At 32.0% G+C, this 143710-nt stretch overlaps 8 protein-coding genes across 20 annotated transcripts; 4 read left to right on the top strand and 4 right to left on the bottom strand.

The window, feature by feature from the left end:
* Positions 1–26670: 26670 nt before the first annotated feature.
* Positions 26671–33157, top strand: LOC18100595 (uncharacterized). 6 transcript variants are annotated; one of them, XM_024604278.2, is made up of 15 exons: positions 26674–26796; positions 26958–27030; positions 27117–27218; positions 27317–27597; positions 27709–27968; positions 28759–28912; positions 29228–29337; positions 29462–29549; positions 30011–30343; positions 30417–30491; positions 30722–30863; positions 31038–31329; positions 31965–32073; positions 32196–32375; positions 32772–33157. In XM_024604278.2, exons 4-15 carry the CDS (start codon positions 27430–27432, stop codon positions 32946–32948), a joined length of 2088 nt encoding a protein of 695 aa, XP_024460046.1. In that variant the 5' UTR covers positions 26674–26796; positions 26958–27030; positions 27117–27218; positions 27317–27429; the 3' UTR covers positions 32949–33157. The 6 variants fall into 6 exon arrangements, with proteins under 6 accessions (XP_006381917.2, XP_024460046.1, XP_006381915.1 ...); XM_006381853.3 differs by having other exon boundaries at positions 26676–26796; positions 31029–31329; XM_006381852.3 differs by having other exon boundaries at positions 26678–26796; positions 27317–27382; positions 28812–28912; positions 31029–31329.
* Positions 33158–46222: 13065 nt separating this feature from the next.
* On the top strand, positions 46223–57803 carry LOC7455631 (kinesin-like protein KIN-7K, chloroplastic). Of its 6 annotated transcripts, none has more exons than XM_024603972.2 (24): positions 46223–46346; positions 46747–47036; positions 47116–47213; positions 47935–48024; positions 48122–48174; positions 49077–49142; positions 49229–49282; positions 49431–49490; positions 51163–51241; positions 51743–51810; positions 52259–52321; positions 52524–52628; positions 53262–53366; positions 53503–53610; positions 53691–53837; positions 54095–54277; positions 54496–54654; positions 54905–55129; positions 55236–55376; positions 55464–55589; positions 55680–55730; positions 56055–56102; positions 56213–56416; positions 56975–57803. In XM_024603972.2, the coding sequence occupies exons 2-24, from the start codon at positions 46780–46782 to the stop codon at positions 57518–57520; spliced, it is 3036 nt and encodes a 1011-aa protein (XP_024459740.1). In that variant the 5' UTR covers positions 46223–46346; positions 46747–46779; the 3' UTR covers positions 57521–57803. The 6 variants fall into 6 exon arrangements, with proteins under 6 accessions (XP_024459740.1, XP_024459739.1, XP_002308355.1 ...); XM_024603971.2 differs by lacking the exon at positions 46223–46346 and adding an exon at positions 46364–46498; XM_002308319.4 differs by lacking the exon at positions 46223–46346 and adding an exon at positions 46390–46572.
* Positions 57804–59157: 1354 nt separating this feature from the next.
* Positions 59158–59772, bottom strand: LOC7455632 (uncharacterized). Its single transcript, XM_002309254.2, has one exon. The coding sequence runs from the start codon at positions 59770–59772 to the stop codon at positions 59158–59160; it is 615 nt and encodes a 204-aa protein (XP_002309290.2).
* Positions 59773–90081: 30309 nt separating this feature from the next.
* On the top strand, positions 90082–92313 carry LOC7479516 (uncharacterized). Its single transcript, XM_024603068.2, has 3 exons — positions 90082–90224; positions 90937–91749; positions 92049–92313. Exons 2-3 carry the CDS (start codon positions 91128–91130, stop codon positions 92252–92254), a joined length of 828 nt encoding a protein of 275 aa, XP_024458836.2. The 5' UTR covers positions 90082–90224; positions 90937–91127; the 3' UTR covers positions 92255–92313.
* Positions 92314–97372: 5059 nt separating this feature from the next.
* LOC7455633 (uncharacterized) lies at positions 97373–105960 on the bottom strand. The gene is made up of 8 exons (XM_024603831.2): positions 105161–105960; positions 104243–104611; positions 103904–104163; positions 101849–101990; positions 101346–101717; positions 101110–101241; positions 99934–100062; positions 97373–99826 (listed from the first exon to the last, which is right to left on the bottom strand). Exons 1-8 carry the CDS (start codon positions 105287–105289, stop codon positions 97508–97510), a joined length of 3852 nt encoding a protein of 1283 aa, XP_024459599.2. The 5' UTR covers positions 105290–105960; the 3' UTR covers positions 97373–97507.
* Positions 105961–115894: 9934 nt separating this feature from the next.
* LOC7479517 (uncharacterized) lies at positions 115895–117731 on the bottom strand. Its single transcript, XM_002309258.4, has 3 exons — positions 116627–117731; positions 116324–116403; positions 115895–116198 (listed from the first exon to the last, which is right to left on the bottom strand). The coding sequence occupies exons 1-3, from the start codon at positions 117491–117493 to the stop codon at positions 116105–116107; spliced, it is 1041 nt and encodes a 346-aa protein (XP_002309294.1). The 5' UTR covers positions 117494–117731; the 3' UTR covers positions 115895–116104.
* Positions 117732–121731: 4000 nt separating this feature from the next.
* Positions 121732–122654, top strand: LOC18100594 (ubiquitin fusion degradation protein 1). Its single transcript, XM_024603755.1, has 4 exons — positions 121732–121956; positions 122038–122254; positions 122362–122439; positions 122476–122654. The coding sequence occupies exons 1-4, from the start codon at positions 121732–121734 to the stop codon at positions 122652–122654; spliced, it is 699 nt and encodes a 232-aa protein (XP_024459523.1).
* Positions 122655–123419: 765 nt separating this feature from the next.
* LOC7455634 (gamma-tubulin complex component 3) lies at positions 123420–127433 on the bottom strand. Of its 3 annotated transcripts, XR_008059505.1 has the most exons (4): positions 125051–127433; positions 124430–124870; positions 124274–124323; positions 123420–124015 (listed from the first exon to the last, which is right to left on the bottom strand). XR_008059505.1 is itself a non-coding variant. In XM_052453968.1 (2 exons), the coding sequence occupies exons 1-2, from the start codon at positions 127336–127338 to the stop codon at positions 124576–124578; spliced, it is 2583 nt and encodes an 860-aa protein (XP_052309928.1). In that variant the 5' UTR covers positions 127339–127384; the 3' UTR covers positions 124075–124575. The 3 variants fall into 3 exon arrangements, 1 of the variants encoding a protein (XP_052309928.1); XR_008059504.1 differs by lacking the exon at positions 123420–124015 and having other exon boundaries at positions 124075–124323; positions 125051–127417; XM_052453968.1 differs by lacking the exon at positions 123420–124015 and having other exon boundaries at positions 124075–124870; positions 125051–127384.
* Between the last annotated feature and the right edge of the window lie 16277 nt (positions 127434–143710).

Here is a 143710-nt window from a genome sequence, read left to right as displayed (position 1 = left end):
GATATTAAAAATAACTTTTTATAAATTAAAAAAAAATTACTTTAAAACAATACTTTAAATAACAATTTTTACAGATCTTCCAGTTTTTAGTTTGTATGGCTACAAAAGCAAAATTTAATGTTTCGAACGGAGGTTTTTTTTTTTTTCTCTCTCCTTTTTCCTTTGGCAGATGAGAACAGAAAGGAAGAATGTGGATGCAACTGGGAACCAATGCAAGTGGAGATGAGAACATGAGAGCCCACCATGAAGTACTCCCTCTTTGTCTTTGGAGGATATAAAAAACGCAGCAAGGGCCACATCAAAACACATGACAACATGCATGGGGCTAACTCTTGGAGTGATGATGATGGAGAGTGGGGCTTTCTACATGTAAAGACCCTCAACTGTCGATACAAGGATAGCTCTTTGAACTCCTTAAAAGCTTGATCTATATGATCATTGCTGTCTGAAACTTAGGGTTTGGACCACAGAAGGGCATCTTTTCAGATGTTGCATTAACAATGTGGGGGGCATCCCTAATAATATGATATCCTTCGTCGCTTTCGCTTTTCTACATGTCATTTTTGTATTATATAATATAATATCAATGAATTATTCAAATAATAATTCAATTTGTTGTACCAGAGCTGAAGTTAATGTACATAAATTTTTTATGTAACTTGAAGTTAATGTGCATAAATTTAAATTTAAAGCTGAGTGTGTGTGTGTGTGTGTGTGTGTGTGTATATATATATATATATATAAAAGAAGATGAATACTTAATAAGCAATATGTTGATCTTGAATAAAACTGAATTTAAGTCACTGTAGAAAGTCTGCCTTGATTATGAAATTTTTAAAAAGCTTACTAGTAAGTATATAATTGGTGGTAAGAATTGTGATACCTACAGAGAATCCATTAAAGCCCTTGTTGTTAATAGTCTTATGATTCAAATATTGTCCAAAATAGAAAAGTTTAGGCAAAGCTGAAATAATTCCCAAACTACAAGAGAATCCTAATATATATAATTTTGTTTTGAATAATTATAGGATGTGGAAGGTAAAGAGAAAGGTTTTCAGACATTTGAATAATCCTTTGGTAGATTACCCATTAGGTTTCTAATATGTTGGTCCAAATATAAATTACAATCTTAAATAAATTAGGATTAACTAAATTAGATAATTTAATTTATTATTAATTCAACAATTGATTGATTTATATTTGAAAAGCAAGTGCACCATTTAGAAACATGTCATGATCCTTTAAAGATTAGAAAAGTCATACATGATTTGACATAACCTTTCAATGAGAAATTTTTCAATTTAATTATTACATTTTTATCATTAATATTTTGATTTAGATATTGGAGCAATAAGTGTGTCTGTTATGCTAAATCTTGTTTATTTTAAATATCATTCTTTGAATGATACTTGAAACTTTTTTTAAATTTCATTTCATATTGCACAAGGAATTCATAATCAATACTATTCGAGTAAAAGTAAAATATTTTTTCTTATTCATTTAGGGCGATAAATCATCTCTTGCTCACTCAAATACCTTCATATAGTTCATATTATACCCAATATTTTCCCATTTTGTTAACTTTGAATAAGACAACATGTAGTTAGGATAACAAACACAATAGTCACGTGAGCCTTGGCATAAAAATGGGTGATCTTCGTTGTTATCCATTTTTGAATCCCCACACAAAAAAAAAATACAAAGAAATCAAAAAATATATCAATGAAAATAGAACACAAAGATGCCCAGAAAATGACCAAAGATTGGTTGAGGAAGTTTAAAACTACAAAGATTGAAATTTGACAGTATATTTTTTACTGATGAAGGTCCTATTGACAAAGAAAATTCAATTTGAGAAAGAAAAGTTTAAAATTAGATGTTTAGATTTTGTTTAAAGATTAGTTGAGTTTATGAAGGGTTTGATTGCAAAAAAAAATTGATTTTTAAGTCATTTTAGCTTTAATTAGAATAAATTAAAGTTTAGGGGTCGAATTACAATTTTTAAGAGTTAATTTGGTCAAATCAGGGGCTTAATTGCATAAATATTGAAGTTTGATGGGAAATTATGGGCTTGATTGAAGAAATCTAAAACCCAAGACTAAACTAGAAAAGGCACGTAGATATAGGGGCTAGAATTGACCAAATTAGGGGTCAAATTGAAGAAATTGAAAGTTTGTTGATCAATTGAGGTTTAAAATGCACAAATTCAAAACCAAGGACCAAAATGAAAAAGGCGGCCAACTTCAGGGCTAACATTTGAATTTGGCGGGGATGCAATTGAATTGATTCTTAAAATCAAAATCTCAATTGAGGACTGGATTGAACAAATCAAAAATTATGGACTGATTTGGAAATTGACACTTTTTGGCGTCCTTTTCTTTTAAATGAAACCACATGTTTTGTACAAAATGACATTGTTTCACTCACTGTTCATTTTTTTTAAAAGCAAAACTGTGTCGTTTTAACAGCGTTGTGCATCTTATTTTTCCCCTGGACGCGTTACAGGCAAGGGAAGAAGGTTTTTTCTCCCTTGCAACACCTCTCTCTCTCTCTCTCTCTCTCTCGCCCCCCTCCTCCGAAAACCCAAAAACTAATAAGACCAACACCCTGACCTACCACCAGACAAAAAAACAGAACGGACCAACCTTGCGGGCGGCCGCTCGGCCACCCTACGTCTGCACCATGAAGGGATAGGGGTAGGGTAGCTTCCTTTGCCCTTATAAATACTAGAGGAGGACAAGAAGATAGGGAGGGAACGAAAAAAATAAATTAACAAATAGAGGGGCAAAGAAAAAAAAGAAATGAAACAAAAGAGAAAAAAAAAAGTATGGGAAAATAGAGAGGAAACGGGGGAGAAGATGAAAGACAAATGAAAAAAAATAGAAGGAAAAAGAGAGGGAAAAAAAAAGGAAAATATAGAGGATGAAAAAAAATAGAGAACAAAAATGAGAGAATAAGAAAAGAACAGTAACCTCTTTATCTGTCTCTCTCTCTACTGTTTGAAATAGTGTCACCGTCACTGCCACAGCCAGCACCACAATCAAGGCCACCGCCAAGTCAGTCTCCCCTCTTTTCATCCTTCTTTTTCTTTTCGTCTTCTTCCTCGTCTTCCTTCTCCAATGTTGTGCTAATGAATGGTGGAGAGTTTTCTCTATTGTTCTTTAGGCTAGACAACACCGACCCAGACCAAATTGTCTAGGCCGGGTCCGGCCTAGTCCCATAGAAAAGGAAAGAATATATATTGGGTTGACATCGGCCCAATCCCTGACTTAGGCCGATGTTGGCCCAATTCTTTTGGGCCGACCTCAACCTAGCCAAGATGGGCTCAACCCATATAATTGGACCAGGCTCATCCCATTATATTATTATAATACAATAATATTATATTATATATATAACAAAAAAAATTCCAAAAAATATTCAAAATCCTTTCAAAAACAAATTATGGTTTTCTCGCGTATTTTTCTACCAATTTTGTTTAATATTGGTTTGTATTTTTATATTGTAAAGATAAAAATCCAATATTAAAATACCCGGTTTTCTCTGAAATATTGGAAAAATATATATAGAAAAACTACAAAAAAAAAAATCTTTTTTTCATACATATGGCCAAGTCTCTCAAAAATATAAGAAATTTCATATCGTATTTTCATACAAAATAAAAATTCAAAATATATGTATTAGCATGTATTTTTCGCTTTAATAACCAATTTACTAAAGTCATAAGAACTAGACCCATATTTCAAAGTACAAAAAAAATTATTTTGTTTTCTTTTAGTATCTGAGATTACGAACTTACACGTAAGATGTATTTCTTATATTAAAAGTGTAGTTCTTTATATATATATATATATATATATATATATATATATATATATATATATATGAACATTAGGACGGTTAGGTTTTTTTTACCCGATAAGATAAGAATCTCCTTACTGAAGAAATCTTTTCTAAAATTTTTAAGAGACCAACAATAATACTTTAGCTTATATCAAACAATTAAACAATGCAATTTACCTTAGGTAAGGCATATTAGGTGTGTTAATACCTTCCCTTTACACAATCAGTCCCTGTGCCCGACTTTAAGACTAGTTAGGGTTCCTAGTGAACAAAATACTAGGTGGCAACCCTCATTCCCTCTTTCCACTAATAAAGGACAAGAAATCCTAGTCTTTCCCATTTCAAGATACCATCCTAGAGAGGATGATCGTCGCGACGCCACGCACGTGGGACAATCTCTCCTTATAAAATTCTCATGCTGGTCAGTTTAGTGTAAATGTTATCTGACAATCACCTTTATATTAGCTTCATATATCCATTTCTTAACTTATGAGAACAATTGTTTGTTTCATAAAAAAAAAATATCATAATATGTAATGGTCTCAATAACTTTAATTAATGTCCATCTTAATAGAGCATCAACCAGAATATTTACAAACAATGCTTTGATGCAATAAGAATCTCATAATTATAACCACTTTATAATTTTTTTTGTAAATCATTTTTCTTTCAAGGACTTCATCTTTATTCTATACTCGTTAATCAAACATAAATGAATATTAAAGATAAAAAAAAGTCTTTATTAATAATAAATATATTTTGCAAGAACAAAGTCATATCATATATAATCAATTAATTAGGTACATGGCATATACACTATCAGGAAAGACAAAACAAATTAAATTATGCAGAAAAAATATTTCTTTTTTCATCAAAATCATTTTTTCTTTTAATGTAATATCTTTTTGGTTCATCAAAAAATATTTTCTTATAAGCAACATAGTTCATTGAATAAAATGTAAAAAAAATAAAAAAAACATATTTGCAAAAATTATAATTATTTTAACTTTATTTAATAGAATATTCATAGCCACAAACTTTTTTTTTTTAAAAAAAGTCTACAAAGTAGATTAATATATAGCAATTAACAAAATGATTAAAAACATTATATAAAAAAAAATACGTCAATCTTATTTCAAAATAAAGGCCAAATTGAATGGTATCTAATAAAATAATCTCTTAAATATAATTTTAACTATTTTATTATAGTTAATTTTAATTAAAATTTGAAAAGAAATAAAAATAATAATAATAAAGGCCCTGTACAAAAACTTTTCTCACTAACATTATAAAATCCGTCCAATAATCTTATTTGAAAAAATCAAAATAAAAATCAAATGGTATTATATGGTATAGTATCTTAAATACAATTTTATTTTAAAAACATTTATTCAAATGTTAAGAAACAAATATAAAATTCAAAAAGAATTTATTAAAAGAGCCTAGGACTACGTGGGAAAGCTATTGGCCTAAAATAGAGAAGGTGAAGTGGTCAAAAAGTTAGTCACAAATTTCTATTACTCAAAAAAACTTATTTCCAACCCTTTTTTTACATGAAAACCATAGATACCTAAATTAACTCACTCACTTATAACCTTAAATCAACATTTAAACAATAAGAGAATAAGAATAAAATTTACTCAAATAAAAAATAATTCTTGAGCCCCAATCTATTATTTTTAGTAAGATGAATAATCAAAAACACCTTAATGACACATATTTTTTCTTATTACTAAATATGGACAACCAATCATTTTCTCTCTTCTTCTTTATTTTTCAATAACTTTCTCTCTTGTCTCTCAAACTCAAGACTAAAATATAAATAAAAAAATCAAATGAATTTGTGGACTTAAACATATTTTTCACATGAATTTGGGATTGGCCACTTTTTTTTTATTGTTAATTTGGTCTCTTTTCTTTTAATTATGATTTTATGCTAAAAATTCAAACCATATCTCATTAAATAGGCATTTAATCAAGTTCTAAAATCTTATCAAAACCTTTAATTTTCAAGAATATGCAAAGAAAAGAAACTCTCATTTCACAAAATACCATAAACAAACACCTGGATGCAATCGAAAAACAAAATTGGTGACGAAAGCAAAATAAAAACTCATTATTGTAATCTAAATTAAATTATGAGAGTGTACACAATATATAGGTGTACAAGAAAACCATTGTCTTTTTTAAACTCTCTTTGTTTGCTGGAAAATATTTTTCTTTTGGAAAGTGATTTTCATGGAAAGTAAATTATTTATTGATGTTTGGTAGTGTCATGAAAAATGAGTTGGTAAACACTTTCCAATATTTAGTTATGTTATCCAAAATGAATTAGGAAATAACTTATTAATGTTTTAATTCTTTTTAAAGTTTATTAAAAGAATAAGGATCAAACCTGAAAGATAAAAAAGTTGAAAGATTATGAAATTAAAAAAAAATTCATAAATTATTTTAAATAAAATAAACACAATCAAAAGAATAGGGACTGAATCCGATACATAAAAAAATCAATTAAGAAAATGATAAGAGAAAAGAAAATAAAAATAATAAGGACCAAAGTTGATATAAAAATTAAATTAAATCAAATTCTAAGAAATTAATGAAAATTAAAAAAAAATCAAAACAAAATATATAGCAATTAAAAGATTTATGATCAAATTTGATATAGTCAATAAGTAACAAGATATTTTTTAATTTTTTATAATTTTTAAAAAATATTTTCTATTCAAAATAAAATAAAAATATTTTCTTAAAATCAAGTTAATTTTTTTTAATAAAAAAATACTTTTTATTGATCAAGTTTTATAATTATAAACCAACACATCAAAAGTTTGGAATTATAATTGTAAATATAACTTGTAATTGTACTGTTAGTGGATGTCTGTTTTGTCAAGCAATGGTATGCGTGTTCTCTGCCATGACTTGGCACATGATTTAAATGTGAAAGAAGACAATTTCAGAATTTAGATTATAAACATGTATCGCTAACTATGTTGGATCTAAATTGAAATATTAACCGTCTCTTTTTTACTTTAATTATTGAGATAACTCTAGCAACCCTCTTCTTTAAATTTAGAATTTTGTGCATTCTTTTTAGACAAATTATACTAACCTGTATATAATAAATTAGACCGATATTAACGTATATATAATCTTGAGAGGTATAACTTAACTGGTCAGATTTTAAATTTGTTCCCTAAAGATCACTAGTTTGAGTCTCACAAATCTCAGGGTCACTGGAGGTTTACATGGTCGTTAATTTCAGGACCCGTGAAATTAGTCGAAATACATACAAGCTGACCCGGACATTTATGTTAATAAAAAAAATATTCAGGAGACTAGCTAGCTGTGAATTTAAACTTTTCAAAGAAAAATCTATGCAGTATCAATGTGTAGACCAATGTGTCTGGTTTGTTGTCATGGCATGTAATAATATAGGAGAGAGATATTGATATGAGTTCGACATTAAAACGTTTGAAGTGTCTGAATTTGGTAGTTGTAAGTTAACGACGTTCACATGAATAATGTTCCCACTCATTTACTTCAATCACTGGACAATTGGCCCACATTTTTTATTTATGATGTTGACACCAGGGACCATAATTATATTGTTTCATCTCTTTCAAACTTTATGTACTTTTAGGCTTTCTATGGCTAACCGTGCGGCTTTAAATGACTATGATTTTGATATCGGATTCTATAGGGTTAAAGACCGTATAGAGCTTACTTTGTTTAGTGCTATCTTTTTATTTATAGTGTATTGGTTTTAGCAAAATACACAATTAGAAATATAGTTTTTGTTATTCTATATATTGTTTAAAAACTATTTATTGATGTTAAAAATAATTGAAAAGACATGTTACTGAATGATGAATTTATATAAAAGAAATATAGTGATTATTATAATGTCGATGAAGATAATGCATATATATTGTTGTAAAAGAGATAGTTGTAGTGATAATTTATTTGATAATAATGATAGCAGTGATTGTATGACAGTGTCATTAAGATGATGATGGTGATAATGATGTTGTGTGTTAATGATGTTGATGGTTATAGGATGGTGTTTATAGTAAATACGATGTGGTAACAATGATGTTATTGACAACACATATTACCTAGACGTTTTTATAAAAATTGATGAAGTTGTAAAATCTTTATATTGGGTTTGGATTTTCTACGGCTACTTCTAAGCTGAGGTGTTTAGGCTTGGTCATTTCATCCTCTCTTGTAAAAAAAAGTTCTTTATCAAGATAAGGGACTCTCCAAAACTTAAATTAGTAAATTTTAGAAGAGAAATAATGTATAACATCAAGAATGAAAATGTAGAAGAGTGTTTATGGTAATGGTTGTATATTATGTTGTTTTGTGGACCTGTGTGTTTTTACTTGGTGACTCAAGGTATCTATACACCTCGATAACATGAAATTACCTTGTAGGGGCATGGAGTTTCAGACATATTGTGTGGGCTTAATCATAAAGAATAGTTATATTTACCATTTAGGCAGCTTGTAAAATTAGTTATTGAGTGTGGGCGCCACACTAAATAAGATATATGCCATTTTTACCATTAGTGGAAGCTAGTGGCAAGATAGGTAGGCATGTGACAGCTATTAGAGAGAAAGTTAAGCGTTGTATTGATAATTCGTGTATTCATAAGCATTAGAGGTTGAGGCATCGTACTAATAAGGCATAGCTGAAGAAGTAAGCTTGCATAACCGTACTGACTTTTTAGAAGTTGTAACATTGTATTGTTGTGCATCGCATGAGACATCTCAACAAACTATATGTAAAAAGAATAAAAATAGAAAAAGGAGTTGTTACCTAGTTTTATGGTAAATGAAAAACCCTAACTAGTCTTTTATAGGTTCTAGGTAATGAGATGATTATGTTATAGGAAAAATAAAAATTATCATATACATCTTACATAAGGTTAGTTGCTTCGTGTTTGTTTTTAATGATAAAGGTACTTATTAATTTTACTTGCTAAAAGTTTGTCTAAACTGGTATATATGTGTTTGTAATCAAAGGTAAATGAATATTATGGCGTACGATAATGATACCTAGGTTTGGAAACAAGGCTCAATTGTTGTTTTTTAAATACTGGCATTAGACCTGAGAGGATAATGAATGATAAATCAAGCTTCAAGCTTGTTTTCTTCAATTATATTCAAAATGCGTCCATACGCCACCACTCATTTTTTATAGGCTTATATGGGGTCAGGTTGCCCCTACCCAAACTTACTCACAGTAGAAGGAGGATATAACCAGGTCTTAAAGGAAAAAAAAAAAAAAGCATCCACACATATTCAAGATTTGAATGTTATAAACAATAAATATAAATATCAAAGTTATATTTACAAATCAAGGTTTATAAAAATATTTATTACATGTAATAATTTTAAATAAATACATAAATGTTGTCACTTTGAAAGTGACCTCACTAGTAGAATGAATATTGACCGGATAACTAGAGAAGTAAATCAAATGGGTATTGTTGGGGCACCGCAGAACCCAGAAGCCCAGATTCACATATTCCCTGGAAAAATATTTTTAGGCTCAAATGAGGATAACAAGGGATAATTTTATATTTATGAAAGGATTATAAAAGATAGTCTTTCTTCATCTCAAATTTAAACTTGTTTAAGCCGATAAATGCTAGCCTTATTTAAAGTAATTATGAATTAGGAAAACCAAGAGGTTAACTTTAGAGAGATGTGGTGGGATGGTTGGAATCAAAACCTAAATGCACATTATTTACTATCATCAAATCATTTGATTATGTTTTGTTTTGGGCACACCTTTATTATTTCAAGCAAGATTTTTTTTGTGAGGTTTATAGAGATGAAATAGAAATAGTAAGATTTACATAGTGATGGTAAGATTGAGGTTTTCACGGGAATGAAGTTTATTTTTATAGCTTTAAATAAGGAAAATGTGAGGCTTTGTCTTTTTATTGGGGGTGGAAAAAGGAATATTTTTTTTAGTTTTAAAAAGGTGAGATTACTCCCTAGAATTTACATGATACATTTTGGAGTCCAGATAAATTTGCTATGTTACTTATCTAATCACTGATGAAAATAGAATCCAAAATGTTACTTATATAAAAAATATATATCTTACAGGACATTGAAAAATATACTTTATTAAAAATAAATTTACAGAGATAAAATTCTTGCAAAGCTTAATAACCCGAGAGTTGACAACTTGTGTATATTTAATATATGTTTCTTGTATTTCAAAACTCTCCCAATATTATTCAGCACATCCTTGTCTGCTTTATTTTGTATAATTTCTCACTTGAGTCCATAAATATCTATACCCACAATGTAATCATCAATAAGGACATCAAAAGTCATGATTTCTTTTTTATAAATCTACAAGTTTTAGTTTGAGATTTCACTTTTGACATATTTCATACAACTCTATCATAGAATACTTTTTCAGCGTTTCTAAACTAATAATTGATTCCAGCAAGTCCTTAAATATTTTCATATAGTATCGTTGAGAGAATATTGTCAATGTAAACAACTCTTATAATTGCTTTAACAAGGTTATTCAAAGATTTTGGCTTTTCAACAAGCCTATTAGAGTGTAAGGAATGGTCCACGGTTGCCTTCATGAATTCTTAAATTTAATCCCTTCGGAAAGGCATCTTATGGTATAAGTACTGACACAACTTATGTTTAATTACCATTTGTGTAAGCTTTTTTATATCAATATTGGTTGCCTTGAGTCATGTTAAAATTATAAAAGAAAAATCCAGGTAAATAAAGTATTGCTTTCTTGTGAAAAAGTAAGTTCATCTCTGAATCACCGATATATTCTAAACCCTCATAGGAAGCGGACTTATCAATGAAGGAGGCATGTGTAAAAGTTGTTTCTATCAACTTCTTATTGTTAAACTTATAATGGAGGATCTTCTCAACTTCATCAAAAGCTTATAGCCACCCCAAAACTTTTGATAGCTTGTATTTTACAACCTTCTCTTAAGCCTTCTATATAATTTGAGTTATTTATATCATCTTACAATCTTGCTCTTCCTTGGTAGCTAAAATATTTTGATCTTTTTCTAGAAAGCATGTTACTACTATTGTAGTTGGATCATCAGGTTATCTCTTTCTTTTTCTACTGTAGCCAATGTTTGTTTTTGGATAACTAAGCTAGGCCTTAACTTTTTTTTTCTTCACCCTTAACCCTTTTGAATTCAGGTTCTCATTATAGGATTCCAATTATACCCTAACATCCTCTTACATGTCACTCATGGTCCGAGTCATTGGCTTTTGTGGCCCTACAGTCATTAAGCTATTTAAGGTACTTGGGTCTAGGGTGTATGTTGTGTGTGTGTATAAAATTGCACAGCATATACTAATTTTGTAAGGTGAAGTTGTGAATTCATGTTTGTGCTCAAGATATAGGTTGAACACTTGGAGGGAATTGTATCTCTAAATGCACTTGATTTCTTCTAAATGTTTTTTTTCCTTGTTGTAAGTGTTTTTTTTTTCTTGTTAGGATTGTCTACAACATTTGCTCGAGTAGACTTGTAATTTTAGACTTCCCTTTTCAATCTTATCTCAAACGAATCTCTTTTTTCATGTTTTATCTTCTCCTAAATCTTGTATAGTGAACTTTAAAGGGAAATTGAATCTTATCTAGGCAACCTATATTGCTTCTTTAACTTCTAGTTACACATAAAAGAATTAAATAAAATATGCAAAATAGATGTTAAAACATCATATTAATTATGCATATTTGTGTCTTATTGTAGGTTAACCATAGCAGATAGGATCTAGCTCATACATGTTTTGGCTCATCTTGCTTATTTTTAAAGATTTTCCAGGTTCCTAGATTGTCTGAATTATCATTGGAGTAACCCAACCTCTTAACCCTATGCAACCTGGGCATGGGAGTAACTCCATTATATTTTGTGCATGGGATGGATTCTAATATGAGCAGAAGTCCAAGTGAGCATTAATGGATATAAGTTACACTCGCTACCTGAATATCCATGTCTAATCCTAAAACGGACGAACTCGGGCCCAAAGCTTTTTACTAGCTTATAGTGAAGTATATGACTATTCATAAATAATAACATGCATGTATATGCAATCTGACGGGAAACAATAAATATAGTAATTAAATAATGGAAATGGAAATGGAAATGGAAATAAATTGTGCAAATAAAATAAATGCTTTAAAAATAAATAGTGATTCGAAGAAATATATTACAAGAGAAAATAAATTATAAGAGAATAAACATAAGAAATTAGATTCCCCAGTGGAGTCGACATTCTGTTACACCATGTTATCTCACCCAAACATAAATGGGACGCTTCAAAATAAAATAGGAATATGTGAATGATTAGAATCGCCACCCAATAATAAAAAAAAACTAAGAATCCTAAAATAAACATTGGTTTCAGAAATTCAGGTAAGGGGTTAGTTTTGCTTAAGGGAAGATTCACCGTTATTGCATCATTTCAAACGAAAGGTTACATTTGCTTTATGTTTTCTCATAAATTTATCCTTTAATTTTCATTACATATTGTAATTATTTTCTAAACTTATTTACAATATATATTTTAATTTATTTCAGATTATTTGTGAAAAATTCAATGTCAGTTCATAAAAATAAAAGAATCATCGATTTGGCCATGCACAAAAAGTTGGCATCGCTCCTTTAAAAAATGAGACTCGTTGAAAATTTTTTGAGCATGGCCAAATTGATAAGTCTCCTATTTTTAGAAATCAACATCGTTTTTTTCATAAATAATTAGGAATAAACTAAAATATAGATTGTAAATAAGCTTAGATAACAATGAGGATATTTAGTGGCAATTAAAGGAGAAATTTGTGAGAAAGCATAAATCAAATGTAGCATTTTATTTTAAAAGGATGCGCTAAGGGTGACGTTGATCTTTTCTAAGACATAATTAACTCCTTATATGAATTTCTTAAACCAGTTTATATTTTAGGATTTTTAATTTTATTTAATTACTAGATAATTACTTTATTTTTCCATATATTCATGTTTTATTTCGGAAAGTCCAATTTATATTCATTAGTTAAAATAATCTCTAGATACCATATATAAAATAATCTCTAGCCGAAATATAAAATTATTAGTTAAAATCTAATGAATGATTTTATATCAACTCTATGATAACAGTTATACCTTCCTAAATCATTTTCTTATAAGCCTAGATAGTTCACTATAAAATTTCCCTTCGACAAGAGAATCTTATATCGAATGCATAAAGATCATTGTGGCCAAGACCATCCTTCAATACAAGTACTATATATGAACACATTTTTTTTCTACGAATAATGCTTGGCCTGCTTCCCTACCCATTTTACCTCCCAAGAACAAAAACCTCTTTCTCCGTTTTACCTTCTCTCCATTCTTAGTTGAGAAACATGGGTAACTTGGACATTTATCGTTTATGTTCTGCAGTTGTTCTACAGAACTTGTGCAACCCCACACACTAGATGAGACACAGAGGGAGCTAGACAGGTTAAGTTCATGAACTTGGTGGGACATGGTACTTGGCCTTGATAGCCGATGCTCCTTGGCGCCGATCCTTGAGTGGTCCAAAAACAAGTACCGAGTTGTGTCTTGTGTTTTTATCTTCTTTTGCCCTACTTCCTCCACACATAGATTATTACTTTTTCTTCCAGCGTTGAGTAGAGTAGGGCCATTGATGAGACTGTTGTTTGATGTAAGCTTTCAACCTCCTAAACACATAAACAGCGGCCCATGATCACAATTGAAAAATGTTATCAATCAAACATATTAGCGATCGTAACCAAATAATTTTCTTCCTCACCACGGCAATTTAACGTTTGAGAGATCCCTTTTCGAGATATCCTTGTTTTATTTTAAAAAGATGTGTATAGTTATAGCCCAGGTGTCAGGTTGCAAAACTGCGACTATCGTGGTCATCATGCCTAGCTTCAGTCATCGATAAGTGGAAATACGTACAATGGGGTCCAAGATAATGATATGATATGGTTGAGCAAATTCTATCATTATTATCCTCTCTAGGCATCTTTTGGGATTTTAAGATAACCTAATTTATACAAGAACGAAATTCTTATAAGCTTGTACCCAGTACTAATTTATATACGAAACAAGGAGATGAAGTCTCATAGAGCTGGTCGATAGTGAATTAGGAGAGGCAAGTCAGAGACAGCTATCAAACTCCTTTGGCATTAACACACCTAAGCTTGATAAAAGAAAAATGACATGATATGAAAATGTATAGAGACAACGCAAAAGAAGAAGGAAATGGATTTTATCATACCAGTCAATTGCAGTTCAAGGGGTATTGGCACTCTCCCTCCAAGATATTGCATGTCCTTCAGAACTTTTCTTGTGTAAAAAAAAATCATGATGCTAAAACTTCAAAATTATCTATCATTATTATTCTAGAGAGGAAAAAGGTATATTATGTTAATGTTTTGTTCTGAATTTTTTCTCCCAGACAACATAAAACCTCTCTGTTATACACAAACCGAACCTTAAAGGGCCTATACCCATGTTTCATCATCCAGGTTGGAATCAGAAGCAAGCCTCCTAGATCAGTAGAGAGGTGGTCTATTACTGTCCAATCATAATACTCGAAGACATTCGAGCCCGTGGATGCGGTACCTGTGAGGCTCCTTTTGTAACGGGCACAGACAGAAAAATGGATACAAGGACCTGTGCATGGCTATATCCATTGCTGATGGACCATATTTCCTTTCACGAAATCTCTCACGTCTGGGCCATTAAGTTTTAATTGGCATCGCCTTTGAGTTATGAACTTTTTTTTCCCTGTTAAGAACAAAGGTGGAAACGTGTGAATTTTAAAGATTATCGAGACACTTCAATGATTAAGGTTTATTCAAACCCCAGAAGAGGTGAGAACTTGGGATATGAATTATCTCCATTTCATAGGCTAATATCTATCAAACTTCTTGAATGAACTGGAAAAAAAAGTTAAAGAATATCATATTACACACTTTCTACGTTAATCTAAGTGAATTTAAGGGTGATTCGATATTTATGTTTTCAAAAAAAAATTAAAAATAGAAAACTTGATTATTTTTGTTTCCAAAGACAAAAAAGAAAATCTACAATTTCATCAAGTAACTTTTGGCATCTTTTTAAGACTCTGCGATGTGTTTTTGCATAATTTTTTTAAAAGCATGCATAATGTATGTGTAGCTTATGATTTCACAACTTTTTTACCATGTCCAGTTTACATGATAACTCAGGCACTTTTCTATACTAAAAAATTATAAGATATTTTGAATTATTTATTTCATAACTTTTACTCCATGAATAGTGATACGAGGCAGCTCATCAACACAAAGGATTCATTAGAGATACCAATTACATCAATCACAATATAAAAAGTTAAAAAGTTAAAAGAGACATTGTATAAGCTTGTTCAGCATATTTAGAGCAAAGATGACTTCAAAAAGGCTACAATACACAGAGCATCCCATAATCAACCTAATCAAAGTGCAAGAAGGGCCCAATTCTTCCACAACATTGGCTTAGGGTTGGTATCATGATAGCAACCTTGTTTGAACAATTAATCCTGACGTTACAAGGATATTTTAGCAAAATATTTTGAGAGTTTCCATATTCAACAAGGAAACTAGGGGACATGAGCTATTACAAATATTTCCTTGCTTATTTAGGAGGCTAAAGTCGTTTTTGGGCTGATTTTTTCTAATACATAATTTTACGCTAACAAACATATTTTTCAATCTAATCGTTGGATCAGGCTGAAAGTTTACCAGACACTTCCAGAGGTCTTGTTTTATATTAGAATAAAATAGCAGATCAATCAAACATCGAAAAGACCTTGCGATAAGGTTCAGAAGTTATTATGCGGTAGTTGCATTATTTTCCTAATTGAGTATTCTTTTTTCTATTTGGACTAGTACTTTTTTATTATTTTTCAGACTTGTTTAATGAATTTTTCATCTATTATAAATAGGGTTATTTGCCTTATATTAGGTTTTTCTTTTGAAGACTTTGATTTCAGAATGATATTTTTTGTATGTATGTGGCATTCTTGCATTTTTTTTGTTCTCTAAAGAACTTATTTGACTTATCAAAGAACAATTGTTATCATGATATCTTCCTTATACTTTTTATTTGTAAATTGGTATTCTTTGGGTGGGGGTTTATTTCAATAATATTGGTGCTTTGGTTCAAGTAATCTTTGTATCACACTTCTATTAAACCTGATTCCTTGGCTTTCTAAGATTTATCTTTCTTGCATGTGAGTTACATGAACACGTGATCACAAGATTGGTATTAGTTGGTGTCAAAGCTTAGCTTTATTAATCAGGTTATATCCTTATGTGATTCTTATTTTTCTTGTTTCGTGTATTGAAACTCATTGTTTCCAATCTTTATAAATTCTTCTTGAGTTAGGGCAACAACTACTCTTATAAGAAAAAAAGTGTTATTTTGTTTCGTTACTATCACTAAACATATCAGTAACATAAAAAGTAGTAGTAGTAGTAGTAGTAGTAGAAGAAGAAGAAGAAGAAGAAGAAGAAGAAGAAAGTCATTCAAATAAAGACATTATAAATTCTACCTTAGAGACTAAAACACATTGGAATTACTTGAAAATTTATATTCTGGTTGTTTGGAGTCTAATAACACTATATATCAAATTTGAGTTCATTTGGATATTATTTGGTTTAGGTTCCAAATTCGAGTTAGTTTGCATAAAATGAGTCTAATTGGCGTCACTTATTAAAACTTGCTTTTCTACTCTTGAAATCAATTTGGGCAGTATATTAAAGTTTTATTTGGGATATTAGGTGTCAATCAAGTCATTTTTATAATATTTGCTTCTGATTTTTTTTTCATGTCTTTAAACACATCCATATCTCGTACGAATTCACTTGTTTCTCTTGAAATTGTAATTGTAGTTTGCTCTTTACTTGATTTCATGTATTATTTTTGTGCTTCTTAACTCAATTACACTTATTTGGATTATGCTACTAAGTTGTTCTTTTTTGTTGTATTGATTTTAGTTTCGCAAGGGCCGAAAAGAAAATGAGACAAGAGGAAAAAGGCTTCACGAGCACATTAAAGTGAAAAGCCTATTATTTGTGTGAAACATGAGAGACCTAAGGATATTTTTGCTACTAATAACCTTTTTGCATATTTGAAATTTCCCAAGAAAAGGGAGATACACCACTTCTTATGGAGAATAACAACCTAAAACTTCATATTCAAAGTTTAGCATAGATATCAGAGAGGTTTAACTTGGTGGTTGGTAATGTGTAAGAAAGACAAGACAACAATAATGATGGATAGAGGAATGGGGCTGATTAGATGGGTAACCATGGTAAGAGAACCGAACGACATGTAAACCATAACTTGGATGATTTTAAGGATAAGGATGATGTTATGGGAGATAATAATTTTGAGCATGAGACCGTAGGTCATGGGAATGGTTTTTGGCACCCTAAAGGCTAAAAAGATGATATGGATGGTGATTTGAACAACTCTATTAAACTGAAAATTCCTATTTTCAAAGTAAAACCAATCTTAAGGCTTATTTGGAGTGGGAAAAGAAGGTGGATTGGATTTTTTAATGTCATAGTTATTCTGAGAAGAAAAAGGTGAAACTTATTATGATTGAATTTATTGATTAGGCGATTATTTGGTGGGATTAGATTGTGATTTCTAGAAGAAGGAATAGGGAAAGACCTATTGATACATGGGGTGATATGAAGGCTTTGATGAGAAAGCAATTTGTTCCTAATCATTACTATATGAAGTTTTGTTAGAAACTACAGGGTTTGATTTAGGGTTCTAAGTTTGTGGAGGATTACCACAAAGAGATATAGATAACGATAATTTGGGCTAATATAGTGGATGATAGAAAGGCCACCATGGCTAGGTTTTTTAATGAGGTGAATGGGGATATTGCTAATATAGTAGAGTTACAACATTATGTGGAATTAGAGAAGATGGCTCATATGAAAACAAAGGTGGAGAGAAAGGTTAAAAGAATGGGTAGCTCACAGTTGCAGTTCAGGCTTAGAGGCCAAATATGAAGAAAGAGGGGGTTACCTAATCTAAACCATTTATGTTAAGGTCGAACCATCTAAGGCTAAAAAAGACTCTTACATATGCTAAAGTTAAACTCAAAACTCAGCCTACTCGTAACCATGATATAAAATGTTTTAGGTACTTAGGGGTTTAATGTATTGCTTCTCAGTGTCCAAATAAAAAAAAGTTATGATTTTAAAAGACCATGGAAAGTTAGAGTCTGAAAGTGATAGATCTAATAAGAATGAGGTGTCACTTTTAAAGGATTGTAGTGATGTTGAGATTGCATATCTAGTTGAGGGGGAGGCCTTAATTATAAGACGTATACTTAATATGCAAGTTAAAAAAGATAATGTTAATCAGTAATTGAAGAACATCTTTCAAACATGATGTCATATCTGAAACAAGGTATGTAGTATGATAATATATGAGGGTGATTGTGCCAATGTAGCCACTACTACTCTTATTAAGAAGTTGAATTTGAGTACTGTAAAGAATCATTAACTTTATAAATTGCAATGACTGAATAAATATGGTGAAGTAAAAGTAACTAAACAGGTTTTGCTTTACTTTTCTGTTAGGAGATATACTGATGAGGTGCTATGTAATATGGTTTCTATGCATCATCTGTTTTTAGGGTGTCCATAGAAGTTTGACAGGAAAGTCATCCATGATGATTTTAGAAATAAGCATACAATTGTAAAACATGGTAAAACCATCATTTTTATACCTTATCTTCAAAACAAGTATATGATGATCAAATAAAGTTGAGAAGGGAAAATGAGTTCGAGGAGAATGAAAACTTAAGCGAGGAACATGGTGAGAGAAGAAACTTAGATTCATTCACTAATCAAAATTTAATGAATTTGGCTGAGAGTAGAGATAAGAAAAGAGAAGAGAAGAAAATAAGTGTGTGAAATATGGACTACGTGGAAAAATTAAAGAAACAACCAAGTTTTTTATGCAAGGGAGGTGAGAATAAATCTGATTTTTTTGCTTCAATGATTTTACTTATATATAAGGAGGGTTATTTTTATGCTAACAAGCCAATGATATCTTTCTTAAAGATATTTCTAACGGTTTACCACAACTAAGAGGAATAAATTATCAAATAAATCTTGTACTCAAAGCTACAATTCTTAATCGATCAGCCTACCGAGGTAATTCTGAGGAGACAAATGAACTTTAAATACAAGTGTGAGTTGATGACAAAGAGGTATATTCGAGAGTCCATATGTTGTTCCAATTTTACTTGTGCCTAAGAATGATGGAACTTAAAGGAAGTGTGTTGATGACAAAACAACATAATGGTAAATTATAGACATCTTATCCCCATGCTTGATAATATGTTAGATAAGTTGCATGAATCTTGTTCTCTTAAATAGATTTGAAAAGTGGATATCATTATATTAGGATGGGAAAAAAATGATGAATGGGAAACTGTGTTTAAGACTGGTTTCTATAAATGGTTAGTCATATCTTTTGGACTTACAAATACACCTAGTATATTTATGACTAATGAATAATGTGGTGCATGTGTTCATTTGTAAATTTATAGTTGTATATTTTGATGATATCTTGATCTATAAAAAAAACTTGAATGAGCATATTGATCATTTGGGTAATATACTTGATATGTTGAATAAAAAATAATAGTATAATAATCTTAAGTAGTGTATATTTTATATAAAAAAAAATTATGTTTCTTGTATATGTTATAACTGCACAGGTATTGAGATGGATGAGGAGAAAATTAAGGTTATCCAAGATTGACCAATATCTAAATTTATGATCGAGGTAAGAAGTTTTTATAGCTTGACTAACTTTTATAAATGTTTTGTTAAGAACTTTAGCACGTTAGCCATGCCATTAACTGAAATTATGAAAAAAGTCTATTGGTTTTAAATGAGATAATGAGCAAGAAGATGCAATATATATATATATATATATATATATATATATATATATATATATATATATATTGCACTTGTTTTAGCTTAACTTGACTTTACAAAAACTTTTGAGATTGAGTGTAATGCATTAGGTATATATATTAGAGTTGTTTTAATACATAATAAAAAGCTCATTGCTCAATGGGACAACCTTGAATTACCCCATATATGACAAAGAGCTTTATGTATTAGTGAGGACATTAGAGACATGGAAGCACTACCTTTAACCTAAGGAATTTTTTTTTTTTGGCTATTGAATCTTGAATCTCATCTCTTGGCCATTAGATCTTCATAAACTTTTGGGTAGACATTTATACATGTTAATTAATTATGGATTTTGAAACAACAAATATCTCCAAAAGAGGTTATGCACAACCAATATTCTCAATAATAGTTATGTTCAAACTATGTTATTTCCCTAATAATTTCTTAACTTGTGTCATTTTCCTAAAACAATTATCAAATTGTATTAAAATGATATAAAAACAAAAACATAGACATACAACCTTTTTGTCAATCTAATACTGAAAAATAATTGGTATATATGCGTTGAAGCTTCATAGTGATTGAGAAGCGACTTAAATTATGGGTCCAGGGATTATATGTAAACTAGATGCATTTTATGTTTTGCCACAACATAAATAAGAAAAGATAGGATATCTTAAAAAATATAGAGAAATAAGTTGATTTATTAGAAACTCTTATATAGATAAGGAAGAAGGAAGAAACCAACGTATCATGAAAAAAAAAATACAAAAACACAATGAAAATCCTTAAAAAAAAAAAAAGAATCTCTTATTGATAAAGTAAAAAACTTCAGACAGAAAATTAGATTTTTCATGGTTGCATCATGGATTTTTGTTGTGATTGGGCTTGACAACGAGTCCATGGCTTTCCTACAACACAAGTCCCCTATTGGAATATGGATCTTTCGATGCTTAAGTCAGTAAGTGTAAGAAAACTGTAGTTTGTTTCATAACTTGTTTTAGCCCACCTTTCCAAAAAGAAAATGAAAAATGATGTTCCAGGCCAAAAATTATTATTCTTGATAAATGAGATTTTTCAAAGGAAAAACTGAGTTATCATATCAAAAATTGAGTTTCCTAAAACAATCAGTAAAAACCAACATTTTACGGTCGAAACCGACTTCATCACGTCAACATTGATCAAGATTGTTCTATTAAGGTTAAACTTTTTATTTTACAATCAAAATCAGGTTTCTGCTAAAATTGGCCAAGCCCCCCTTTTTTTTTACAGTCAAAACCAAGTTTATCATGTCAGAATTGGTCAAAATGATTTAATTGGGTCAAATTCATCATTCTGTGGTTAAAGCATTTTTTATAGGAAAAAAAACTCTGGTGGTCAAAATTTGTTTTTTGGTGGACAAAATTAATTTTAGATAGTCAAAATGGACTTTATGTGTGTGTATTAAAAATTTATTATTGTTAACGTGGCAAGGTGGTGGGATTAGATGTGATTAATCACATCCCATTAGTTATGGATGGGTGATGTACTAGCTATAAAGCACCTTTCATTTTCTCTTCTTCAAAAATTTAAGAGAAAAATCCAATTCTCCCTCCACTATCAAATTTTCCACTTTTCTCTACTTTTAAGAAAATCTAAGGTCATTGAATAGAAAGAAAAGAAAGAAAAAGGGAACAAATCATAGTCGTTGCATTCTATTACCCAATCATCCTAACCATTTATCCAAAGAGTAAATATAGGCTCACCCATACTCGATAATAGTCCAGAAAAAACACAATTGTTAGATCCATCCTTTCTAAACATTGATCTAAAGGCCAAAATAGGTTCACTCGCACAAGATTAGAACCTAAACAAATTGTAGTCTTTGATTTGGTTTAAAATCATTCAGATCTATATTATTAGATCAAATCCAAAGTGATCTAAATCATTATATCAAGCAAGCTCACGAATCTACCATAGACCAACCCATACCAATCCCCAATCCATATCTCTTATTCTTTCCCCAATCAACAGTCAAACTAGTTATTAGTTCTCCTTATTCGACCACCAAACACCTCAAAACTACCAAATAAAGATTCCCTCCTCTCCTCAACCAAAACCTAAGGCATCTTCATCATCAATGACATCATTAATAACTGAAAAAAGTAAGAAAACCATTTAGCAAAACTAAACTTTCTCACCACCAATCCCCCTCTCTAGTTGGTTGTGAGATACAAGACCATTAATAATAGATAAACGAGATTGGGATCTTCCTAGTAAATCTATCTACATGTCAAAACCTTATAGGATGGTCAACAATAGCGGGCACATAAGGCTCATGTGTCGAGTGAACATTATAGGGGGGAAACAATAATTTCATGACTTGACCTAAGGTATTTGAGTGATTTTCAAATCTATTTATTTATTAATTTATTTGTGTTTATGTTTGTAATTAAAAATAATTACATTTGTATGCATATATATGTATACTCGATTGAATAAAGTGCCTACGACACTTCGAAACACGTCAAACCCAAAGGTTCTGAGATTGCTAGGGAATTTTAAGGAGAAATAAGAATTGTCAATGTTCCATGATGGAACCGGGAGGACATAATTGTGGTTTGATTTTTTAGGATTATCCAAGACAAGTGTTGGTTCTAGTGTTTACTGAATTAAAGCTTAAATGATTGATCGACCATTGACTTACATGACTTATGACTTAATTCATTATTGTCACACATGATTACCTAAAAATTTATTCACTGATTATGTACAGTGCTTCTTTGAAAAATATTTAGCTAGGTAAAATCATGAATTCTTTATTATGATTATGAATGTATGATTTAAATTCTAAAATGAGAGGAGTCGATAAATATCGATCAATATCAGTTGTGTAGGTCGATTCCTAATATGAGATGACTTGGTGAATATTGATTGCTTGATTATTTTTGTGTTGTAACTATCAATATGATATGAATTTTAAGGATTGTCAAATTGATTTCAAAACTTGTTTTTTCTAATCGGTTCACCTATAAGCGATTTGTTTTTGACTAATCATCTACTAAATGTTATGTTTAACTGGTTCATATATGAATGGTTTATTTTGACTAGTTGATTTCAAAACTTGTATTTTTTTTCAATTGCTTTACCCATGAGCAGACATTTTTTACTAGTCCTTTTTAAAACCTTTTGTTTAATTGGTTCACCCATAAGCGATTCGTTTTGACCACTTGATTTTAGAACTTGTGTTTTATGATTGGTTCACCCATGAACGGTTTGTTTTTTACCAATCCTATTTAAAATATTTTGTTTAAGTGGTCCACCCTTAAGTGGTTCATTTTAACTAATTGATCTCAAAACTTGTGTTTCCTAATCAGTTCATCCATGAACGGTTTGTTTTCTATTGATCCTTTTCAAAATATTATGTTGAATTAGTCCACTCATGAATGATTTGTTTTGATCAATTAATTCTAAAAACTCGTGCTTCTATGATCGGTTCACCTATGAGCGACTTGTTTATAATCTATCCCCTTTAAACTTGTGTTTTCTAATTGATTCATCATTGACAGTTTGTTACTAACCAATGATTTGAAAATATATTTTCCTTTTACATAATGATGTATATATATATATATATATATATATATATATATATATATATATATATATAATGAAAATAATAAAAATCCTTCAGGGATGGTTGGCCAATGAAGATGATATTTTATGTGTAGTTTATGTTTGATTCCATTAGGTTTGACATTTCACCTTATGTTAAAAGGCAGATAAAAACCAATAATTTCATCATTCATGTCGATAATTGGAATCTTATTTGCTTATGTGCTTCTATGTTTATTTTATTGTGTACATTATCAAGTTATGAGGCCACCATCTTTCTAAGAAAGGGATCTTTTGTGTTATTTTATTTTATTTTATTTTATTTTACTTCACTTTTTTTTAGTATGTGTATTGTAATTAAGGGTATTTTTTATGATTAATGTGTGTATTGCAGCTGACTTTAGGCTAGACATTGAAAGGGTATCGTTAGTTGAGTTCATCTTTCCTCCACGTAGCCACCCCCTTACCCAGACTCTTGTAGATTAGTTATTAGGTTCCTGGAACCACTAACTTTAGGTGGCGACTTCTTTATTTAATTGTGTGACATGTGATCATTATTTATCTCATTTCATGGAGGATCTCTATCCAAAATGCCATCAGACGAGCGTGCAAGGATCAAAGTTAAGTCGTAGCCAATAATATTGTGTATGAAAAGAAATGTAAGAGAGATATTCGTTGTAAGAGAAAGTGTTTATGGTCTATAGCATGATAGGCTTTTATGGTCTAGAATGACATGGTTGGCTTTAACTAGTTTTTATATCTGACTTTTATAACTTAGGCCTAAAGTGACATATCTAGCTTTGTATGGTTGTATGTTAGACTTGTATTCCTAGGAATTGTTATGTCATCGTACTTTGTGACTGGGTGTATTTATAAATCCAATCCCTTACCATGTAATAAAAGAAAATACACTTATGAAAAATTGAATCATGTTTCATGCTTCTTTGGATTACGTGTTATGCCTTTTTGGGTTAATATACCATACATCATAGTGGCTAACTGTTGTGGATATGGATAATAGGGTGTAGCAATTGATGTAAAAACATGGTGTTGTCATGCATAGAAAAGTTTATATGTGCCAAATAAGATTTGTATGTTAGGTTAGTGTTGGATGTCGGGTGTCCTTGGGCTGAATTCAGTCTAGAATTCCAGCCATTCAGGCTACCTAAATAGCTAGAAAAATTCTAATTGTTTAGGCGTGACCCAAACGATTTCAAGGCCAATTATTTGGGTTTGGCCTAAACAGCTAGAAAAGTATGTTTTAATAAAAGAAAAACTAGGTGTTATAATTTGCCTATCAAGTCTTTTAAATAGTTTATGTTTGAAAAACTTTAACTAACAAAAAAAAAATACTTATTATATATATATCGTCTTTGTTTGCATGAAAAATGTTATTGACTATATTTGCATGAAAAAATTTACCTTAGTGGCTTTTGTCAACATGAGAGTCTTTTCTATAAGAGAGAGAAGATTTTATCAAGTTCTAGTAGAGAGTATTTTTATCTAGAAAATGAAAAGTGCTTTATGATCATCAAAAGCATTATGTAAGGAGATGTTGTATGGATATGTAGAGATTTGAATGAAGATCCCGATGAAGATTTTTCTTGGAGTTATGGTGATTTTAATGGAGACTTGAAGATCTCATTCTGGAGATTTTCATAGAAATATGTTTAGAGGCATGAAGATTTTTCATGGAGTTATTAAAGACATGAAGAAAGTTACTAGTTTTATTCAAAAAGTTGAAAAAATAAAGATACAATTTTAAAAATTATTTAATCTTTAATAGTGAATCATGAGGATTTTTTTTCTTATTTGTTCATGTTGAATCTTCTTCTTCACAAATTATTGAAGGTTTTCTCTAGAGATTAATCTTTCAATCTCATTTTCCAGGACATAACATTCTTTAATGTCACAACAGTGGTCATAATGAAAGTGATAGAACTTGTTAGGGTTTTTTTTTTTTATGTTCTTGCCATTATTTATTGGAGGTGGATGTCGTATGAAATCTTTTCCCTAAATGACCATACACCTTAGTACATTTAGTGGTAAGAGGTGTTATTAGAAGCTTATGGAATATCTTATACATTTTCATCTTTTTTTCAATACATCACATAAGAGACTAAAATGAAATTTCTTATACATTTTCATCTTTTTTCCACAAATACCACCCTCTTTTAGTGGCTACTAGCTAGCTGAAATGCACTCGAATGCGGGTTGGATAGGCATTGTTAACCTTTTTTAGCATCCAAGAAATTATTAATAATAAATTGAAAAATTGATGCATTGGTTTAATAACATTAATTGAAAATCACATACCTTAATAAAATATTAAAAAAAATTGTTAATGGGATGATATTCACCCCTTAAACACAAGGGAAAAAAAAAGGGTTAGTTATGTTGCGGCTTCACAGGACTCTATTGAGCTGGGTGCTAGGCTTTGAACCCTTTGTATTTCTTTCATTTTTTTTATTCAGATTTAAATACATTATAAGAAAATTATTATTATATTTAAATTATTATTCAATTTTTTCATGTGTATCAAATAATATTGTAGGCATTTAGGAGAATGTTAAGGTTTTTTTTTCCAATTATTATATTACTAATATGAAAAAAAAACTCGTGAATATTCAATTAACATAAAATTTATATTTTGATATATAATATTATCGATTTTTTCTCCAATCATATACAAAATTTTGAGAATTTATTTTAATATTTTATTTAAATTTTCTTTTAAGATCATAATGAATTTTTGTTTAAAAAACAATATTTGGAATTTACAAAATTTCTCAACATTTGGTTGGTCCTCGGAAAACCGAGTATTTTTTTTATGATAGAAAAAAATTTGAAAGGAAAAAGTCGTGAGCCTCCATCCAGTTAGGATATATTTATTAATACAATTCAAACTATTTTTTACACTATTTTTTGCTTGAAAATATATTAAATTAATGTTTTTTTATAATGTTTTTTTGATAATTTTAATATGATAATATCAAAAATAAAATAAAATCTAAAAAAAATATTTTAATATATTTTTAGTTAAAAAACAGCATACCGAACATATACTTAATCCACAATTGAACTGAGCATAGCTGTTACAGTCGGCCAAGAAGTTTCCGGCGATAAGCCCAAAGGGCTGAACACTTATCTCAACCCATAAGACCCATCGCACGAAGCTTTACCCATAACCGGAACTTCATTTCCGCGGACATGGGCCGGGGACTTTCCTGGGTCTCAAATCATGACCCAATCACTATATAACCGTAAACAATTTTCTTTTCACAACAGAAAAACAAACCACCGACTCTTCAGTTTCTCACTTACCATTCAATGTTTACCTCTCTCCAGGTATTCTCTCTCTGATTCTTGCTTGTCAATTTTTTTTTCTTGTTTAGTGCATTTGATTGATTGGATTAGCTGTAGTTGCTTAGGGTTTCGTTTTGCGTTTTTATGAATCGTAAATTATTATTTGGTTAAAATAAGTCTTCAAATTCTCAATTGTCTTACAGTATTGTGGAGATGAAAGAAAGGAATAGTAGTAGTTCGACGCTGAGACGAATTTTAGTTAATTGTGCTGCCCAGGTTTGTTTTGTTTAGAAGATACAAGTTTGATTTATAGCACGGTTTTGGTTTCTTTGATAGAAGTGAAGGAAGTGTTCTTTTGGTAGGCAAAAGAATACGGAGGCTGTGTTGCGGCAAAGGTTCCGGAAATTGAGCGGGATATGTGTTTGAAAGAATTTCTTGCTCTAAAGAATTGCATGCAGAATACCGTATGAAACTCAAATTTTTCAAGAAAATGAAAACATTCTTGCTTTTCCAATTTTTCTAAGGATCTGATCAGATTTTTGTATTTCCTTTTGCTTGGCAGATTAGAGGAAAGGCTTGAGGTTCTCTATCTTGGATATTTTGTGGGCAGACACTGAATACTGCAAGCGTAAGTTTAATAGCTTAAATTTGAGAGGTGAAGGATTTGGTTTGGGTATGTCTGGGAAAGCATCCATCTCGCAGCTTAGTGTTAGTTCAAGTGGGTCTGCTGGGTTGTCACATGTTTATATTCAGCACCCTCCTTTACGATGTAATGTTCCAGGATCAAGGGGTTTATTTTATGATGATGGGAATAAGCTATTATGCTCCCCCACATCTGATCGGGTAATCTGATGTTAAAATCAGTTATTCAAAGTTCGTTTGCATTATCATGATTTTTTTTAAAGTGATTGTTGGTTATTTGTTTCAAAATTGATTTGTTTGTCTTTAATTCAGGTTTTTTCATGGAAAGTTGCTCCCTTTGATCCTCTTGTTGCACCTACCTCTGATTTGATAAGTGAAGGTCCTATCCTATCTATTCGGTATTCTTTAGATGCGAAGATCATAGCAATCCAGAGAACCAGTCAAGAGATCCAGTTTTTTCATAGGGAAACTGGACAAAACTTTTGTCACAAATGTAAGCCAGAGTCAGAGAGCATACTAGGGTTTTTTTGGACTGATTGTCCACGGTGCCATTTTGTACTAGTAAAGACCAGGTAAGAAGAAACTTTTATTTTGTTTTATGTGGCTTTTAAAAGAAGTTAAGCATTTTTGTTGGTCTTCAATTTGTTTGCTCTTCAATGTGTTTATTTGCCTTAAATTCTTGCTGAGGCAAAAAAAGAAGGAATCAATTGAAACTTGTGTATTGTGAGAAGGAAATGGATTTTGTCTTTATGTTCTATTTGAACCTCTATCCAAAAAGTTCTTGGAGAGTTTCAACTTTCAAATCTACCCTGATCCTATCTTGATTCCTACACCTTGCCACCTCAGCTAACGACCGAAAGGTGGTCATTTTTCCTAGTTAGGCTTTTAACCTAGTCTGATTTATACTTGCGACGATAGATGACTTGCTTCATGTATTTTTCTTGGATAATGAGTTCGTGTTGAATATAATAATAATGACCTGGTACTTGCATATCCTCAGAAAATTTCCATACCTCACTTTCTACACATTTGATGGGTTTGTTACAGCAGAGATTGGGAAATTCTGTTTTCCAATATACTAAAGATTGAGATCTTCATCGCAGAATTCTCTCATATACATAGAAGACCCCTGAATATGATTCGGAGTTTTATCTATATTAGGGGCGTTGTATGTCATGGAGATTTCTGCACATGGCCATCTGTTAAAAAAAAAAGAAGAAGAAACAAAAGGAATAGAAAGTTTCTCTAGTAATAGCTTCTTTAGTAACACTCCTATTCGATTTTCTCCAGGCTTGATTCAATCTTTTTTATGCCATTAAGATCTTCCCTTTTGATTTCACTAAAATGAAGTCTTAATCACAGTGGGCTGGATTTGCTTGCCTGTGATGCTGAATCAAAATCATTTAAATTGGTAGAAACAAGGAAATCGAACGTGAGCTGGTATGTATATACACATGAGAGTCGCTTGGTTCTTCTTGCTTCAGGAATGCAATGCAAGACCTTCAGTGGATTTCAGGTATGCCAAGAATTTTCATCACTGGCTTCAACTTTAATTGGTTCTTGGCTGAATTTGTTGGGCTGTACACTTGTACATAACATTTCTAGAAATTAAAATCAAGCATACTGCCTTGATTTCATATGCAATGATTTCTGGAAAAGAATGTCAAGAAGATGCTACCTTATTCATATCTTAGGACATGTACAAGAAGAGCTTATAGAATTGTTGATGTTTTGAGATTCTATCAGTTAAAGCTGATTGATGATTGTGGGCATCTTCTTTAGTTGAAGCTTCTTCTGAAACTCTGACAACATTGTATTTTATTTTGTTCAGCTTTCATCTGCAGGGATTGTTTGCTTGCCAAAGTTTGAGATGGTAATGGCAAAATCTGAGGCTAACAGCAAGCCTGTCCTAGCAGCTGAAGATGTCTATATTGCAACCATGTAGGTTTTTTGGTAGTTTGATTGCTATTAGATTAATACATATAACTTGGTCATCTACATTGTTCACCAAGAAAAGAATGATTTGTTCGCTTATACTAATGTTAACAAATCTCAACATTGTCAGCTATGGGAGGATATACTGCTTGCAAATTGATAGAGTTGCAATGCTACTTCACTCGTATAGGTTTTATCAAGATGCTGTTGTGCAGCAGGTAATTCCTTTCTCTAATTTCCTTTTCTCTGTTACTGATAACCTTGGATATTGCTTATTGTTATGACACAATTTTTTGGGAATAATAATTGGGTTATCTTAGTTTCACCTAATTTGCATTCAAGAACAGAACTGATCAAAGTAGAATTTTGGAGGTAACTATAGAGCTGAGGAACATATGCTTTGTTGCACTCTATTAAATATGTGAAAGATTGAACTTGGGACTTTCCTGTGAATTAGCAGTTGCATGCATGAGTGTACCAGCACCTGACTTGGCCCTGTTTAATGTTTGGGTACCTTTTCATGGATCATAGCATTCAAATAGTGACGGCCAACTTTTTGAAACTCTCAACTCATCCAACTATTTTGTGCCTCATCATGTCAACTAAGAGCTAGAATTGCTACAAAATCAATACACAAATCAGTTTCTAGAATTGAAATGGTAATGTGCCTTTTTTGCAGGGTTCCTTGCCAATATATTCAAGCAAAATTGCTGTTAGTGTGGTTGATAATGTACTTCTTATCCATCAAGTGGACACAAAGGTTGTTATACTCTATGACATATTTGTAGATTCTCGAGCACCCATTTCTGCTCCACTGCCTCTACTATTTAGGGGGTTCCCCAGGTCTAATGCTTCCTCCTCTCGATCTACCATAAAAGATGGTGAAAGTCCAGAGGCCAACATAAGTGATTCTGAATCAAACATTTATGGAGATGACTGGACATTTCTGATTCCTGACCTTACATGCAATGTTTCCAATAAGCAGTTATGGAAAATCCATTTAGACTTGGAGGCAAGTTAAATCAGTTTGATGATGAATTTTTTTTTTCATGTGTTATCTTCTAATTAGATTCTTTTGGTTGCAGGCAATTTCTGCATGTAGCTCTGAAGTTCCATCAGTGCTTGAGTTCTTGCAACATAGGAGGTTGGAAGCTAGTAAGGTGGAAGCCTTTCTTACATTTTGATAAGCTCATTGGTTTTTATAAGGGACACGTAAGAAATTTTGTTTCCCAAAGAACATGATAAGTGATTTTGAAAAGAATAACATATATGAGAATCACTTAAAGAGAAATAAAGTGGATATATCTTTTATGCCTTATATAATTCATTCAACAGCCTTTCTTAAATTTGAGCACTTACTGATTTGCTGGAGTTGATTGTTGTATTTCAGGCTAAGCAGCTGTGCTTGGCAATTACACACAACCTTATCTTGGAAAGGAGTCCGGTCTTAATGGTTGCCAAGGCAATAGAAGTACTGATTGCGTCTTACTCCCAGTCACTCAAAACAGGAAGTTATCTCAAAGGAATTAAAGGTGAGAAAACCTCACATTCTTGTGGGACACAGATTGTTAAACCAAGATTTGGTGCCAATGCATCTACAGGAGAAGTTTATTGACATGGAACATCTACCAAATGCCAATCTAGTGCCTTAGTTGACAATGAATCTCTGAATAGATCTTTATATTTTTCTATGTCAGACACTGAAGACAATGTCCAATTCAAATCAATAAAAACAAACCGAAAAGTGAACAAGGAGAAATTATCAGGTGGTGCTGAGAGTTCTAGCACTGAAGTTCACACATCATCTTCACAATCTCAGCATCTTAGACCAACTAACAGCCCATTAAATGCTAGTGTTTCTGAAAGGCAAGAGTCTGAAGTTACTTCTCCAGCAATTTCACCCGATGAGATGTATAGCCTTGTGTTTGCTCCAGTTGAGGAAGAGATGGTGGGAGACTCCTCTTACTTCGTTGCCATCATTGTTGAGTTCCTTCGTAGGTAAGTCAATTTTATATTTGATTCACGGCTCTGCAATGTTTCTAGGCTTGGACTCTTACATGTGTTCCTAATGATATTCTATTTTAATCAACCTTCACTTTTGCGCTTGTGCAAATCTATTTTATAATATGGAAGTGAAGAACTTTAAGCCACTCTGGTTTTGCAGCTGTTGTGTTAGCAAAACTTTCAGGCACAACATGAAAGAATGACACTGCCCCTTGCCTAGTATGGGCGAGCTCCTGTTACAGATATATATATAAAAAAAGAATTAAATTGAAATGAATAATGGAGTTTAACACTAATGCAGGTATATTTGCTATTATTATATTATAGAATACGTAAAAAATTGTTGACTGAGTATCAATTTCTCATATGGACCAGTCCAGAAAACAGTCAAATTGGTGGCTCTCTTTCATCCATTGGACTGGGTAACTTTGGTTTCTCAAGTTCTGTTATTAAAATGATTCATGTACCTATCAGGTAACTTGTGCCAGGAAGTGACTGGAAAAGATGAACTTGAAAGTATTTAGGAAATGTTGATATTGTTTTTTTTTTCTTTTTATCGTGCATGTGTTCATAACTGCTTGTGTATATTAGGTTCACACCCAATGACATGTTTGTTTCCAATGTTGCAGTGCAAGTTCAGTAAAGAAAAAAGTTCAACCAAACATCTATGTGTTGGCAATACAACTTCTAGCACGCAATGAGCGATATGCAGAACTCTCACTGTTCATCATAAACAAGGTTTTGAAACATCATCTAAAAATGTGCTTATGAAGTAATGAAATCTCCTGGATAGTAATGAAAGCTCTCTATTTTATTTTTTAGCCTTTTTTGTCTTAACGAGTGCAACTATTTCATTACAGGTTCTTCAACCCTCAAAAGAAGTTGCAATGCAGCTCCTAGAAGCAGGCCGTCAAAATTCCCAGGTTAGGAAGCTGGGTCTAGATATGCTGAGACAGCTCTCTTTGCATCATGACTACGTGTTGCAACTAGTGCAAGATGGATATTATCTTGAAGCCTTGCGTTATGCTAGGAAGCACAAGGTAATTTTTACCCTACCAACTTTGGGTATAGATGTAAATATGATATTATATTTTTAACTTAACCAAGGTATCGATTTGTACTAGATAAGTAGTTTTTCAAACCTTTGGTATAGATGCAGCTCTTATTGTTGCAGTCATGATCATGCTATTTACATTCTGTTCACTTTGTGGGTGCTTTTAGTGTTCAGTGAATCAATTATTGTGAGAATTTTTTTGTACGCTCTTTTTTATTGAGAAGATATGGTGTCATGCTGAATAAAATCTGCAGTGTATTTAACTGAACAAAGAGAAAATGTCTTTAGTTGCTATTTTTCTTAAGCAATTTTATCTTAAACCACAATGTTAGATGGAATGAATTTTCAACGTTCCTAACAAAACAACCCATTCATTGTCCAGGTTGTGACTGTCCGCCCCTCGTTGTTTCTGGAAGCTGCTTTGGCTTCTAATGATTCTCAACTCCTTGCTGCAGTGCTGAGATTCTTTTCAGATTTTACTCCAGGATTTAAAACCACTTCCGACTGCCATACCTACAATCGGATTCTCAATGAGATGAACTCAGCTGTAGCTGTTTGAATGTCAACCTGGTATCCAGTTGTAACTCTTGAACGTTAAAACAAACAATTACCAGAGGATAGCGGCAGGAAATACTTTCATGTTTACCTTTTCTGTTGACCCTGCTTCTTTTTGTTCGAAACTTTGAGATGAAAGGGGTTTTGAATTTACAGTTTGATGGATATGCATAAGATTTCATACATGGCCAACAAGATTTTCTTGTTCTCTCTTTTCTTTGGGTCTGAACTCTTTGAAGGTGTTTATATTCTGATGGATAGGGTGTCCAAAATCCAAATTAGGGCATTGGATACTTTTTGATGCAGTGTGGGGTAAAAATTGCTCTGACCTTGCATCCTCAGAGCAAGAGAAATGCTGGAGCTCGTCACCTAAGAACCATTATAACAATCTTTGCTGAAGCAACTTCATTTTCAAGCTTCATCAACCAACTTGTAATCAGTTGAACTATCCAGCCATTGATGAAGCTCATCGTATATCTAAAAGCATTCAAGCCTGTGCTTTTGTCTTTGCTTGATCAAGATTTAATAATGATGATTGTTATTACAATTACGATCTCACTAAAACTGATTGCATCTTTTTAAAAAGAAAACTGAAAGCATCTTTAAGTTAAGAGAGGAGAAACTGTTAGGGCCCATGCCTTTAGCTTATTCATGTTTTAATCCATACAAAGCAACATGATGCTTGCAATTCATTAAAGGAAAAAAAAATCATGATGCTGAACATTTCATGTTTGTTGAAAATATACATTTTAGTCAGTTTTGTATATGAATGAACATTTCATTCAAATATGCAGAGATAAGACTACTCTCGCATGGCATGTTAATCCACCATCCTTTCCATCAATTTCTTAATGGAAAAAATAATTCTGTTCAGGCAATAGCTTTGATTATACAGTAAAAAACTTGAACCCTAGTCCCTCTCTTCTTCTTCTTCTTCCTCACATGTGCACCCTCCTCCCCTCTGTGTTATTGCTATTGCTACTCTCTTTACGTTAGTATGCACTACATCTTACCCAAATTCTTGTTTCTTCATCAAAAAGTAAACAAAAAAAAAAGGTTTCTTTTCTCTTTTTCCTCTTTAAACAATTGAAGATGTGCCTTGTACGTTTTCTTTTTCATGGACCTCTAGCTAGTCCCACCACTCATACACTAAAGTATTAATGTGTATAAAGATGGGGATGATATTATCTGGATGCTTGCTTCCATCTATTTGTAATGATTTCTAAGCAAAGTAGAAGCAAGCAATGTTGCAACAAATGATATGAGAAATAGCTCAGCAAAAGGTTCATAATTAATTAGGGAATCTTTTTCTCTTTATGGTCAACCTCTTTATATTTGGGATGACAAAATTTATTATAAAGCTTTACATAAATAATTACTTGTTTTGTCGTTTCTCCAGGTGAGGACCATCTCGATTTTTCGTTTCTTATCCAGCTAACTAATTTATGGTCTTGTTCCTTCAACAAAGAAGACACTGCCTAGGTCCTATTCTCCATTGTAGCATGGCAGCATTGAGCACTAACCCCATGAATATCTGACAGGGACAAAAGATTAATCACACTGCTGATGGAGAAACCCGATTAAATTGGACGCCTCCGACTAGTGGAGGAGTCCAAACAATATATGTAATGCCACCCAAAATGCGAAATATAATAAGAAAATTGAGAAAGAGGAAGATAATAACATTTTTTGATGTTATTAAATCAGTAATTTAACTCCTTTGATGTTGTCCTAGAGAACTTGCTATTGAATTTCCATTCCCACCCCTTGAAAAACGAGAGATGGGAGGAAGATACTAACATTTTCTGATGAAAGACCGAGTGATCTTGATGACAAGTTCCATGCATGAAGTCTCTTTTTCCTTCCATATTGTCGTGCATGGCACCATTTTGTAGGTAAACTGTAGGAGTATCCAATGATGATAACTCGTATTCTGCTTAGAATGAGATGTTTCGTTTTCTTTGTTTTTATTTCTGTTTCCTCTTGGATTAAGTTTAGCCGAAGCAATTGGAACGTGTATGCTATGTTGACCACTCAAGAATCAAGAAGATGATGATAGCCACCTAATGCCATATATGTTTCCCTTTAATAGATCATTTGATAAAGATGGGTTTCGGGTGATAGAGATGGAAAAGCTTGCGATCCCTTTATTTGTTAATACCAACTTTATTATTATTTTGATCACACCGCCACTCGAACACCATCATTCGTTGTCCCAAAAGAAAGAGAATGTCACAGTGCTTCTAATGATACGATAGAAGCTAATGTTTGGCCTTTAGAAGATGTCACACGCGCCACCCAAAAGGTACATACTTTGCACGTGTCATCTACTTTTTATTTTTAATAATATTTTATATTTATTAAAATATCAAATTGTTCTTCAACTAACCTAATAATAACAAAAACACCAATATGAAAACATGAAAAAACTCTTGAACACCAGTTTACAGTTTTGTTTCTTTCAAAGATATTTTGATCATTTCATTATGCTTTTAAAATATGAAAAGACTCATTTGTCCCCTGTCAATTTGATAATGACTAATAGATCTCACGAAAAGATTTCAATGCCCCTAATAGCTAGTTCAATGATTTTAGATGGGAAGGGAAAAACCATCATCACACTGTTTCAATTAATAGAAACCCTAAGTCGTCTACATGAACAATATGTTTTCAAGGGATTTTAGCTTTGGTTAATGTTTTTGTTGTCTCAACCTCTTCCTTATAAATAAAACGCGCATATGCATGCACACGCCCCCACATACATGTGTGTGTGTGTTGTAATATAAACCTATGCACACACTTCAACCAATTAATTCATGTCATATCATAATAATCTCCACTTTGACTTGAATTACATCAAACTATATAAACAAGATATCTCTATCGGATACTTAGTAATGTTTGCACTCTTTTTATAAATAGAAGCACACCATTCTTTCAATGTTAATAAACGAGGTAATGGCTCAATGACTTGAACTTTTTAATCCATGTATAGAATCCTCTTTATTTGATTTCTTAAACTTTTCATATTATTGAACGTATATTTGTTTTTCTCTAAAACTTTATCTTTCATCTTGTAGACTCTCCAATAACCTGTAACATTCTTTATTTTAGGTAATTTAACTAATTTCTAAATTTTATTTATACACATTGATTCATATCTTCTAACATAGCCACTATCCATCTTTATCTATCATCATTATGAATGGCTTTCTAAAAATAAAATGGATTTCCATTACTTGCCACCAATGTAAAAGAAATCACGTCATCAAAGACATACCTTACATGATCTTTCCTATCACATTTTTCTCTACCTATAACAATATATACTGCTCTAATGGTTGTTGTTCTAAATATACAATGTCGTGTCGATTACTATTATCTTTTAACTACAATATCTCATTATCAAATTCCACTTGGATAGGTTGCATTCCTCTTAAATTCATTATAGGCAATCCTAAATCATCTTTCTTCAATATATAGGATTAATCAAATTTCATATCATAATTGATAATCCTTTTATTTGCAACTAATTTGGAAGTTTGTAACCTTTAACATCTTGCTCATTTTTATTTATGAAAGAGTTTGTAACCTTTAACACCTTACTTTTTTTTATGAAAAATGAGAATTTTATCAATCAACTGATTTAGCCATGAAAAACATGGCTAAACAAAAGAAGAAAAGTAATAAGAGATGGGCTAGAAAACATATAAAACAAAACAAAGATCATGCAAACTTAACCACCTTCAATGTTTACTTAAAAAAAGGTAGACAAATCAAGTAAAATATAAATTTATGAAAAAGGACTATAACCATGTAACCAAATCAATTTATCTATGAACTCCCTGCCTAGCCAAATGATTTGCTACATGATTACTTTTATTATGAATATGTGTCAAAATCACAGGAGAAAGCCTAAGACAAGCATTGAAAATGTCATTAAAATCATCTTGTAATCACCATAACCTCTTGGAATTGCTTTCTCTTATCCAAGTAATTGTATTATATGAATTGGACTCCACAATCCAATCCTTAAAGAATATGTAACAACAATTAGTATTAAAAAAGAAAGCCTTTTGAATTGCCAAAACTTCAGTTTCATTGGATTCCCTAATACATGTTGAATAAAAAAAGATACAAATAAATTTTCCTTCATGGTACCTTAGAACACCCTCAATACCCTAGGGTTCAGATTTGCTATTCATAGATGCATTTATATTTCACTTAAGCATACCTTGAGGAAGAGGAGTCCATAATAACTTACTATGCACTTTTGCCTTATTTGTCCATGTAAAAATATCATTGATAATCTAAGTAAGTCTATCCAAGTATAACAGAAACTTCTATCATAATATTTTGCCTATGTTGCAACTCTATTGAAAAGTAAGTAATATATATAATCCCATATAGTTTTCACCTTACTGAAGATCAAATTATTGTGAGCATTCCAAATAGACCAAATTATTTCAAATAAAAACAAAGACTATATCTTTTTTTGCATAGATCCTAAGATCATTTATTCCACTATAAGTAAAAATCATACAAAGGCTCTGGTAAGATCCTTTGTTGGCCTAACTAAGCCACCACTTGTTACCATAACATCACATAATAAAGAAATACATGTTTTGTAGTCTCAATTTTATTTTTACATAAAGGCAACTTAAATCATTCACTTGTAATATACCTCGTCGATGGAGAAAAGCTATTATAGGTAGTTTATCTACAATAGCAAGCCAAAGATTAAACTCAACCTTAGAAAAAGCGAAAGAGGAACACAAATTGGCCTAAAATGGTTTATCTCTAGGAAGAAGAATTGTCTCAATACATGTTGAGTAACTTTTCAACAACAAAAAATCTTTCAGATCTGGTTTCCAAATCTTTTTATTTATAGCAATTTGGATTAAAGAAACCCCAAATAATGGTTGTAAAAGTCTCATTTCCTTTTTCTTTTCCTAATCGCATGGTCTTCTTTTTCATGATAAGGACCAATCCCATGTAAAGTCATTTCATGTTCCTATTACAGATAGTAAAGCATTTGTATTTGTACATACAATACAAAGACTAGGTAAAGACTAGAAAACCTGTATTTGAGAGCAAAATCTCCTAACTATTTTAAAGTCCAAAGAAACGTTTGTGTTTTATTTTCAACAACCACTGAAATAATTTTTTGTAAACCAATAAGACAATCATCCACACTATTGAAAGTATCACAAATACCATTCCAAACAGGTGAAAAGGTTCTTATAAATCTTGGAACCACTCCAATATTGTCAAGTTGGTATATATATATATATATATATATATATATAAAAGTCCTCCAAACTATTGAAACATCAATATTATATTGTTATAACTATTTAAATAGCATTACTTCTTTTTTTTTTTTGTCATAATAAACCCAACTCCTAATCTCCCTCTAGTTTTTGACACAGCTAAGAAATTTCAAGCTACCTTATAGATAGATTGTTTATTTATATCTTTAACCTTTAAAAATCATCTTTGTATGGAAACAGTCTTCTTAGCTACACCAAATAGAATTTTAAATAAAGATATATAGTAAAGAGGAAGATTAGACAACATTAATTTTAATAAATAAAGCCTTCCATCTATTAAGAGAATTATACCTTTTTAAGTCCTGAGATGAGACTTGATCTTTTTCAGAATTAGTTTTCAAGTGGAGCATAGTCTCGAATTTGCTCCTATAGAAAGCCCTAGTTAATTCACAGATAAACAACTTGATTTACATCTCAAAGAGTTAGCCACTCTTTTAATAAATTCTAAATTAATATTAACACCAATTAAAAGACTTTTATGAAAGCTAACTTTTAAACCTGAGTATAGTCAACACCAAATAAGAATAATTTTAACATTTTTTAGAGTCTCCACGTCATTTGGATAAAAAGATCATTGTATCATTGACATATTGAAGCAAAGTTTACAATGCACTTTTAAGATACATTGAGTCTTGAATAGAGTCCAATATCCTTTATTATACCAAAAAGGATTGTTAAACCTTCTATAAATATATTAAATAGTAACGGTGACAAAGGATTCCTTTGTCGAAAACCTTTCTCCATGTGAGACTCATTAGATAACAAGCCATCAATAGGTATAGATAAATGTGTCGTTGGTATGTATTTTTAAATCCAAGAGATCCATTTATTCCCAAAACCCATGTAACCCATGACCTCACAAATGAAATCACAAGATACAAAATCAAAATCCTTTTAGAAACCCACTTTAAGGAGAAAGCTTTGAGCCTTCTCATATTATCTATAATTTCATTAGCCAATAAAGAACAATCAAGGATCTGCTGCCTCCCTGAGATGAAAGCAATTTGAGATTCATTTTATCTCCTCAACAATAACATGTGTAATCCTCAATGACATGATCTTAGCAATGATATTATAAATCCCATTCATGAGGCTAATAAGCCTAAAATCTATAAACTTATTAACCCCATTGATCTTTAGAATTAATGTAATCTAGGCATTATTAATACTTTTTTTTGGCATTCAGGTTTTGAAAAATTCTAAAATTAGTAGAAATATATCATCTTCAATAAGTGGCCATGCTTCTTTTTTTTTCATAGAATTTAAAATTAAAACCATCAGTTTATAGAGTTTTAGACCATTTATAAATCCACATTACCTTTTTAACTTCTTCTAATGTGATCTTCCTTTTTAACCAAATGAAAGAGTCAATACTTAAAGATTTAAAACATGTACTTCCCATATATAACCTAGCAACAATACCAGTATTAAACATATTAGAGAAGAAATTTGCAACCTGAGATTTGATCTTTGAAAGAGTAGTGATAACATTTCCATCAATAATAATTGAACTAATGAAGTTTTTCCAGTTAGAAAAAGAATCCAATAGATGAAAGAATATGCTAGTCTTATCACCCAACTTACACCACTTATTCCTTACCTTTTGCCTTTAAAAAGATTTATAATGTATGTTTAAGTCCTATAATTCAAAGTTTAAGTACCTTAACTCATTGGCTTCAACGTTAGTTAAACTCTCAACCTCACTTTTATTCTCAATTACTTTAAATCTGGATTTTACCATTTTAATTTTACTCTCTATATTTCTATAAGTGCTAAAGTTCCATTTACACAACTTTCTTCTCAACAAACTAAATTTCTTAATAAGGCAAAATCTGTGTGGCATATCAAAGCAAAAGAATGCCCACATCAACTCAAAGTTAGAATAAAATGAATTGTGCATTAGCCAACAATCTAAAAATTAAAAAAGGTCTCTTACCTCAATCTTTAATTTATTTATTTTTTGCCATAAACGATTGACAATGATTTGAAAGGCTTTTATCTAATCTGGTAAAACACCTAGGTGTGTAAAACACCTATCAATTATATAACTCATAGAAAAACCTCTAAACCTTGCAAAGAAAGCTCAATAAGTTCATAGTTATTCAAAAAAGATTAAAGGTTTCTTGCTCCTGCATGATTTAGAAACCCATTACTTCTCTTAGTTTTACTCAAAGTGTCATTGAAATCACCTATAACATATCAAGGCTCTCATAAAGCAAAATTAAAAATAGTGAGCTCCTCTCATAAGTCTTTCTTATCTTCTAAACTATCATTAACATACATTTAAAACTTGTTTCAATATGAGTACCAAACAAAGCAATCCACTAATAATTGAATTCGATGTCTGAAGCCTCAAAAGAATCATTATTCCATATGACCAACAAACCTCCAAATATATCTTAAGAGTTAACATGAGGATTATTTGACAATCTATAAACAAAAGATTTTGTAATCCTAAACAACTTATTTTTTGCAATATAACAGACATCAAGATGATAAATAGTAATGACATTCTTAATCATTGACAAGAAAAATAGTATTTGCAGCAGTGTTGTTGTTGTTATTATTGCAATGTTGAAATTATATATTTTGAAAAGACAACACATTTTCTATGTTTTTTTTCTCTTTGCTATTTAAAAAGGTTGAACAAAAGAAAAATAATAAAAATCTAATTGCTTATTTACATTATATAAGATCTCTTCATAATCAGTATAAAAACTCTAAAATTAATAATTGTCTGAAAACTTGCCATGATGGAATTAAAGGTTTACCATTACAAGCACTAAATTTCAAAACTTCAAACTAGAATTCTTGAGCACCATAAAAAAGCTTAGGTATGGCTAGTTAATAGAATTCAATTAGCATTAGGAATTTTAAATTAAACAATCCTTGTAAATCTTAAGGATTAAATAAATATTAAAATAAAAATAATTATTTTATAAAATTAAAAAAATAATGGGTTGTATTATTTAGTCCAAAATAAAAGGATCACATAGAAAAGGAAGGATCGATTCTCTTTTAATTTGTCAAATACTTAACTGTTTTTTTTTTTTATTTCTTTTTATAAAGAATTTCATTTTCATGAGAACATAAATACACACGGGCATAGCATAGTGCAACCGAAAGAAAAAACAAAGGAAGCAGCCAGTCATCACCGAGACTGAAGGATCATCCTCTAGCTGCAATTTGCAAATGAGTGGGGTGGTGGCGCAGCCCTTTCTCCTCTACCATGGGACTCCTAGAAAGATTGTCTTGAACCATAAAGAAATGTAAAATCATTGCACTAGCATTGATTGCAAGGACTTTGCATGTTATCCAAGACGATTCTTGGACCCGTAGATCCTTTCATGGGAAGCAATGACCTGCAAGTTACAACCCATCAAGAATTTATCTGGTGCATTCCCGAACAAGTCAAAGGATGATGCTACAAGTTACCTGTTTCATGTTTCTGGTGTTCACAGCCCAGCTGTTACTTTCACTCAATTCTTATGTCCTGATGGACAAATTAAGCATTGTTGATGTGATTTCGAGCAGAAAAGGCACTAAATATGACCAAAATCTCAGCAAACCATGCATTCATTAGTTTTAGTGGCAACTTATTTTATTTGATTCTAGTTTGGTAGCATGGCAATTTTTCTTGTATCCATAATCCTCTCTCTCTCTCTCTCTCTCTCTCTCTCTATATATATATATATATATATATATATATATATATATATAATATGAAAGGTTGTGGTGAAGGGGTAAGGTGCAGGGATGCCACCCATTTATAAAGGGTTTATTTGCCTCACGCCTAAAGAGTTCGGGTTGGAGTTACTCGTCACTGAAAACAGATAATTTACAGATAGAAAATGCGAGTATAAGAAAGAATTTGAGCATGAATTAATTTTAATTTATATGGTAGATGAGTGAATGATGATATTTTAGGCACTCATTAATTACCCGCACCCCAAACATGCAAATTATTTGATTTCACTTCACATCATTCTCGTCCCTACAATACTTTGTGTCTGTTTTTTTCTAAGGAAAAAAAAACAAAAGATAAAACGAATTTCTATAACTTCAATTAAAGCCATCGAAGATGGAAAATGACATTTTCTTTTGAGAAAAACAAAAATTCTATTTTTTTGTATCTTTCTTGGTATTCCACAAAAAAAAAAAAAAAAAAGAAGATGAGTGACCACAAAATGCCATTTTACGTCTAGCAAACTAAAGGTACATGGAACTTAAAATTAATAATTTATTGTCTTATATAGAAATTAGCACTGAAATAATAGGACCTGGTGTTGACAGAATCGCCATTTAATTTCATCAACTTTGTAAGTTTTTGAAAATCAATAACATAATACACACATTCAAGCTTTATTATTCACTTCCACTTCAGGTGAGGTTGGATTTTTTTTAATGTAAAAATATATTTAGATGATATTAATTTGTTTTGTAGCAGAAAAAAAATTTAAGTTGTATAAGGATTGACTGAATATAATTTGCATGAATTTGTGGATCCAAAAGTAATTTATACAATTTATAAAAATATAATTTGACTAAAAAATCAAGACGATATATGTTTTTAGTATTAACATAATAACATATTAGATTGATTTGGGTCAGCCTGAATTAACATGTCAAATTCGCAACTCGGATTATGATACTATGATAACCCCACATAAAGTAAATTAAATTAAATTATGAAGCTTTATTCTCAACCAAACCAATATTAAAGAATGAAATTGAAAAAAAATCAATTAAAAAAGGACTTAAAAAAAACTCGAGTTAATCAGTCAAACCCAAGATCCAGGCCATAAGACCAAGATAACCCCATGAAAAGCAAATCAATTAAAAAAAAAACAATTAAAAAAAGAATAAAAAAACAACCTAATTCAATATGTCAAACTCATGACCTGGATCATCAGATCGAGATAACCCCATAGAAAAAATGATTAAAAAAACCTAATTTAACTCGGTTTAACCTACTAAATCCGCTACTTTGGTCATAAAAATGAGATAACCCCATGAGAACAAATCAAAACAAATTATGAAGCTCAATTCTTAATCTCTCATAGCATATTCAATATTAAATGATGAAATTTGTAAGAAATTTAATTAAAAAAAAATAACACAAAAAAAGAGTCAAGTCAACCTGAGTTAACCTATTAAGTACTATTATTGGGTCATGAAGCTGAGATAGCCTAATAAAAAACAAACATAAATAAATTATAAAACCTAATTCTCAATCAAATACAATATTAAATGATGAGATTGAGGAAAAATATTTTTTTAAAAAGGAGAAAAAACATGTCAATTGGGTTAATTTGCTAAATTCACAACTCAAGTCATGAGACGTGGACAACCTAATAAAAAAAAGATCAAATGTTGACGGACCCATGACCTGGGTTATGAGACCAAGATAACCTCTTAGAAAAAAAAACAACTTGATTTAACCATGATTAAAATGCTAAAATCAGCGACTTCGATCATGAGACCAATATATTCTCATAGAAAGCAAATTAAAACATATTATGAAACTCAATTTCTAACCGACCCAATATTGAATAATGAAATTAGAAAAAAAATTCAATTAAAAATAAGATACAAATAAGCATTATTTCTGAGTCATAATGTCGAAATAACATAATAGAAAGTAAACAAAATAAATTATGAAGTATAATTCTCAATCAACAAAATATTAAAGGATGAAATTGAAAAAAAATAATTAAAAAAAAAACCGAGTCAACCAAATTAACATGTTAAACCCTAATTCCCAATCAAACACAATATTAAATTATGAGATTGAGGAAAAATCAATTAAAAATAGAGAGAGAAAAAACGAGTCAATTGGGTTAACCCACCAAACTCCCGACTCGGGTCATGAGACGTGAACAACCCAATAAAAAGAAGATCCAATGTTGATGGACCCATGACTCGGGTCATGAGACCGAGATAACCTCTTAGAAATAAAATAAAAAATGACCTGATTTAACCATGTTAAAATGCCAAAATTGACGACCTTGATCATGAAACCAAGATATCCCCATAGAAAGCAATTCAAAACAGATTATGAAACTCAATTCCTAACCGACTCAGTGTTAAATAATGAAATTAGAAACAAAAATTCAATTAAAAATAAGATAAAAAAAACTACCCGAGTTTACTCAGGTTAACCCTTTAAACATTATTTTCAAGTTATGAGGTCGAAATAACATACTAGAAAATAAACCAAACAAATCATAAAGTGTAATTCTCAATCAACAAAATATTAAAGGATGAAATTAAAAAAAAAATAATTAAAAAAAAGAAAATAAACTGAGTCAATCGGGTTAACCTGTCAAACCCGCGATCTGTATCATAATAATGTGATAATTCAATAAAAAATAAATTTAATATTAAAGAATAATTTTTTTAAAAAAAACATTGTTTGAAAACAAAAAAGAAGCAAAACAATACTGATTTATAAGAAGAGTACAGTAAACCTATGTCTCTGAATAATGCTCTTCGAGGATGTGTAATGTAAAACCCCACTTTTCTTTTAGTGTTTATATATATATCAGATCAAAGGGCTGAGATGTAAGAAGTACTCCAGTAGCATTACTTTCACATTATTAGATCACTTCTATGTGGCATCAATGCCAGCGTGTGGGTTTCATTTTAAGAAAGTGTATATGCTTTTCATCAAAATTTAATTTTTTTTATTTTAAATTAATTTTTATAATATTTTAAACTATTTTAATATGTTGATATTAAAAATAGACTTTCAAAAATAAAAATTATTTTAATATATTAAAAAAATACTTTGAAAAATAATATTTACCACATTATCAAATACCCTAGAAACCACAACATACCATATCATTAAATATTATTGCAATATATAGCATTATCTTTTACCAAGCATATCATTAAATTAAATTTTAGCATGATATATGTCATTCAAAACAGTTTTTAAAATTTTAAGAAATATTTTTTTTACTCTCTAAAAGTTAAAATAAAAAAGTGTTTCCTAAAATTTTAAAAACTGTTTTAAATGATATAGAAAAATGCTTATACATATAACCCAAAAATTTATATATATATATATATATATATATATATATATATATATATATATATAAAATTTCAATTCTTAATCAATTTAATATTAAAGAATAAAATTAAAAAAAATTAAATATAAATAAAAAAAATTAAAATCATAAAAACATACTAAAAATATATTAATTTAACATTTTTTTAAACCAAATATATTTTTAAAATGCACTTAAACACAATTATAAATAAAAAAACAAATGACATTTAGAAGTAATAATAATGTGAAGAATTCTTTATGATTGAATATTTATTTCATTCATTTATTTTTAATTCAACTCGCAACACGACAAGAGAAGTAACTAAATAACGCAGTCATATCTATGTACACGGACCATGAAAATAACATGCTTTAATTTTTTTTTTCATTTATTTTAATCATCACAAAGTTACATGGTCAACAAATTGAAAAAAGTAACAGAAAGCCGTTGACAAATCAGGTATACAAGCTTTCAACTCCGGAAACGTTTGCGCCTCACAATGGGACCCACCTACCGCACCACCTCGCACACGCGACTCCTGTGACTCGTGTCTTGGACCCCCCCAATTTGGGATAAATTGTTGTCTAACTGTGTGTATGGTAAATGAGCTAGTTTAAGGTTTTTTTTTTTTTTTTAATGTAGTAAATGTTATTTTTAAAAGTGTTTTTTATTTGAAAATGTATTAAAATAATTTTAAAATTTATTTTTATATTAACATATTAAAATGATTTTAAAATATATAAAAAATTAATTGAAAACTAAAAAGCATTTAAAAAAATTTAAAAATATAATTGAAGCAGAATACCAAATATAAACTAAAACTATAAAGGTTAATACCGACAGGGGAAAAAAAAGAGGAGCGAAAATGCAATTAGCCTTAGATTGAGGGCATCGCATCGCTTGCAAGGCAAGAAAAAAATAGAAAGCACCTAAAAGCTTAAAGAAAAGAAATAAAAAACAGTGGTTAAAGAAAGGGAAAAAGGTTCCAGCATCCATGTTGCTGCTCTCGTACTCTCACTCTCTCTCTCTAGACTGTTGACTGATGAGTAGTGATTATGATGATGTTTTTCTTTCATACTCGTTAATTAGCATCCCTCTCCCTCTCTTAAACAGATCCAAAAAGATCTTGCTCTCTGTCCTCAGTTTCTTTTCCTTTGCATGTACCTCTCTCTTCTTGTTTTTTTTTTTTTTTTATTAGTTTTTCACAATGGTGCTCCTCTGATTTTTCATTAAGGCAATGATATCCTACTCTCCTTTTCTTTCTCTGTTTTCATTACACACGGATGCTATTAATATTTTTTCCCAGCAACCAAACAGCACTAATTTTCCTTCTTCTCTACATTTTCATAGCTTCCAAACAGAATAATTCGATTTTTTCAAGTTTTTTTGTTCCTCTTTGTTGCTACAGTTAATTGAAGGACTGGCTTTGGATTAATTAAAAATGGCGACGAAACAGGGATCAAAATCAAGAATATCAGGTTTAATAAGTAATTCAAAGAAACCAGCAGCGAATTCACAGTCATCATCAACGGCATCTTCTACTAAGCAATTTTTAGAGAATTCAATGGACGGTCAAAGCTCACCTGCATCCTCGTCAGCTCGAAGCAAACCACAATATTTTTACTCCGAAAGTGTTAATCTAGATACTGAGAGATCCAAAGAAAATGTAACTGTCACTGTTCGCTTTCGGCCCCTAAGGTTCGTGCTAAATTTTATTGTTAATAAGTACTTGTTTTTGCTAATTTGTGGTTTATTTATTTTTTGTTTTGGTGTTTAGTCCTAGGGAAATCAGGCAAGGAGAGGAGATTGCGTGGTATGCGGATGGAGAAACTGTCGTGCGAAATGAACATAATCCATCTACTGCGTATGCGTATGGTAATTTGTTAAGCTTTCTCTGAATGTATTTAATTGGAATGGCATTGGTAGTGTAAGCCGGATGCATTTGTAGATTAGTTAATGTGTGGATAGGTAGTGTGAAGTTAAGTTAAAGTGCGCTTGAGAACTTGTATGCTTTTGTTTGAATTGATTGTGGGGTGTCTTTTATGGTAATTTTGAAGAAATTAATGTCATATATTGGAGAGTTAGTGCTATGAGTCTATGGGAACCGAAGATATTGTCCGAAGTCCATGGCTACGTTAATCAATTCAAAGGTTCTGCGTTTTATAGTCGTTTGTTTGTGAAATATTTTCCTTTTGCAAAACTCTGAATTATATTTTCATAGTTTTCACGTCATGGTAGTGAAGGTAAGAACACATTGAAGATGGGCTGGCTTTGTGCTTCAATTTCGATAATCAATCGATAGAAGGCTTTATTTGCACTCTAAGGACATTGTTGTTCTTACTCTAGGAGTATATACTTCTTTGCAGTTCCAGGAGATAATTCTTGCTTCTGGGATTTTAATCCTCTCATGCCAGAAACATTACCAAAAAAGGAAAGCGAGAAATTCTGGGCTTCTTTTTACCCAGCATTAATTAATAAGCTATTAGGCCCCTTCATTTTTTTCCCTTTGGGGATAATAGCTGATCAAACGAGTTATATTTAAGACATTCATGTTATTCCTTTTTTTGTCTCTTTATTTATTTTCCCATGCTTGTAGATCGGGTGTTTGGTCCTACAACTACAACGCGCCATGTATATGATGTTGCTGCTCAGCATGTTGTCAATGGTGCTATGGAAGGGATCAATGGTAAACAAAATGGATATTCCTCTGCTTAGGAACTCCAGTTTCTGCTTTCCTTCTTAAGCTTATAGTTTTTTACCTTTGTTTATACATGCTCTTACAGGCACCATTTTCGCATATGGAGTGACTAGCAGCGGGAAAACCCATACCATGCATGTGAGATTTTAATACCTGAGATGCTATTTTTCTGCTGTACTCTTACTATGCATGCAAAATTAAATAGAAATGCCTTAAATACCACACACAAACACTGCATATTTCTACGCCTTAAATCTCATAGCAGATCATTCTCAGACTGCTGTAAGGAAAAAAAGGGGAATTTGCTTAATATGTCATTATATTTTAGGGTCTAGTCTCCAATGTCCAATCTTTTCCTAAAACTTTAATTGCATCCAATCTATCCTTATATTTCAGTTCATTCTTTCTCCAATCTATCTTTCTAGTATCTATTTCCATGCAAAAACTGATGAAAATACCTTGATTTGATCATTTGAGAAATTCAAATCTAACCTAATTTATTAAAGAAATAACCATGAAAAAAAATAAGAATCTTAACATTATATGACAATTCGTTCTTTTTTTCCCTAAAAGAACCTAATTTATTAAAAAAATAACCATGAAAAAAAATAATACAAATATTAACATTACATGACAATTCATTTTTTTTTTCAAATTTATAACTTTAATAAATTAGGTGGGGGTTTGAATTTCTCAAGTGAGGATATTTTAGTTAGCTTGCATGGAAATATCTATTAGAAGGATAGATTGGAAAATAAACTAAAATATAAAAAAACAAATTGGATGTATTAAACTCGTAGGAACAAATTGGAGACTAGACCTAAAATATGAGGACATGTTGAGTTAATTTGCTAGGAAAAAAAATAAAAAAAATCTAAATCATTCCCTGCATACAACACATGTAAAATTAAATAAAAACACCTTGTGTTCCTTGGCATGTATATTTGTATTTGTTGTCTGTGTAATTGAGGTGGCATTATTCATTACCTTTTAACTAATGTTAAAAACATTATGCTTATATTTATCCATATAACAATCAGGGGGATCAAAGGTCACCTGGAATTATACCATTAGCAGTGAAGGATGCTTTTAGTATCATTCAAGAGGTACTTTACAATGAATTGAACCCCCTTGTACGACTCTATCTGATACTTGTTTGAATGCTATTAATTAACATTTCTCTTTGCCTTAGACTCCAAACCGTGAGTTCCTCCTCCGTGTTTCATACCTGGAGATCTATAATGAGGTCAGCTTCTTCCAATTCTCTCTAGCTACTAGCTTAATAATGCTGCAATTTACTGCCTTATTATTAATATTTCTATTGTTTAATATGAGGTAGCTCCACAGCTCCTCCATTTTACAATTTCTTTATTCTTTGGTTTTCGTCATTTCAGGTTGTTAACGACTTGTTGAATCCAGCAGGACAAAATTTAAGAATCAGAGAAGATGCTCAGGTGCTTGCTTACCATCTCTGTATTGTGTTTCTCTATGCTTACCTTCAACACTTATACTATCATCCTCATGGCAATAACTTTTATAGTTGTTTTAATACCAGGATACAATTAACTATTTGCAGTTGTGTGACCAACTATGACTTGCTAAAGTATTTCTTTTATAGCTTTGGACTTTTTGAAAGTCTAAAATAGCCCAAGAGAGGAGTGAATTAGGGCTAAATTGAACATTTGATGCTTTAATAAAATAAACACCTCAATTTCAGTAACAACACACAATTAAGCAAAGAACATATAAAATAAGATAGATAGTAAGAGAAAGACACCAATTCTTATAGTAGTTTGGACAATCGCTTACTAATCTCCTTGAACCTTCATTCAAGTATTTACTATTTAGTTACGGTCTTTTTAGTGGGTGAGACCTTGCTAATTACACTAATCCTTTTCCGGGATCAAGATTAGAAAACCTTACAATCACAGTCTTTTCAAGGATCAAGATTTAAAACTTTGAATTGGCTCACAACGAAAAATTACCCAAGTGATCAAGTGCCATTTACACTTTCACTATAGATAAAACTCTCACAAGAATTATCACACTTCACAAGAGAAGATTACAAAGCATTAAGCTGAAGTCTTTATAGAGATGTAATTTAGCTCAAGAATGTGAAAGAGGGGTTTCATGCAATTTAGGGTTTAAAGCTTTAAGAATTATCACACTTCACAAGAGAAGATTACAGTTCTCTTGACTGTTATCCATAAATTGTGAGACCATATCAACACATAGCTGGCACCATGGCATGCAAACTTTATGAAGTTCGGTTTGAGGACGACCTCAAATGACGCCAGGTTCTTATGATGATGGTTTACCACTTTATTAAATCAATATTGAGCTGATGTGAATGAAAAAAAAAGTTGTTAGGGGCACTATTTATTTAATGATGATAATGATGGCAAGCCCCACCCTCTCTACAACTGAGGTACAGCATCAAGCAAGCTTTTACATGTTGCTGAGGGATCCCTCTATCGTACAATAAATTATGCATCATGGTCTTGGAATATGCATAAACCTTGTGGTGCAAGCTACAAGTCTGCTTGGTTCTTTAGGTGGAATGGGCTGTTGCTGGGTGTCTCATTCCACTTTTGCTTCCATGGGTTTTCAGTTTTCAGTTTCATTATTTATATCGGTTCAATCTCTTGGTCAAGGCATGAGATTTTGAAGCATCTGGTGTTATATGGACTACTTTGTCTTTGCATCATATCAGAGGCAACTCTTACTGCGCTTGCGGGGAGCAGGTGGTTATCAGAATCAGCATATTTTTATTTTTTGCTCAGGTGATATGGTTAAGCTGTTTGAGGAGGACCTGCAATGGATGACTGAATGATCATGTGCTGTCTGGGAAATTGCGACTCTCATCTGAACCACCGATTCTGCTTTTATGAAAGAATCAGTATTTAGATCATTTGAGCACCTACTCATATCTTAACCTTTTTAATTTTTTTGGGTGGGGGTAGAATCTTAATGAATAATAGGCAAGTAAATGGTATAAATTTCAATTCCCAATGTAGAAATTTAATGGTTTCTCTAGTGATATGGTCAGCTGATTAATCTAAAAATGTCAGTTTCATACATGTTGGAAATAAACATGTTTTAATTTATTTTGATTCTTATCTGTAGGGAACTTTTGTCGAGGGAATAAAAGAAGAAGTTGTATTATCCCCTGCTCATGCACTTTCCCTTATAGCAGCTGGGGAAGGTAACTCTCAAGTCAAATCATATGCAGTAAACATACGCAAGAGGATTCAAACAGCATTAGCTTTATTTAATACTATAGTTTCTTACTCTACCTCTCCGGTTCCTAAATAATTATGTTACCAAAACTAATTTTAACCAAAATTCTGAAGAAAAAAACAAAACTACATAATTGAGACTCTAATCAGCATATAGCCCTTTAAATTGAATACTTATGCAAGTAATGGACCGACATCTATGGAAAATTTATCAAAATGATATCCTTTTAAAACTGATATGCATTACTTGTACCGATAGAACTGTGGAAGTTAATGCCATAGGCAGGTTTGTTGAAAGTTAACAACCTATAGAAAAAATTTACAAATTGGTGCAGAACTTGTCTGTCTTGCAAAAGATGCTATTTGATTCTCTCTCCTCCCTGTATGTATATCAAGACTGCAATGTCTTTTCCATGATATCACAATTCTTTCCACGCTTTCTGATCAGGTCTTTCCTTTTGACACAGAGCACAGACATGTTGGGTCCACAAACTTTAATTTACTCAGCAGCAGGAGTCATACAATATTTACACTGGTATTCCTATCTTCCTGCAGCTTTAGTTGATTGTTACATTTCATACTCTCTTTCTTCAAGATAATTATAAGCTTTACATGTTTATTATATTGTAGTGCATTTGCAAGTGATAGTTTTACCTTTTTAGCTTACACGTAACTGTCAGACTTGCACGTCATATTCATCGACCTGCTTAATGAACTTGTTTGTTTTTCCTGAAACATTTGAATATTCACTTGTCTACTTGTTAACATCCAATCTTACGCCATCTGCCCACTCAGTGGCCAATATCCAATCTTTTTGGCAATTGCTAAATTATTCATTTGCCTTTAAGAGTTGCAAGAAATCATTGTCAACTCTGTTTTGGGATAATTCATTTCATCAACTAATGATAGTTTGATCATTTATATATTCATTTCATTGTTTTATATCCTTTCCCACTAACTTTTTCCAATTATTCTAAATACAGACAGTAGAGAGTAGCCTGTATGGTGAAAATAGTGAAGGAGAGGCTGTAAATTTGTCCCAGCTGGTAATTCCTAAGGCTTCTATCTAGAATTGATGTCAAAGGACTTGTTGGTCACCTTTTTAAGTTTTTCATTGGAATTTCTCCTGTTTCTTTAATTATGACAACTCTTTCTTCCCCTTGATTTACTACAATTAATGATTTTGCTTGCTATGTTTGATGTCAATAAATTCCTTTTAACTTTCTGATATTTTACTTATACATGCAGAGCCTCATCGATCTGGCAGGTTCTGAAAGCTCAAAGGCTGAAACTACTGGCGTGAGACGGAAAGAAGGATCCTATATTAATAAAAGTTTGCTGACACTTGGAACTGTGAGGCCTCCTGTACCTGTATTATTCGCCTGTACAACAATAATTGACCACCTTCATGATAAATAATCTGAAAACTATCACATAAAAAACATTATTTATCAAACTTATAGCTTTCTGTTTCAGAATTTACTGCCAATATTTCACTCTTAAACTGAAGGGACGGCCTTACTGCCTTACATATGTGTTTATATCATGCTTGATGGTTTTTTGTTTCTGGTAATCATTTTCTATTTGATGAATTACCCAGCCAGGAACATGATAGAAAATGAGAAACCAGTGTGACTGGGTTACCTTAAGATTGATTGACTTGTTTTAGCTATCTTTTCATGCTTCTAGGTCCGTGTGCTTTTAGGGACTTAATATTGTAATTTGATATTTATGTTCTATTAATGTGCCAAGACTGAATGCACACTCTCTCTTTCTCTTCCCCTCCCTTTGTCCCTCACACATGCACACACTAATGGAAACCATCAATTTGGTGCTCATTATTTACAATTAAATGAACTGTGACTTTTATTCCCTAATAATTCCTAGTGAAAAGAAGTTATGTGCTTCATTTGATAGTCCCCAATAATTTACAATCATAAATATTTAAATTGTATGGATAAAATTGTATACTTGTGACTTCCATAGGTTATATCGAAGTTGACGGATGGGAGAGCCGCTCATATTCCTTACAGGGACTCTAAATTGACAAGGCTACTTCAGTCTTCATTAAGTGGTCATGGGCGTGTATCAGTAAGTGCTTGATAATATTTTGCTAAAAGAAACTACTTTTCTGGTCGTATGATGCATGATAATCATATCATTGTCCTTCAAACAAATGCTGCTTGCATTTAAGAGACTCATTTTCCTTTCGTGTCTGAATTTACAGCTCATTTGCACTGTCACTCCCTCATCTAGTAGTTCGGAAGAGACACACAATACTTTAAAATTTGCCCACCGTGCAAAGCACATTGAAATTCAAGCAGCACAGAACAAGGTATTTTTCCTTAGAGTGTATGCATTCATTCAAACAATCTCACTTGCCAACATTTGAAATGATGTTTCAACCATTTGCAGATTATTGATGAGAAATCGCTTATCAAGAAGTACCAAAATGAGATACGCTCTTTAAAGGAAGAGTTAGAACAATTGAAAAGGGGTATTGTGACAATTCCTCGATTGAAAGACATTGTAGAAGACGACATTGTCCTCCTCAAGCAGAAGGTACTTCTTAAAGAGTTCTACAATCACTTGGAAGATTCTTTCTCTATTTCATAAATTTTCATTTGTTAACTGCAAGATTTAATTTATATGTTTGATCTCAATGTTAGTTTCTTTATTCCTGTCCTTTTCTTCCTTTTCATCCCATGTCCCAATCTTGTATATGACTGTCACTTAATTAATGCATAATGGTTTGATACATTTAGTCTGAATAACCATTATTATGACACAATTTCCATGTTTTGATTTGATATGTACAGCTAGAAGATGGTCAAGTGAAACTGCAATCAAGATTGGAACAAGAAGAAGAAGCTAAAGCAGCTCTATTGAGCAGAATACAGCGGCTGACAAAATTAATTTTGGTGTCAACAAAAGCTTCACAACCATCAAGGATCTCTCACCGCCCAGGTCCAAGGAGGAGGCATTCCTTTGGAGAAGAAGAGGTACTAGGAGCAAATTTGTTTGATTTTTTGTACTTCTATCTATTTTTCTCTTGAACTATGATTTTATTGTTGTATAAAATCTTGGATTATGACTTTTATCTCTAATACTTTCCTAATCTGGAACTCTTTAAGTGGGAGCCTCTGTATAGCAGGGCTTCACCCCTTATTTTTCTGCACTTTCTTATATCTGATTATGGTTGCTTATGTGTAATTTGCAGCTTGCATACCTACCGTACAAGAGGCAGGACTTGATATTGGATGACGAAAATATTGACTTGTATGTTTCTCTTGAAGGAAATACTGAAAGTGCGGATGAGACACTGAAAGAGGAGAAGAAAACCCGAAAGCATGGATTGCTGAACTGGTTAAAGCTACGGGTATGCGTAATTCAAAAGATTTATCTGCATGTTTTTATACTGGTTCTCTTGTAAAACAAAGTAAACTTGTTATTTTATCAGCTAGAGTGATCCTTAAATGATCGGATAGCCTCCTTTTAATAGTTCCAAATTTTGGTTTTTAGTCTTTTATTTCCTTACTTTGGAGGATCATCCCTCTTGTAAATTTCAGCACTGATACAATTGAATTCAATTTTCTTTTTTCTTAGAAATATCTATTCTTCTTGATTAGAAACGAGATAGTGGATTGGGAATGAGCACCAGTGACAAATCAAGTGGAGTTAAATCTAATAGTACACCTTCAACACCTCAAGCAGAAAACAGCAATTATTATGCAGAATCCAGACTTTCACATCCTTCACTTGCAGAAAGCTCTCCATCAGCTGATCTTCTATCTGAGGTCAGGCAGGATAGAGAGGTACCTGAGGACAATTTCCTTGAGCAGGAAACTCCTTTGGTATGCTAATGGTCCTTTCATTTAATTGTGTATTCTTTCTTCTTTTTGGTTGGGGATGCATTACCATGGTCTGCACGCTTAATTTTCATGCGTTGCTGATTTCTAGAATGGCATAAAAACAAGTGATCAGATTGATCTTCTGAGGGAGCAGCAGAAAATTTTATCTGGAGAGGTGGCACTCCATTCAAGTATTTTGAAGCGATTGTCTGAGGAGGCTTCAAGGAATCCCCTGAAGGAACACATACAGGTATTGTGTTGTTCCTATACCTCCTTTTGTTATTAGCTGCTCTTAACAGGCTGAGAAATTTTGCATCATCGTACTTTTGTATTTAAGTTGGAGATGAAGAAGTTGAGTGATGAAATCAAGGTGAAGAATGAACAAATAGCTTTGTTGGAAAAGCAAATTGCTGATTCCATCATGGCCTCTCACAACAGCTTGGCTAACTTGGAAGCATCGCAAGTAAGTTTAGCTCCCTTATGGTAGCACAAACTCCTTGTATATGGCAGCTGCAAGTCCATCTTTAAGCCTTTTGTCTTTGTATGCTTGCAGACGATTGCTGAACTGACAGCTCAATTGAATGAGAAGTCATTTGAACTCGAGGTGATGTACCTATACAGCTTGACCTAAGAAAATTTGTCATTAGCTCTGAACTGAATATTAACATGTTCGATAATCACTTGAAAGAATCATTTGGAAACCTTTTCATCCTCCATCTAAATTCATTTGCATAACAAATTGGAGTCATCAATAAGAACAATGCAACACATTATAAAGTCATGGGTAATGGTACACAAGTTGTGTGAACAGACTTATTCAATGGGTTCCTTTTGTTTTAGTCAATGATACATACCCATGGTTTTCTTTTAGGCATCTGATTTTATTAATTTGGCCTGATGATTGTTGTATTGCTGTATACTGTTTCAGGTTAAAGCGGCAGATAATTGTATAATTCAAGACCAGCTCAGCCAAAAGGTCAAACAGTTAACATTTTTTTTTTGTGCGTGTGTTTGTAGCTTTCACTGTTTTGCAAGCTGTGTTGTTGGTTGATGGCAGGCTCTAACTTGACATTGCCTCTCCATCAGATCTGTGAATGTGAAGGATTGCAGGAAACAATTGTCTCTTTGAAGCAGCAGCTCTCAGATGCACTGGAGTCAAAAAATATTAGCCCTCTAGCTAGCTACTCTCAACGAATTTCTGAACTAAAAAGCTTTCATGCACAACATCACATGAACAAGGAAACTGCAGCATCAAAAGATAGAAATGAAGATTTGCTTCTACAAGCACAGGTATGTATTTAAACCTTTTGGCACCCCAATCACGTATTATTTTGGTTGCTAAAGCACTATTTCCTTTTTCAATGCTTCCCCACCAGAGGTAAAAGATTTAGAAACTAAGGAAGATTTCAGATTTCATTCTGAGCTCATGGCGCTAAATTTTCAGATAATACCATTAAAATGTCTACAAGGTTCTCATATCTTAAGAAACCAAAATAAAACCTTGTAGGATCTCGAGGATCACCATCCCAGGAAAATATCTATCGCCCATAACATGTAGCTTTGAGGAAAGCTAGGTTGGCTGTTCTATTTAAATTAAAGAAACTACTTTGAATTAAGAAGTGTATTCTTGTGCCAATTTATACTTGTGGTGGATCATCAAGAAAAACAAGCTTTTTGGTGGATTGCAGACATATAGATGGAAAATTCTTTGCTTGGCTTTCTGTATCTCTTCATATTGTGTTTTTACTAGTGACAAATTTTACAGCATAATTTCGATCATGTGATGGCTTTTGAAGTTGCATTTCTCATACAAGTACGAGAGGTGAATCCTTACTTTTCCTTGATCAGGCCACTGAGATGGAAGAACTGAAGCAAAAAGTTGATGCACTAACAGAATCAAAAGAGCAGTTAGAAACTCGGAACCAAAAATTGGCCGAGGAGAGTTCATACGCCAAAGGGCTAGCATCAGCTGCTGCTGTTGAGCTCAAGGCATTATCAGAAGAAGTGGCGAAGCTTATGAATCATAATGAGAGATTAACTGCCGAGCTGATAGCATTGAAGAACTCCCCCACTCAGCGTAGAAGTGGCAGTACTGTTCGAAATGGCCGGAGAGACAATCACATGAAACACCAAGACCAAGTTGGGGCAGCCTCAGAGCTCAAGAGAGAGTTGGCCGTGAGTCGAGAAAGAGAAGTTCAATATGAAGCTGCTCTTATGGAGAAGGATCAAAGAGAGACTGATCTTCAAAGGAAAGTTAAGGAATCCAAACAAAGAGAAGCTTATCTGGAAAATGAACTTGCTAACATGTGGGTTCTCGTTGCGAAGCTGAAGAAATCCCAAGGAGCTGAAATGGATGTCTCCGAGGCAACAGGACATGACGGTTTAGGAATCTGAATTTTATCCATCCAACAAGAGGTGATTTAAGGCTTTTGAATGTTTCAGAAAGGTCTTCTGGCAGAAGGTTTGAGAGTAGTGTATAGAAGATTGTGTTGTGCATAGCTCATTCCAAGATAGAAGTGTTTGTGTATTCCAATTATATTTTTTTATTCTTGATACGTGAAACATGTTGATGATCCAAATTCGAGGCCTTCCTTTTCATTTTCTGTTAATATTTGTACGAACTAAATGCTTTTGTTGGTTCATGCGGGGGTCTAATTGCGAATGCTTGTTTGATTAATCATTTTTGTTTTGTGTTGCCTAGACAGGGTATTATTCAATGTAGAGTGCAGACTGATTAGGCTCATGCTGATCTTTTGTATATTTTCCCGTGCAGGTCGGTCTGGTGTTTTGAACTCGGAAGAAATTCTTGCCCTAATTTTTCCCCCGCACAAATACAGCTAGTTTCTTTCCAAGAATTGTAGACATTTTCGGGCCTTAAAGAGGAGAGTCAATGATAACAAAAAAACCAAGTGAGAAAGACCCAAAAGCCTGTGAAAGAAAATATATAATTTTTTGATCTCGAGCGCATTAAGTAATAGAATTGTGCATTAAAAACAAAAATGTTTGTAAAGCCTCTTTGCCATTTATATTTTTTTTGCTCTTAAAGTTAATTTTAGTCATTTCCCTATTACCAAATAATATTGTAAAAAGACCGACATGATTAATGTGTTATAAAAAAAAAAACTATTTAATTTTACCTGTAGATGACGATCGAGTTTATTAATTAATGATTTTAATTTTCTCTATAAATTGTTACAATAAAAACCTATGTCATTTGGGTTTTGCTAATATTTTTGGACTTTAACGTACGCTTTGCTATTATCTTTCAATTTATTTAATGATTTTCTTTTTTGCTCTTAAATTACAAAATGATAGTTTTTTTTAAAACTTTTAATATGCACACTTTATGAACATCTTAAATGTTATCGTAAAATCATCTCTAAATTAATTTGTTATCTTTTAGGAACTTGAAGGTTCATCTAACTAAGAACTTCAATATATTAATGAAATATTCCTTACAATGTTCTACAAATTTATATAGCTTTTTGACTAGCAATTCCATATAATGTTTGTTAATACAAATTTCTAGAAGACAAGTAATAAATAAATTCACACAAAAAAATAATCATGTTAGTAAGAAATAGTACACATATGACTTAGAATTGATCAATTTTAGGCTCTTAGCGACATGAAACTATTATTATAAGAGTAATTTTTAATCATTTATTACTTGACTGATTAAGAAACTAAAGCAATTTAAGATAATTTAACTAACAAAAACACCATATTCAATCTTAAAATAAAAGGATAACTAGAACATATATGTTCTAGATAAATTCATTGTTTCTATTGCAATGATGAACAAAGAAAAATAAACCCTAAATAATTGGACCTTTATTACCCCATATCTCTCCTAGGACTTTACTTTGTTGAAATTCTCACTTATCACGGTTGTGTTTGGTAGTCAATTCTTTCTGTTTAAGGTAAAGAAATGATTTTACCAAACTTGAATCAAGGTTACACCTACGACAAGTAAGAATTTAAAGAAATGCCTACACATATAGAGATTAGAGAACCTTTTCTAAAAAGCTTCAAGCTGGTCCAAGCCCTAGTCTCAACTCCAAGTCTTCATCGCCATTTTTACCAGAGGTGAACTTGGTATCACCATTTTCTTTCCTAGAAACGTCAACAATAGGATTAGTTATGGTTCTCGCAAGATCCATGTCTACCCCGCTATTAATCTTGACACCATGAATCAGTGTCGTTAAATTTAGTAGTCTCCCACCTCGAGGAGCCTCATTATTCACAGCCCTCTCGTAAGGATGAGAACGATGAGATTCAATATTTAACTTTATATTTTTCTTAAGGCCCCCTTGTGGTCGTGTAGACGAGGATTCGTCTCCAGTTTCATAATCGACACCAGACGGCACCCCTGGGGTCGGAGCACCATGAGTGAACTCGGATCCATGTCGTGGTGCAACTGGTGGCTCAACATCAATGGAAGGAACATGGACTCTTATAACCCTTCCTACAGTTCCGGGCACGTATTTTCTTTTTCTTTTTTTACTGTGGGCATTATAATGGCCACCTAATGCATGCCCGCTCTTGAATTCTCTGTCACAAAGTGAACATATGTATCTACTTCTAAGCTTGGAAGTGACAGTACTTCTTTCATCAGAACTTGTATCATCATCTTTTTCCACCATTAAGAATGAAGAAGATGGATGGATTTAGAATGGGGGAAATAATGAAGAGAAGAGACTAACAGTTGAGAGATATTCTTCATGTATAAGAAAATGACTTGGTGACAAGTATATAAAGGAGTTTCGTACTTCAAAATAGGTTAAAAACTGTGTTGAACTGAATTAGATTTTGTAAGTTGTGACAGATTTACTGTATAAACACAGAGGCAACCCCACTACATGATCTAATCTTTTAATATAATGCTTTTTATAAGGAAACAAAGGTTAATAATAGAAAATAATTTATGTTTTTTACGCTTATGATCCCTTAGAAAGATTAACAGAATCTAGTATTTTTTGGTATCTTTGGACTCCCTTTTAAATTTTTTAAGTAAAATTTGGAAATTACTATTACTTGAGTTTTTTTACATGGAATGATTATAGGTGGCCCTGACAATATTAACATATTAGATCCAGAGGTCTCAATCAATTTTCTCACCAAAAGAAATTCTCTCCAAATTCTCACCTTTTTTTTTTCCCCAACCCTCTGATTTGTTCAAATGATGTTGCAGTGAAAAAGCATGCTTGCCAATTAAAACGCATGTATTACATTGATATCTCTCTAGATTTTTGTTTCCTTTTCTCTCTAAAGAATCTACAGAATAAGAAATAAGCATCTTCTCACGCTACACTGCGGGTCTATATTTTTTAAAAAAAACAATATTTAGCTAATATAAATAGTTGGTATTTTTTTTATAGAAAACAATGTTTAGATAATGCAAACAGGTTATAAATAAATAAAAGAAATTAATTATTCGAGTTATAATACTGACTAGATAAATAAGTTGATTTTATTTTAATTAGAAGGTAAAAGAAAATTTAGACAATGATATTAATCGGAAAATATTTTTAAAAAATATTATGATACCTTGAAAAAAAAATTAAAGGGAGCACAAAATTAGATAAAAAAACTGGACCGGGTCAACAAACACGGAAGAATATAATGGTGAAAAAAATTAACTACACAAAAAATTTAAAATAAACAAATGGTAATTAAAAGAATGAGGTTGAAAATCAAAATAAAAAATAAAATAGATTGAATCGTGAGATTAAATAAACTATTTTTTCAACTGGAGGGTTTAATTAAAAAGAATGCTTGTCGTGCACGCAACGACAAACATGGTGAAATTTTTTCATATTTTTCACAAATGGATAGGTTACCCATGAGAATGAGACCATATTAATTTTTTTTTTTTTTAACAGTGAGTAGGTCACCTATGAGAATGAGATCATATTGAAAAATTTTTGTATTTCTCATAACAGGTAGGTCACCCATGAGAATGAGACCATGTTGAAAAATCTTTGTATTTTTTACAGTTGAGTAGGTAGAGTTAAACCTTTCTGAAAAATCTTTGTATTTTTTACTTGGACAAGTTGCCCATGAGAATTAGGTCAACCTGAAAAATGTTTGAATTATTCTAAAGTCACTTGGATCGGGACAATGAATCTGTTATTGCCATAAGATCTCAAGAAACCCGGCTTGAATAGCTGCGTTAACCAAGAATGTCCTAGGAGGCAAGAAACTCCTTGAAGAAACTTTGAAAATAATAGTTAAGATGATACGATTCTTTTGTTATTTCCTAAGTGAGGCAAATCGCTTAGATGATACGATCTTGCCTCGATCTAGGTAGATCTATAAATCGATTTTACCTCACTTTTTGACAAAGAAATCCCTTTGTGAATCCTAATCTTTCCAATGAAAAAGAATCGATGAGATGATATGATTCTTTTCTCATTTTCTGATTGAGGCAAATCGCTGAGATGATATGATCTTGTTTTAATTCAGGTAAATCTGTGAAACGATACTACCTCATTTTCAAGAATATGGATTCTTTGGTAATCTCTTTCAAGAAATCTCTATCATTTTCTTTTTTTACATGCTTACTATGCAAAATCTTTTTCAAAACTTTGCGTTGTAAAGAGGGGTAGCTATAATAACCCAATTTTGGATCCACCAAACTTTTTTCAAATTTTATTTTTTTCCATTTTTCTTCAAAAAAAGAAGAAGAAGAAAATCCAAAAAAAAAAAAGTTTAAAATTCAAAAATATATTTTTCTCATGTCAATAGTTTTTTTTTCCCATCAAAACCAAGTTCTTTGAATTAACAAAAAATCAAATCATGTTGATTGAGGTAAAAAAATGAGTTTCTAGGTGTTTCATGTTAAAACTGAATCTACCATGTTGATACTAATAAAAAAAATATTTTTAAAATTTAAAATTAATGTTTTAATAATTAAAATTAATTTTTGCTAGTTCAAATGGGTTGATCTATACTCATTCGAGTTTTTTTTAGTTTTTATCCATGTTCGTATAATAATGTAGAAGTTTTTCAACGGAGCAGGTGAAAAGTTTTTCTTTAGAGTCTGAAACCCGGCCTGGGGGTTGACCCGGCCAAGGGGCCGGGTTCCCGGGTTTCATGGGTCAACCCGGGTCAACTCGGGTCAATCTGGATTAACTCGGAAAGATTAAAAAAATTGAAGTTTTAATATTTCATATGAAAAAATCCATGTAAATATAGATTATACATATTATGAAGTTTAAAAGAATATTTTAAAAAGTTTTTTATCCCACATTAAAAAGATATTATATTAAGCTTTTAAGTTAAAGTATTTAAACTAAAAAAGTTTTTTATCCCACATTGAAAAACATAACTTTTTCCTTTGAAACATAGAGTATATATACTAATAGGTTTCAAATCCCACATTGAAAAAACATAACTTTTTTCATGGGAACATAGAGTATATATATGAAAGGGTTTCAAATCCCACATTGAAAAGATAATATGTTATCCTTTTAAGTTTAAGTATTTAAACCAAAAAGTTTTTTATTCCACATTGAAAAAACATGATTTTTTTCTTGGGAACATAGAGTATATATACTAATGAGTTTCAAATCCCATATTGAAAAAACATGGTTTTTTTCATGGGAACAGAGTATTTATATGAAAGGGCTGCAAATCTCACATTGAAAAGATACTATGTTATCTTTTAAGTTGAAGTATTTAAACCAAAAGGTTTTTTAAACATGACTTTTTTCTTGGGAACATAGAGTATATATACTAATGAATTTCAAATCCCACATTTAAAAAAAAAAAAAAAAACCGGGTCTCATCCCGGTTCGCCCGGGTCCCGGGTCGTCTGGGTTTGGCCGGGCTATTGCCACAACTAGTCTTTTATTAAACTCAGACCGGTCCAGCCACCAGATCGACCCACCAGACCGGGCCAGGTTTAATAACAGTACTTCAGACGCCCTTTGGTTCCTGTCGTGTCCCTTTCTGTCATATAAAAGCGCCATTGCAAAGTCCTAAAAAAAGGAGGCGAGGAGAATGACAATCACAATTGTTAAGAGATGAAATTACTGTACAATTTACTATTCATCCAGTTATTTCTTTTTCTTCACCATAGCAGGATATTGATTTTAAAAAAAAACTCAAAAAATACCAAAAATATCCCAACTGTTAGATATCATATTAATTAGGTGTGAATTCTTGATTTGATTTTATATTACTACATTTGATTAAAACTCAAACACTTCATCATCTTTAAAAATAAGTTGTTAATTGAATTGATCGAAATTCAAGCTATACAATTTATTTTGAATTTTTTATAAGTTTATCCCGATCTTATTATTTGGTCATAAATTTGGTGGGTTAACTTGAATAGATTTTGTTTATTTTTTATGTTTTTTTAAATTGATTTTATTATAAATTTTATCATTTATTATTATATTGATTGAGAATTGAGTTTCATAATTTGTTATAATTGCTTTTTATAGGGCTATCACAGTCTTGTAAACCCAGATCATGAATTTGACATGTTAATTCTGGTTGACCGGATCAATCCAATATATTGTCTCAATATTTAAAAAAGTATTATCTTAAATGTTTTATAGTCAAACTATATTTTTAATGATTATTTAAATTATTTTTGAACCTGTCAAGTTACTCTGCTTATATTGAATTAACCCCACACATTTATTATTATTTTTACTAAAAGATATGTTGGCAACACAATCCGATCCATAATGTTGGGCAGGCTAATGATCTAGTGTATAGTTATAATATAAATCAATGTGTATCCATAGATACATGCATTCATGGAATAATTTATTCATGACTTGAATAAACATTTCTCTGTATATATTAGTTTAAATAACTTAATTGATGGGTTATTCATTGTTATTGTAATATTTATTTAGTTATTAATATTTCTCAGAATTAATTATATTTATTTAATTAGGGAATTGTTATTAAGAGATTGGTGCTCTAGGCTTTTTTTTAAAAAAAATATATTTGTAATATTGAAAGTTTCCTTACATAGTTGTGTGTTTTTTATTTGAAGGGTATTTTTGAAAAATAACAGACCTCTTCATCCCATATCCGCCACGTAAATGGTTGTTTTCGATGCATTGCCTCCAAGTCCGGCCACCTGGTTCTCCATGAAAGGAGAAGAAAACACAAGAGAGAGTAACTTGATGGGATAAGGAAGCATTGATTGATTTTTGAGCAAAAGTAACGTCGGAAAGCAAATCCATTACGTAGAGGTTGCCCGTTGCCATGCTGTAGAAAACTGATTCCAAATGTGACGTAATCAGAAAGGGTTAGTCATAGGAACTTAAAAATGTCTGGTTTCGTGGACGTTGAAGAACAAGACTAGCCATCGTACTGGACCAACTCATTCCAGAATAAAAAGTAATTCACTTAGAATTTAATACATTCAATTGTACTAATTGGATTTTATTTTAGTGCAGTAACTACAAAAAAATTTAACAAATATAAATATAAATAGAAACACCTTCATAATTTTGTTTATCGTTATATATCGAGAAAATTATAATGAAAAAAGAATTACAATAATATATATATATATATCATTTTCCTAATTTTTATGCTAATATCATGTTATTGAGTTTCACTCCTCCTAACTTTTTTTGATTAATTTTAAAAAATCAATCAATAATTAATTATGTGTAATTATGTGTGAGAAAGAGTCAAGATTTTTGTTTCCTTTTATTTTCTTTTATCTCTTTTATAATGCATTTATTTTATTTTCTTGTAAATGATCTTTCAATATTTTAGTGATTATCTTCTAAATAATTTCTTTTTTTTATTAATACACTCTATTATTATATATATATATATAAAATTAATAAGCACAATAAGCACACAAACTTTTACTGTATTAATTTCAATTCGTTTTTTGCTATATCATAACAAGTTTCTTTCATGTGTGTGTGTGTAGGATCATACTTTTATTAATAGGGAAGTGAAATTATAAAAGAAATTAAAGGGAAATCACAAAAAAGTACAGCAGCAAGCCAAAGAGGATATAGCTAGTTAGCTACAGGATGTTGATGAGTTTATCCATTCAACTACGTCTAATTATTAACTACATGCGTTAAAATATATATTTTACCAAGAAAAATAAAAATTAGAAATCGGTTTTTAGAAATAAAAAAAATAGTAAGAAAAATCAAAGGAAAAAAAAAACACAACACACAAGAACACTTTCTCTCTTCCAAAAGCTATATTGAATCTAACAAACATAAACTTAAAATCCATTTCAAAAAATTTTGAATTTTAAATTAGAGAAAAACTCTCTAAAATTATTCTCACAAAAACACAAAAAATTATGCACAAAAAATGTAAAATTAAAAAAAATTCCAGCCAAAAGTTATTCATCAAGTTAGCAAAAATTTTCTTCTTATTAGCATAGATAAAATTCTCAATTTTAAAGTCGGAATACATAACCAAAATCTCAATTATTTTTCTCAATATTGCATCTCACTAACGTTGTTGGCCAAATACTTTTAACAATCTAGAAATTTTTCGCTTAATGTATATTGTGCAACTAGCTTCATCTATGTTTTTTTTTTTTTTAATACAAGAAATTTATTATGAGCTTTATAGCTATTAAAAACATTACTTAATAGAAATAGAAAGAATAAAAATAGAGTATTAAATTCTTTATCATCAAAACATGAACCATGGGAACTAAGAAACTTCCTCGTTAACTCACAAAAACCAAAGCATGATTAAACATGCAATAACGTAATAAAAACTATAACCATACAACTAAATCAACTTTTCTATAAACTCTTTGCTTGGTCAAATGATCCGCTACATAATCTTTTTTTATAAACACGTGTGAAATTCACAGAAAAAAATATACTACATGTATTTTTTTTTTGATAGTAATCGAGTATATTATAAATAGGCGACCCCATTAAAAAGATGAGGGCTGAAATAAGAAAGATTACAGGGGGGAATTAAATCATAAAGAGAGCGAGGAATTTACAACCCCGACTAGTTAGTCCAGTTCATGATATATTCAGGATTTCTATAAAGATCGAAACCTGTGTAACTGAAATATTTAACAGAGGACTTCAACCAAAAGGCCAACCGATGAAAGGTGAGGTCAAAAATCACATCCCAGTCTGGAGTTTTGGAGTCGAAGATCATATTGTTGCGCGCTATCCAAATTGACCAGTATAATCCTTTACAGAGAAGGGTAATTGCTTGACGTTGAAAATTTCCTTTTAACAGGCCGGACCATTCCTGAAGGTTATGATTTGGGTCTTTTGGCAGACAGCCTACACACCCAAACCATCTGAAGAGTCAACCCCAGAGAGACCAAGATGTAGGACTAGAGATGGAAGAGATAATGTATAGCCTCAATCTCCTTGCAGCAGAAAGGGCAAAGAGCATCCTCATAATTGATGATTCTTCTCTTAGCTAAGAAATCTTTTGTGCAAACACTGCCGTTTAGGAGAAGCCATATGAACACATCTATTTTCGGAGGAGCAAACCCTTTCCAAAGTAGAGCAGGGGAGTGAAGGTTTGATGAAACAATTAAACCATCTAGAAGATGGCATCCTGAGGAGACTGTGTAGACGTTGGAGCTGTGGGATTTCCAAATCTTTCTGTCTTCACCATCAGAGAAGACTAGACCACGTTCCACTTCTGCTATCAAGCTTTCCCGCATACAGAGCTCGCGGGATCGAAGTGGTCTTCTCCAAGAAAGATTGATTGAGTTATCACTTTGGTTATGGACTTCTGCAATGCTTAAAGATTGCTGCAGGGAGAGGTTGTAAAGCCTAGGAAACATGAACTGAAGAGGGGCTGCATGGCCTAGCCAGGAATCAGACCAGAACCTGATGTTTCTCTCATCGCCCACCTTGAACCTGACATTGGATTGGAGGGGAGCGGATATGCTGTTATTTAAGGAAATTGCAGATACTAAGCCACGCAAAGTTGGAGATAAAGAGCCTGCAAACACAGGAAGGCCATTTACGAAATATGGCCGGTGCTTTCGTAGGATAAGATCTTGCCAACCTCCTACCACTCTTTTATCAAGGTTCCAGAGCCATTTAAACATCAGAGCTAAATTTTTGTTATGAATAGAACCCAACCCAAGACCTCCAAGCGACTTACTCTTAATTACCTTGTTCCAAGCAACCTTACAAATACCATGTGAATTTGAGGTGCCCTTCTAGAGAAAACGACGATTGATGGAGGATATAGCCTTTGTAATTCCCTTTGGCATAGTAAAAACAGACATGTAGTATAGAGGTAGAGAGTTTAAGACAGATTTAATAAGACATATTCTCCCAGCCATGCTCAGAAACTTCCCTTTCCATTTGCTTAACTTTGCTCTGATTATTGACAATACAAGTTTCCAAGTGGAGAGCCTAGTTGGGTTAGCACCAAGAGGCAGCCCAAGGTATGTGACTGGGAAAGTGTCACTGCGACAGAAAATTGCGTTAGCCAGACCTGAAGTGTATTCGTTGTCCAAATTAATTCCTATAAGTGAGCTCTTATAGAAATTAACTTTCAGCCCGGAAATGATCTCAAACCAGCGAAGGATCCTCTTGGCATGCAGAAGAGAGGAATAATCATTTGGCAGGAAAATCAAAGTGTCATCTGCATATTGCAAATGGGTTATGTGATGCCCTGGAAAAGTCTGCAAGCCTTTGAAGTAACCCGAATCAGATGCCCTGTTGAATAAAACTGATAGCCCCTAAACTGCTATGTCAAATAGGAAAGGAGAGAGGGGGTCCCCTTGCCTGAGACCCCTCTCCACACTGAATTCTCTGCTAGGAGAGCCGTTTATGAGGATGGCCAATTTAGATGTGGACAAACATTCAGAAATTAGATTCCTCCAGTGAGAGCCGAAACCCATATAGTCCATGGTAGAATCGATATGCTCCCACAATATCGAGTCGAACGCTTTATGAAAATTTACCTTTAGCAAAAACTCGTGGTCCTTCTTGCTGCGAATAGTATGGACAACCTCGTTTGCTATCATGAACCCATCTAGAATCTGACGCCCCGCAATGAAAGCAGACTGGTTTACACTTATCACATCTGGCAAGACACTTCTGAGCCTAGTGGACAATAGTTTTGCCACTATTTTATACAACCCATGAATCAAACTAATCGGCCGAAATTGGGAGAATCTGCACGACCCCTTAGTCTTCGGAATCAACGTTACAAAGGATGAGCCAATCCCCTTTGGTAATTTACCTGTTCTGAAAAATTCTTTGACCATCACAAAGATGTCGGAGCTGATAAGATTCCATGTCTTTTTATAGAAGGAGAAGGTGAACCCATCAGGACCGGGGGCTTTTGAACCATCACAATCCCATACAGCTTGCTTCACTTCCTCCAATGAAGGTAATCTTTCTAACCAAACTGATCTTGCTTCTGAGATTTTAGAGAATCCCGAGCCCCCCATTTCCATTCTTTTGCATTGTGGCTTGGCAAACAGAGATGAGAAGAAGTTGACAGCACCCTCTTTGATGTCATTTGGAGAGACTAAAAATCTATCATTCAGTTCAATCGTGCTGATTTGGTTGCGGCCATTCCTCAAACTTGCCGAAAGGTGGAAGAAACGGGTGTTTTTATCCCCCATTTTGCACCAATTTTGGCGGGATTTCTGTCTCCAAATATCCTCAATCTTCCTGCTGACCTCCCAAAGCTCAGAGTTCAGATTCTTAAGCTTTGATTTTTCAGTCTCAGACAAGAGGCGAACCTCGCTTAAATCTTCGATGGTTGTGATGGAGTTCTGAATGTCTTCAAGTTTTGTATTTTGATTACCGAAAGTGGATTTGTTCCATTGTCTCAGTTTTTTCCCCAAAGTTCCTAGTTTCTTTACCAATCTATAGTCCCCTGGAAATTCCTTGCAGCTATCAGACCAGAGGATCTGAAAATCAGCTAAGAATGAAGGGTGAGACAACCAACAGTTAAGGAAATGGAAAGGCTTCCATCCCCAATCAACCTTTGGTGTCTGAAGAAGCAATTGACAGTGATCAGACATCCCCCTAGGGTAGCGGTTGAGTGATAAGAATGGAAATTGAAGGTGAAACTCTGGAGATGCAAAGGCCCTATCGATACAGCTCATGGAACCCCCCCTAAACCAAGTGAAACGGCTGCCCTGCAGTTTGAATTCAATCAGAGCACAATCGGATAGGAATTTACGGAGAGCAGCTGACCCTGAATGATTAATATAGCCGCTACTTCTCTCATGAGCATGAAGAGTTTCATTGAAATCACCTATCACAACCATTGGTAAATCAAAGGCAAACTTCAGAGTGGTGATGTCTTCCCACAGCTTAGCACGGTCTTGCACAGAAGATGCAGCATATACACCAACTACCATGCAGTTAAAGGAAGAATTAACATGTTTGCCGCTTAGGCTGATCCATTGGCCCCCAAATTCTATGGAATTAACCTCAAAGATAGAGTTATCCCACATCACTATGATCCCTCCTGATTTGCCAACAGACTCTAGAAAAGCTCATTTAACAGTTACAACATTCCACAGATTTCTAATGAAGGAATCGCAACAGTTATCTTTTTTTGTTTCTAATAGAAAGCAGATGCCAACATTACTGTTGAGCAACCTATTACGGATGGAATATCGTTTGTTCAACATACCCAACCCACAACTGTTCCAAGCAAAGATATTCATAGATATAGCAAGACCAAGCCTGATCAAACTTAGTAGGGTGAGGAACTTACAGTTGATTGACTGATGTCCACTCGTCTACTTCTCTGTCAATGTTCCCCCGAACTCCCTCTTCATACCCTATAAGATCTTGGTAGATTCCCAATCCCAGAGCCGCTGCATCATGTAACATTTCACGAGTCTCCTTGTCTCTATCAAAACCATCAGCCTGATTATCCTTGTAGGCTACTTCAAACCGAACATTTCCTTGCTTAATTCCTGAATTGAGGGAATCAAAGGAGACACCTTTCTCGGTAGTGTTGGCTACACTACCGCTAGCTTGCAACACTTTCAGTTTCCTTGTTTTGCTTCTAGCATTCCTGTTGTTTTCTTTGATCGATTCTGAGGAGGCCTGTTGGCTGCACTGAGAGTTCAAAGGGCTTGGTAGAATAGTATGTGCATCACTGGTCTCTGTATCCATGGAGGCATGATTTGGGGTAATATCTGTATGTTTATCAGAAGATGACTTAATAGCAGGGGATGAGCTATTATCTTTTAGATATTTGTTTCTGTAGGAGTCAGGAGCAACATCTGTTAAGCCTCTGTTAGCCAAAGCATGTCTGTTTTTCTTCACTTTCTTCCTTTTTATGCATGTATATTTAGGGCCAATTCTTCTGATTGGTCTAAGCTTCTTCCTTTTTCTTTCCTTTCGTTCCATATCCACCACTTCTTGAGGTTCCGCCAGATCACGTATGAAATCCGAGTAGGAGTTCCGCAATTGATTCTGATCTAAATTCAAGGTTCTTGCTGTTTTGGAGGAGGACCTTAAATCCTGGGATGAAGAAGTGTTACATAGCCTTGTTCCTTTCACCTGGCATGTGATGCCTTTTTTTCCAGTGCCCACTCCTGTAACTGCTTGTACTGAGACATCTGTGCTGCTGTCACTGTCGGTTGCCTCTTGCATGTTTTCCTTTAATCTGTTATCGTGTGACATTGTAGGGGGTGGCTGATATGTATCATTGTGTATTTGCTGATCTGTCGTCTGGAGGTTATGTGTTTCATCTGTTTCAGGGAAAAGGCATGCGTTTTTTGAAATTGTGTCAGTTTGATCCCAGTTGTTTGTTGGCCCAGTGTGCCCCTGACAGAAGATGAGAGAGAAATCACTATCCACATCCGTCTTTTGTTGCTCTGTTATAGTAGCGTTCGTTGCACAAAGGTCACCGCCAGGGTCAGTAGTCTTTAAGCCCGCTGCCGTGACCTCATCTGAAGTGGCAAAGTCGCTGCATGACTCTTCATCTAATGTTGCAGTAATATCCATTGAATGTTTAATTGTAGACAGTAGGGGACAAAAATCCGGTTTCATTTCCATGATTGAGATATCAAATTCGTCACCATCTAAAACCAATAAAACATGCTCATTTAGAGTTTCAAAGGAAGTTGTGCTCAGCAACACTTTTACTCCCGTGAGCGATCCTTGGCTCACGCTGGTGATGTCGTATCCAACCATCTTCCCTGCTTTCTCAATAATGGATTCAATACATCTGCGGTTCCATCCTATCAAAGGTAATCCCAGTATAGACACCCATACAAATCTATCTGTAGCTTTAGCTCCCTTTTTCCATGGTTTCAGATGAGAGAATGATGTTTTCAAAACAGAGGATCCATTAACCAGCTCTTTCTCCATAGATTCTCGATTTGAAAAGGTAATGACTGCTTGGCTTGCTCCTAGAAAACGGAAGCCCACTGTCTGCCTAATATTTTTTAGAACTATATGCTCAAGGTGAGCATAGTCCACGTTTGTGTTTATGGATCCCACTAAACTTCTCAGAAGCCATTCCTTGTCATCAGGGATAGACTCATAGTACACCGTCTTCTTTGGGTGCTTTGTGTCAGAGAGAGCTTCAACAAATGTCCGGGAGTCCCTGAAGGTGAGTTTAGGCATGGCTTTTGGTTGTGGTTGTGGTTTTATAACAAGGTCTGGTTTTTTCCTTTCTGGATCTTTTTGAAATCTGACTGGGTTTGCACGAATTTTGTATGAATCGAACCAGATAAGGTTCAAGCTGTCACAAATTTCAGATTCTTGTAAAGTTGAGAGGAATGAAACAAAGCCAAACCGTCTCCCTTGTGATGTTTTTTTCCTGGAGACAAAAAGATTGGTAACATGACTAATCTTTGAAAGCCTCTTTTTGAGGTCATGATAATCTAACCATGATGGGAAACGTTCAAAAAAGAACTTAGAAGGGGCAAAGACTGGGAAGGTTGTGTTAGAAGGAGGATTGTTGTTCTGGACGTTTCTGGTTTGGTGCACAGGTGTCGGGAGGCTTAGTGTAACAGGGGGGATGGAAGGTTGTTGTGGGTGTTTAGGTGGGGGAGGGGGAGGGGGAGGGTAAGGATCTGTGAACTTGGAAGTTTTGTTGACCGGTATTTGAGAGGCTAAAGTGTTAAGAGTCTGTAGAGTTGTAAGAGACTGGTTTACAGTGGTGATCGAAGGCTCTTTGGATGGGAGCATGTTTGCAGGTAACACCTTTACTTCTCTATTTGTGGAAATCAACATTACCAAAACAGGGAACTAAGTTTCCCAGCAGTAGCTAGCAGAGCTGTATTCCCATCATTCTTGTGAATACAGAGGAAGTGGTGGTGGGTCGACTGAGTTAGCGGGAAGTGATGGGCTGAGGTTTGTTTAGAAGAAACAGAGGAAGAGAGGGGGAAGATCTTGTGGGGAGCGGCTGGTTTTATTTCTCTAGTTTTGGTCAGGGAAGGGAGAGTGAGATCTATCGGTTGAGGGAGGGGAAAACTTTGACTGATGAGAAGGGGGAGAGGTGTTGAGAAGGGGAGGCTTCTTGTGTTAGTAAGCGGCGGCTCTTTTCAAAATGTGAATCTAATTACCACAAACCAAAATCAAGAGCAAAAACTGACGAAGATCTTCAAGCTAAAGCAAGTTAGATTCCAAACCAAAACCAAGGCAGTTGCTGGTGGTGGAGCTGCAGCACGAGATGCTCCTCATTGCTGCTGAGACAAGTGGTCACGCTTCTGGATCCAAAGGAGCCGCTGCTGGATCCACCGCCAGTGCTGGAGCCGCCACTGCTGGAGCCGCTGGAGCCATCCCTGCCACTGCCTGACCAGTTGGAGATGCTGGATCCGTTGCTGGTTGAGGTGGATCTGGATCTGCTGCTGCTGCTGCGTTGCTGGAGCTCCTTGCCGCTGGATCTTAGTGTAGGGTCCTATAAAATCTTTCCTCCTTTCCTTAAGTTTATTGCTAGCTTTTTCTGTCTTGCTTCAGCCAATTGTGTTGGGAGCCAGTTGGAGATGCTGGATCCGCTGCTGGTGGAGGTGGATCTGGATCTATGGCAGCTGAGAGGGAGGTTTACTTTAGAATTTGAGTGTAACATTTATTGCCAAAAACTTTCAGATGCTTTGCTAAAAGGCTTCCTTCCTGACCATGCATCAATCAATATTTTATCTGTCACTACTTTTGTTAGACATTTGTTTCGTATATACTACATGTATTTAAATGTTATTAAGTTCACCTTATAAGTGTCATGCTCATATAATATTGTTGCCCTTAATCCAAGTAATGACACTGTAAGAATTAATCTCTACAATCTAATCTTTAAAGGAAGTATAAAAATAATCAATGCTGAACTTTTCTAATTATCAAAACCTCAACTTCATTTGATTTCTTAATACTTGTAGAACATGATCTCTTAATACACCACCAATTCCTGAGGGCTTTGGTGTTTTTGTAGAGGCCTCTACATTGCACTTTAATAAACTCATTAGAAGAGGTATTCTTGCCTTATTAGTCCACAAAAGAATACCATTTTATGGACGTAGCAAATCTATCATAGTATAACAGAAACTCTCATCACTGCATTTTGTCCATGTTACAATTCTATGGAAAATAGAGTAATAACTATTATCTCAATCTAGTAACACCTTATTAAAGATCAAATTATTATGTGCATTCCATATAGACCAAACTATACCAAAGAAAAATAACAACCACACTTGTCTTTATATAGATTATAAGACCATTCCACGCCCCTGTAAGAAAAAAAAAACATATAAAGCCTTTGGATTAATTGTTATCCTAACCATGCCACCACCCGTGACCATAATTTACATACCAACTCACAATAAAGTAAAACCTATTTTGTAGTTTCAATCCCTTGTTTACAAAAAAAAAAATAAAGCAACTTAAATCATTTTCTTGTAGCAAACATCTTCTTTGAAGAAAATCTTTTGTAAGTAGCTTATTAAAGATTGTAAGCCATAAATTAAACTCTAACTTTAAAGGGGAAAAAAGAACCATATATCTGACTAAAATGGTTTATCTCTTGGTAGAACAATTGTCTCTTAAAAAGATGAGCAACTTTTCATCAAAAAAATACCTTTTCGATCTGGCCTTCAAATCTTCGTATTCACAATATTTTGACATAAAGAAATCTCAAATAGTAGTTGTAATAATTCCCTTACTTTTACCTTTTCCAATGCCCAAAGTCTAATCCACTATGATAAGGTCCATTCTCAATTAATGCCATCCTTGTTCCTATACCTGAAACTATAGCATTCAAATTTTCACACTTAACATATATAAAAACTATGATAATTGATTTTAAGAGAAGAATCCCCTAACCATTTCAAAGTCTAAAAAGGAGTTTAATCCTCATTTCCATCAACCATTGAAATTGCGTTTTTCAAGCCAATAGATCAATCATCTACACCATTGATAGTATCACAAATACCACTCCAAATAGCTTAAAATCCTGGAACCACTCCATCAATATTAGGCTGATATTTTACATCTAAAAAAGTCCTTCAAGCTATTGAAACATTATTATTGTACCACCATAACCATTTGAATAACATTGCCTTGTTTTTTTTTTTTTTTTGCCATAATAAACCTCAATCCCAAACCCTTTCTATCTTTTAGCCTAGCTAAGAATTTCCAAGCCACCATATAATTTTTCGAGTATTCATATATTCACTCTAAAAGAATTGTGTTTGCATGGAGACAATTTTCTTCGCTTCAGCAAATGGAATTTTAAATAAGGACACATAGTAGAGAGAAAGACTAGACAATAATGACTTTGATAAACAAAGTTTTCCACCTACTGATAGAATCATCCCTTTCTAAGTCCTAAGACAAGACTTGATCTTTACTAGAAATGGTTTCTGAGTAAAGCATAGTCTTGGATTCTTTCTTATAAAAAAACCCAAGTATTTAAAAGGTAAACAACATGATTTACATATTAAAGCATCAACCACACCTTTAATTAATTCCAAATCAACATTGACACACAATCAAAGTACTCTTATGAAAGTTAACTTTCAAACCTGAGTATAGCCAAAACCAATTAAGAATGATTTTAACATTCTTAAGAACTTCCATATAGTTCGAGAAAAAAATTCATTGCATCATTAGCTTATTGCAGTAAATTTGCTATTTGAGAAGATAGATTAATTTTGAATAAAATTCACTCTTTATTACTCGACCAAAAAGAATTGTTAACTCTTATACAATAATATTAAACAAAAAAGATGACAACTGATCCTTTTACCTTATACTACTTTTCATGTGAAACTCATTAAATGGGAAGCTATTTGTTAATACATAAATATGAGCCCTTAAAATATACTCCCATTTAAAGAAAATCCATCCACATCCGAAACCTATAAAACCTATAACTTAAAAAATAAAATCCCAAGTTACCGAGTCAAAAGCCTTATGAAAATCCATTTTAAAAAGAAAGGTTGAACATGTTGTCTCGCATACTATCCATAATTTATAAGCTAAAAGAGAAAAATCAAGAATATGCCTCCCTAAGATGAAAGCAAACTGAGAGTCCCTAATCACTTCATCAATAACTCTTCTAAGTCTCAAGAACACGATCTTGGCAATAATCTTGTATGCCCCATTCACAAGAATAATAGGCCTAAACTCTGTGAACTTATTAGCACCTTTAACCCTTAGGATTAAGGTAATATATCCATAATTAATCTTGTATGCCCCATTCATAAGAATAATAGGCCTAAACTCTATGAACTTATTAGCATCTTTAATCCTTAGGATTAAGGTAATATATCCATAATTAATTCTTTTTGGCATCTGACTGTGTTGAAAAATTATGAAATCAACTAAAACATCTCATCTCTAATAAATGGCAAGCTTTACACACACACACACACACACACACATATTAGAATTAAAATCATCAAGCCTTAGAGCCTTAAACCCTTCAAAACTTCATATTGCTTTATTGACCTTCTTTAATATAATCTCTCTATCTAATCAGACTGAAAAATCATTGCATGAGGACTTAAAGCTTGTACCTTCTATATATGACCTATCAACAAGACCACTACTGAACAAGTTAGAGAAGAAACTTGTAGTCTAAAATTTGATCTCTTTAGGGCTAGAAATTACATTCTCATCAATAACTATTATATCAATGAAATTTCTTCTATTGGAAAAAGAAGTTGACAGTTGAAAGAATCTAGTATTTCTATCACCCAACTTGCATCAATTGTTAGTTATCTTTTACCTTCATAGAGATTCATAATGCTTAGGGTTTAATCAACTTAACAAATTTAGCATATGTTAGATTCCTCTCAACCTTATTTTCAATTACTTTAATTTTAGATTCTGCTATTTTAATTGTATTCTCCTAGATCCCATAAGTGATAAGATTCCATTTCACGCAATTTTCTTCTTAACTTATTAAGCTTTTTAATTAGACAAAAGTGATTTATACCATAACAAAGAGATGCCCACGTCTATTTCAAATCAGAATAGAAGGATTTATCCATCAACTAATAATCTAAAACACAAAAAGGCTTCCTACCCCAATCTTTGCATTTTTTTCCCATAAATAATGGGATAATGGTCTAAAAAGCTTCTATCCAATCTGAAAAGTTTATGTTGAGGGAAAGGCAACATAGCATATAGAATTGCAAAACACTTATCAATACGACTCATAGAAGAACCTCTAAACCAAGTATAACTATGACTGCAATGGAAGCTTGAGAAGATCACAGGTAGTTAAAAAGTTATGAAAGCCTCTTGCACCACCATTATTTAAAAACACACTACTCATTATGAGTAAACTTGTTTTCTTAATTAGTAAGTTATGTGAAATTTTGTTTATAATAATTATTATAAATAAAAAGAAGATAAAAATTATATTCACCCTTTAATTTAAAAATGAACATTATAATCTTTGTACAACTTTGTTTTTAACTTATTGAGTTATTCTGACTTATTTATAATAAATATTATTTTTTTAACTACTTGACTTTGCAATTTTTAGGAACATTAATATGTAAATAAATTTAAAAAGTTCAACAAGATATATAAAACACCAATATTGCTATATATTAATCATTAACTATTACAATGTTCTTTCAATTCTTACATAAAGATAAAAACTTATTCTATGCTAAAGCATCCATCCAATCTAGTCCTCATCCTCTTCAATTCTTGAAAGAATTTTTCAATAGTGGTAGCTTTTTATAAATATAAATAAAGTATTTAATTCAAGTTAATTGACCATTGTTTATAAAAGTAAACATTGAAACCATAAGAAGCTAGAACTCTAAGATTTGGAAGGCCCCAAAGGGCAAAGAGTACAATAGCTAAAGAAAGGATGTCATCAAAACCCTAATTTCAACTCCAAGTCTAAATCCTCACTTCTACTTAATTTAAGTTCAAGATCAATAAGCTCAACCACTAAAACACTAACATTAGGATTGGTTGTTTTCCAGAAATTCTCCCTTGTCTCATTCTTCTTTAACAGATTCTTTGTAAGCTCTCGCCTCTGAGACTCCTCGTTGTCTCGTCTCTTATAAGAATGATGGTGACAAGAAGATCCATTTTTTACCTTGCGCTTGACACGACGATTACCATTTCCTGGCATTTGTATGGACATATCTTGTTGTTCAATAAACTCAAGTTCAATTCCTTGAGCTCGATCTTTTTCCGACTTAGATCTAGCCAAGGTTGCAGCCACAAATTGGACCTCATCTGGAGGAAGATGGTTTAGGACTGCGCCTAAAATATTTGGTGTTGGTGGAAAAATATTATTTAGACTCATTTAATAAATAAAATAATACATTATTAATTACAAATATAAAAAATATTAACATTAAATGGTGATGAAATTCTACATAATAGTAATATGTATGGTGGTGGTGATTCTGATATGGCAATGATTGATATGAGACTAAAATTAATAATAAAGATTATATTAATTTCAAATTTATGGTAATTGTTATTTTATTAATAACAATGAAAATAATATATGTGGTGTGGTGGTGGATATGTAATGGTATATTGGTGAAAATTAATGTTAATAATGTGGTATCTTTTAATAGAACAACTAAAAATAGAAAAAAAAATAGAAAACTAATTATTTTTGTCTTCAAAATTTCATTTTAAATTTCAGAATTGTTGAAATAAATAAATAATAAATGTTTTCTGGTGATTTTGTTTTTCAAAAACAAGAAACATAAGATAAAAAAATGTTGACACAAATGTGCTCTTAAAAAAAAGAAACTAGATTCATTTCTTCTTCTTTCTTCACGACAATTAGTTATTAACATACTACAAAAAGAAAACATTACATAAAACATGATTAAAATATAAAAAGATACATCATATTAGTTGCATGTTTATTATTTTTGTTTGATATTATTATTAGAGTCTTAAATTTAAGTCTAGCTCCTCATTGAGAAAGGCTCCAATACTTGCATCTGCCACAACTGCATTTGATGACTCCCTCATCCAGGCAACCGACTGATCAGAGTTTGTAATCGAATTCGTATCCAGCTCCCGTGGATTCAAATTCTTATTGATAGTAGGATAAGCTGGATGATGGTTGTTGTCATTTGCAAGGGAAACCCCATAAGGGATTTCATATCCATTGTTAAAATCTTCATGATGAACCCTATGTGAGATCTGATGATATGCACCTAATTCGTCACCAAGAGAAGGATCCAACCCAGAACCGGGCATGAAACCGGGCTGTCCATTTCTAGAATGGAAAGAAAGTAATGTTTCTGGTTTCAATATAAGACCATTGCCTTGGTTTGGCATAGGAATCTGGATCAGAAAAGGCATCATATCTTCACCATTTGGAGTCACAGCATGGAGAGGATGAGGAGATAGAATAGCTGGAGTGGTGTAGTTCATCTCCTTCATTGAGAGGTACTCTTCCATCATCATTCTGGAACGCTCCTCCAGCATCATCCTGCCTCGCTTCTCTAGCATCTGCCTGCGCTCCTCGTTACGCTCCCTCTTATGAGCATTCTGGTGGCCTCCAAGGGCTTGAGAGGAAGGGAAGCCTTTTGAGCAACGTGCGCAAATGTAAGCATCCGGTTGTTGCAAGCTCAGCAGTGTAGCTAGGTTTTCCCTTGTATTTGATCGAGCATTGGAGCTCTCACAAGAGTTGGCTTCGCCCTGGAGAAGGTTGGTAAACATCCTTGACGGTGGAAAGACAAAAGGCAAGAGAACTAAGGGACTCAAAAAAGGACGAGAAAGAGTGTTTGTTAAAAGAAAGGTTGGTTAAATTGCGGGTTGCAAAGGATGAAAGGAAGTGCTATTTATATAAAAGATTGGAGGCATTGCACTACTACTAGTTATTTATAAAGTAACATGTATATATGTAGATGAATATAGAGATTTGGCTTTTGTAAAGAGGGTTAAAAAGGGTGAGGTTAGGTTTTCGCATATTTGGGTTTAGATCCTTCCTGAAAAAGGAGCAATGTAAAACTTGCAGACTTCTTTTTTCTTATATGGAATACTGAACCTTGATTTTTCTTGATGTAAACATTATTATATAATAAGAAGATGCCTAGGATGTTTGAATATTTGGGGGCACTTTTTTTGAGCGTTTCTTAAAAATTTTGATTTTTTTACTTTAAATTAATTTATTTAGTGTTTTTTAATAGTTTTGATGTAATAATGTCAAAAATAAATTTTAAAAAAATTATTTTGATGTTTTTACAAACAAAAAACATTTTAAAAAGCAATTGTTACTACAATATCAAACACTATCTTGAATAAATTAAACCTGATCATGATTTTTCTTATTTTTCTTAATTGACCTAATCGCGATCTTAATTGACAAGATTACGTGATTTTAATTTTTCGTACTCGATATACATATATAAAAATATATAAAATCACTTGCAATATACGATATGATAAATTACCTGATAAGTTACATAGTATGTAATATATGATACGATAAATTACCTGATAAATTATAACTATGTCAAAAATATATACTCATGAAATATCATAATTGAACTGAAAGGATATCTCAAACAAACAAAATTCCAAATTACTTGATTTAATCATTCCTCAACCTTTTTCTTTTGATGGAATGTTGTTTGTTAGGCAAAAACAATTTCATTTATAACTAACTAAATCTCAAAATAATTTTTTTTAAAAGAATTATTGTAATGCTTGATAAGATTTATCACCAATGTCATCATATATATGAAAAATAAAATGATATATATGTTATAATAATAGTAACAATACATGCATACTGCCCATTGATACAATCTTAATTTTTTGTAATTGACTTAATCACGATTAATTAACCAGATCACGTGTGATTTTATTTTTTTATAGTTCATATAAATATATGAGAATATATAAAACCACTTGTAATATACGATATGATAAATTATCTGATAAGTTAGATAGTATGTAACATATGATATGATAAATTATCTGATAAATTACAATTATGTCAAAAATATATACATATTAAATATCATAATTGAACTGAAAGGATATCTCAAACATGCAAAATTCCAAATTACTTTATTTAATCATTCCTCAACTTTTTTCTTTTAATGGAATCTTGTTTGATTGGCAAATTTTACATTTATAACTAAAAAAATCTCAAAATAATTTATTTTTAAAAAATAATTATTATAATGCTTGATAAGATTTATCACGAAAATCATCATATATACGAAAAAGAAAATGATATATATGTTATAATAATAGTAACATTACATGCATACCACCCAGCATATTTACATATATAATTTATGATAGGGCAGATATATCATTCAAAATTGAAATAGCGCATATATATGTTATAGATTCATATAATAGTCATGTTAGTGCATATTAAATATTGGTGGATTGTGTAGTTACTCCTGAGATCTCTTTTCCTATACATGGCTTAAATACTCCTTGGACTTAATTGACTTGAAGTAAATTAGCAATTAATTTACTCGTTCGTCATCTCCTTCAATGAGGAAATTTTAGAGTTTAGTGGAACTTTGATTTTCGAGCTTCGGCAGGTAAATAGACCTTGCACACAAATTTGTCTGATTCCTCACCGTCAGAAATCAACTTAATGCATACACCAAAAACAGCACGAACGCTTCTCTCCCTTTGTTGTCTCTCTCTCTCTCTCTCTCTCTCTCTCTCTCTCTCTCTCTCTCTCTCTCTCTCTATCCTTTTCTTTCTTTAATTCTTTTTTTTTTAAGTAACAAATTGTGGTTTTTTTGAGTCACTGTGTTGCCTTATAACAATGCCTCAATGGTTTGAAACTGATCACAGCAAGTCACGCTAATTCTTAGGTCTAGGTGTACTAATCTTGTCATAACTAATCCTCTTTTAGGTTGCATTTCTTCCAAATTTAATTAATTACATGAATTACTCCTTTTATTTTAATTTTCTTTCCCTCATTCATTATATATAAAGCTAAATCAAATCGGAATTTTAGATTACTATACACTCTCTCACAATTCATTATAGATATATTTTAAAAAATTTCACTTTGATTCTTGAACTTTTATTTTGTATGATTTAGTCTTTTGGAGCTCAAATTAGCCCCAATCTAAGGTAACATATATAGGGAGCGGGTTGAAAGTTTCATTGAAACATTCATTTTAATCCACAATATTTTTTTGGTATAAAGCAACCGGTCCCTTAAATTTCAAGACAATACATTTTGGTACCTAACTTTATTTTACTCTTTTCTTAGTCCTTTTATGTTGGGAAGAGAGAGAGGGAGTCGTTGAATTCCGGCCTAGAGAGAGAAAGTAGTTGTTGGGGAAGATTTTGACCACCAAAACAGTTGATTTTTGTATCAAAAGGTACCATATGATGAGGGAGGAGTTTGTTTTACCTTGAAAACACCTAAAACAACATATATGAGCTTGAGAAGAATTTTTGTTCCGGGTGGAATTCGGGTTTTTAGGCTGTTTTTTGGCCTTTTAGTGGCCATGAAATGATTTAACAAGGTCTCTAGAGTGTTCTCTAGGTGTTTTGGGTCAAAATAGATTGAAAATGAGATTTTTGGGTGAAAGAATATTGAACCTTGTTTTTCCAGCCACCACAGTTGCTGAATTTTGGGTTGAAGCAAGCGATGCATCATTGTTTTTTGAAATATTTGGGGCGGACGACGCATCGTCCACCCCATTAAACTTAAAAAAAAGGCCTGCACTTGGGCCATGCACACTACCCATTGTTTTATATATATATATATATATATATATATATATATATATATATATATATATATATATAATTATTGTTCAATAAATTTTATGTGTGTTTGTTTTTATAACAAATTTTAAGTGTTTTTCTATTATAAATTTATTTTGATAAAGAAATTTATTAAATATGACCACATAAGTTACCCGTGTTGCGATGTAAAATATCTTGATTTTTATTTTTCGCTTGGTTTTCTCAATTTTATTTTTGTTTATTGTTGATGAATTTTTTTTCCATTACTTTTATACACTGGATATAGACACATATATGGATATATAAAATATTTTTGTAGACACTTAACTAAGTTATCCAGGTCCTTGCAGTAACAAGGAGTTGACAAACATTTGTTACTTTTTACTTGCTAATAGTTTTTGGAACTTCATTTCTCACTCAAAAGTTAGGTTTTCATACTTTTGTTTTTCATCATATCATTTTTTTTTTTTAGTTGCTCAAACAATGTCTAATGTTAGACTGATATCCCTTTACATTGTACAATTTAATTTTTATATGAAATTCGAGACAGTTTAAACAAGTTTTTAATATATTATTTATCTGTTTTTTTAATGATATGAGCTCTTAATTGCATGTTTAGAAAATATCTTTTTTTTTTCAATTGTTTTATAATTAAAAATAACATATGTTTTGAGAAGTAACCCGCAAAGAATACTCCCTGAAACCTATCTAATGTTTTCTAAAGGAGTTGCATGGTATAAAATCCACCTCCCGTCCCATCTCCCGAAAAAGGAAAAAGTAACAAACAAACTACCCATGTCATCGCAAAACTGAAAGAAGAAAAAGCTGACCTAGTTAAGAGAGAATCCTTTTTCATTAACCTCCACTTCAGCCGGGTAGCCAGGAGGAGGACACTTGCTAGACGAGGCACTATCACTCTCCATGTATCTGCTTCTGACCATGTTAATTTAAACAACAAGTCCACAGGGAAACTCCATTTGACTCTGCTGAAAAAGTTGGCTGAGCTTTCAAGCCATGCAAATACCTGGTTGGAGCTTTATGCGTAAATGTTTTGCTATTACATGTAATAACCATCCAAACTAACATGAGTACTCTTTGAACAGACTAATTAATTAGGTTTTGTATCGTATCTCGAGGGGGATAGAGAAGAATCAGAATTGCCTTGTGATGTCATACTGGCCGCTACTGTACGGGAAGCAAGACCTTCAACAAAGTTTAATCAAAATCTGGAAAAAAAATGATATATCTATTTATAATAATAGAAAAACTTTTTACTTCTTTTTTCTCAATAAAGTATCAAAATCCGAATGACATAAGCATTTGTAATTTAAAAAAAATCATATCCACTTATAAACACTTCCACACATGAGATCAACAAATCATGTCCACACATTGATCAATGAATTGTTTGTTAAAAAAAACCTACAAAACTCTAACTCCAAAAAATTGTTTAAGCTCAATTTAAAATAGGCCCATTAAAAACCCAAAAAACAAAGCCCATTACAAAGCTTTAGGTCTCTTGATTTTCAAACATGTCGTTTTTTTTTTATCTTGATGAATTATTGAGTGTACCATATATTGTTCGAAAGTTTGCAATGTTTAATTTCCAGCAGAACTTAAATCACAACAAAATTCTACGTGAAGTTCCAAATATGTCACAAACAATACACGAAGATCTAGTTTGACAAATTTGACTATATTCATCTAGTAACTTTGACCCTCCATTTAATCTGTAAATTTACCACAATATATTTTTATGTGTCTTGTATTTCCTTGTAAACTTTCAGCTCGATCCGATGTACAATTTGAGAGATATGTCTAATCTCGCAAAACTGGTAAGCAAACACTTTAAAGCCAAATTCGGACCCGACTTGATTTATATCACAAATTTAGTAAACTCGTAAAATCAGACCGAGTTTACCAATTTTTCACGAGTCAAATCCGATTATACTGGTTTTTGAGTTTTTAGTTTAATTTTGCACCTTAGATCTATGTTGACTCTAAAATCATATGATTTTACGAGTCAACTCATGATTTTGATAACAATGATTTTCACCTTTTATTTTTTTTACTTTGAACCCAAGCCTCCCTATTTATAGTAAAATATGTTATATTTAATTTTCAAACCTTTTCAATTTTTCAATTTTCATATGAAATAAAAAATTTTAATTTTTAAATCATATTTTCAATTTTTAATTTTTAAATTAAGAAAAATTAGTTATGATAGTTGTCTCTTCTTTACAATGCTAATGGTACAAAGGCATTTGAAAATTCATTTTCATTTGACTTTTTATGGTAAGTTTGTAAATAAAAGAAAGATATAACTAAAAAAAAAGGATTTCTTTTCTTAACTAAACATGGTGGCAAATAACACCACAATTGAGCAAAAATAAAGAATTAGCATAGGATTCACACAAATAAAAATCAATTGATCATCTTGGAATCCACACAAACAAAAATCACAAGATCAACTTGGAATTTGTTAGATGAAAAATAAAATGATCAATTTAGAATTCATGTAAATGAAGGGATCAATTTGGTATCCATCAAATGAAAAATGAAAGGATTAACTTGGAGTTCATGTAAATGAAAGGATCAACTTGGTATCTATGAATCCATGTAAATGAAGGGATCAACTTGGTATCCATCACATGAAAAATGAAAGGATTAACTTGGAGTTCATGTAAATGAAAGGATCAACTTGGGATCTATGAATCCATATAAATTGATGAGCTTTACTTGAAAATTATCATTGGAAAGGAAATCACCATCGAACTAATGGTCTTTACTTGAAACAAACATGTCATCTAAAAAAAAATTACCATCAGAATGATGAGTTTTATTCTGAAATAAAATATTATTGCAAAAAAAAAATCATCGAAATGATGGGCTTTACTTGAAAAATTTTCACTTGAAAAGAAATTTGCTATTGGACTACGAAAATGTCATTTAAAAAGAAATTGTCATTAGACTAGTGGGCTTTACTTAAAGATTTTTCATTTAAAAGAAAATTTTCCATCAAACTAATGAGCTTATTTGAAATAAAAAAATTCATTTTGATTAAAAATTATCATTGGACTGATGAGTTTTATAGTGAAATAAAAATGACATTGTCATCAAATTGATGAGCTTTAAATGCAATTATCATACTTTGTTAAACATGAGAAAAACAATTCAAAATGAAACAAAAACAATAAAAAAATAAAAGGATCATCTAATGAATTGCTCGAACTTCCTCATGTCATATTTAATCTCTTATTCTAAATCATACAACTAATTATGATATTAGATTCACTTATTTGGTTGAGTTCAATTTTAGAGTAAGTGATATTGTTTTGAGCCCCTTATATTTTTATGTCTTGGCTTTGACATTTATTAATGATTTTTATATTGAAATATCATTTGCCTCAAGATTTCTCTCAAGTCCAATATAAGGATATAATTTATTTATGCTCACATTTCATCAATATCATATACATCTTGTTTTCTTTACCACTTATGACTTATAATGGAGTTCTTCAAATCATGATTTCACTATTTACATTACCTTAGATACAAACAAATAGATTTCTCTTAATTGATTTAAATATGTTCATCTTTTCTAGTAGCCATTATGAGAAGCATGCAATGTCATCATTGATTTTTCCATGAACTTTGCAAACTCAATCAATTGAGAATATTTATTTTGAAACATTTATATTTCTTGAAATTTGCATCTTTTTTTATTTTAGGACCAAACCACAAATCTTAACAATCATGTTCATGTAGGTCCAATTATTTAAACGGCATTGTTGAGATGTAAGTTTAAAACTAAATGGAAATATTCATTTCTTGGTGAAAATCCAAAAACATGTCATTCAAGTATTAAAATGTAATTTTGGATGTTTTATTGGCATTGGTGTTAGTTGTTATTGTGAAAAAGGAATGGTTGTCCTAAAATTCTGATCTTTTTTTGTATTATTGTATAGCTCAAATAGATTAACTGAGAAATGGAGGGCTAATATGGTGAACTTTAAATGACGGTTTAGCTTTCAAAAAGAGATCATTTGGCTTCATGTTATGTTTATCCCATTTATCAGTGAAAAAACCATGATTTAATGTCATAAAAATAATACTCAACAAGCATACAAGTCATTATTTTGCTTTTAAAAGATTTTTCTTCCCTTTCTATAGATTAGTACTTATTAATATGAATAAATTGTTTTTTTTATATCAGAAATGGCATATAAAAGCATATAATATAGGCTAAGGTTCAAGTCTATGAAATAGCATGATATATATAGTTCAAATAGTGTTTAAGAGTTTAAAAACATATGATGAATACAGAGATTTTCTAGTTTTATTGCCTCGATTTTATTATTTTAATGATTAATTTCACCATAATCTCAATTCTCTAAATTATATCTCTTGCTTTAACATTTTATGTTCAATTTCAAATTATGTGATGTTATTAGGGATGCTTTTAAAGAGTTTTTTATTTTATTTTTCTTTTTTTATTATTATTTTCTATCTTTATATCATTTTTTTCCCATTCACATTTTATTTTTTATATTTGGATAATTTCATTAACTGATTAAACTTCCAATTTTTATTATAATATATATAAATAAAAAAAAGGTTTCAAATAACATGTTATTAAATTTGGTCGAGCCTATTTTTGAGTCATGAATTGGGTGAATAAACCTGAATCAACATAAAATATTGTCATTTTAATATTATTTTTTTTATAAAAAATACTATAATGATGTTGTTTTGATTTTTTAAAAAAGTTAAATCGGGTTTTGACTAGTTCAGCTGAGTTATAGGTGGACGTTGAGTTAACAAGGTCACACTGGTTTAACTTCCACCAGTTTTATTTGCAATTTGGCCTAGACTAAAGGTGGGGCTGACGATTCTCAAAGTTAACACTCTGATTCAGTCTGAGTTTAATACCACTATTAAAAATTTTTGCAAAGCAGCCTTGTGCGAGCATCTAACTAGTCTAACCTAAAACAATACAAATAACATATTTAGTGATTTAGTTTGGTCAGCAAGTTAGTTTTTATATTATTATTTAAGATTTGAATCTTTAAAAAGGACATATAAATAATTTTGTGAATGATTTGCTAAGTGAAATCACATATGAAATGAACAAAAAACAAATCTAGGTCATTAGTTCGATTAAATCTATGCTTAGGTACAACACACCATATATGAAAAGCACGAAAGGTCTATGGAGTAACACTTTTAGTTACATCAATTACTTGTAAGTTTGACATTATTTAAAATTACTGATAAAAGCATTAAAAGTTTGTAACTAATTTTTTTTTTCAAAATTTTCTGTTTAATTATTATTTTTCTAAATCAATGTAAATTATGGATTACTACTCTCTTTCAAGTTTTCTTAAATTTTTTATCGTTAACTATTGTTGGTGACTTTGTGTTTCTTTGGTAATATGATGCGTATTGCTTTTTAAAAATATTTTTTTCTTAAAAATATAATAAAATATTTTTTTTATATATTTTTTTTTAATTTTATTACATCAAAACCATCAGAAAGCACTAAAAAAACATCAATTTAATACTTTTTAAGATAAAACACATTAAAAAACAGAAACTAACAAAACTCTTCTTTTTCTTCTTCTTCTTTCAATAATCTATGAGAATTTTAATATACCTTAATTGGTTTCATATCTAAAGAAGTCTTCCTTAATCTTAAAATAATTACATAACTATATTTGATGACGACAACAACAACAAAAAGAAGAAATTATTAGTTTCCACTACTAATTAAAAATAAGCTAAAAACACAAGGTAAATTAAAGAAAAAAATTATTAGTTTCCACTACTAATTAAAAATAAGTTAAAAACACAAGGTAAATTAATTGTGTCCCAGGTAAATATCACCATTTATCGTAATAGTATAATTATAATTTTACCCTTCCATAAAAAATTAATTAATTAGCTATTGGGGGTAGTATAGTCTTTTTACAAGTTACATTTTTCATTTTTTGAATGATAACGGGGAAATCGGTCTTTTTCAACTTTTCAAGCACAATAGAATGTCTGTATTACCCATAAAAGCATAATATATTTTACTGGCATATAGGGTCTTTTTTTACTTTTTATTTTTTAAAGTATTGCAAAATAACTAAATTACCATTAAAAGTACAAATTCTTTAACTAGTGTGCATGAGCTTTTTTTTTATTTTCATTCTTTTTTTTTTTGTTATCATTATGTTAACTGAGGGAAAATTTGATATTTTAATAAATATCAAATATAATTAAAAATAAAAAGTTGTTAGCGCGTGAATTCAACATGCTAGCGCCTCATCGCTTTGCCATTCTCAAGCATCATGTTCAATGCATTATGGAGGCCAAATATGGCATCCACTGATGTGGTTGGAATCGTCTCGGCGGTGCCTCCCCTCCCTTCATAGATGGTGTGTGTAATCTACGACCTCTGGTTTAACACTAACGATATTTTCTTTCATTTTTTCATCTTTTCTATATGCTCCTTGATTTTTGTACCTTTCCATCTAATTTTTCAAAGTAGTCCTTCAATGTGTTTTTCTTTCGTATTTGGTTCATGTTTTTTTTATTACTATTTATTTTATTTAAGATAATTTATAAAACTGGAATTTGTTTTCAATTTTATCCTCCAATCTTTTCATCCTTCAGATTTGGTCATTATTATTTTGATTGCTATTTGTTTTATTTAAGATAGTTTTTAGAATTTGATATTTTGTATGATTTCATCCTCAGTTTTTTTCCTATCAAATTTGATCCTTATTATTTTAATTGTTGTTTGTTTTGTTTCGAATCATTTTCTTAATTGATTATATATATAATTTCATCTCTCAACATTTAATTTTATTTTATTTTTATGTCAAATGTCTTTCTTAGTTTTTTTTATTGTTGTTTGTTTTACTTTGACAAATTTTTTAGATTTATTTTTTTTTATTTCATCATTCGACATTAAATTGGTTGAGAATTAAGCTTCTTGGTTGAACTCGGGTCTAGAATTTTATAAGTTGCAAGTTTGAAAAATTAACCAGGTTTAAGAGATTCGTTCGGGTTTGTTTGTTTTTTTTCCTTTTTTTATGCTCATGTTTTTAAGTTTTATCTTTCAACATTTATTTATTTCTTAAATTTTATCTCTAATTCTTTTACAACTTTTCAATTTGATTCCAGATTTAATCCATTCTGAAGTCAATTACGACCCAATCAAGGCCCAACCAAGAAGAGAATAATGGAAGAAAAAAGAAAGACACAAATTGTTCGACCGAGTTAACTCATCATAGTCATGTCCATTATCCGAGTTGTAAATTTCAAGGGTTAACTCTAGTGAGTACAATGTTTCGCCTTCTTTACATTTCACTCTCTATTTTTTTTTAAAAGGATTTAATCCTTTAAAAATATGTTGTTTCACATTTAAGTTAGGGCTAAGTGGAGATTAAAAAGACAACTATATGAATTTTATTTTAAACAAGATTTTTATTTGAACAAGGTGACTAGTTTACTTTTGGTCTGCTAGATCGAATAAGAAATACGTATATTTTTTATATTTATTAATGTATATAGTGAATGATTGATTTAATCTAATATACTAATCAAGATTTTTATTATCATTTCAAATATTTTATCACATTAAAAAAAATATAACAACACACATTTTTTTATACAATAATTGACTTTTGCTCCAGCTCAAAGAAAGCATGGGTTTCAGGCCTCGTTTATTACTGTATACAAGTGAGAATACATGGTGTTCCGCTGACATGTCATCTAACAAGGAAACGAGAGACATCAAGATCTCATTCAAGGTAAGAACGACTTGCAACTACCTTCAAAGATTGAGACAACGAAACTAAATGGGCCAGGCCCAAAACAATGAACCCCAGGCCCTAACGTTTTAATATCATTGTATGAGTCTTCAGCGGCGAAACCGCAGAGGTCTGTCCAGTTTATCATGATTATGTCCCAGACGAGAGGTTAGCTTCAATTCTATCACTCTTCTTTATTTTTATTCTCTTGCTTAATTGTCATGAAAAATGCTCTAAATAATCACCAAATCTTCTTTAAATTGGTAGGGTTAGGTGACTTCTTATCTAGCTATAGCTGTTTAATGTCTTTTCTCATTTCACTCTAAAGTTTAACTTCCTATTTGTTTGCTTAGACGCCGATGAAATGCCAAAAAGAATCACGAATTTGTGAGTCTTTTAGTTGGTATTGTAATGGGGTTTTGTTGAAAATCGGAAATCTTAACGTAGTAATGGAAAATCAGAGTCCCCGGTAGTAAATATCTGACAGCATACAATTTTTTTTAAACATACCAATAAAGATTCCTAATTTATGTTGTTGTTGTAGAATTAATTCTTGCTGTAAAATTTTGGGAACATGGATTTTTTTGCACTGCATTGGGTTTTAGGTTCTAGTGTTAGTTCTGTACCCTGTTGGAAATTGTACTGTGTGAACCTCGCATGCGAGGGTTTTGAATTTTTACTGCATTGAAACACTGGAGTTAGTATATGAGACTATAGTTTCGATCTTTTTCATTTCAATGATGGGGTGTAGAACTTTAATTGACATTGGTTTGTTGAGTTGTAGTAAAATTATCTGAAAGGGGTAGGAATTTATCACTTGACCTGCCTTTGATCGTGTTCTCTTGCGGCAAGTGTTGATATAGGTGCTTTCTTTTGACAGTGCATAGAGTTCAACATGGATAACGTACATGCATAGATGGACATGGAAAGATACTAGGTTAAAGGTTACTTGAGAGTTCAGTTGTGAAATTGCTTCATTTAACGTTTTCAAGTTTCAACTATCATCAGACCACTGGATTGTTCACCTTATTCTAGAATTATTTCCATCAAGGAGTTTAATAGATCTCCTCGATGAATTCTATCTTATTACCTTCCTCTCCTGTCCTTCAACTTCCTTTCCCCCAGTTCTCACTCTGTCGTCAATTACAGCCTCTATATATTTCAAAATCCAGGGGCAATCGTTGTGCTAGCCAGAACTCTTCTCTTCCCCATTCATTTCAACCCAATTCAAAATTTTCCTTTCACAGTCATCAACCATTAATTGCCACCGCAGTCCCTTCAGATGAGGGACCTGTATCTGTAATCAACTTTGAAGATTTTATTGAAAAGGACTGGTCATTTCTTGACTCAGAGGAGTCAAATTCTAAAGAACATGACCAAAATATTGGCCGGATTATTTCTGCTGGAAGGATTGAGGAGACTTCAAGGGTGTTAGTTTCACTTGGTTCAGAAGGATTTGTGGATAGGTTGGTTGATACATCGCCCTGCAGTCTTTTGCTTATTGTCCATGACTCACTTTTTCTGTTAGCTTGTGTTAAAGAAAAGTACGACAAGGTTAAATGTTGGCAAGGAGAACTGATTCATGTTTCAGAAAAGTGGGCACCTTTGGATGTTGTGTTCCTTTACTTTCTGCCAGCTTTACCCTTTAAACTGGATGAGGTTCTTGGGTCACTTGCTAAACGTTTCTCACCAGGTAAATTATAAAGGCTATATAATTTATCTTTTCATCCATTCCACTTTTGAGTTGACTGAATGTTGGACCCAAGCTGAACTCTCTTAAGAAATTTTTTATTTTCCTCGGTAACTTATGACTTGAAGTTGTGGTTTCGATTTTCAGTTCCTTTACTCGGAAATCAAAAGGGTTTTATATCTTCTATCTTTTTCAGTGAGATAGTGCTGTTTGAAGACATAATTGCTTGTTTGTTTAAAAACAACACAAACCAGAGATTTGAAATCCCCTTCTGTTCTGACTTCCAACCACTGATTTTATAGGTGCGAGATTGGTTATTAGCCATCCCCAGGGAAGGGAAGTCTTAGAGCAGCAAAAGAAACAATATCAAGATGTTGTAACTTCAGATTTGCCTGATAAAATGACTTTGCAGAAGGCTGCAGCTAACCATTCTTTTGAAATGGTTGAATATGTGGACGAGCCAGGATTCTATCTTACTGTCTTACGGTTATCTGATGCAAGAAACTGAGATCAGATTTTTGGAACATATTTTTTTCTACTTGGAATAGAGTCGCCTTTTTTCGCTTCTGATGGTATTTGGTTTCCAAAGACTATGGGTGTCTTCACTTGATAGTCCTGGAACCCTGTGTTTTTGAAGATCTCTTCAATAGCTTTTTAACCCGCACTATATTTGCAAGGCGAAAATTTTTTTTTTCCAATATTTTTTTTGAGGATGTCTGCTTCTTTGACGTGTTTTTTTTACATTAAAAATTCTTTAAGTCTAAATTAAAAGTTTATGTATTTAATTAAATAAATTAAAAACTATTTAAGTCAATAAATAAATACAAAGTTATTAATAATGACTAAAAATCAAGATGAAAAAATCAAGACAGAATAAGATATTTGATTTTGCAATATTGAACTCCTATTTAATTATGTTTAATAAATTTATTTATTAAAATTAAATTTTTTAATAAAATAATAAAAATTAATACATATATAAAATTGATTAAACCGAATAAAAGAAAAAAAAAGTGATGCAAGATTGTATATACTAAATTAAATATTTTTAGTTTTTTAAAAAAGCTCATCTATATTATACATAAAACAATGTATAAATCTTCAACAATTAAATACATAAAAAAATAAAACAAAAGGCTAAAATAAGAAAAAGGAAAAAGGTAGTGATAGTCTAGGTGATATCAACATAAGTTTAAAAGTTATTAAAAAAAGAATTACAAAAAAGGTATTAATTAAAATAGAACCAAAATTAGAATTAAAAAAAAAACAAGAAAAAGGTAGTGATAGTCCAAGTGACAAAGACTTTTAAAAGAAATAATAATAATAATAAAAACAATTTAGATACAAGGTTGACCAGGTTCATTAAGTTGATTCCAATTTATTTAGCTGATAAAAAAACATACAAAAATAATAAATTAATAAATTTTCAATAAAGTAAAGATCTCGATAACTTGAAAAACATTATTGAAAGTATAAAATTAAATAAAAAAAACCCGAGTTAACATTATAAACATGTAATCAAGGATGGACTTACGTTATGCTTTGGGGGGAGCTTGGCACCCCTAAAGTTTTAAAATATCTTAATTTTTGTCCTTAAATTTTTAAAATTTTCATAATTATGCATTCAATCCTTCCAAAAATAAAATACTTACTAACCTTATATTTTTTATGATAGCACCCCTAAATAAAATTTATTAGTTCTGTCCCTACATGTAATTTGGGTAATAAGAGGCAAGTCAACCCAGGTTAACCTGCAAAATTTGTTGCACAAGTCATAAGATCGGGATAACTCAATAGAAAATAAATTGAGAAAAAATATAAAGCCAATTTAAAAAAAAATATCGAACGATGAAACCATAAAAACAAATGAGCCAAAAAAAGATGTTGACGTGTATTAACATTTCAAACCCGTGACTCGGACCATTAGACTAAAAGCACCATAATAAAAAAATCATGAAGTTTAATCACTAACAAATCTAACAGATAAAGCCGGGAATAAAAATCAATTACACAAAAGGATCTAAAAATATATGTAATTAAAACAATAAGGGTAAAAATCAAAATAAAAAATAAATGAAGGGCAACAAATTTTTTTCAATTAGAGGGTTAAATTAAAAAAAAAATAGCTTTTTAAAAAAGAAAAATAATCAAAAAAATAAGGACCAAGTTGAAAATAAGTAATATACTATAAAATTTGATTGAGAGATGAAATTAAAAACCAATGAAACTTTAACAAAAAGGTCAAAGAAAAACAAAATCAAAAATCAAAAAAATATAGACTAAATTGAAAAAAATAATATATGACAAGTAAAAATAAAAAAAAAATAAGAATTAAATTGAAACATTAAAAACGAAAATGATTAATATATACTTTTTCACAAAGAAGAGACAAAAAAAAAAAAAAAACCATTAATAACAAACCACTCATCATTTACCGACACTTGTGGCACTGGGAGGAAGAGGAAGCAGCGAACCTTCCAATGATACAACGAAAGACAGCATTTGATAGCCTAAAGTCACAACATGAATTGCTTAAAAGGCACAAGTGACGTCCATTTGTAGGCATCTACATGTCCCACGCCAATAATTTTTTTAATATTTTTATGAGTGAAAGATATAAATGCCATGAACTTTTAAATCATTTTACAGTCTATTAAAAAATAAAATGATAACAAAATTCCAAAATAAAAGTGCTCTCTCTTTTTCCTTTTTTTTTCTAAAAGATTTTTTTAGTAATATATATATATATAAAATAAACCTTTGTAACTCCAATAATTTTTTAAAAGACACGTGTCTTCCTATAAAATGACTAAACTAGCTCATTGATAGCCTTTATTTTGGTGTTGAGAGAGATAAAATGAGAAACACAATGTCCACAATATTTTTCCCACATATTTTAGAGTTCAATGATGCAGTAAATTGTAAACTAAACCTAGTTTTAAAATTCAAAAACTGCTCTGCTTGATAATTTTTAGCATTTTGCCTTTGTCCTGGGAGAACTTTTTCTAATATTTCCAATGTGCTCTGTTTCTGAGTATGAATGCGTTTGAGTTTTGTACGGAAACCTAGTAGCTTATTAAATTAAATTAAAAGAAAATTAAAAGTGCTTGTTCTTCGCTATGTACATTCAAATTATGAATTGAAACTCTATGATAACTATTTTGCCTTTTTAAGATAAAATTATTGAATTAGCTATAGGAGGTAATACAATTATTTTATAAGGTTTATTGATAATTATTAGAAAAATTTGGAACAAATCAGTTTTTTAATATTTTTTTAGCACGGTGTAATGAATAAATTACTCTTAAAAACAAAAAAAAATTAAATTGCCAACTAGGGTTTTTTTTTTAATTTTTACTTTTTAAAACACAGTGAAATGACTAGATTACCTTTATAAGCAAAACAATTTGCATTATTGTCCAGGGGTGTTTATGTATTTCATCCTTCTTTTTTTTGTTATAATGAAGTTGATTAAAAGATAATTTGATATTTTTAATAAATATAAAATATTATTTATAAACTAAAAGTAGCTAGTGTGTGTAACACACACATGCTTTAGAAATGTTGGCTTCCGCAGCATCATTGGGAGCAGCTCACTGAGCTCTTCCAATTTATGGGATGCTTGTTTGCGGAAGATTAGCGGTGTGGCCCCGGTAAACTATTTTTCTCTCTTCCCTCTTTTCTATCTTTGTGCCTCAAGTTTCACACTTGCCTTCTCAAAAATTAAATGTGTTATGTCAATTTGTATTTGTATCAATTTGATCCTCATTCTTTTAATTGATATTTGTTTTACTTTTAATGCTTTTTAAAGTTGATTTTGTTTTTCAATTTTATTCTTAAGCATTTGATTTCATTTAATTTTTTTATCTAATTTGGTCATCATTCTTTTGATTGCTATTTTTTTATTGTTTTCTTGATTTATTTTATTTTTCAATTTCATCTCTCATTGTTTTATTTCATTTAATTTTTATACCAGATTTGGTCTTTATTTTTTTATTGCAATTTGTTTTGTTTTTTTATCCTTTTTTTTATTGATTTTTTTTTTATTTCATCCCTTGATATTTGGATGATTAGGGATTTTGCTTAGTGATTTTTCTTGTTTGTCTTCTATAGGGTAATCCCGATCTTATAACCCTCGTCACAGGTTTTGAAAATTAGCTCAATCTGACTTCGATCTTTTTATTTGGTCTTTTTTAAATTGTTTTATTTTATTTCATAATTTGACATTAGGTTATTGAGTCTTGTGTTTCATGATCTTTTCCGATTTTCTTTCATAGAGTTATTTCAATCTCATGTCCTAGGTTACAGGTTAGTTGAATTAACTTAGATTAACTTGGGCTTTTTTTTCGACATCTTTTTTAATTGATTTTTTTTTGTCTTTCATCGTTTAGTTTGCTTGAGGGTTAACCTTTTTTTACTACAAAGTTATCCCAATCTCACGACCGAATCACAAATTTGGCATGTCGACTCAAGTCGGGATTTTTTATATTTTTAGAAAAAAAAACTTATATTCGTCCTACAACATTTGATTTGCTGATAATTGAGCTTCATATTTCTTTTATTATTTTTTTATAAAGTTATCTTGTTCTCATTCAATTTTTGATTTGTTTTCAAATAAGATCGTTAAGATATTTTCAGAATATTTAGACGGTATCTTTTTATAATATTGACAAACATTTATTTTTTTTACATTGTTTTTGTTTTATTATTATTAATGTCATTGGATTTTTTTATAGTTATATTTTTAAATAAACCAAGCTTAATGAACCCATTTGAATCAATAACTTGGATCCTAGATTTTTGTTACTTTTTTAAAAACATTATCATTATCTCAGCATCCTTTTTTATGCTAGAAAAAATTTATCTCAGCCCACAGCGTAGCCTGAACACCTATCTAGTAGTTAATTCTTTCAGCTGAGTTTTCTGAATCCCCTTAATACCTAGCTTTTGGGATTGTCCGTAGTATTGGATATGCACAATTCTGCTATTATTGATTGCCCTTGAAGCGTCTATTTGAGAGTATGGTAGAGATTGTTTTTCAAAGTGTTTTTTGCTTAAAAATATATCAAAATAATTTATTTATTTTATGTTTTTAAAATTTATTTTTGACATCAACACATCAAAATGATTCAAAAACACTAAAAAATTAATTTAAAATTAAAATTAAATAAAAAGCCGGCTGTTTAAATAAGTGGAATGACACCGGCATCAAGGTTTGCTAGCCGGAAAATTAAATTAGCCTCAACTCGCCGAGATATGATACAATTAACAACTTAAAGTATTTCAGCGGGCAAATGGCTTCCATATTGCGCACTAATTAATTTGATCATGTGAAGTCGAGAAAAGAAATCAATGCTCAGCCTTCATATACATTCAACCAATTTTAGCTATCAACATAGCCAAATCTCAACAGTAAAACAAGAGTCGAAAAAAAATCAAATGATTTCAGTTCTGACATGCTTAAGAGGAAGGAGGGGGAATGCTTCGGTTCTTTTTTTTTTAAAAAAAAAAAAAGCTGACCTCGTGCAGAAACCTCAAACATTATATACCACTCTCCCAACTTTTTCTCTCTACATAAAAAAAATAAAAAGGAGATAAAAAAGAGCCAAAATGGATATCAATCAACTGAGAGAACTATTGCTAAAATTGGAATTTCTCGGAGGAAGATTATTGTCTACTGGCTTACACGGTGATCAAACTTCCAATACGAAATAAGAAGATAGGGTACCAAACAACCACCTCACAACTTCTTAAGAATATATTAGAAGAATGAAAACCTTATGCCATTACTTGCTGCAAACAAGTTGTATTCTTCCATAGCAGTCTCCTTATTGCACGCTGGATCATTTTCATCTGCCGAGACTTTTGAAGATAAATCTCCAGCAATTCCATCTTTTGAAGGTACAGGATCTGACTTACATCCTGTTGAGAGAGCGACAGGTCCACCAAAATGGAACAAGGAAAATCCAGTATTACTGTTGTGCAATTTGGCAGAATTATCAACTCCAGTATTACTGTTGTGCAATTTGGCAGAATTATCAACTTTCCCACCTTCTCCACTTGGTGGTGCTTCGTTTGAATGTGATCTGGCTGGAACCATCCTCTCCTTATTAGCTTCAGTAAAATTTTCCTGCATCATACGTGTCTCTGTTCGAACCTCTGAGTTCAAGTATTCTCCCTGCTGATACACCGGAACTGGACCAGAATTAAACACAGGAGTTGCCAAATGCGGCACTGAACCATATTGCATACAAATGCGGGAGTTTCCATTTAAATCATAGCCAAGAGGACCAGCATATAGATAATGGTTAGGATGGGGGAAGGGCATTAATCCATTGGCTGGAGCTGCCGGCCAAGAGACTGGAGTTTGATGGTAGTAGCCCATTGTTGAAGGAGCTTGAAACATTGGAAACTGTAAGTTATGGTTATGCAAAGGTGGAAACACAACTTGATGTTGCAAACCCATACTGACAGCAGGTATTCCATTTTCAGGATCTTGGACAGTTGTTGTCGGCGGATTTACCAAAATGTTCATTCTTTGACCATCTGGTTGAAGCACAAAAGGTTCCCTGCTTCCAAACACCTCAGCTCCATTTGTACTCGGTCTCTTGTCCAGCCCCACTTCATTACAATTGGAGAAAGCATTTCCACTGCATGTTGAAGTTTCTCTTCCTTCTGATTGTTGACAGGCATCTTCTGAATCTGAAGTGGAAGACGATTCGAGATGTCCATTGTTTGAAGAAACTGTATTGCTATCTCCCTCACTAAGGCAAGATGAACAGTTATCAGAACTCAAAGTGCTTCCAATGCTAGGATCAGAAGTCTCAGACGATGCGAAATTTTTTTCAGGACATGAAATGATTTCCTCATAACCAGTTTCTGTTGAGCAGCAACCATTCACTTCCTCATGGTATCCACCCTGGCAGTCTTCAACAGTTTCAAGGCTACAGTCCCTTGATTCGTTCATGTTATTCTCATCATGATCAATTTCAATGGAATTTCCAGTAACTTCACTGGAACATGTCTCACCAGATGACTTTAAGAGTTTACTATCCAGATCCACAGCTTCAACCTTGGTAGAAGAGCTCATGATGACATCAGAGTCTGAGCTGCTCCAAGAATACTTCTTTCGTGATTCTACGGGCTCCCAAACTTTCTTAGGATTGTTTCCCATGTTGGATTTGCTTTTGATTCTTCCACAAACTTCACGGATGTGATCTACTGGACTATATTTGTTACCACGATAGAACTGCTTCGACATATCCATCACTGTTTCTGACTTGCCAACAGATTTGCTCTCTCGGTCCACTCTTAATGATGAAACATGTGGTTCAACCTTTACCCTGCATTCAATGTTCTGGTGGCAGCTGCAAGAATGGAAGTCATATCTATCATTCATCCTGTTGTGGGGACAATGAAAGTTTTCACTAAACTTGAGGCCACAATTTCGACCATTGGACTTTGGACCATTGATCCTTGACTGCCTATACAATCCATTAACAGGCCTAGAAGGAGTGTCACAATCATCACTGTGATGTCTTAACTCTGATCTATTAACCACCGCCCCACTTTCTGAAATAACTGCAAATCGGCGTCTATCAGGCCACTTCAAAAAAGAATCAAGTTGAACTTCTTTCCGCAATTTCAATCTTCGGCGAGAATATTTTGCTTGTTCAGTTGAAAAAGAGCCAGTCCCTTCTTTCAAATTTGCAACCTTCCCATCAGGACTATCATATGAATCTTTTTCCATTATACAGGTCTCAAATCCATATGAAAACTGTTCATCTTGAATGTCAGAAGATCCAGGCCTGGACAGAGAAATATTGCCTGTTTCACTTAGTGAATCCCTACAGCAGATGGTGTTCAGTTCTTCATCAACACTTGGTGATGATCCATCCTTTAAGAGATCAGGAAGCATGGTAATATCATTTGATTCAGGACATTTCTTCTCTTTATCCCTTTCTTTCCCTTTTAACCTCTCCTTCTTTCGAAGCTTTTTCTCTCTTTCTTTTGTTCTTCTTCTCTCCTTGCGCTCTTCTTCTTCACGCTTTTCCTTTTCCTCTTCTTCAAGAAGCTTCATCTGCAGTGAAAAATTGTATTATCAGAGATGCATCTCATGAAAAAAGATGAGCTGTCCTAATTTTGATACTCGAATGAAATCTTAATCAAAATCATAAGTATTAAGACCTGCTTTTCCAATGTAATGATTTCTTTGCATGCAACATGGACCCGATCTTCCAGTAGTTTTAGTGCAAGACAAACAAAGATGCTGTGTGCATTTTGGCGAGCAGTTCCTTCTCTGAAAGCCTTTTCAACCTGAAACAACAAATTGAGTCTTAGAATATTTGAAACTGAAATACAGACATTCAATTACTTCATGTGCTCATAGAAACAGAATCTACATGTTGCTAGTTCATCCTCCCATGTTCTGACAGGAACATGGGAATGTGCATTCAGATATTGGTTTTCTCCAACAGCCAGTGAATTTCATTTTTTTAGGTGGCCAGAAGGCACAATCATGGTTTATGACCAGTTGACAAAGGTAATCCTGAAAAATCTCTTTTTAAATACCAGCTAATAAATAACTGAATTTTGAGAAAGAAAATATAAGGCACTCTTGGGCAGCACCAAATGGTCCTGTAACATGTAACAATAAAGGTTAACTTAGAAAAAAAATGCTATGTTTAAACAGAATTCATTGATATCACCATGCACTATTTGGATTCCTTGATTTGCTCCATTAGATGTCCCAACAGGGCTTCCTAGAGGTGGTTAACCACAATTTTAGTGAAGTTATAAGGAGACATTTAACCACGCTAGAGACCTCAGAAATTTCCATAGGCCTTCTCTGTCACTATAAAGAGAGATGTGGTGCCCCTAGTAGGATCATCTGTTCTACAAATCTGCTGAGAAATTTAAACTTTTTAAATGTTTTTGTTTATCAACTTGAAAAATTATCTCAACCTACCCCTTGGTTCTACTGTATTTACAGCCCTCGTATTCATTTAGAATTTACTCTAGTTTCATCATTTATAACATAACGAGCAATTCTACAAGGTCCAGGTTCAATCCCAATTCATTGCTATTTTGGTTATTGCAGATTGAATTAAAATCTAGTGAGCCAGTGAGAAAACCCTGTCCCGCCACCTTTCTTATATATATAGAAATATTCCTTCCCAACACATTCTTAACACACCCCATCCCCATGTACAACCTACCGCACATTCACCCCCATGCAATGATGATTACATGCACATTGAGACATATAGGTATCACATGGAAAATGACAGTTCCAAACAAATTATGGTTTTCTAAATTAATATGAAAAAGGACAGCAAGCATGTTTCAAGTCTGTAAACATGCCTTTTCCTTAAAAATAACTGTTGCAGCATCTAGAAGAAACTCTCGAGCAAGTTCAGGACTCTTCGCATGCTTTTGGGGCCGGGAGCATTCTCCATCAAATTCGTTTCCGTCCTTATCCATGGAATCATCATCCTATAAGTGTACAAGAAAAATAAAAGGAATTTAATTATAAACCCTAAGGATATTTTAAGAAATTTATTGCAAATATAAAGATCCTAAGGGAAAAAGTGGGCCACCTCTTCTTCCTCGGTCTCTTCAGCATGCTCAAAAAAACTTCTGATACTTTCCCCTCTAGTAATTGTAACAAAACCATCACCTACTACAAGCCTGCAGTGCACACATTGTTGACCCTTTAGTGCATGAGCTTTTACAGAAAGCTCAGTGCAGCGGCCATCAGCTTTCCAAGCCCTAAGGGTAATAAAACATGCAGTCAAACCACCAAGATCTAGACCAGTGACTTGAGCACTTCCATTCATGCCAACATTTTCAAATTCTAGAATGTCAGATTTTCCTTCTCCTGTGCCAACTGCCCATTCAAAGTGATGGTATGATCCAACAGTGTCCGAAAAAGTCTGGTTCCAATCAGCTTGGACAGAATCATCAGACACCTGAGAAAATAGCTAAGATAATTGGTCATACTAGTCACATCCATGGTGAGTTTTCACAATTTGTTCTGCAAATTTGTTTCTTTTGAATCTTATATCTTTAGAACCACAAAATCGCACAGAAGAAAACATACCTCATAGTGAAAGGCAGTATCTGCAACACAAAACCAACTAGTGCAGCGAGGTTCTCGTCGCATGCGTTTCAGCTCCTTTAGCTCCTTAAATTCACGAATAACATTCCTTCTACAATCTCTACAAAATCTCTTGCTGTCAAACCTGTGGGATGGAGACATTTATTTAGAGAAACAGAACAAATCAACACAAGTACCTAACACGAAAACATGCAGAATGGAAGTACAAGCTCATGGGTAAGGAGAAAGAGGCTATAGCTAGATATACAAGAAATAGTCACAACTAAAAATAAGCAAATATTAAGAAGGAAAACGATAAGATAGATCCATGCCAGTTGAAGAGAAAACTAAAATTTTATGGTCTAGTTAATTCAAACAATTACAATGATAACATAATCAACATTTCAGCATATAAGTGCACAAACCATCAAGTAAACCAAAAGGTTGTAGAGAAATAAAAGAAGAAAAAATCAACGAAGGACACTAAAAAAATCAAAAACAAAATTTTTGCTTCAAGCTTATAATTTTTGTTGAACAATTTCAATGGATTCTTCAAGAGATATCTTAAACAAGTGATGCCAATTGAATGACAAAGTTTCTCAATTATAATAGATGATACTCAATTTTTAATAGGTAAATGCAAGTAAAGTCTGAGTTTTGTTTAATTTTCAAACTGAGCCATCCATTTGAGTCATTGACGTGTTCAATTCCTCACAAACCATGGGCATTGGTGAAGTTTGATGGATTAGAACCAAAGACCTCTGACTCTTAGGACATCAACATAGGCTACTATTGAACTCACGTGGATACATTACAGTTGCTTTGTCTAAGGAAAAACATATGAGAAAGAGTCTACAAGCATGATGAGGCCAACATGTGCCATGTCATATTCAACTGAAAGTATGCAAACATACCGTTCTTTGGAAGTTAGAAAGGGACTTCCTCATCAATGAAGTCCAGGTGATAAAACAATCCAATTAACCACAACAATGAGTATTAAGTTTAGTTTTTAGCCTATCTCAGATAAAAGAAGGGCAGACTACTCTTTAGTCCATCCCCACACCCGCTATGCCATTTTCTTTGATAAATATGTAGAGTTAATTGTCCCCTTTAGTACCCTTAGGGCGCTGTATATTTCCTAATCATCCAGCCTTGTAGAATTATACTTCTTTAATGCTTTAATGCTGAGATAAGAGCAGCCAAAGTCTAATGTGATGAATACATCACTAAAACTCTTATTATTTGATGCCATATTCAACAGCTAGCAAGTTCCACTTACAGTAAATCCACAGTTTTGAACTAGTAATCAAAATATCTACAAGCCACTACACTTTGAATCTGCAAGGCTCTCATAGATATTCGAATAATAAACTCAGCCCTTAGCTACAAAGCCCCCAAAGCAACAAAGTCTACAGAAACTATCGAAAAGAGAGCATAATCAGTTGAGATGAATTAAGAAAATGGACTGCTTTTCAACAGACATTTTGAGTTCCCTATGAAGAAGCTTTGAATAATTTATTAGTCCAGTAAAACTCATCACTTCCTTAGATTTAACCACGTCTTTTACATCAAACAGAACGTACAATATCTTGAAGAGAAAAACTATCAGTCATGACAGATGACTCCCCTCCATTTGGTTCGATCCAAAGCAGGTAAATGATCACTTCCTAACTGCATTGCCATCTAACTGCATTGCCATCCACATATTTTTGTTTGTGATTCCTTTAGAAAGCCTGTTAAGGTGGGAAGATATAAGCTCTGATTTTACAATACTTATAAACTAGAAGACATCAGTGATTCTTACAAAGCACACCACACTCTTGGGAGTTTCTAGATTGTTCAGAAGCTGGACTAGTCGGGTTTTTTTTTTTCATGATTTCAAATGACTTTTGTTCTGTCTTTGGCAGTTTCACCAATATGGTCACCTCTGGTCTCAATGTTATCTAAAGCTCCAACCCCCAAAAAAGCAGAGTGGCTATCTACCTTTCAGTTCTCATAGTTTTCCACTGATTTCAAAATCAATGTTGTATATAAAGAATAAGCTATTGGCAAACACACCTGCACATGAGCCTCTCTATGAAATCCTCTTCCTTCATCCTTAAAAGAGACTGCCGGGTTTCTTCTCCAAGTGCTGACCAGAAATCCATTAATGTGTCACAAGAAAGCCTGGCAGTATGCAGTGCACACGTCTCTCTTGTTCCATGTCCTCTACCATAACTTGCCATTCCTTGGCTGATCCAACCCCGACCTCCCCCACCACAGGCATCAGGATAGAGCAATTCCCTTTCCCGCTCCCTTGCACGTGCACTGTCAAATACCTGATTTAAAAGCAAGAGTTCAGCTACTAAACTAGAAAGGGACAATGGAATTGCACAATAAAAAAATTTTAGCACTCACATTTTGGAGTCCCTTCAGAGACTTTGAGAACAAGTAGCACTTCAAAAGCGTTAACGATCCATCACGTGTGGTCGTTAGACCACCCCAAGGATAGACAGATGGATCTTGAATTTCATCTTGGCACCCATTTGTTACATGTGATCCACAATCATTTAGATTTTTTGAGGCTTCCAGTATATCGCAACGAAGGTGCCCAGCACCTCCTTCCTGCTGCAAAGACTTACCATACATGACAATCTGCATAAAACCTTCAAGCAATAGCCCATTGCATCTAGAACAGTACATGTTCTTACGAGCTTGCTCAAACAGGGCTTGCTTGTCTATCCTCAGTAGCTTCTGTCGAGCTTGTGGTGGCAGCTCACTCCAGAACTGTCACAAGTACATAAAAATTCTTCAATGACTAATCACAACTTGCAACAATAGTTGGCTAAAAACTGAAAGACAATAAATAAACAAAACCTTGTATGCTCCAAACACAAACTTAAAATTATATATTAAAAAAAAATTGCTGATTACATGTAACAAAATGCCAATCTTTATTTTAGAAACACCATTTCCATTGCCTAGACTCTAATCAATTCTCACTAGTATAAACAATTGTAACTGACATAAAACTTCGATCTCTCTTTTGAAAATAAAAACACAGAACTCCAGAAGTGAATTATATACAAGGAGCTAAAAACGGATCTAGTCAATAAAAAACTGAAAACCCAGATAATAAAAAAGAGAAAAACAAAAATCCCACATCAAAAACTAATAAAACAAGCTCACTGAATAATTTGTACATCAAGATCCAATCAAGAACACAATTAAAAATCAAAATTAAGTAAAACAGTGATCTAATTCAATCCCAGATACAAAAACAGACACACTAATCCATCAATCAAAATTAAGAGGGGAAATAAAACAGCCCAGTACCTTCTGGAGCTGATTGAAGCTAACATCATCACGGTGTTTAGACCAGAACGAATTAGCAGAAATTGAGTAAGAGCCTCCGGGTGATGTTGCATTACTAAATTGATCATTTCTCTGTGTTAATCCTGGCATCCTGAATTATTATTATTATTATTATTATTATTATGTAACTTATTTTATTGAATTCAATTATAAAATCCTTATAATTGTTTTTATACTCTCATAGATTTATCATCATCAATCCTTCCATCTCTGCCCCTCGTATTTTTTTCTACGAGAATACAAATAAAAAACGGATCCAAAACCCAAGTCGATTCAATAATTCAATCAAGAAATTGTATCAAATCCGAAACTAATAAACAACAAAAAGAAAAAAAAACAAAACCCAAAAATAAAAATAAAAGAATTCATAGAAACTGGATTTGATTGAATTGAATTGGGAGATTTAAAGAGGAGAGGATGATGAGATTTGGCTGCTGCTGCTGTTGTTCAATATATATATATATGAGGAGAGAAATGGAAGGGAAAGAAAAGGGAGAAATGAGAGATAGGGAGAGAGAAGGGGGGGATTTTGGTATTGGACGAAAATTATTTTTCATGTTATGGCGAGCATTGCCACTGTTAAAATAAATTCAGACATAGGAACTCCAAATAATCCTCTATAAGAAAATTGTCATGACCGGATAGGCTAAGGTAAAATACCTACAGAATTTGGTATAAATAAAATAAAATAAAATAGTTTCTCTCTTTTTGTAACATAAAACCTGTTTAATAGATATGAGAGAAGACAACAGCCAGAAAAGAAAAGAAAAGTGATTTTCTTTTACCCTAGTTTTCAACCTAGACGTTTTGATTCACGAACTGAAACCGTGACGACAGGATGTTTTGGTTTTTTCATGAAAAAATTTAAATGACGACAATGTCCTCGACTGTAAGAGGTTAGGGTGCAGCGTACTTGCCGAAAACACAGCGTACGGTTCCTTCCCTTGACAGAGGGAGAGGAGGGCTTAAGCCATTGAGATGACGTGTCTGGTGAGTGCATTTCTTTTCTTTTTTATTTTTTTCGTTTCAGTCCTTTTCAGCTGCCACCCCCTCGGAGTCTTCACTGGAGAGATTGAGCTGCAGGAACAACATTAGTCATATGACGAATTATACATTGATACGTGTCAGTATTCCTCCTTTTTCCCTAAAAACTGTCACTGTTTATGAGTTTTTTCCTTTCTTTTTTCAAACTAGCCTGCCGGATAGAAAAAACGTTAGCACAATTAAAATATATAATTTCAAAAATAGCACAGTTTAATGGGTTATCATGTTTCATATATGTGACCACCTAAGACAGGTATAATATGCGTTACCATTAGATGTGCGGGTATGACCTATGTGCATCTAAAATTGTTGTAGTAATGGGAGTTTTTTTTAATAGTTTCATACTCTCCTAGAAAAACTCATCAAACTCAATAGGTCATATTTTTTATAGATTTGATAGAACTTTATAAATTTTTACCTGGAAATTTAATAAAATCTTGATTTAAAGATAACTATTAGGAAAACCAACAATCAGATTTGATAAAACATTGACTTAGGAATAACAATATATCTAAGAATCAAATGTCTTAGAAAAAAACTTGGACCTAATGATAACCTTGTATCTAAGAACCCTAAATATGCGAATGACACATAACAAAGTCAATTAATTTCAATAAATCATTGTCGATCTTTCTCCCTACAAAGAAATATTGTTTTGCCATAAATAAAAGGAAAAGTCACATTTATTTTTCAACTTGCTGCCTCAATTTACAGGTAAAAAAAACATAATATAGTCTTATCTAACTAACTCTAATGGACCCCTTTTGGGTTGTAAACTAATGGGTCTAAACTAATAATCAACTAACATATGTCAAATAATGAATCAAAATTATATGAAACATCAAAACACATCAAAATTATATGTTAGGGCTTGTTTAAGAGTGTGGTAGAGGTTGCTTTTCAAAGTATTTTTTTCTTGGAAATGCATCAAAATTATATATTTTTTATTTTAAAAAAATTTATTTTTGACATCAGCACATCAAAACGATCCAAAAACACAAAAAAAAAAAATTAAAGCAAAAACAATTCATGTTTTTTCAAAAGCACGGTTGGACCGCAATGCCAAACAGAAACCCTTAAATAATATCTAATGGGCTAGAACAAACCCAAATTAAAAATAATTATTCATAAATAAATAAATAAATAAAATAGGATAATAAAAACAAAGTCTTCATGCTAAAATTTCTCTTTGTAGCCTGAATCTTCAATTTTCGTATATTTTTGACAGATTTCAGTCCTGAATTCAAATATATTGGTTTCTCTCATCTGGATGAATTGTTATGCCTACAATATATGGATAGAAAGCTTGAGATGTGTAGTCTCTATAACAACTTGAATTGCAACACAATTGCACCTGTAGTTCCAGATATGTCTCAAACAATACATGAAAGTCTAATTTTGCAGATTCGTTAACTGATATACTTGAGTATTACGAGAATTTGTTATATAGAAATAATAAATTAATTGAGTTTTTTTAACTAGAAATTGAGTTTTTTTATTAGAAATTGAGTTTTTTTAATTTGTTATTAAATTACAAGTTAAATGATACAAACCAAGTCGGGTCCGAATTTGACCTTAAAATGTTGAGATCAAACATATCTCTCAAACGGTATATCAATTCAAGTTGAAATCTTACATGGAAATACTAGACACATGAAACTATATTCTTGTAAATTTTCAAATCAAATAAAGTTCAGAAACATATTATTTCATAAGATCGAAGTTACTAGATGAATATAAATTATCTCGTGGACGGGGTCTGCATCATTAGAACCATGAACATATCGTTGTGCATGAAAAATTGTATCATCCTCCTCTACTGCAAGGTGTAAATGGTGAGCATCCCCAACCTCTTCAAGTCCATAACAACATGATAAAAACCAAATGGAGAAAGTGGTGTCAACAACATCGCCAGTAGCATCATGAATCGCGTCAAAGGCTCTCTGACCCTCTCGTATTAAAAAAAGTTAACCTGATATATACAAAAAAAATGTATCATCATATAAATAAGATATTATAAATGTAAATACATAGTTTCATTTCAAATATTTTATTTATTAGATTTGTATAATTGTTAGAAATGAAAAATCAAAGGGAGAAATAATATTACGGATTGTTGACAATCGAAAGGATTATCGGATTGATTGGCATCCATAAGAGGATTTCGGATTGTTAACAATCAGAAGGATTGTCGGATATATTAGTATCCGTGAGGGGATTGCCGGATGTTGACAATCAGAAGAATTATCGGATTTATTGGCATCCATAAAGGGATTGCTAGAATGTTGACAATCAGAAGGATTATTGGATTTATTAGCACATATGAGGGGATGGTTGAACCGTTGATAATCAGAAAGATTGTTGGATTTATTGGTATTTATGAGAAGAATGCTAGATTATTGACAATAAGATAGATTATCAGATTTATTGGTATTCATGAAAGGATAGGTGTAATAACGATGATTTGAGTTCATGGCCTCTCTAGAAGAAGCAACAATATCACCAGTTTTGGCTATAATAGCAAAAACATGTCAATTCAGCTTGGAATTTCTTTTACTACGTGCCTTGGTTGGATCCCACCATTTTCAATACCCATAGAATTGTGATTTAGTATGTCCAGCTTCACTATAATACATACACAAGTATTCTGATCATGCAACTCATACTTTATAATTTAGATTGTGTGATCTAAATAATCGATCTCGATGAGCAATATAATTTGATGAGCCAAATATTGTCTCAAATTTTAAATTAGTTTACTCTTGTTGAGGCTTGGACCATCAAGCCACTATGGTAATGGTCAAGTTCTCTGTTCATTGTTGCTCTACAAATAGCATTACAGTGTTCATATATATACACGAGTTTCTTTAAAATCCAATATTAGGTTCTTCTTGAGATTTTGACCTCGAGCTTGTTCATATTGGTTTTGGTCAAGGATGATGACAACTTTGAAGTCAAAGTTTTCTAATTGAATATGTATATCTAGCATTGGTGATTCAAGTGTAAATAGGGATTTAGATTGATCATGGATCATACTGTAGAAAATATATTCAGTAATATGGTACGGGTGTGGCTTAAATATATTCAATTTGAATATATGGAACATATGTTAGATGTTCTATTATGAAACTAGCTTACTCTATAAAATAAAATAATTAATTGCCGCTACAATTTTGACACTCCAAAATCAGAATTTTTACATTATGATCATTCATTAGAAAGCTTCATGTAAGAACAAAAATCTGTCATGAAACTAGCGTTGTCATGCTAGTGGGCAGAGTTTTCACCTCTGTTTGTCATGCCATGCGAGCTAAATTAAATCCTCTGCCATTAAACCTTTGACATCAGATGTTTTACTGCTTGTGTCAGTTGAGGAGGTGAAGCATCCCATCCTAAATCTTACAGACAGGAAAAGCAACTCAAATCCAATCAAACTTATTTGTAATTTTATGTAATGCTGTCATGCTCTCTTCCCTCTATTGGTTAAGGTTGGAAGCGTGTTGTTGTCGTTTTTGTTGAAATATGAGGCCTTGAACAAACCGAGTGCCCCAGGAGCACGCTTGCACTCATCCACCATAATACTAAATCTAAAGTAATATTTGAAATAAGATTGAAATTGTGTTTTTTTTAAATTTAATTTTTTTATTTAAAATTAATTTTTTATATTTTTAAATCATTTTAGTGTGTTAATGTAAAAAATAATTTTTAAAAAAATAAAATAAATATTACTTTGATATATTTTTAATAAAAAAACACTTTGAAACATAATCACAACTACATTTCCGAATACCTCTAAAATAATATTTGATCAGTCACAACCAACCTCACCATTCATTGTAATTCAAAGTGTGTGTGTGTATATATATATATATTATTCTAATGAGCAAAAATATTTAGTTTATTATAATAAGAACATACAAAGCATAAAAAAATTATTCAAAGAAAGTCAGAGTGCATACATGTCTAAATCTATAAACATGAAAAAATAAAACTTAATACAAACATGCTTTCAACATAAAAAAACAATATTGGCATACATATTAAACATATATTCAAGCTTGTAATTGGTATAAAATCAAAGTCTTAACATACATACTAATAACAAAAATAACTAAGCTTAAATTAAAACAAATAAAGACACTTATTTGTTGAAGTACTTTAAATTAATAAAACTTTTGTTTCTGTCAAGGATGAATCATTTGTCCTTTAAAGCTTTATTGCTCATCATTTGTGCAATTATGATGTTAGCAATATATTTCTCAAGATCTCAACAACATCACTTTCGTTTAGATATACTTCTAAAAAATCTTTGAACAAAAACTTATGTAACTCAAATATCTCCCAATAGAGTAAACCTAAACTCTAAATTCAAGAGAAAAATCAAAGCATAAAAAGAGAAGAAAACACTACAATATAAGGTGGAGAAGATTATATAAAAATCTAAAAAACATTAACTTAAACTCTTCCTTCAAACCCCCCCCCCTCCCATCAATTTTGATTGGCCACCATGAAACAAAAATTAAATTTGAATGTAGTGACTATAAATCTGAATTTTTTAAGATGAAAAAATTATTTAAATTAAACACCATGAAATGTTTCTGGAAGAGATTATTAAAATTCTTCTTGAACCAGACCCAAGTCCAAATCTCAGTTGATAAAAAAAAATATTTTATGGTCCAAAATATTATTTTACCCAAACCTAGGCCAAAGCATAGCTAGGCCGAGCTGGCATGTGAGTTTAAATCCAAAACATACTTTACTGAAGATATTTTCTCTCTAAAAATTTAGGTGCTCTTTAAGCCTAATTTTAACTTTTCAACTATCTATTTTTATTTATTTTTAATGTGTAATAGATTTTTAAAGGGTTTTGGCTTTCACCAAAACATGATAGCCAAAAGGTTTTTTATATCAATTTTTCAATCTCATAATTTATTTAAATCATATTAATATTTTATATTAAAGAGCATAGAATAAGAATTAAATTCTAATAAAGTTTTAACCTAAAAATTAGTGTATCTTACTTTTAATTTGAATTCACATATATCAATTACCCATTTTATTTGAACATTTTTACAAAACCGATCACCCCTGCATTCCTATTTTTCCAAATAATCCAGGAAGTGCAAATAAAAACCCAACACTCAACATCACCACGCAAGCAATTAGCAGAAAGCCAACTGCATAAATCCTCTTCAAAGAACTTGTTACGCTGCACAGTAGGACGAAGTTTGTGCCAAATAGGGAGAACTTTCTCACAGCCCCGCAACACACGAAGGAAAGTCTCAGGTTTACCACCACGTCTAGCACATAAAGGAGAAGGAACCATGGCACCCTCATATCTTTCATCCGCAAGCAGCCTATTCCAACCGAGAACTTAATGCTTCTGAGCAGCCTTAATCTTCCAAATCCAGCACCAACTATCCATCTTTACAATTGGACCCTCTTCCATGAGATAAGAAAATCCACTTTTAGCATAGCATTTCCCATTGGAATTTCAATCCCATGCGCGAATATCACTGTCATTCGAGTTGCCATTTGAGTGCATACCTTGAATCCTGCTAATAACAGAGGTGAGAAGCAAACGACTTAGCAAATCCAAATTCCAGCCTGCTGAATCAGAAACAGAATCACTAACTTTCTAAAGTCTTTCCCGCTCAGGAATCGAGCCTACTCTACGACAAAGTGACCCTCCTAAACACCAGTCATTAGATTTATTTTACATTATTCCATTGATCAGTTGGTATACTTTCCTTCTTTCATTCATACCGGATTTAACAGTTTTATCGATGGAAAGTTCTGGTGATGTTTACATTAACAATCCATCTGTGATTATTTTATCAATGGAATTATAGACGAAAAATATCTGTCGAAAAAACATTCACCGGTAATTTCTAGTATGTTGATGAGCCCCTCGATAATATGTTCAAAAAAACTAAGAACAGATGAAAACTATATATGAAAACTATATATGAATCTGTCAATAATTTCTGATTCCTCACAGAAAAAAAAAAAAAAAAGCATTGATGGAGAACTTTGTATGAAAACTATCCTCAAAAAACCAAGAACAGATGAATATCAGAGAAAAGTAGAAGCTTTTGTTGAATTATGTTCCGAATCCTTATTTCAATGTTTAACTGTTTAGAGTAAGATCTTTTTTATTATTTAACTTTGTTTGTTGTTTGATGCACAAGAGATAGAGTTTTGTGTCACCTCTATACCCAAAAAAAAAAAAAAAAACATTGCAAAAGTCACAGGAGACTCTTGGTTTGAAGAATTTTGCCTTTGCTCTAAAAGTACTAGAAAAAGCCTCTTGTTAAGAGCTTGGGAGTCTCTTTTGAGAGAGAACTTTTTTCCATGGTTTAGTAATAAGAATATTCTTAAGCTAGTTTTCACGTATCAAAACTACTGATTTTTACTTGAAAAAAAAACATGTAGCTATTATAAAGGTGTTCACAGTTCGGTTTAGACTTAAAAAACCAACCGAACTGAGTTATATTAGTTTTGTGAAATATTAACCGAACCGAACCGAAATCTGGTTCAAACCGAACTGGTTCGGTTCGGTTAAATTCGGTTTTTTTGGCAAAAAACCGAGAAACCTAATCCCATCACTAGGAAACCTAAAAATTCAACAAATCATGAAGTTAACAAAATCAACAGCAAACTTGAACTTATTATGAAGATAACATTCCTGCCCAACAACAGCAACCATGCTTTCACATTGAAGCCAACCTTGTAACCTATGATACATTTATATCAAAATTATTTCGTAACCTAGGAGAACATACACTGATTAAGAAAAAATTTCAAATCAAATAGTCTCACAAGAGTTCGAAACATTATTCAGGAGCAAATAAGCAAAATCTAAAAAATAGAACTGAACTCTATCATGCGTGATGTAGATCTGAATTTGTAGATATGCAAGAATGGAGGAGGATCGCGACAGCTTGCACATAAGTAAAGAGAGAAGAGAAGCTTTGCCTGCTATAGATCTGGATTTATAGATCTACAAGAATGGAGGAGGATCGCGACAACTTGCATAGAAGTAAAGAGAAACCAGGGAGATGGAGATGTGGGTTTGTGTTTAGCTAGAAGTAAAGAGAGAAGAGAATGCAAAAGCACAGACGCAGAATGCAGAGCAGTTGAAAACTTGAAAGGGAAAAGAAGAATGAGTTTTGAGGTGGAGAGGTGGTTTGCAATTTGCACATACGACGGCTTTTTGTAAGGGCAGGGGAGAGGGTGGGTTATGTTAAGGTTAGGCTAATTAACTATTTATACCCCTACACAGATGGCGGCCTTTTAGGCTTTTTTGGTTGGTCAGGTTCGGTTTGCTAGTTTTAGTTTTAAAACCGAAACCGAACCGGACCTGTTAAAATTTATGGTTTTAAAAATCGGTTTAATCGGTTTTTCATCTCGGTTCAGTTTTTTCGGTTAATTTTTCTTCGGTTTTTTCGGTTTTCTTGATGAATCGATTTTTTTGAACACCCCTAGTTGCTAATAAAATATTATTTTATTGTTTTTTAAAATATTAGAGTTTTTTGTGAAGGAATTATTTTGTTTTAATATTATGTATTTTTTTATATAAAATTTTTAAAAAATAATTTGCTCGTTAATATTTAACAAGAATAAATTATTTATTTTATTAATTTTTTCTTATAAATATTTTATATAATCTTATCAAATTCATTGTTCTCATGTTTTTCATATATATGTATAAAAATGATCTATCCATAATTTTTAAAATTTCTTAATTTTCTTAATTGAAACTTACTTTTGCAATTGTAAGAAAACTTTTTACTTAAAAAAACAATGCTAAAATATTTCATCAAAATAACAAAAAGAAATGTTTATAAAAAAATTAATTGATTAAATTTATTTTTTTCATTTTTATTAGAAATCACTATAGTTTTTCCAAATAATTTTTTCATTACTTTAGCTCACACTAAATTTTTACATTTCAAAAATATTTTAAATATTTTTTTTTATGTTTTCAAATCGTTATATTTTTTTTTATGTTTTCAAATCGTTATGATATATTATTATAAAAAATAAATTTTAAAAAATATTATTTGAATATATTTCTAAAAAACAATATTTTAAAAAATAATTACAACTACAGTAACATCGTTTACAACATAACAACTTCATTGCCAGTGCTTCAGTACAGTATTATAATGCTTGTCTCAATCCCAGCATGCAAACAAGCTACATGCCATTTTGACTCTTTAACAGTTGAAGCTTACCATTAAAAAGCAAATGAGAACTGAACGGATGACAGCACCAATGTTTTTTAAAAATCCAAAGCCTAATAAGCTTCCAAGTTTATTGCAGCACAATACTAAAGATTACTTCACAGAGGACTCGTGCACCAAAAATAGGAGGACAAGGCATTCTTCCATGGCAGAAATGAACCTTCATATAAAATAACTTAGACTGAGAAGCACCTTTGTCAGCAAAGTCTGCATCTTTAGGAATGTAAATACCAACCCAGATAAAAGCTACCACAACCAACAATTCCGAAAGAAAGACATTAACCCTTTCTCTCTCACAAGAAACTCGAGACTTCTCAAATTCACAGCTAGTTGATGTGGCTTCCATTAATAAATCCAGGCAAAAGATCATCTCCAATTAGAGCAAAACTAGAAAAAGCATTCTCAAATTGACCGGTAGCCGGCCAAACTATATCACGTTGCCATTAATGGGTTCTTAACTAAACACCCAAATCACCAGTGCGCTTCTCCCATGCTATAACAACATGCCACAAAAATATAAAACATACATCATGTTTTCCAAAATCTTTCTGAATCAGTGCCCTATTTCCTCAAAACCTGCACTATGTTATCCCAACAGCTCTTTCGTAACAGAATATAGAAAAAAGGTGTTCCTAACAGCCATGAGCCACCAAAATCATGAATTTCTTACATCTTTACATGGTTATCATTTTCATCTCCAATGCAGAAGATGTATCTCATGCTATACTCTATAGCATTGCATGCTTGAGAAATCAGCACCACATCGTATTACACTACATTATATTATTACCAATGACATTACTTGACAGAACCTTGCATGCAAGCCAGACAGCCAATTTAAATTACATTAGATAAGGAACACTACTGCAGAATTCATGCTCCGGATCTATGGTATTGAGCATTTAACTTCTAGACACATTTATCCAAAATAAACAGACGATTTCCAGCATAACAGCATCAAGAAGGACACCTTTTGCATATCAAACTACACAGGATCCTACTAGCTGAGAAACCAAACAATGAAAAGAACTTGTTCTACCTACAGCAATCAAACTCAAGAAATATCCTCAACATGCTATATAAGAGAAAACCTCCACTTCAAGATAAGAGTTTTCGCTGCCATAATAGAGCAAAAGAAATTTTCCAATCATCCACCAACAACCAAATCCCAGAGACCAGATCATACATGACTGCTTCTACTTGACAAAGAAATAAAATTATAAATTACAACAGACGGTTTTAGCTATATTATGTTGTCCTGCTTGTGGAGACCACCTATGAGTGCACGCACACAAAAGAAGGAACTAGCATGCCCATATTGAATCCAGTTCCATAAAAATAACAGCATGAAATTTGAAGCAGTTAAAAAGGTTTTGTTACCTTGACAAATCAAACATTGCAATTCATAACAAGCTTGCTAGATAAAGCATTTTGGTTATAAGAAAACATGGGTGCCATGACAAAGCAGTTTGATGAGATTACAACCAAAAGGACTGAATTATCAAGGAAGGTCTGGAAATTCCAAAACAATCCCAGATTTCAGTAATTCAAATTTCTTTGATGAAAGACAAATTGATGAAATTCTACACTTCAAAGAAACTACGGAAACAACTCATATGCCAAAACCAAAAACTGCCCGTATCTTGTTTAAAATAAGATCCCGCCATCCTCTTTCAGTATTCTCCACCACAGTTTCATTCCCATATCTGCATGAACAACAGGAGAAACAAAATACGAAAGACCATGAGCCCAAAGAACAAAAAAAACCAACAAAACTTGACTAAAATAAAATTAAAAAACAAAGTTTTACTACTTCAAAACAAGAACTAACCTGTCTTCCTCGGGTATATCAGTATGCACCACCTTCACTATAGTAATCCCAGGTTCAGGCTCATCAAAAGTCAGTCTTACCTGCAATCACCATCCAAATTCATTCAGTTGAGCTATCTTAAACTATAATCAGTCTCAAACAATTGACAAACAATCCTACTCACAGAAAAAAAAACCAAGTACCTATACAAAAATGGATAGAAAAAACAAAACAAAAATCCATTCAATTCAGCAATTTTCGCCTATTCATCACCAGTTCGTTAAATCAACCAAAATTTCAAAGCAAAACCAACAATTAACTGACCTTCGATACAATCCCATCGGGCCAGTTCCCAAACCTCCATTGCTGCACAATCAATTTCCCCTCCTGCAATTCCAAATTCCTCCCCGTCACAGACCCATCAAAAATACTAAACTCCCCTCCAACCTCTTTACTAATCCTCGCATAACTCTGTGTAAACCCCTTCCACCTATTCTCATCCATCAATATCTCAAACAAATCCTTGGCCCTACAACTGAACTTCTCCGTCAAACTAATAGTCTTAAACCCCTCTTTCTTCACCTCCTTCTTCTCCACCACCGGAGACACACTCACCTTCCTCACCGATGTGCCAGCCACCGGCTGCCCCTTTTTCTCCACCTTCTTCGTCTCCAATTCTTCCTTAGCTGGCCCACCTTTCGCCATACTCTGCACGTAAACTCTAACTTTATCCTCCACCACCGGCTTCCCTTTCGCAAACATAGCATCCTTCAAAGTCTTTCCAATTGGGCTTTCATCTTTCACCGTAACACGAATCTCAGGATCCTCGTCAGCATTCTCATCTGAAATGTACGGAATTTCAACAGATCCATCTACCTTCAATAAACTATTCCCTTCACTATCTTTGGCTTCGCCTTGCCACGAAAGAGCAACGTGTAACTCATAACCCGGAATAATCTTCCCCTTACGGACATTAACATACGCTTCTCCCTCGACTTTTTCAACTTTGTTGATTTTGATAAAGAGGTTTCCTTCACCGTCGAGGATTGTGAGGTTGTTGAGGAGTTTGGAGAGGAGATTTCTTGACCATTCTAAACAGTCTGTCTCAGCCCAGTGCCAGTTGTGTACGTTGGCTCCGTCTGGTCTGTCTTCCACGATCCAACGTTTGTCTCCTTCTCCGTACTTGGCCATTGACGATTCTTTGATGAAATTCAAGAATGGAGGAGATGAAAGGAGCGTTTTGGGTTTCTGAGAGAGATTCAAACAAGAGAGGGAACCAGTGGTTTCGGTGAATGGATGGAGGGTTGATTCTTGTTCTTGTTCTTGATGATTCGGAAAGGTCTAGAATTTTTGAGGTCAGGTTTGGGCTTAGGGAGGGCAAGAAAAAAGAGGGATTTTGGAAAGGTCTAGAGTACTGGACCTTACTGTGTTTTATTAGGGTAATTGATGTAGTTGCCACGTGGTTGGTTGGGCGTCGGGCCTTTTTGGCTAAAGATCTCTGATGAGATGAATTAGCTTGTGCTTTTTAACTTTTGATTGCAGTGAAAAGAAAATTTATTTCCTCTTTCAATTTATTTTATTTATCCTTTACATGTTAATGGCATGTTTAAGAATACAATAAAAGTTATTTTTTAAAATAATTTTTGTTTATAAATATATTAAAATAATTTTTTATTTTTTAAAATTTATTTTTAACATCAGTATATCAAAATCATTCAAAAACATAAAAAAAATATTAATTTAATCCTAAAAAAATTCAAATATTTTCAAAAGTGTTATTAAACTATAGTGCCAGACAGGGTGTGAGTTTGTTCTCCTGCAGTTGTGGCTAGGAAAATATGATTTTCTTTTTACTTATTATGAGTGTATTTGTTAGATATATATAACTACATATAACTCATGTACATTAGGTGATGATGTTGCATTTGAGGTCGTTTTTGGGCTATAATTGATTGTCACCATGAGCCATAGGGTTTGACCTTCATGTTGGAATTCTTCTCTAGTTAAATCAATATGTGTGTGAGAATTTCAGCACGTCCAAAACCAAAATATCATTGAAAACAAGTTTTTTAATAGATTTAAGAGAACATTCGATGTTTAAGTCAATATCAATAAAGATGGAGGGGAACTTTTACTGATAGTGAAAAATCTGAGAGTCTCTCTTTATATGCGAGTTTCTATATTTTTATATTGACTTTATCTTGTTGTGGTGTGAGTTATTTTTATAAAGTTTTTATTTTTTTTAATCATTATTATTCTTTTATGGGATTGTTCTTCAAAGAGACAATAAGTATCCAATACCTCCATTGACTCCATTTGTTTGCTTAGAAATGCAAACATGAGATGTCATCCATATGTAATAGAGAAGGTTTTATTTTGAAACAATGAACTATTAAGGTCCAAGAATAGAAATCAAGAATAGAAATCATGAGTTAGAATGTGACTCTAATTCTAAAATATTCCAAAATGTGTAACAAATAAGGTGTAACAAATATCCAAAATGTGTAACAAATAAAGTGTCGTCTTATATTGTGTGCTTTAGTCGACTCCTAAACCTATACATTACCATTCTTTGTCATTGATTTGTTCATTAAAGGTTTGGTTTGGATCAATCAATCCTAATTAAATTTAAATATATGGGTTTAGGTTTATGACTATCAGGTTTAATTCAGGCAATTTACGGTTTATTTTTCTTATATGATTTTGGAAGCTTTTGGGAACGCGGTTCAACCCGCGTTCCCAAAAAATTTAAATTTTTTTTTTCTAAAATTTAATATGATTTGTACGTTTTGGATCGTTTTGATGTGCTGATGTTAAAAATAATTTTTAAAAAATGAAAAAACATCATTGGCATGCATTTTAGCACGAAAAGTTATTTGAAAAGCATCCGCAACCACACTGCCAAACACGCTCTTTGTTTCAATCTTACATGTTACATCTTTCAATGCCCTTGATTTGGTGTAATCTAGCCTCTATCTTCAAATCAAATTCTTAGGTTCATCCATGTTCTTCATCTTCTTAAAAAGATTTAATCGAAATCATCCTTATGATCTTCAATCTTTTATGTACTAAGTGTGTGTCGTGTTTTTAGGTTCAAAGACAAGGCTGAGAAGCCCAGTCCATGTTGTTGGGCCAAACCTTTTAAGATTTAAAGGCATGTTTGGTGAAGTAACAATTTACATAAGAAAAAAAATATTTTAGGATCCTTAAGTCATGTTTGGCAAACATGCTCTTAAGATAAATTTCTAATATATGATTTTTAACTAAGAGTGTGATTGAGAAACCTGCCATAACATTTGTTTTAATATTGTATTATGTTTTTTTTCAGTGTTTTGCCAAAAACAGCCTTAGTTAAATTTTAATTAAATTTCAGTTTTTTTTTAAAGATCATTGTACAATTAATTTTAGGATTCTCATATCTTTTTACCCTTTCATATTTAATATTTTGGATTGTAGAAAAAAAATATTTAGCATAATTTAGAATCTCTTAAAAATACCAAAAAGAAATTTAGTAAAATAGTTTTTATATTTTGCATATATCATGAATTTAATAACAAATTTATTAACACCATAGAGGTTTGATCTAAATTTTAAAAACACCAAAAAATCTATTTATTTATTTTTAATATAAAGAATTATGAACTTATACGTAAGATGTATTCTCAATATTAAAAGAAACAAATGCAAAAAATATATTTTGGTTTTAGAATGACTATGTATAACCTATAAAGTCATGATCCACCTTACCAGGGTGAGACCTGTATTAACCAATAAACAGACTAACAATTTGAAAAATACAACAATTTCTTAGTAATATTCAGACAAATAAATAATGTAGCTTACCTTAGGTAGGGTGTACTAAGAGTAATTTTATCGTCCCCTACACAACCAATCCCATTATCCAGATTCTAAAGACCAGATAAAGTTTTTAGTAACCAAAATATTAAGTGGCGACTCCAAACCTCTTAAACTATTAAAAAAAAAAACAAGAATTCTTTGTTCTTTTCAAATGTACTTAAGATCCCGATCCAGAAAGATGATCATCACGATGCCGCTCACGTGCAACAAGAGTCATGGTGGTTGTACTATGATATTGGTATTTACTTAACATGACCTGTAAATAAGAAGTATATATTCGGTCCAAGAATAATGTCTTACAATTCTTATTATTATTATACTAATTCAATCATGTATATCAAATATATATATAAAAAAAAATATTAGAAACATTTACATAAATAAGTTCAGTATTGTTTATTTTGAAATATTGGTTTTATAATTTTCTTCGGTTTCCTTTCAATTAGGTCATCCCAAATTCATAACTTGGATAGCAAGTTTGGCTAGTTAACCTTGCTATTTTTTTAGGGTTGTTTTTTATATCTTTTCTCCATTTTGTCCTTCAAAATCAAGTTCTTTAAAATTAAGCTTCATTATTTTGCTTTTTATTATATTATCTTATTCTCCTGATCCAGTAAGATTTGACGGCCTTACCCAAGTCTGAAGGTGTTTTATTTTTTGGACTTTTTTTATTGATTTTTTTTTATTTCAACCTTTTAAATTTGGATTGTTGAAGATTGACCATTGTTATTTTTTTCAATTTGTTTGTTATGAGGTTGATTCAGCCACACAATCCAAGTTGCAAGTTTGATATCCTAACTTGGGTTGACTCGAGACGGTTTTTTTTTTTTGTCTTTTATCATTATGTTATCATGGAATTCAACTTTGTAATTTTTTTTTCTTTTGACAAACATTTTTTTCTATTATTATTATTATGATATTTTCTTTTAAGATTTGGTCCATTTATTATCTTTCCTTTCTCTATTATATAATTGAATGAACATGAATTTTCTTTTCCTTTTTTAAATAAGCTTACAATGCCTAAGCTTTTTTTTTTATATGTTGCAGAGAAATAAATCGGGCCCGCAGCAAAATACGAGTTACCTTTGTACTTAACACTAAAAACAATCATATTAAGGGTGCATATATTAGTTTTAAAAGCATGTCCTTACAAACTTTACGAATTTAAAAGTAGTTGTGATTGTAATTAAAAATATTTTTTTATTTAGAAATATATTAAAATAATATTTTTTTATTTTAAAAAATTATTTATAAGATCAACATATAAAAATAAAAAAAAATTTAAAAAAAAATTAATTTTTTTAAAAACACGAATCGAGTTTTCAAATGGAATCTAAGTGCTAGTGCTAGTCTGGTAGGTTAGCCATAGTCATGTTCGTCATGGAACAAGCTTCTGAAACGGACCACGAAAAGCGTGACTTCGATCTAAATTGTCTCCCTGCTCCCGACTATCCAAGTTCACAAGAAGGTGATAAAGACGAAGGCAGATCAATCCACGAAAACCTCATCTCTCCCTGCTCTTCCGGACAATCCAAGTCCACAAAAATCTGGAGAGGAAAGCAGTTATATCGATGGAGCCGCCCGATAAAGCTCAGGATCATAATGAGAGTTCTAAGAAGCACAGCGATTCTCAAGTTCAAAACGATGACAACTATAGCAGCAATTACACTGCTCAGGCCTCTCCACAATATTATGATCGATACGGCCAACATTATGATTCTTTTGAACGTGCTTACCATTGTTTTTCGCTCTCAGTAGTCGAGAAATCACACCTAGAGCAGGGGAAACGGATCATCGTGCCTGCTTCAGCTTTCGAGCTCCTCCTTGACACACTAGTTGAATATCCTATGCTATTTGAAATTCGAAACTAATTGAAGGAACGAGTTTCGAATTGTGGAGTGTATGAGTTCACTGCCGAAGAAGGTTCAGTCTTCTTGCCGGATTGGACGATGGAGAATTTGCAACTGCAGAATGGCAACGCTGTGCGCCTGAAGAATACTACCATAGAAAAGGGAACCTTCATAAAATTGCAACCTCACTCTACGGATTTCTCAAGCATGCTTAATCCAAAAGCAGCATTGGAAGAGACATTGAGTGCTAGCTTTTTTTGCTTCACCACTGGATGGTCAACTATAACAAGGAATTTCAAGTTAATGTAGTTGAAACCAAGCCATCTAATGCCATTTCCATTATTGATACAGATTGTGAGGTTGATTTTGTGCCTCATCTAGATAACAAAGAGACAAGCAAGGAATGGCACAAGTTTGTGCCTTTCACAGGTCTTTCTAGACGTTAGGGTGAGAAACCTGCTGCAGAGTTAGCTCTACCTGATTCAGGTTCTGTTGAAAAAGAGAACCAAACAATTAACACAGCTCCAAGCATGGCCACTGAATCAGAGATCAGGTCTCGTAAACATCCAACAGAGGTGGTATGGTTCATGCTTGCACATGGAAAGAGATTGAAAGAGCTCAAAACAGAGGATGTCAAAGCTTAAACTACAAAGAAAGAACAGTTCCAACCATTCACAGGGAAGAAATTCTCGTTGGAGGGCTGACTTTGCTGTCATCCTTCAGGCTTGCTATTAGTGGTTTTTGGTACTTAAGGGTGTTAGAAAATCAATAGTTGCAACTATTTTTATGATTGAAATCTGAATCTCACTTTCCTTGTTTGCTTCTATAAATAGACCTTTTTGTTTGCTTGCTTGCTTGCTTGGTTGGTTAGTAAAAGTTTAGGCAGTCGAGAATATTTTTATTTTTATTTTTTAAGCAGCAATTGCTTTATGACAGACACATAACTGTTAACTCAAAAGGACAAGCACAAGCTTTCCAATTTTCCTTTGTTTAGCTGTTCTCTTCCAGTTTGTTTGCATCCTGAATGCTATCAGCTCAGGAGACCAATTGGCATTGCAGAAGGCCATGCACCAAAGTTTACCACTTAAAAACTGCTAACGGTAACTTCGGGGGAACAGAAGCTCCACTAATTTCCACACTTGATAAAAGAGGGAGAAAAGTGCTTGCAACGATAATGTCAGCAGCAAATAAAACATTTATAGTAGCAAAACAAATAGTTTCCACTTCAGTTAGACTCAGGATGCTCAACTGTATGATGAGTTAAATATACAAAGAAAGCAATGCTGCCAAACCAATTATGATTCTCTGAAAAATTGCAGCATCTTATGGACGACACCAGAGGAAGAAAGAAATACATTATTTTCAAGTTTTCATCAAAAGCTAATGAAGTCTTAACTTAGTGTAGAATGTTTTTCAATTTTAAACCTCATGCTGATCTTATGCTTCTCTATAACTTTATAACATAGCAATATCACTTGTCAAACTGGGTAGACAAAAATGAAACCGGCGCTACTGGCTTACACATTTAAGCTAACATATTCAGCTAGACAAGCAAACACTCAATAAATATTCCAAGGGCTAAGGGACACTCTCACCAAAGTGCTACCAGTCCTAGAAAGAATAATACACCATTCCACTCTTTGGCTTATGGGAGGCACCCTGTCAAGCATGCATGAGGTGCTTCCTTTGTCTCTATGATGTCACTTTGATCTTTCTTCAAGACTTCAACTGGGTATTTGCTTTAACCTCATTCTAATTCTCCAGCAACACAAGCCATCTATGTTGTATGCACAAGAGCCTTTTCCCAATAGGTAATAATCATACAAGGCCAAATCTTTATGATGATATAATTTAATGAACAGTCTTGCTCATTCGTGTGCCAGCAAGAAGGTTATTGAGATAGCATGGGCCCGTTAACAATCCCTTGTGATAAGACCACAGTTTTCATTGCAAGGACAGCTTGCCAGCAACACAAGGAATTATGATATGTTTATTGCAGCAACCACTAAATGCAGCCACCACAACCCAAATAACACGCAAGTATCGAGTGTCAGGAACTCAGGATTGAAAAAACAAACACATGCAAAACCAAATCATATATCACAATGATTAGCATTTAGCCAATACATAACTATGATACAGAGGCACAAGCTCAGTATAAACAGCTTGCAACAATAAGAAGAAAAGTACCAACAATAATTGGACTATCACATCCAAATATTTGCACTGATTTTAAGAATCTCATTTAATGATATAAAAATACCTCTGACATGATCGCAAACTTTCACGTAAACCCTTAGAAAGGAGCACAATCTGAAAGGGTAAAAGATAAAAATCAGACCCCTGGAAAAGAAGCTAAAACAAAATTATTCATTGTGATAATTCGATAAAAGATAGAGCAGCTAGAATCTTCCTATACCTAAAATCAAGCAGTGAAATATAAAGGTCAATCCTGGCATCAGCAAGACATTGCATAATTCTTCACTTAAGGTCCAGCAAATAACTGCACTCTGTTCATGCCTTGAGTTGCAAATTGGAGTAAACTCACGTGTATTAACAGCTTTGCTATGTGCCAGGACGGAACCTACTATAAAATTCAGTGAAGTCAAGCCGAAAGAAGAGGAATTTCAAATCAACATGTTGTTGCACAGGCAACTGAGACAAGAAACCTTCGAGCAACACTGTATATTCCTTTGATATTTCTTCCAGTTCCCGCCCCATATTTTGAAGAAATTCACCAGCACGTTGTTCTAGGGCCTTCCTGCCATCACTAAACCATGATCCAGGCTCTGACGGATTATCTCTTGTATGCCTTCGTGATTTTGTCTTGTCTTGAGAGGATAAAGAGGATGCCCTGGTTCTGCATGTAATAGGAATCACGAGTGGTTCAACACAATCATAAAAGAAAAGAAAAAAATATATTAAAAAAATAGCATTGTTGTTGTCAATTGATATGAGTATTAAGATCTTCACTTCAAAACCAAACATGCAAACGTTAATTGACAAAACAAAATCATTCAAAAACACAACAGATTTTTACCTTGCTTGTAACTCGTAAATTCCTTCACACAATCGATCTGCATGACTTCTGAAATGCAGTATAAGGTCAAACAAGACAAATAGTGACTTGTAAAGGGATTGAGATCGTTCACCAAGAAGAGATTTCTCTACAATTGAGTGGAGGTACTTATCATGTGCTGCAAGTAGATCATCAAGATCCTTTGCCACTTCCATTTCATTTGAGAAGTTAGACCATGAAACCTCCAGAACTTCAAACATGATATAATATTGCAAGTTTGTAACAAAATGATTCATCTGATTCCAAAGGACCTGGCATTGTCTCAGTGTTGAGAGTAACTGCAACTTAACTGCATCCTGCAGCTTGGTGAAAGAATGAGAAGTAATACAATTAGGTTTCATTGTCTTCCACGCACCAATAAGTGCATGCTCCACTCGCCTCAGCTTCCACAGGAAATTAAAAATTCTTAAATACCTTGCCATAACAGATTCTGTAAACACTGTGTCTAATGGTACTCTGGCATCATATTCCAACGAGAATACATCCCAACCTCTATCTCCAGTACCATGCGGCAACATCTTCACCCTCAACCTATCTAATATGTCAGGATCATCATACTGAGCATTGGATGATCGAATTGCACTTTCCAGCAACCCTGCCAACTGGAATGAACTAATTGTATTAGCAGGCTCAGAAAGTTCCTGCCCAACAATATCCATTAAGTACTGGACAAAATCACCTTGCCCCAGCAGTAAATATCGCTTGATTGCAAGGCAGTGTTCTTTGAATTTATACCTCGTGTAGATAACATCCAACAGATGCTTGTCAATTCTCTTTGCTGCTTCAACAACCAGAGTTTCAAGCGCATCAGTTTCACCATATCCAAGACTCCCTCTTCTAGTTGTGGTCCCAGCAGCAGCAGCAGCCTCTGTTGCAGTATCAGCCCAACCACGATCATCACAACAGACACGAAGGAAATTTATTGACTTCCCAGTCCTTAAAATGCGCTGAGCAAGGGGTTGTGAAATGAATGAAGGAAGCATTCCAGCATGGAGCCTGTAACCTTCTCTCCAAAGTGATTCAGCTTTCACTGGTTGACCCACAACAAAGAACTCAGCAAAAATATCCTCCAACTCCCCTTCCAAAACCCAACTCCTAACCATTTCAAAAAGTGGCGAACAAACATGCTGCAGTAAACTCCTCATGAACTCATGCACCAATGGATCGCCATGCTGGGCATGCAAATGTATAGCCCCAGCCATTGCCCCACCCCTCAAGACTCTGCATTTATCAACCAAAACAGCCATTAACCTCATTTTCACTGTTGGCTCAGCAAACCAAACTGACAACCTCCTCAATGACAAATAATTACTCGAACTAGTTGACTTTGAAACCAACGGAATTGGATTCATTGCCTGCGCTTCAAGCACAGCCAACAACTTATAATAATCTGAAAGCTCGTCCTGTAACGCAGCACAAAATGCCTGCCCTACAGTTCCCACATCTTCAGCTGGAAACCGATCCATACTCTCTGAAATATACCCTTTAACTTTCCTAAACAACCACCCCAACTCACACAACTTCCTAACCATAACCCTTGTACCTCTTGGAACCTTGATTGAATCTGATAAAACATACCCATCAACATTTTCATCAAACTTCACATATTGCCCATCAATCCCTTGACAAACATATAACACATCTCTCACTAAAACTTCTTCGGACACCTCATTTTCCTCTTTCACCAGATTAACGAACTCTCTAAATGCGATTTCAAGCAAATTCTCCGGATCTTTACTAACCAACAAAACCCCATTATCATAACCCTTTTCCCTTCTCTTAAAATCACGGGAAATCCGCGATTCATTGCTCAAATCAAGCTCATTTAACCCCAAATTAGGTAACAAAAGCGTGGAATTTGGAGCATTTTGTGCAATTTTTGTATCTTCGGAAATGATTTTAAGCAAATAAAGAACTGCCCATTTGTTATTAATACTTCCCGGTCCCGTTTTCGATGCAAATTTGTTGTATAACTCAGCGAGAGTGAGAGCTTGGGAGGATTTACCTTGAGTGGCAAGACCACGCTTGATTGATTCAGCAATTGCGGCGGCATCAGGGGCAATCGATGGGGTTAATCTGCTGGAGAGAATGCGGATTGCGTAGCGAAGAGAATTTTGGAAATCAGGAGAGTTAGGGTTAGGGTTAGAAATTGGGGGTCTAGGGTTTTGAGGGTTTTGAGAGAGTAAGCGATTGACTAATTCTTTGACCAGATCTAGGATGTTTTGTTGGTCGTCTTCTTCTTCTTCCATTTCTGTTTTTTTTTTTTTTTTTTAGAGAGCAGTAGAGGGGAGAGAGTGAGGGTATTGGGAGTTGAGAGTCTGGGGTTTTTTTTTTATGGGCGGGGAAATGTGGAGTTTTTGTATTTTTCAAATTGGTCTATATAATATATATTAATGAAATTTTATTTTTCAGGAAAAATATGAACAAAGAACATTGTTTTCTTAATTTCTTACATTTGGAATTAAGAAAATAATGAGTCATTTATTTTTGTATTTTTGAAATTTTGGGGAATTCTAAAAAAAAAAAAGCAGAAATAGTTTTTTGAATTTCAAGGTATATAGCTTTGCCATGATTTTTATAAAGTATTTCCTTATGAAGAATGATAATACTTACAGAGAAATTAAAAATTTTATTTTTAAATCTATATAGGAATATTATTTTTATTTCTTGGAACTGATTATTATTTTTTATTTTTCATTATATATATTTTTCTTTTCAAAATGAAACCATAAAACAAGGTATGTATAATACTATTGCATTCAAATTTTCCTCAATTTTGCAATTTTTGTTTTGTTGGGTTCATGATGGAGGAAGGAGTGGGAGGGTAACTAACTATTAAATTTGCTTAACAATTAAGGATGTTGAATTTTAGTTATGTATGGATTATTATGTATGAAGTTGTGGAAAAACTCTTAATAGAAAATGAGATTTTATGGATTGTGATTCTATGCTAAGATGTGAGGGCTTGATTATGTGCTTAATGTTTGGGCTTGGTTATAAGCTTTCTTATTCATTAAAAAATAAGTCTTTTATGGAATAAAGAACTCAATGATACTTAAATTAATAAATGTATAAAAAAATAATGTATGATAAAATGTAAGTGTAGAAAAGTATTGAATTTGAGTGGATTATCTCTTTTTTGTTTATATGGTGGCTCAAGATATTTATAGACCTTGGTCACACTCATATCAGGATATGCAGGGTTTCACAATTGTTGAAAATATTAGTGTCCACCATTGGGTGTAGTGTCTTTCACTCTGTTTGTGGAGAAGTGGGTGATTGGTAGTGATACGTTGGCTAGAAATAATCATTAGTCGAGAAATAAGGAACCTAATTTGCATAGAAAGTAGTTTGTGTTTGCATTATCAATCATTGGGTAGAAAAGATGATGTCAATCGTGCATAAAAGTGTATACTTGTGAAGAATATGTCAAAGAGTAACAAGAACCTTAAAAATATAAAGATCTAGAAATTAATCATTCCCAATAAAGCTAAATTTAGACTTGTAATTGAGTTTGACACAACAATAACATGTACCGAGACACCAAAACTATAAGTAATCAATCATCACCCAACATCTATAATCGAGATGCAAATGAGAAATATAAAAGACACTATGAAGCTTGATTAATTCTTTATTAAGTTAGAGTAAAACTATGCACTAGAAATTATAAGCCTTTAATTGCCGAAATTAATTAGCCCATGAAGTGGATGAATCAAGCCCCTCTTATACATAAATTAAATTGACTAAGGTTTGATCATCATTTGTTAAACATGTAGCCTCTTTAAAATTCACCTTGGCCCAAATACTTTGAATAAGCTTGTTGAATGCATCTTTGAGCTTTTTTGCCATTGATCTTGAAATTGGACCAATTTGAAAATGCAATGGATCTTTTGATATAATCTTGATCGTATCATCTCCTCTCTCATAAAAAAAAAATTCATCCATGAATCATCACTTACATCAAACAAAAATAGATTAAACATATTAAAAGTAACATTAACACAATACTCACCTAGTAGATTTGTTTTATAGGCATTATCATTAATTTTATCAAGGATTTGAAATGGTTCATCTCTTGTCAGCATCAACTTAGATCTTTTTTGTTGAGGAAATCTTTCTTTTCGCATATACACCTAAGCCCAATCACCTAGTTCAAAAATAACATTTATTTATCCTTAATTAGCTTTGAAAGTATATTGCTCATTCTTTTTTTACATTTTCCGCCTCACATTCTCATAAAGAGCCTTTACTACTTGTGATTTTATATTGCTATCAAGACTAACTCTTTCATTAATAGGTAAAGGAAACAAATCCAAAGCAGTCAAAGGATTTAAGTTATGGATAATTTCAAAATGAGAATAATATGTAGTAGAATGCACACAATTATTATAAGCAAATTCAATAAAGGAGAGACAATTTTGCTAATTATTCAAATTCTTTTGAATGATAGTTCTTAACAATGGAGTTAAAGTCTTATTAACCACTTAAGTTTAATCATCTGTTTATGGATGACAAGTAGTAGAAAATAACAATTTTATTCTTAATTCTGCCCACAAAATTTTTCAAAAATAGCTAAGAAATTTAACATCACAGTCAGACACAATGCTTTTAAGTACCTCATGGAGTCGAACTATCTTCCTAAAGAATAAATTCGCTATGTCAATCATAATATCAATTTTATGAAAATATATGAAATGTGTCATCTTAGAAAACCAATACATAACTATAAAAATAGAATCCCTACCCCTTTTTAATCTAGGCAAACCTAGCACAAAATCTATAGATATATCAACTTAATGTTTCTTAGATACTAACAAAGGAGTATATAAACCATAAGGTAAAACTTTAGACTTAGCTTTGTCTACACGTTATGCATGTATCACAAATTCTTTACACATCTCTTTTAATCTTAGACCAATAAAGTGTGCTTGTACAAAACATTTAAAGTATTAGCAATCCCAAAGTGCCCCATTAATCCACTTTCATGAGCTTAGCAATTCACGCATAGAATAATTAGGCAAACACAATCTCTTTTCTTTAAATAAATATCCATTAACCTTATAAAACTTATCAAAAGCTGAATATTCACCTGAAACATATACTTGGCTATAATCAACATCTTTAATATATAAACCATTCACTTACCCAAATCCTAATCATTTAGTGTCTAAAGCTGAAAGAAGTACAAACCTTCATGATAAGGCATTAGCCACCATGTTTTCCTTACCTTTCTTGTACTTAATCATGTAATGGAATGTTGCAATGAACTCTACCCACTTGGCATACCGACGGTTCAACTTTCCTTAGCCCTTAAGATGTTTTAATAACTTATGATCAGTATAGATCATGAACTCTTTAGGTCATAAGTAATGTTGTCAAGTTTTCAAAGTTTTTACCAAAACATAAAGCTCCTTATCATAAATAGGATAATTCAATGTTGCATCATTGAGCTTTTTGCTAAAAAAATGTTATAGGCCTTTTTTTCCTACATTAAAATAGCTTTAATACCTATCCCTGAAGCATCACGTTCAATCTCAAAAGTTTTTATAAAATCAGGCAATGATAACAATGGAGCTGAAATTAATTTTTTCTTTAATAAATTAAAAGCATGTCCTTAATCTTTGCCCCATTTAAAACCAATAAATTTTTTAACTATCTTAGTTAAAGATGTGGCTAAAGCATTGAAATCCTTAACAAATTTACTATAAAAACTAGTCAAACCATGAAAACTTAGGTATAAGCCATTATTGGATAGCCCAAATATTTTCCTCATCCATCTCAATACCTTATGTACTAACAACATATCCAAAAAATACAATTTTCCCATGCAAAAATCATATTTTTTTGGATTAGCATATAAATATTATTTTTGCAAAACAACTAATACATTCCTTAAATGTTCAAATGTTCCTCTAAATTCTTACTATAAATCAAAATATCATTAAAATAAAATACAACAAACTTACTTATAAAATTAGGCAAAACGTAGTTTAATCTTATAAAAGTATTAGGTGCAGTAGTAAGTTTAAAATGCATAACTAACCACTAATACAAACAATATTTAGTTTTAAATGCAGTTTTCATTCATCTATCTCACTTTCATTCTTGTTTGATGATATCCACCTTTCAAATCAATCTTCAAAAACATATAAGATCCACGTGATTCATCTAAAATATCATTAAATCTATGAATTGGATGTCTATACTTTACGATAATATTGTCGATGGCTTGATAATCAACACATATCCTCCACGTCTCATTCTTTTATATATATATATATATATATATATATATATATATATATATATATATATACTAAAAACACTCAAATTTCACATGAACTCATACTCCCTCTTATATACCCTTTTTTCATCAATTCTTCTACTTTCTCTTGAAGTTCCCTTATCTCCTCAAGATTACTTCTATAGGTTGGCCGAGATGCTCTAGGTACAAGATCAATTTAATGCTCAATTCTCTAATAGGTGGTAGCCCACTAGGAATCTTATTAGAAAAGATGTCCTTAAAACGTTGTGATTAAGAAACATGAACACTACAAAACTAATATAATTCTTATATAATAGCTTCTGGATCTTATTACAAGGTGTTATCGATATCTGATTCCCTGAAATTTCAACCCATTATAAAACAAAACCTCTAAAAACTTCTAGCAAATTTTTAACATGATCTAATAGTCTAATAAAAAATCATGCTTTCTAAAGTAAAACTGTATATTAGAAGAAATTAGCTCAATTTATGTGTATGTAGGAAAATAAGTTGAAATTGTAGGTCTTGTAGGAAGTAAGACCCAAGAATCTTGAATTAACCTATTAAATGCCTCTTTAACCTTCTTAGCTCTTGACCTTATAATAGACGACACATCTAATAAGTCTTTTAATGATGTTTGCTGATTTATATCATTCCATGTCTCTTCATAAGGATTTAATCTCAAATCATCATCTTATTTGGATGTTTACTCGCTTTTGAAAGATATTTTAACATGATTTTATGATTTTGATCTTCTTTTTCTTTCTTTCTTTTTAAATTGTAAACAACTAGATCACAAATAATCTATTTTTTTTACCATTTTTTTTAGTTTCCATGTTATTTCATCGTTGTCGTAATTACATCTAGACTTAGGGCATGTTATAAAATGTTTAAAAAAAGTAGATAATTTGTGATCTAGTTGTTATATATATAAACAAAAAAATTACAAGAAAATAAATTTTTAGGGTTCGTCACAAGTCTTAATTCAAAGAAACATGGAGTTTGGCCACTTGCTTTAAATTTGAAAAAAAAATCTTGATTCGTAGGGTTTCTTAGAGATAAATCTTGATTTAGGATATTTTAGGTTTACTTAGTTAGGTTTTCTTGAAAATTACAAAATAAAACAGGAAGTTTTTGCTTCATTATATTCGTATTGATATTCGCAATTTCATATTCGTAGTTTTGTATTGATAGTTTTCAATCTTTATTGCTTCTTGAGTCTTTACATTACTTTATTACACCATTAAAATATTAATCTTTGATTTGTTATGAACTAGTTCTTTAAAGAACTGAAATTTTGATAATTAAGTGGTAAAGGGTGAATTGTTTGCTTTTATCTCTTGATGATGTCATCTAATAGTAGATTAACACCACTAAAAGATAAGAATAACCCTGAATAAGATTATTTAACGATGCAATAATAATTGGAGTTAATGAATACAAAGTTTACCAAAATAATAAGTGGGATGACTGGTTTGGGAATTGAAGTGGTTAGTCTTTGTGATTGGTCACACCATAGAGGGGTTATAAGGAATAATGTTTACAAGACGAGCTAATTCACCTCTAGAAGCATCTATAGTTGAAAATTCAAATAAGAAGGCCAATGATTTTAATGATAACCATAGTGATATGTTTCGGCCATATAAAAACCAAATGCTTAGGTGAGTTCAACCACTTAAGCAATTCAACAATATGTGGGTCGATAGGGAAAATGGATTTTGGGATGGTTTGGATAGAGATTTGGACAATATTAAGATAAAAATTCTGGTTTTTCAAGGAAAAAATGATCTTAAAGTTTATTTGGAGTGAGAAAAAAAAGGTTGAGTTGATTTTTTGTTGTCACCATTACTCTGAGGTAAAAAAAAGTAAAACTTGTTATTATTGAGTTTACTGACTATACTATTATTTAGTGGGATCAACTTGTTTTATAAAGGAAAAGGAATGGAGAGAGACTCATCTAGACTAGGGATGAGATGAAAGCAGTCATGAGAAAAAAGTTTATTTTTTATCATTATTATTAGGAACTATATCAAAGATTACAGAGTTTATCTTAGGGTTCTAGAAGTATAAAGGATTACCACAAGAAAATATAGATTACCATGATTAAAGCTAATGTTGTAGGGGGGGTAAATAAGTTACAATGGAAAGGTTTCTAAATGGATTGAATAAAAAAATAACTAATGTTGGTTGAATTGCAACACTAAATTGAGTTTAAAGATATGGTTTATATGGCCACAAAAATAGAGAGGCAGATGAAGAGAAAGGGCATTAGACATCAATGAGGTAATTCAGGTTCCCTTTTCGCTTAGAGGTTTAATTATAGAAGAAAGGAGGTTGCCACATCAAAGCCAAATATTATAGGCAACAAAGCCACATCATCTAAGACTTGGAGTAAAGATTCGACCATTAAACAAATGGTAAAATCGAGATCTCATCTAATCATAACTGTGATATGAAGTGTTCCAGGTGTTTGAAAAGTGTACATATAGCTTTACAATGTCCAAACAAAAGGATTATGGTTATAAAGGAGCATAAAGATATTGAATCTAAAAGTGACAAATCCGAAGAGGATAAGATGTCACAACTTAAGGATCGTAGTGATGTTGAGTATCTAGTTGATGAAAAGACTTTGGTTATTAGCAATTCACTTAATATTCAAATTAATAAGGATGATATAGAGCAACATATGGAGAACATATTCCATATTATATTCCATATAAATAATAAGGTGTCATGACGTGCACGACATCGAATGACGAAGTTGCCTCCTAGATTAAAAGGGTTTTAAAATTAATCATAAAGTTATAATTAGAGGAAGTCGCCACCTAGTAACATAGTCACTAGGAAACATATAGTCTGCGAGAACCTGGGTAAGGGGACTAGTTGTGCAAAGAAAATACGCATTACTCCCAGCACACCTTACTTATGGTAAACTATATTGTTTATTGATTGTTATTCCAAGTTATTTTTCTATTTGTTGGTCTCATCTAATGGTTCAAGGTAGATCTCCCTTCATGAAGAAGTTTTTACCTTATCAGGTTAAATCCTAATCGTTATAAGGCCCACATTCTAGCATCACATTTATTTTCTATTTTATATCTTTAATACCTAAGGTTATATTTTACAGTATAATTTTATACCCTTAAATATTAAAATTTACAGTTAAATCCTAACACTCTGAATTTTAGTTAAACAAATTAATTGTTGCGGGATTTTTGATATTTTGGCTAAACCCTAATGGATAATCATAAACTGGTTACGATATTCATTTTGTATTTTTAAAACATGATAAAAATATGATTTTGTATTTTTAGAAGGTATGTATGGAAAAATTGTTAGGATTTGACCATGTGCAATTTAAACATTTGGTTAATTAAATGTTTTTTATCTTCTCCCTTTTTTAACCATTTATTTAACACAAAATAAAAAAAAGTAATAAAAAGAAAATGCAACGTATACACATTCTCTTTTTTTTACTATATTTTTACTCATATGCTCCACAATTACATGTTTATAAACAATAAAAATTCAAAATTTAACAATAATTTAAATACACACTAAAAATTTAAAAATTTACAACATGCTCCTTCTAGAGGTTGGAAACAGGTTGGAGAGATTGTTGGGAACTTAAGAAGCACAATGGAAGATTTTAGGACCATTGGAGTAGTGGCAATACGTACAGGTGACGCTCCAGTGTATTAGGAGGCATGTGATGGTGTGGATCAAATAGTTTTTCCTCCTATCTCCACTCTTATACCAGCTGTGTCACAAAAAGGAACTTATAAAAGAAAAACAAAACACAACAAACTTTGGTTCTTTCTTTCTTTTATTTTTTTAGATCTACTTCTCTCTCTCTCTCCACAAAGGTTTAGCTACAGCTACCACAAGTGGAGAGTCATGCGAGGAGAAGGCCAGTTTGGTGGTTGTTGATGGGTTGTTGGTTCATGGCTGGAAAGAGAGGAAAACTGTGTGTGACAGCTGGCAGTTGGTGGAGTTTGTGGTCATTGATGGTGGTGATGCAAATTGGTGTATCAACTGTAGATGGGTGATAGCTATCACGATTCTTTCCTTCTCTCTCGATAGTGTCTATTATGGGTTGGAAGAGTAGTGATGGTGGTTGCGAGGTGATGGTTCAATGGTGAAAAGGGTTAGCAGACATTTAATGAGTTGATTGAAAAGTTGTTTTAAGGTTGTTTCTGGTCTGATTTGGAGACATTTGGAGTCGATTATGGTTGGAAAAATTAGTGGAGATAAGCATTTAGCAGTGAGAGCAGAGAGAGAGAGAGAGGAGGTTGTATTGTGCTAATAGTGGTATAGAGGCCGAGAGATGATGGGAACGGGTCTTTGGGTGTGTAGTGGTTGACGACTTTAAGAGCAATGTTGGGGGTTTTGGTTATTTTGGGAGAGATGTTAAAGATGATGGGTCTAAGTGATAGGGTTCTGCTATTGGTTCTTTTAGGATAGACCTATTGATAATGGGGGTTTGAAGATGATAGTTCTCTCCTCTTTTTTATGGACGAAGGCTAGGTTTAGGTTTATTAAGGGTTAGGTTTTTTTTTTTGGAGATTTGAAGAGAAACGTGTGAAAAAATGTTTATTTTGGCTTTTTTTTTCTCCTTTTTTTGGTATGGGATAACTGCTTATTTATAGGTGAAAACGTTTATCTTCTTTCCCTCAATTGCTTAGTCCAACAAGCAACCTAAATTTACTTTAGTCCCTTGTTTTCTTCCTTTTCATTTTTTATCCTTTTTCCTATTTATTATATTTTTTTATATTTTTAAAAAGGAAAATAGTTTTTGATATTTTTTTATGAGAAAAATCAACAATTTTAAAAATGGCGTGTTAAAAGTTGAATGCGTTGAGAAGTAATTTGAATTTTGAATTCTTTTGAGAAGACATTGAAATTGCTAAAAATGATGCAAATACATCAAGAACATGTTTTTTATTTTTATTTTTGTTGTATTTTGAAAATATTTGAAAAAAACAGGGGGTCAAAATTTAAGTTATGACATAAGGTATGTAGTATGATTATTAATAGTGAGAGTTATGTTAATGTTGTTAGTACTACACTTTTAAAAAAAAATGAATATGAACATTATTGAACATGAAAAGACTTATAAACTTTAATGGTTGAATGGTTGAGGAGAAGTAAGAGTTACTAGGCAAGTTCCGATAAAACCTATTTATACCTCAAAGAACAAGCCTAAATTTAGTTTTTTTGGGAATGGTCAATTTGACTTTAGTTTTTTGGATCTTTACAACCATAGGGTCCACATCAATTGGTATGAGAGCAAGGCTCTAAATCAGGTTATATCCTTTTTATTTTTAAGTTTCCACATACTTTATAATTATAGAGTTCTTTATCTTCTCTAAGAACTAGTCGTGGTATCAAGTTTTAAAAAAATTATTTGTGATTTTGATTGAATAAAACGTTATAAAAAAATCACAAGAATTTTTTTTTTTTAGGGTTTGCCACAAATCTTGTTTCAAAGAAATATAAAGTTCATCCATTTGCTTTAAATCTAAAGAAAATCTTAATTCTTGGGGTTTCTTGAAGATAAGTCTTGATTTGGGATATTTTAGGTTTACTTGATTGAGTTTTCTTGAAAATTACAACAAAAAAAAAAACAGGTAGTTTTTATGTCATTGTCTTTTATTTTTAGTTCCAACCACCATATATATAAAAATTAATAAGAGATCATGACATCTTTTATACTTCTTGTTCATATCTCGATTATAGGTGTTGGGTGAGGGCTGCTTATTTGTTGTCTTGGTGCCTCGGTATATGTTATCGTTATATCAAGCTCAATTACAAGCCTAAATTTAGCTTTCTTAAAAAGGGTCAATTGGATTGTGGGTTTTTGGATCTTCATATCCACAAGGTTCGTATCAGAGAATATGTTAATTAATCATAAAAAACAATGTAGTAATAAAAAGGAGTGTAAAAGTAAGTAATATGGTCTGTGTATATATTCATGATCCATTGAAGAATTTCATGAGTAGTCACAGAGAGTGAAAAATCATTTGGAGACATTGGAGATATGGAGAAAAATCTTTTTTTCTGAAAAATAAAAACATTGAGATACAATTCTTGAAAATAATCTAGAGATTATCTGATCTCAAGTAGCTCATTATGGAATGTGTAAACTTGTTTCCTTTCTTGTTCTGGTCATCTTTCTTTTTTTACAATTTGTTAAAGATATCTTTGGGTAATTAGTATTTTTTTTAAGGCATGACATTCTTCAATGTTGTGCCTATAATTATGGTGAAAGATATAACTTGTTAGAGTTCCTTATGTTTGGGCCACTTTTTACACAAGGTAGATATTACACAAAGTCTTTTCCCTTGATAACGATTAACATCTTAATATATATGGTTGTGAGAAGTGTGGTTAGGAACTCAAGAAATGTCAGGTGATCGCCAATGTGCCCATTGGTGTTCATTTTTTATGATGTAGCATATTAGTGGTGTTGTGTTGATTCTACTATTTAAAAACATGGGTGTCATTGTCTAATCACACTGCTTTCTTTACTCGAATATGGTTCGCCATTACTTATTTCACATTGAGAAGAGTTATTTCATAGAGAGTATACAAGCATTCCCATAATAAGTAGTTTTAGACTCTCCTAATTAGTGCTTCAGTGGTGATATATTTAAGCAGATCCTTCATATTGAGCATTTTCTTGTTAAATCTTTAGATATGCTTTAGTTATTTCATCTCCTCGTTGGGTGATGACAAAGAGCTTTTCCATTATTATTTTTTTACCAGGATGATAGTGCTAAAATGAGAGATGAATTTAATATAAAGGTTGTAAAGGCCAAGGACGAAGCCAATTTTAAGGCTATGATACCACACCCTAGCAGATCCATGAAAAGTTGTTGAGTAGATTTTGCACATGACATTACTTTTTTATGTCATAAGATCTAGAATGCTTATAACATTTTATATAACTCCCTATGATCTTTAAAGTCATCATAGTTATTCATATTAGGCTTCACAACAACACATTCTTTGGAAAGATGATTATATAACACCTTTATGATAAAATTGAGAGTCCCCCTCTTAGTAGAGCTAATATTCATTCTTAGGAGCTGATCTCATCTTATATATAAGTCTTTTTCATTAAGGAGTATGCGAGTGAAAGTCAGAGAAGGATTGATGGAGATAGCCACGTATGTAGTTTAGATTTGTGAAGAGTGCTCTTCACAGCGAGAGCGGCTCAAAGAGTCAGAGTTTTATGCATGCTTTACATATCATTTTGTCATATTCCTTCTTGAGATTGGAGTTGCCTATGTGTATCTTGTGCATGTAATGGACTTTGTGTTGAATTTCTTGTTGATAAAATGAAAAGGTGCAAAATTGTTCTTGTATGGTTAGAATAACATTGTTGAGCACTTGCACTTGCTAGGAGAGTTGTTGGAGAGCTAGAGGGGATGAAGTTTTTGTGGTAGGGAGATCAATTATTCTCCCTTATCCTAAAGACTTGTCAGTCATGAAAAGAGTTTTTAAAAGGGAATAAAAGAGAATGAACTAGTTTTTTGTTCAGGTCTTCACAAATAGCACCACTAATAAAGTCATGAAAAAACTTCATATAAAAATTAACTTTTCCACAAGCTGTGATCATGGGCTAAGATATGTGAGCTTGATTATGGGCTTGATCGTTTCTGAAAAAAATAAGTCTCTCATAGAACGAGACTCTCTAATGTTTAAGTAAATAGATATAGAGAAATAATATATGAGAAAATTGAGAAAAAAAAAATGTAAGTTTAAAGAAGTGTTGAGTTTGAGATGATTATCTATTTTTTGTTTACCTAATGATCCAATATATTTATAGACCTTAATTACGCTCGTCCCAAGTATGGAGAGTTTCATTGTTGGTGGAAATGTTGGTGTCCACCATTGGTTGTATTGTCTTTCACTTTATTGGTAGAGAAGTGGGTGATTATCGATGATATATTGGTTAGAAATAATCATTGATTGAAAAAGAAAGCACTTGATTTACATAGAAAATGATATGGGTTTGCATTGTCGGCCATTGGCTAGAAAAAATGATGTCAACCCTGCATAAAAACGTATGCTTGTAAAGAATATGTCAAAGTATGTTAGTCAATCATAAAACATATTTTGTTTGAGCAAAGTGTGACATCGCTTTTTAACTTCTTATAACTTAAAAAATATACATGGAGGTGTGTGCCAAGAGGTAAGAATTTGTGTTGTACTAGTTCGAGACCAAATGATTTTCAAGGTTAAAACCAAAAAAAAAAAATTGTTGTTTGAGGCAAACACCATTAGCCTACAAGCAAATTCATTATTTTATTTGTTTTTTATACATATAATATATTAGCGAGTGGTATTTTCATAAAACTTTGTATTGATATTATGTTTATTTTCTAATATCAGCAAAAAATTATAAAAATACTAAAATTAATTCTAAATAAAAAAAATACTATTTAGGAATAAAATTTGAATAAAACTATATCACACATGAGATACAAATTGAATAAAAGTATTATTAAATGCCTTCACTAAATTTTTTTAGTTCTTATAAATTATTTTGTTTTAAATTAATACATATTTTTTAAATATATGTGAGAAAAATATTAAATATATAGATACAAATAAAAAGTTTAATATACTTTTCAGTATTAGCAGATTTATAAATAATTATGAATTATTTTCTCTAAAATATTCATAGATAACATAAAAAGAATAACCAAGAGTCCTTTACAAAACAAACAGTAAATGTTCAATTTAAAATTTTATTAAATTTTGATGTACTTTTATTATTATTTTTTGGATTATAACTACATGCGATATGTATAAAACTTAAAAATATAGACATAGATATAAATTGTATGAGTTGTTTTGTTTTAAGGTGTTTTTTAAATATTAGTAACGATGGTAAAAATGAATAATAAAAAATTTATGAATTTTTGTCATATAAAGGCTTAAATGATGATGCAAAACAATGAAAAAGGATTATCATATATATATAAAAATTAAGGATCTAATTTAATGATTTAATATATTTTTATATTTTAATTATTAGTTTTGCTGACCTATTTTTAGAGTTTTAATAGTCAAAATAATGGTAATAAAATACTATATAATTTATTAGTTATTTAACAAGTTAGTTTTATATTATTATGCTATGTATAAACAAACATATAATGAAAAAAAAAACTAAATTAACTTATTTTCTAAGAATTATATTACTGTTTTAGTCTTTTTCTTAATTAGAGATAAAGTGAACTTATATATTAGTATTGGTATATATTTTGTACTATGATATAAAAAATGTAAAAGAAGAATAAATAATTTCCTTTTATATGGAGTAGAAGTTTTTTTTCTGACAAGTAGAATTTTTTTAAGAAAATACTATATATTTGATATTTATCAACAAAAATCTTTTAGTATATGTGATGATTTTTATTGAACCAAACGTGTAAGATAATATATTTGATATTTATTAATAAGGTTCTTTTTTTTAATACATGATATGATTCTATAATTGAATCAAATTGTTGAAAACAAAATTTATATTTTATGAATCCGTGTGTATGCACGCCATATGTGGCCATCGTTTTGATTTCTACAGGACACGACATGCATACTAAGGTCAACTAAGCATCCGGCTTAACTAAGGATTAAAATTTAACCATATAGGAGGTGACTAGTAGTAAATATTTGGGATTAAGGGGTTTGCTATCTCTATAGTTTCAAGTTCAAGCGCTATGGTTACTAATATGATAGTCATTGGAGACTTACATGGTTGTTAACTTCAGGGTCCGTGGGATTAATCGAGGTGAACATAAGTTGGGCCGGATACCCACGTTAATAATATAAAAAAAAAAGAATCAAAATTCAAATATGAATAATACAGGAAAGAAAAAAAAAGAAAAAAGAAATGGGAAGAAGGATAATAAATGGACGATGTCTAATCTTTCACAAATATTATTAACATACTCAGTTATGAGCTAGGAATGTCTTTGCATGAGAAACTAAGGGATTAGATTCTAACAAGTGCAAATATTAGGTGTTAAGATAGCGATGTAAACCAAATTGCTGCCAGCAGCATTATTCTTTTCTTCGCTACCCATTTCACTAAAAAATAAGTAATGAATTGTAAAGTAGCAAGTGGAATTTTCATTAAACACTTACCTATAAAATTTCAAATCACATTTATTATAGTCTATAGTTGATGGCAAATCTGCATCCTCACACATATGATAGTATATATCATAAAAAAAACCTTTAAGTATTGATCCTCATATAGGTGGGATCGGACTCCTCATTAATAATATAGTGTTTGGTATGTTGAATAAAAATGAACTGGATATAATAATTTCTTTATGAAATTGTTTTATGCATCTTTGGATAGTACCAAAATTAATTTTAGTCATGTCTAAGGCTATTTTAGTGGCAAAAATTTTTGTCTTATTAAAAGGGTATGATAAACTTGTTCAATTCTCTGCACAAGAGTTAATCTGAGTTGATCCAGATCAACATAAAAATAAAAATATTTATTATTATAGTTTTAAAACCCAACTAAGGGGTCAACCTAGGGTAAGGCCCAGGTCATGGATTGAGTTAACCATTTACTCAGGTCAATATAAAAATAAAAATGATTATTATCATAGTTTTAAAACTCAACTCGAGGTAAGACCTAAGTCACATGTTGGGTTGACCATTGACCCGGGTCAATATAAAGATAAAAATGATTATTATCATAGTTTCAAAACCTGACTCGGAGGTTGATCCAGGGCCAAGCCTAAGTCAGGTTGACCCCTGAATCAATGTAAAGATAAAAGTAATCATTATTATAGTCTTAAAACTTCACTCGGGGGTCTATCCGGGACAAGGTCCGAGAAGTTGGGTTGATCATTAACCTAAGTCAATGTAAGGATAAAAATTATTTGTAAAACCTCGGTTAAAATTTCTAGAATATTAAAATATTAACATGGAGATGGAAAGTGTTAAATTAAATCAAAGATATAAAGTTAAATGACAAGGGATAAAATTAAAAGAAACAAAAGAGTATATAACATAATGTTAAAAAAGAGAAAAGATGGGGACAAAAATAAAATAATTAAACTATTGGGTCAATATGTAATTACCTAAAGTTTTGACTATAAAACCCCTAAAGTCTTTCTCAAATGGCCGGCAACAAAAATAAAATAAAAAGGAGGTGGAGGATTTTCAAGCCTATTTCACCAAAAATATTGAGAGAAAATACAATAAAATTGAAGGGATTTGGGTAAGATTTGGCCTAAATAGTGAGAGAATAATTTCTAGACAATGATTAAAGGAGAAAAAGGTGAAAGAAATTGGAGAAATTATATGGAGAAGGGCTGGTAAAGTGGGGTAAAGAGGGAGTTCGGAAAAGTTTTGACTGGCTGAGGATCGAAGCTCACTTAATCACCAGGTAAGGGGTTTAAAACTTAACTACAAAAGTTAGATTGTTTACGATTAGAAATTGATGTGTAAATTATAAATTTTAGGTTAGGGTTCATGAGTAAATTAGGGGAAATGAGAAACTGGCTTTGTTTAATGTAATTAGGATGGAAATGGATGAAAACAACTCATAATAATGAGTTATCAAGGAAAAAAAAATAAATCCTAGGGTTTAAAAAGGTGTTAGTGTCGGCCATAAAGGGGTTAAATTGAAGAAAATTCAAAACAATGCATGAATGTTGTTTGAGTATGTCTACCTTAGCATGTGTTTAATTTGAAGAATGAATGTAAATGAAATAGAAATTTTGTGTTTTGAATTTTAATGGAAAGTTGGTTATACTTTGTGTTAAGAACATTTCAAAGTTTTTGGGAGTAATGGAGTTTTTTATGTTATATTGAATATTTTATAACTGAAAGAATGTAGAGAAAGTAGTTGCATTTTAATGAGAGGATTTTGATTGTTTATAGAAGGAAGTGAGAAAATTTGTTGATGAGTAGGATGATAGGGTAAATGGAGTTATAAATTACAAAAAGGAGAAACAATTGCATTGAATGTGAGAAAACAAATGAAAATACTTTGTTATATGTCAAAAGAAAGAAATTGGAAAATTGAATAGCTTCATCGTCTCACTTCCAGACCGATTTAGGACTCAAAAATGACAAAAACAAAAGTCAGATTAAGTTATCATGAAAGTTGAAGTAAGAGATAATATCATTCCAACAAAACTGACATCGCTTAAATTGGAATTATAAAACTCTAGATACAAATTAAAAATTGAGGGAAGGTGGGACTAAATTTGGCTAAATAGTTTTGATGTTGCAATGAGAATAGTCTTGAATGTGTCCAGGAAAAAAATGAGTTTTCTTCCTTTTTAGTGAAGTTGTAACCTATAATTTAG

This window comes from Populus trichocarpa, chromosome 6 (genome assembly GCF_000002775.5).
Source record: "Populus trichocarpa isolate Nisqually-1 chromosome 6, P.trichocarpa_v4.1, whole genome shotgun sequence".
NCBI lineage: Eukaryota > Viridiplantae > Streptophyta > Magnoliopsida > Malpighiales > Salicaceae > Populus > Populus trichocarpa.
This window is presented reverse-complemented; position numbering and strand designations above follow the sequence as displayed.

Bases quoted from the DNA above. Each gene is read 5' to 3' on its own strand.
- LOC18100595 (XM_006381853.3), top strand. From the start codon at position 27,430: ATGTCTGGGAAAGCATCCATCTCGCAGCTTAGTGTTAGTTCAAGTGGG. The intron at 29,550-30,010 runs GTAATTCCTTTC...CCTTTTTTGCAG, and splicing joins AAGATGCTGTTGTGCAGCAG to GGTTCCTTGCCAATATATTC. The intron at 30,344-30,416 runs GCAAGTTAAATC...TTTTGGTTGCAG, and splicing joins AAATCCATTTAGACTTGGAG to GCAATTTCTGCATGTAGCTC.
- LOC7455631 (XM_024603972.2), top strand. From the start codon at position 46,780: ATGGCGACGAAACAGGGATCAAAATCAAGAATATCAGGTTTAATAAGT. The intron at 47,037-47,115 runs GTTCGTGCTAAA...TTTGGTGTTTAG, and splicing joins GTTCGCTTTCGGCCCCTAAG to TCCTAGGGAAATCAGGCAAG. The intron at 51,242-51,742 runs GTAACTCTCAAG...CTTTTGACACAG, and splicing joins CCTTATAGCAGCTGGGGAAG to AGCACAGACATGTTGGGTCC.
- LOC7455632 (XM_002309254.2), bottom strand. From the start codon at position 59,772: ATGGTGGAAAAAGATGATGATACAAGTTCTGATGAAAGAAGTACTGTC.
- LOC7479516 (XM_024603068.2), top strand. From the start codon at position 91,128: ATGAATTCTATCTTATTACCTTCCTCTCCTGTCCTTCAACTTCCTTTC. The intron at 91,750-92,048 runs GTAAATTATAAA...CTGATTTTATAG, and splicing joins TGCTAAACGTTTCTCACCAG to GTGCGAGATTGGTTATTAGC.
- LOC7455633 (XM_024603831.2), bottom strand. From the start codon at position 105,289: ATGCCAGGATTAACACAGAGAAATGATCAATTTAGTAATGCAACATCA. The intron at 104,612-105,160 runs GTACTGGGCTGT...TACTTGTGACAG, and splicing joins GCTTCAATCAGCTCCAGAAG to TTCTGGAGTGAGCTGCCACC. The intron at 99,827-99,933 runs GTCTTAATACTT...TTTTCACTGCAG, and splicing joins TCATTACATTGGAAAAGCAG to ATGAAGCTTCTTGAAGAAGA.
- LOC7479517 (XM_002309258.4), bottom strand. From the start codon at position 117,493: ATGGCCAAGTACGGAGAAGGAGACAAACGTTGGATCGTGGAAGACAGA. The intron at 116,404-116,626 runs GTCAGTTAATTG...TGGTGATTGCAG, and splicing joins CCGATGGGATTGTATCGAAG to GTAAGACTGACTTTTGATGA. The intron at 116,199-116,323 runs GTTAGTTCTTGT...TTGTTCATGCAG, and splicing joins GATATACCCGAGGAAGACAG to ATATGGGAATGAAACTGTGG.
- LOC18100594 (XM_024603755.1), top strand. From the start codon at position 121,732: ATGGAGCCGCCCGATAAAGCTCAGGATCATAATGAGAGTTCTAAGAAG. The intron at 121,957-122,037 runs GTGCCTGCTTCA...AACTAATTGAAG, and splicing joins AGCAGGGGAAACGGATCATC to GAACGAGTTTCGAATTGTGG. The intron at 122,255-122,361 runs GTGCTAGCTTTT...TTATTGATACAG, and splicing joins AGCATTGGAAGAGACATTGA to ATTGTGAGGTTGATTTTGTG.
- LOC7455634 (XM_052453968.1), bottom strand. From the start codon at position 127,338: ATGGAAGAAGAAGAAGACGACCAACAAAACATCCTAGATCTGGTCAAA. The intron at 124,871-125,050 runs GTAAAAATCTGT...TATTACATGCAG, and splicing joins ATTTACGAGTTACAAGCAAG to AACCAGGGCATCCTCTTTAT.